A 144179-nucleotide genomic window follows, 5' to 3' on the forward strand; every position below is an offset into this window, starting at 1 on the left:
GCTTCCAGTGCGCTGGTGCTATCGGATGGAGCACTGACAACAGAAAATGAGGCTAACAGGCTCAGCCTTCAACACCACCAAAGGTAAAGGAACAGCAGGCAGTCGTTGTCACAGAAGTAGTTGTGGCAATGGAAAGTGCAGTAGCAGACTTCACACAGATGTTCGAACAATCATTTGAGGTCCTGAACGGCTTGCAGGAGGACCCAAACATCCAAAGGCTAGAGACAAAAGTGCATAAACTCTAACAGCACTATGATGAAGTTAAGGGCACAACACGAACCGTCGCGCTGACATAGAGGTTTAGCAAGCTACAGGAAGCCAAGCAGCTGAAGGAATAGGTGGACGCAGTGCTGCACAAGGAAGAAGTGCTGAAGACGTGACTAAAACCCTGGCTAGAGGAAGCTTATGCAGTCACAGGAAACATTGAAAGCAAGCTTGTGACTCTGCAAGCGACACAACAACAGCTTCTGGCGAATAGCGCAGGGGAAGTAACTGAGGAGACAGTCAAAGATGCGAAGCAAGAAGCAGCTCAATTCATAGCCGAATTTGCATCATCAGGGTCGAGCTAGACGGGCTTCGCATAAATATCTCCGCACCTACCGAGTGACTCGAGGGCGAGTCACGATCTTTGTGTTGGGGGATTGTTGGGAGCGGGATCCCCCAAGGGAAATTTTGGGGCTAAAAGCCCATGTTTAAGTCAATTTTTGTAATATTATTGTAAAGACTCTACATTTTGTGGTCGTGGAGGGCGAAGGTGTTATGTGTCATAAAGGGTAGTCCGCCCTTAGTTTTGTAAAGTAAAGTCGGCTGTAAGAGATCTAGCCATGGTACGTGTTGTAACATGATTAGTTTTGATAATTTAAATTTGCTAATATAATAGGTTTTAGTAGTTTAGAAATAATAAATGGGTCTGCAAGAGTAAATGCACCCTCAAAATGTAAATTTAAGTTTCATTAGTAGGTTGATTTAGTTAATCATGCATTTAAACATGATTAAATGATGTAATAAAGTAAATTAAAATATGGTTTACAAACTGCTGAGAACGAATTTTCAAAAACGGAAAGAGATTTTTGTTGATAAAATCCTCATGTACAAAAACCTCTCTCAGTTTTGTAACCCCTATTATGGATTGGGAGATGCAAATGCATCTTTGAAGGTATGTTTCCAGAAATTTCTTGTTTTAGTCACATTTTTGCAGAGGATAGTGTGACTAAACAAAGATGAATATTTGGAAACTGGAAGAGGTTTTGTTTAATAGGATTCCAGAATACAAATGCCTATCTCACGTTTCACACAGGTATCAGGGGTTGGTATATACACTCTCATCGTGTTTAGCCTATTTTTCCGACTGTGCAATGTCTTCTTTAAGCCACCATTTTGCAGAAACTATTGCGAATAATCAGAGACGATTCTTGAGAAAATGAAAGAGGTTTTTGTTCCTAAGACGCTAAAGTACAATAACCTACTTCATATTTTACTCAGCTATTACACAATCCGAGATACAAGTACATCTTCACAGCCTATTTTTCGGATTATGTAAATTCCTTTTTAGACATCTTTTTGCAGAATGTATTGTGAATAGCTGGAGCCGAATTTTGGGAAGCTGAGAGAGGTTTATCACAAGAACATATTAATCTACAATAAACTCTCTCAATGTTTACATAAATATCTAGGATTAAGATATACAAAGGCATGAATGGACCCTATTTTGCAAGATTTCAGGAGGAAAATGCTCGAAGACAGTTAGGCCACCTCATCAACTAAGAGTTGCAATTCAATTCGAATTTCTCATTTTTGTAAATAGCAATGCATAATGATAGTTCCAAGTAGATACATTAGTTTTTAATGTCCTAAATTTAAATTCTATTTTTGTAAAACAGTTTAAGATATTTGTAAACAAATCTTGATATTTTTTCAAGATATTTTAGTTTAGAATTTGTATAAATACTTCATCAGTTGAAGTAATTGGGGTTGGCTTTTGATGCCAAGGCTCTTCACTCTATAATAAAGCTTTTGTTTTAGTTTTTCTAATGAAAGCCTTATGCCTCTAGTTTTGACATAATTTTGTGCTTCAAGTATGTTTTTCCAGTTTTTCATATCTTATTTCTACACATGATAAAAGTGTTTATAGGAAGGTCTACAAAATCATTATCTTTAGAAAGAGATTTGTTTATTGGATTGTTTGTTCATCATAACTCCTCTTTAACTGGTTTTGTTTTGTGCTTTCTGACAGACATTAAAAGAGATTAAATTATTAGTATATTTGTCTGAAATAGCTCCTCTTAGAATTGGTTTCAGTCTCGCCATTCTGTTTCCCTTTAAATCTATTTTGTTGGGTTGTAGAAATCTTCAACACGCATCCAAATCTTCCTATTGGTCAAGTAATCAGTCTGGCTACTCAATTATTAGGAAACTCCTTATATTCTTCTGCCAAATTATTATATAAATCAAGCTAGTTTGCCAGGCTGGAAGCTGACACTCTCAAAAGGAACCCTGTGAGAGAGCCTTTAAATCATGAGTAGGGATTATCATTGATTGCCAACCACCCCCAATTAAAACCATAAATCTAGCCATTGTGCTTCAAGGCTGTTGTTCAATGACATGTGAACAATGCTAAACAAAGCCTCATAACCACTGAGGTAGCCCCCTCTGGTTCAAGGGCCAGCTTGAACCTAAAGGCTGGTTGAGTTGGTTTCCTAGAGTAGTTTTTGCAGCCAAGGACTGCCTACGGGTAACAGGTACAACATTTGGCGTCTTTGCCGAGGAGAAAAGTAAAGATTTTTCTCCAGGGAACGATAAATTTTAGATCTATTTCTTGCTGGTGAACAAGGAATAGGCATTTTTATTAGTTGCATTATTTTCACCTGACGTCTCCACTTTGTCGGATGGCGATTCCACTGGATTACCGATCCCACTCTTGTTTGGAAATTTCAGCTACCTTTACTGCTATGCAAGGTTCGTTGATACTTGCAATCAGTAATATATGTCTTTCCCTCTTAGCCATGGTCAGAAATCTAAAATGTCTACAGAGGATGCAGCTTTTAAAGTACACCTGTGAGTATAAGTTTTCCATGGGATTTCATGTTCATATTGTATATATTCTTCATATTTTCAGCTGCTGGAAACTTGGTTTGTCAATAAATCCACTCCGCACTTGGTTACATTAGAAAGAAGATTACACCTAATAATGTAAATTTTCTCAGTTCAGTTAGACATAGGTGTCAGATTGATTAGCTACTTTCAGATTCAAGGTGCAGTAGATCTACAATTGTTTTAGTGATATTTCAAGATTGCAATATTAAGTTTGGTTTGGTTGAGTGCAATGACTTCCAAGGGATTAACTGATTAACTCCATAGCCCATGAATTAGGCACTCTTGTGCTTATTTCCACTTACATTGTTAGTTGTTTCACTTCAGCAGTTTTCAAGTTTCAGATTTCAGTGTGAAAGAGTATCCGAATTAGTGCAAGCATATGGTTGCATTTTACAGTTGTAGGTTGCAATGTGCAGTAGCAGAGTATTCAAATGACAACATTGATCCATGGGGATTGGTTATATTTCTACATAAGATGGAAAATCAGTGGTTGGTGGTTTTATGGTATGACTCCATGCCCAACACTAAAGGCAACTAGTCTACTAGTTCTCTGCATCCCACAGGGGGAAGCAGTCCCCATTGGAGCCGATGTTGTAACATGATTAGTTTTGATAATTTAAATTTGCTAATATAATAGGTTTTAGTATTTTAGAAATAATAAATGGGTCTGCAAGAGTAAATGTGCCCTCAAAATGTAAATTTAAGTTTCATTAGCTAGTTGATTTAGTTAATCATGCATTTAAACATGATTAAATGATGTAATAAAGTAAATTCAAACATGGTTTACAAACTGCTGAGAACGAATTTTCAAAAACTGAAAGATTTTTTTGTTGATAACATCCTCTGTTACAAAAACCTCTCTCAATTTTGTAACAACTATTATGGATTGGGAGATGCAAATGCATCTTTGAAGAGATGTTTCCTAGAAATTTCCTATTTTAGTCAACTTGTTGCAGAGGATAGTGTGACTAAACAAAGATGAATATTTGGAAACTGGAAGAAGTTTTGGTTAATTGTATTCCAGAACACAAAATCCTATCTCACTTTTCAAATAGGTGTCAGGGCTTGGTATATACACTCTCATCATGTTTAGCCTATTTTTCCGACTGTGCAATGTCCTATTTAAGCCACCGTTTTGCAGAAACTATTGTGGATAATCAAAGATGATTCTTGAGAAACTGAAAGAGGTTTGTGTTCCTAAGATTCTAAAGTACAATAACCTACTTCATATTTTACACAAATATTACATAATCAAAGATACAAGTACATCTTCACAGCCTATTTTTTGGACTTTGTAAATTCCCTTTTATACATCTTTTTGCAAAACGTATTATGAACAGCTGGCGCTGAATTTTGGGAAACTGAGAGAGGTTTATCACAAAAACATATTAATATACAATAAAGTCTCTCAATGTTTACAGAAATATCTTGGATTAAGATATACAAATGCATGAATGGACCCTATTTTGTAGGATTTCAGGAGGAAAATGCTCAAAGACAGTTAGGCCACCTCATCAACTAAGAGTTGCAATTCAATTCAAATTTCTCTTTTTTTGTAAACAAAAATGCATAATGATAGTGCCAAGTAGATACATTAGTTTTTAATGTCCTATATTTTAGTTCTATATGTGTAAAACAGTTTAAGATATTTGTAAACAAATCTTGATATTTTTTCAAGATATTTTAGTTTAGAATTTGTATAAATACTTCATCAATTGAAGTAATTGGGGTTGGATTTTGATGCCAAGACTCTTCACTCTGTAATCAAGTTTCTGTTATATTTTTTATAATGAAATCCTTACGGCTCTAGTTTTGACATAATTTTGTGCTTCGAATATGTTTTTCTAGTTTTTCATATCTTATTTCTACACATGATAAAAGTGTTTATAGGAAGGTCTGCAAAATAATTATCTTTAGAAAGAGATTTGTTTATTGGACTGTTTGTTCATCATAACTCCTCTTTAACTGGTTTTTCGTTGTGCTTTCTGATAGCCATTAAAAGAGATTAACTTATTAGGCTATTTGTCTGAAATAGCTCCTCCTAGAATTGGTTTCATTCTCGCCATTTTGTTTCCCTTTAAATTTGTTTTGTTGGGTTGTAGAAATGTTCTACATGCATCCAAATCTTCCTAGTGGTCAAGTAATCAGTCTGGCTACTTAATTATTAGGAATCTCCTTACATTCTTCTGCCAAATTCTTATATAAAACAAGTCATTCTGTCAAGCTAGAAGATGACACTTTCAAAAGGAACCCTGTGAGAGAACCTTTAAATCATGAGTAGGGATTATCATTGATAACCAACTGACCCCAATTAAAACAATAAATCTGGCCATTGTGCTTCAAAGGTTGTTGTTCAGTGACAGGTGAACAAAATTAAACAAAGCCTTGTAACCACTGAGGGAGCCCCCTCTGGTTCAATGGCTAGCTTGAACCTAAAGGCTAGTTGAGTTGGTTTCCTAGTGTAGTTTTTGCAGCCAAGGACTACCTACGCGAAACAGGTACAACAGTACACAGACCATGGGATTGTATAAAAAGAGCTAAGCTCTAAGTAGTTAGAAGAGATAGACAATAATGGAACATCTAGGAGAGCCATAGCTTTAGAGCAAGAAGTCTAAGTCTTGGGTTGTAGTGTAGGTAGAGGCTCTGTAGTTGAGTGCACAGAGGCCTAGGGTAGAAGTCCACAACTAAGTGCGCGGACCCCTGTAGCTATGTGTGCAAGGTAGACAAAGTTTGTAACCACTTGGAAGGTATTAATAAAGAAATATATTCTGCAATTTCTGTGTCTTTGTTCTGTTGATGCATCTTGATATGTTATGTATGAATTTTCTTTATTATGCTTATATGGTGCGCAAATGAATGCAATTACATTGAATAACTGAACGCATATACGAATATTTGTTTACGCGGGGATAACTATAATTGTTTGATAAGATAAGCAAGGCACTTACATTAGTTTGGGAATTTGTATGGCACGCTGCCATAGCAGTGTGAAAGTACCTAAGCAGCAGGCTCAAGTTGTGCAAAGGACGATCATATCCTTTTGCGGAGGTATTGAAGAACAGATCGTAGGGTTTGTCTTGCAATCCCTAGAGCGATGCAACCTACACGAAGGCAGGGATAGAGGGAATTAAATGACATCACGACCATCTTATGGTGCGAAAACTTGGTTCCAGCATCCCCCCATACTGCTTCGAGTGAAACTTCAATCTGTGCTCAGCGGGCTGATGTCGAAAGGGCCAGTAGTGTAGGGATTTGTTTGGCTAATTAACGTTGAACTTGGGTCAGGCCCCCCTCAAGCCAATAATAACTTTATTTTGCTAATATGACTTTTTATTATTTATTATTATTCAATTATTAATCAATTCCCAAGGTGTCTTCTCAAATTTACTTTTGGATAATATATGGTTTTCTTCAATTTATTTCTAAATTAAATACTCATATTTCAATTCTTAAGGTGTCTTCTCAAATTTACTTTTGGATAGGATATGGTCTTCTCCAATTTATTTCTGAATTAAATATTTGTATTTCAATTCCCAAGGTGTCTCCTCAAATTTATTTTGGGATAATATATGAAAATAAAATTCAAGGTCATTAAACTAAAAGGATTGGGGGGTATTCATGGCATTAATGGTATTTGGTTCAAGTGGATGAAAGAAAGAGACATAAAGAGAATGAGGATGAGAGGAGAAGGCGGATCCCTGTTCTTTATTTTAGCATTGGAGGGTTTTATTTGGAGGAAGGTAGAGAAGGAGAAGGAAGAGAATAGAGAGAAAAATGAGAGAACTCAAACTTGGATTTATTGGAGAGTGGTGGTTTTAACTTGGACACGCTACAACTGGTTGGACTTGGACTCAGAGGGCTAGGGAACCTATGGACATTTCCTGGGCTAGGAAATCATTCCTAGTTGGCTCGGAGGTAAATTCGATTAAGTAGCCCAACATGAGCATCCTAACAGAGTCAAGAGCATCCCAACAATGTCATTGAATCAAGTATTCTTCAGTTAGTTATTTTATTTATGTAAATTGTTAAAAGTTATGCATGTTGTAGAAATAAATTAATATATGTTCATGCTTATGATGTTTTATAAACCTGAAATTTTCCTTGTTCTAAAATTTTGTGAAATTTATTTGATTGTTCTCAAAATTTGGGAAATTTAATTGAATGATTATATCAATAGTTAAAGGACCTATGGTTGGGTCCTCACAATTCCCTTGGGTTCATAATATCAATCCCTTTGGTTTATTAATCTAAGGGTTCATATTCCTAGGGTATAATATTATTCACTTAGGTTTATAATCCCAACCACTCATAGCCAACCATGGTCAAATGTCGCATTGTGACAAATATTGTCTCAATATTAGAATCAACCATGGTCAAACATGGTCCAATGTCGCATTGTCACAAAGATTCCCTCGATTTGAAAATAAATCATGGTCAACCATAGTCGAACGTCGCATTGGGACAAGGATTGTCTCAATATGAAAATTAAACATCGTCAACCAGGGCCAACCATGTTTATTTTAGGGTTCATGTTCATAGGGTTTAATATTTTTCCCTTCCATTTATAATATTACTCCTTAAGGTTTATAGTATAAATCCTTTGGGTTTAATATTTATTAATACAATATTTTCTTAATAAATAATTAATATTTAATATTTAATATTAGGGTTTATACTATAGGTTTTATAATTACGACTTTTAATAATGGGTTTGGCATTATGGTTTATAATATAGCATATATGAAAATCAACCATGGTAAAACATGGTCCACGATGTTTATTTTAGGGTTTATATACCTAGGGCTATAATATTATTCCCTTGGGTTTAATATTACTCCCTTGGGTTTATAATCCTTTGGATTTTTAGTATTAATCCCTTTGGTTTATAATTCCCTTGGGTTTATTAATCTACGGGTCCATTTTCCTAGGGTTAATAGCATTCCCTTGGGATTATAATACCTTGGGGTTTTAGAATTAATCCCTTGGGTTTATAATATCAACCTCTTGGGTTTATCAATCCCTTGGTCCAACATTACATTATGACAACCATGGTCATCCATGGTCAACCATGGTCTAACGTTGCATTGTGACAAATATTGTCTCAATATTAAAATCAACCATGGGCAACCATTTTCCAACGTCGCATTGTGCCAAAGGTTGTCTCAATATGAAAATAAATCATGGTCAGCCATAGTCCAACGTCGAACTATGACAAATATTGTCAATATGAAAATCAGTCGTTTATTATTCCCTTGGGTTTATAATATCAATCCCTTGGGTTTATTAATCTAACAGTTCATATTCCTAGGGTATAACATTTTTCATAGGATTTATAATATTAATCTTTGAGTTTAATATAAATCCAGTGGGTTTATAGGCATGGCCAACCATGGTCCAATGTCACAATGTGACAAAGATTTTTTCAATATGAAAATAAACCATGGTCCAATGTCATATTGTTATAAAGTTTGTCTCCATATGAAAATCAATCATGGTCAACCATGGACAACCATGGTCCAATGTTGCATTGTGACAAATATTGTCTCAATATGAAAATCAATCATCATCAACTATGATTACTTTGGGGTTTATAGTATTTATCTTAGGGTTTATATATCTTGAGTTTATATTATGTAGCCCTTGGGTTTAATATTATTTCCTTGGGTTTATAATCCCTTGGGTTTTCAGTATAAATCCCTTGGGTTTTGTATAAATTTTGAATAATAAACACTTATTCACAGAGATTATCCTGATTATACACTATTGCGGAATACATGCATAATACATAACCTCCTCTACGTTGATCATCAATTTAGCAGCATTAAAAACAATGAAACATCAATCGCATGCGCACATTAACACAATATATAACCCGGGGAAAGCATACAGCTGAAAACCCCACACTATCTCTATATTATAATGATTGAGAACATGTAACAATACATAGTACAATACTCCTCATAAGTACTCAGTACTATCTCCACTTGTTACACACAAACTAGCTCAGATCTGATGCGTCAAATCTCCTCCACTGTTTGCCTGCCTCCACTGCGTAATCCTGCAAGAGAATGAATGATTATGGCTGATCCAAACTTGTCTTTTTCTTGGCTGAACCACGCAATCCTCATTGGCACAACTCAATCCATGCATGTGAAAAATCTCATGCACAACTGATAGTCACAACTCACCCTTTCACTTACCTCTAACACTTGTCTCTGTTGAACTGTCCATGAACTGAGTTAACTGATGTATTCTTTAATTTCTTTATGAGTAAATAATTAGTGAATTAATTAACAATCAATTCACACAACTCATCACTAGTGTATTCTTAAGTTAGACTAAATACAACTAGTTCAACTAAGTCAAACTGAACACAACTCCATCAACTCCACATCCAACTCCACAAAACTCACATGCATGAGTTCTAACTAAAGTCCTCCATGCAATAGCTCAACTAACAAATAAGAAACGACGTGATTCCTTTTGTTAGCTGCATGTGCCACATCCGTAGCTCGAACTAAAGTGCTCCAAGAGAATAAGATAACGTTTAGAGTCCAAATATTACTAAGGGCTAATAATATTTGACTGTTTCTATTTTTAGCCTGGCAGTCTAAAAATAGACTCTGATCACTCCGCTGTGAACCAAAAATAGAAGTCCATCTATTTTTCCCAACATGACCAATCATCCATAAACAGCATCCTGCAACTCATAGACCATGATCCATATGTCTAAAAATAGACTTAGTCTAAAAATAGACTTTGCGCCAAAAATAGCCTGCGGGCTCACTTAGTGAAGGCGACTCCTTTCCACTAAGCTCCATCATCTTGTTGCATTTTCAACACTCCCTCTCAACAAGATATGGATTATCTGCAAACCCTATCCTACAACTCTAGAATGCTCTGCATGCAGCACATTTACCCGGTCCACTTGCTCCATCAACACTTGGAACAAAAACACTCCCAACTGACCACTCTGTTGGGCTAGAAACATACTCTGATGCTGAAGCTCTACCCGTTGCTGACAAGTGCTCCCTCTCTGACATCTGCGCGACTGCAACATCTCCATGCATCTCGCACCATTGCACACCTCTCTGTGCCACCTAGCACTGTGCAAAACACTTGTGCCTCTCGCATTGCTGCAGCCTGCTAGCTATGCACTGTCCTGGGATTCCCTACATTGTCGCTCTCTCTGTCGCTCCATCCACATCTGTCTCTACCCAATCAGTCAGTTCCTACTACTCCACATTGAGGCTCCCGTAGCAAGGTCTCATCCAAGAGGTTGGGTACCTCAAGGATCACGCCCCTCCTCCTTGGGATGATCAATCCACATCACCCCACCTCCTTCCGGGAGGTATGGCTACATGAGATCCCTCAGCCCACCTGGCTTGAATTTTCCCCCTACTGGAGGTCTCTGCATGAGTAGATGTCTCTACTCGATCTCCTCTCAGCTTCCCTTGTTGTGGCTGCTCCACAACCTCCTGAAGCTGTTGCACCAATCGTGGGCTCTGCATGTTGAGAGGTAATATATGCTCCCTCTCAACCACCAAGTCTCCATCATTTACCTTGCTACTCAAGGCTTTGCATGCATCCACATTCAACTGATAAAGGTTCCTGACTCGAACCCCTATCTTCCGGGTTTCTCCAGTTGTCTTGCTGCGTAGCAAAGCCTTTCCCTCGCTGAAGACAACATCATATCCCTTGTATTCTAACATCACCATAGAGATACGATTCTTATTCAATCCTGGAACATCCATCACTTCCTTCAATACGAAGGGTTTACCAGACTCCCCCTCAAAGGAAATGGTACTGATATCGGTCACACTGTATCTACCATCATCGCCCATCTCGATGTGCACTCCAAGATCTTTCTCCTCCAGATCAGAAAACAAATCTCAATCTCCTGTCATGCGAAAAGACGCACCACTGTCCAAGAACCACACCGATCCCATCACACTTGAAACCAAACATGCGATCAATGAAAAATCAAGCTCAAACTGCGAGGCTAGAGCCTCTCCTGCTGCAGATCCAGCAGCTTGCTTGTTCTTCTTCTTATGCAGACAATCTGTGGCATCTCCATTCTCAGCTTTGATGTTTCTGAGTTTATTCTTGAGCGCCATTCCACCAGCTCAAAACTCAACCGCTTCTGATCTAAAATTCGTGAGAACAAAGTATTTCTCGTACAGAGATTGACTGTATGGGCTTTTACCAGATATCTCACCTTCCAAAGGAAGGATGAATCCAGAGGCTACCTGGCCCGATTACAGACTCTGCCTGAAGAAATAAAATGTAAACAGTTCCTGAATAATAGATCTGATGATCAACAACTCCGATACCATGTAGAAATTTTGAATAATAAACACTTATTCACAGAGATTATCCCGATTATACACTATTGCGGAATACATGCATAATACATAACCTCCTCTACATTGATCATCAATTTAGCAGCATTAAAAACAATGAAACATCAATCGCATGCGCACATTAACACAGTATGTAACCCAGGGAAAGCATACAACTGAAAACCCCACACTATCTGTATATTATAATGATTGAGAACATGTAACAATACATAGTACAATACTCCTCACAAGTACTCAGTACTATCTCCACCTGTTACACACAAACTAGCTCAGATCTGATGCCTCAAATCTCCTCCATTGTTTGCCTGCCTCCACTGCGCAATCTTGCAAGAGAATGAATGATTATGGCTGATCCAAACTCGTCTTTTTCTTGGCTAAGCCACGCAATCCTCATTGGCACAACTCAATCCATGCATGTGCAAAATCTCATTCACAACTGATAGTCACAACTCACCCTTTCACTTACCTCTAACACATGTCTCTGTTGAACTGTCCATGCACTGAGTTAACTAATGTATTCTTTAGTTTCTTTATGAGTGAATAATTAGTGAATTAATTAACAATCAATTCACACAACTCATCACTAGTTTATTCTTTAGTTAGACTAAATACAACTAGTTCAACTAAGTCAAACTGAACAGAACTCCATCAACTCCACATCCAACTCCACAGAACTCACATGCATGATTTCTAACTGAAGTCCTCCATGCAATAGCTCAACTAACACATAAGAAACCACGTGATTCCTTTTGTCAGCTACATGTGCCACATCCGTAGCTCGAACTAAAGTGCTCCAAGAGAATAAGATAATGTTTAAAGTCCAAATATTACTAAGGTCTAATAATATTTGACTGTTTCTATTTTTAGCCTGGCAGTCTAAAAATAGACTCTGATCACTCCGCTGTGAACCAAAAATAGAAGTCCATCTATTTTTCCCAACATGACCAATCATCCATAAACAGCATCCTGCAACTCATAGACCATGATCCATATGTCTAAAAATAGACTTTGCGCCAAAAATAGCCTGCAGGCTCACTTAGTGAAGGCGACTCCTTTCCACTAAGCTCCATCATCTTGTTGCATTTTCAACAGGTTTATTAATCTAAGGGTTCATATTCGTAGGGTATAATGTTATTCATAGAGGTTTTAATATTCATAGGGAAAAATAAATCTTATTCATATTCTATAATCAAACTTATGTATCACTTTTGTAATGATGATTTATAAGAATAAAAAAAATCCGGAAAATGTCCCCTTTATATAAAACTCTTCTAATCAAATTTGATTAGTTAAGAACTAATAAACATCTTTGAGACAATTTAGGCCATTTTGTGGGTGAATTTTGAACAATTATGTATCAACAAAAACATCTTGAAACTCTTCTGTCTAGCGTAGGTTGATGGTAGAGATGTGATTCATAAATGCATGCCTTTATCTTAGTTTGATAATAATAGTGAACTCATGTTCTTATTAAAATAAAATCAATTGCTTAAGTGCCCTAATAAGAAGGACTTGTTGGAAATATAGTTCAATTCTAAGTGATCAACACAACATTGAAATTTTGGGTTCCAAGAGGAAATGGAAAATTTTCTATATGACACATACTTCCTTCTGAATTGTTTTATAATTCCTTTAAATTGCATTTAGCTTCCTATTAACATAAGATTATCAATATTGTTAGGATGCAATTTTGTTAATATATTCCAGTACTAGTATTAGATATATTTATCTAGATATGAAATATCATGCTTCATGCAGGATAAACTAAAATATTCCCTTTCATAGTTTCTTCGCTTCGAGGTTTCAATGGTGGTATAATATGGTTTAGTCCATTGAATATTTACCCCTTTTAGTAAAAAGAGAACTACTCATTGGGGGATGTGGCCATAGCCTCATATTAACTTATGACAATAGTTTGTGGATAAAAAAGGTATAGATACATAAAACATATGTTGGTGTAGGATGTGATATAAGAAAAGGCCCCCTAAGGAGTAGTGAAGGTCATTTTGTACATCTTTCATGAGAAACCAATAGTTATTTTTTCTTGGATAATACATCGGAATATATAAGATCTTAGAACATGTAACTCTTTAGGTGGTCCATGTTGGGAAAAGGTTAATTGTCATTCTGATACAACTAGTTAAAAATATGAAAATCAATACATAATTTAAACTTTTTTATTCTTCTTTCCATAGTTTAAAACTAGTTTGGGATTAATGGGTAGTTGGTTTTGCTTGAACATATTTATGTCTTATTTCAAAGAAATAATGTGTTTGATTATGATTGTCTTATACTTTTAAACTCACCACAACTCAAGACAACACATCCTTGAATTAACAATAAACATTAATAATAAAAAGGAACATTATTATAGTGAAAAAAATGAGAGAAAACATATTGAAAATAATAAATAATATGTAATTCATTTATAATACATAGCATTAAATACATCATCTTTGTTCTAACTCAAACAATGCTTGTTCTATGTCCTCATTGGAACCCTTGATGAAGATTTGCATCAATCTCTTTTCTTTCGCTTCCATACTCTTTACATATAGGGAAACCATATCTTGCCCATTTTCTATAATTATTTCCCCATCTTTATCTATTAATATCATCCATGGAATGTGATAACCAATAGAGTCAAGGATTCTTTTCAGTTTGGCATTGTCATCTCTTTTAGACACCATTTCTTCTAAAGAAGACAAGTGTGTCAAGAATCTTATTGCATCATGTTCCAATAAACTTAATAAAGGAATCTCCTCCATCTCAACTTTTGGTGTATCAAGATTTGGTAGTGGACAATATCCAACATAAATGGTATCTGTGAGCTTTGATTTTTTTCTCTCTTTGAAGTCAAATCCAGTGATATGAAGTATATGAATGTCATCAATAAACTCTATTAAAACATTCCTTAAAAAAAATGTAAACTCCTTCATAGATATTCCTTTTTCAAAACCATCTCCACCAAATAAGCACATCTATTAAAACATTCCTTAAAAAAAATGTAAACTCCTTCATAGATATTCCGTTTTCAAAACCATCTCCACCAAATAAGCACATCATTTTTTGTTGAAGCAATACCTCTTTTACCTTTCAAAATAAGAAAAAAATCATCTTAAAACAATAATAAATCATCCATTTAATTTTTTTAATGCACGATCAAAACTAGTTTGGGAGTAATGGGTATTTGGTTTTATTTGTATGGATTTACCTCTTATTTCAAAGAAATTTTGTGTTTGATTATGAATCTTTTATACTTTTAAACTCACCATAATTCAAGACAACACATGCTTGATTTAACAAGAAAAAATAATAATAAGAAAGAATAGTATTATAACAAAATAAAAATGAAAAAACATATTGAAAATAATAGATAAAATGTTTATAATACATGGTATGAAATACATCATATTTGTTCTAAATCATGCATAAGTCAAGCAATGATTGTTGTCTGTCCTCCTTGGAACCTTTCATCAAGATTTGCATCAACCTCTTTGTTTTCTCTTCCATACTCTTTCTGTATTGGAAAACCATATATTTCCCATTTTCTATCATTATTTCCCCATCTTTATCTATTAATATCATCCATGGAATGTGATAACCAATAGAGTCAAAGAGTTTTTTCAGTTTGGCTTTGTCATCTCTTTTAGACACTTCTTCTTTTAAAGAATAAAAGTGTGTCCAAAATCTTATAGCCTCATGTTCCAATAAATTTAAGAAAGGTGTCTCCTCCATCTCAACTTTTTCCATATCAATATTTTGCAGTGGACAATAATGAACATAAGTGGTATCTGTAAGCTTTGATCTTTTTATCTCTTTGAAGCCAAATCCAGTGATATAAATTATATGAATGTTATCAATAAACTCTATTAATATGTTCCTTAATAAAAATGTAAACTCCTTTATAGATATTCAGCCTTTTATAGAGCCATATCCACCAAATAAGCATATCATTTTTTGTTGAAGCAATGCCTCTTTTACCTTTCAGCATAAGGAAAAAAATTAATCTTAAAACAATAATAAATCATCTATTTAAATTTTTTTAACTTATTATTTTTAATAACAATATTAAGAAAACCGATTAGTTTGGGATTAACGGGTATTTGGTTTTGTTTGACTGGACTTATGTCCTATTTCAAAGAAATAATGTGTTTGATTATGATTCTCTTATACTTTTGAACTCACTACAATTCAACACAATGCAACTTTGAATCAACAATAAAAATTAATAATGACAAAGAACATTATTATAGTGAAATAAAAATGAGAAAACATATTGAAAATAATAAATAAAATGTAGTTCATTTATAATACATAGCATTAAATACATCATCTTTGTTCTAACTCAAACAATGCTTGTTCTCTGTCCTCCTTGGAGCCCTTGATCAAGACTTGCATCAATCTCTTGGCTTTCTCTTCCATACTCTCTGAATATAGGGAAATCATATCTTGCCCATTTTCTATAATTATTTCCCCATCTTTATCTATTAATATCATCCATGGAATGTGATAATCAATAGAGTCAAGGATTCTTTTCAATTTGGCATTGTCATCTCTTTTAGACACCATTTCTTTTAAAGAATGAAAGTGTGTCCAAAATCTTATAGCCTCATGTTCCAATAAATTTAACAAAGGCATCTCTTGGATCTCAGCTTTTGGCATATGAATATTTTGCAATGGACAATAATGAACAGAAGTGGTATCTGTGAGCTTTGATCTTTTTGTCTCATTGAAATCAAATCCATTGATATAAATTATATGAATGTCATCAATAAACTCTATTAACACATTCCTTAAAAAAAATGTAAACTCCTTCATAGATATTCCTTTTTTAGAGCCATCTCCACCAAATAAGCATATCATTTTTTGTTGAAGCAAAACCTCTTTCACCTTTCAAAATAAGGAAAAATATTAATCTTAAACCAATAATAAATCATCTATTTAAATCTTTTTAACTTACTATTTTTAATAACAATATTAAAAATATATATATATATATAAATTAAATACTAATCTTTAATTTATCATCCCAAAAAAGAAATTAAAAAAAAAAAAAAAAAAAAACCTTTAATCTATCAAACTTTAAACAAACAATGATGGACTACTCACCTTATGCCATACGCTTTCTTGATTGTAGAAAAGAAGCTCTAAAGTAGACGTAGTCTCTATTTGAGACGACTCTTCCTCTAATTCTTTAATTCTGTCCACGGTAAAGGGATAAGCCTTTGGCCCCCACCTATCTAGCAAAGGCAGTACAGGTTTATCAGCTGTAAACACTTTCCCATTTGGTTCTATTACTGTGATTATACTCATATACATTATGCCACGCTCCTTTCCCCATAAGTTATATCCTTGGTCCGGTAGACTCCCTTTAATGAGGAAATACTTCACTGCTCTGCTTAACATCCATGGATTTTGAAGGACCAACCACGGAGCATCTCCTGAAAACTGCTCAAACATCTCCAATTTTATATTTGTATTTGTCTGCACAAGTGGAATTGATATAACTTCTAAATTCAATTCCTCTTTCTTTGTGTTATACAGTTCCATCAAAGATCCCAAACGAATATCATAACACATGTGAAGAGGCCTGATGTCTAACAAAATCCTTTTTCCTTTCAATTCTTCCACTCCGCAGCTACAATGTTTGGAGTTTTCTTTTGAAGCGCCCTACAATTATCAATGTCAACAAAATAAAGTAGAGAGAGTCAATAATGTCACGCGAAATTTGTAAATTCTGTTTTAAAAAAGAAATATAACAAAAGTCAGAACTTAATACCTTCTGTGATGCATAATTCTTTCCAAAGATGTGAGCGCTTTCCCCCTTTCCAGTTGGAAACAATTCTCTTAACAACTCTATATTACTCTCTCCACTTCTTGCTTCAAGTTCCTTCAACCTCTCGTAACTTCTACACTTACCCAACCAAAATTCCTCCAGTCGGCCTGTCAAACCTTTCCAGCAAGGACGATAATCTTTAGCACCCTTCTCGTCTCCCGCTACCTGCGTTCTCATCTCATAATAACGGTTCGGATCATCTGCAGGTAATCGTCGCTGTTGATCTGCAACATCTAACAAAGAGATCACTTTCCCTCTCACATCAAGATTGCGATCGTCCCGCTCCCCATGGCCCACAATTTTACCCTTGACTTTCAAAGGCAACTCATTAAAATTGTCGCCCATATAAATTATTTCAAATTTTGTTTGTATTTCATCTATCGTTTCTTCAAATAAAGGCCACGGGAAATCATAATCAAAATCGTCATGGTAATCAAAGATGACAAGAAAGAGGGAGTCTGCAGAAAGATGGTGAGACAGATGGAATGGCTCTCCTTCTCCATTACTGAGAAGGCTGTCGAATTCTGTTAACAACTCCTTTTCTAGAGTCGCCTTCCGGTCCTCCGACAATTCCTGAACAGAAATCTGAAATCAGTACAAAGTAAAAACGATACACAATCTATATTCATTTTAAAAGTTCACATAAAATACATGCAATAACACGATTGGTATATAAATATGGATGGATGGATGGATGTTATGTTAACCTGTCCTGTGATAACTGTAAAAGTCCCTAATGGATTGCCTTCTCTTTCAATTTCTCCCCATCTCTTCACCAACATTTCGCTTTCCACGATTCTTACCACCTGTAATGTTTTTATCTTCACCGCCTTGTCCATCTCTTTCCCTTCCAACAAGACGCAATCACATAGATGTAATTGTCGCAATGAGGCAAGACACTGAAAACAATCAGGGAGTGCTTTCAAACTGTGGCACCCATCCAACTCTAGAATTCGCAAGGAGTCGAGGCAGTGGAAGTCATTACACAAATCTTCAAGGTTTTTGCACCACATTAAATTCAGGTCCATTAAATTTACTAATTCTCCAAATCTGTCTGGAAGCTTCTTTAAATTGCTACACCGCTTCAATGAAAGAACCCTGATAAAGGAGAGGTTGCAGAACCCATTAGGTAGTTCTTTTAAGCTTGAACAGCCTGAAATATCCAGTGAGGAGGCCAACGACTTCAGGTCTCCAATGCTTTCTGGAATACTTCTTAATTGGCTGCATTCCTTCAAATCTAATTCAGCAAGTGATGTTAAGTTTCCTAAGCCATGAGGGAGATCTAGTAGCCTCTCGCAATAGGATAGATCCAATAATTTCAATGCTGTGAGTTTCTCAAAATTAATAGGAAGCACTTTTAGATTCTTGCAACCCTGCAAATTGAGTTTTTCCAGAGAAATCAATGATCCAAAATCTTCAGGCAATTGCATTAACCTCGAACAGTAATCCATTCTGATTACTCTTAAAGATTTGAGCTTTGAAATTGAGGCTGGTAACTCCTGTATAGATCTGCAATATGAAAGCGTGAGTTCTTGCAAACCACCTACTAGATCACCCAGGTCTTCAGGCAATTTTTTCAACGCTACAAAGTGGGTCAATCTAAGTATCCGCAAATTCCCTAGATGCTGAAGATCGCCGGAAGAGATTTCCAAGGCATGAGAATGTGACCTTCCATCAAACTCCATGTACCTAACACTCGAGGGAATCTGCAAATTATTTGTGACAAACATAATCAAATTGAACCATTAAAAATAATAAAACTATCTCACACACGAATTCATTTTTTGAAGAAAATTGAGAAAAGAGATATTGGACTAAATATTTAAAAGAGACTTGCCTCGCGGAAATTCAAATCCCTTGGTTCGTACTTCAAATATTTCAATCCCTTTGACTGGGACACATCAAAGGGAAGATGGGGAACTGCAGCTTGTAGAAAAACCAACTTTTTAAATGTTTGACTACATTTGTCCTCTACTTTTATCAAGTTCCCCAATGCAAGAACTCTTATCGAACCGCACAACAACTCCAATTTTGATGCTGACATATCTAATCGATCTTTATTATTTTCACTCAGCCATATACCTTTGATCTCTGGAATTTTCTGCATGATATTATTAAACAGAATTGAGTAGTTATCATAATGATAGAGACATATTATGGAACAAAATTAATTTCATAATTTGATACCTTCTCCTTTAGCAGCTCCTCAACTTGCTTTCCACTGGTGAATGCGAATCTCACTCCCTCTGTCTTTTTCAGACCGATTGACAAAATGACATCGTGTACAACAACAACCCCATTTGTGCCTCTGCTGACAAGTGATCTACTTTCCAGCATTTTCAATTCAATCTCTCCCACAATATCTGCCACTGTGTCCCAGTCCCATCCTTTAAAAAAGGAGCAAATGTCCAGAAATGGATCTCTGGATATCTCAGGGAGATAGTCGTATGCAAAGAGGTAGGACTCTATTTTCCCAATTTCAGTGTCCCATTTTTCTTTCTCTTTCATCAATATTCTATAAGCTTTTTGCTTATCCTCTTCTCCTCGTATGAATCCTCCTACCAGTTCCAAAAGTTTTGGAATTCCGCCATATGACTGTACAATCTGATTCAATTGGGTAGACTTTATTTGCTCCTCCCTGTCGTAGTCTGTCTCATCATCATAGATTTCTCTCCCCAAAAGCTGCATAGCTTCTGTGTGATGAAGACCTTTCATAGCATAGGGTATTGTTTTCACTTTTAACGCTCTGCCCACATCTATATCACGTGCAGTGAGAAGCAGCCTCACCTTCTTCGCCTTTTTCATATCCTTGGGCAAAAGCTGCCGAAGCTCCTCTTGCCCCAAAACATTATCTATGTAGATAAACGCGGGCACCTCCTCTAACATCCTGCCCACTTCTAGTTGTCCATCCCGCCCACTTCTAATATCTGGAACCGTCTCTCCTTGTTCCATCAAATCTTTTAAGATCAATCTCTGCAATTCTACTATCTTTGGACTTGAATCGATATTTTCGAAGAGTTGAACTTTAGAATATTTACATCCTTGAATGTTAGCGAACGAAAAGACGGCATCTGCAAGGGTGCTCTTACCCATTCCGCCGAATCCATGCACCATAATTGCAATGGCATTTTTGTCACTCGCCCATTCCAAAAGATCGATAATTTCTTTTACCGACTCCTCTATTCCAACTGTTTCAACGGCATTAATCATCAGATCCATGTTTGTGGGAAGAACGAATTTAAAATAAACAAAAAATTTCAATCATATATTCACCTGCATGATCCGGATATCTTCTGGAGAGAGGGGCTTTCTTGCGGTCATTGGCATCTAAAATACAAATACCCATCTGGGTATTAATTTGCCTGTACATACCATCTATGTCTTGTCTAAAATTATCCAGATCATCCTTGTTTACTGGGGCTTTGAAAAACCTGTAATAAGTCAAGGAAAGTCCATTAAAACACTGGATTCTGCCTATTGGACATGGTCATCCATTAATTATGGAACACGTGGACTTTTTTTAGATGACGTGATGTAAATTTTAATGAGTAAAGGTTTGAGTTGTAATGTGCAGGTTATTGTATTATAATTTTTTGAGCAGGTTTGTCTCTATCAAATATTTTCGTATAACATTTTATATTTTTAAGTTTTAAGTTTTATATTAATAAATTATTATTATTTTATCATTATAAAATGTAGTGTTCCAAAACGTGGAGTATTAAGAAATGGATTATGTGATCGAGAACCTGATGGATAACGAAAACGAAAGCTTGAAATCTAATTTTTTTCAAATTTAATTAAATAATAAAAAATATTTTAACTCACAAAATTAAAATTAAAAGTTAATTTTTTTAATATTTTATATTAATAAATAATAATTAAAAAATTAGTTTTTTAATATTTTATATTAACAAATAATAAATGACGTGAAGTTGTTTAGAGATAAACTAAATTAGTTGGGAGACTAAAATCTGGGGATTTTTTGTCCTAAAAAATCTGATGGTAGGAGTGTTTGAATTTTGTTTACCCTATTTTACCAATATCTCGCCTAAAAATCCATTGTTTTCTAGGCCAATTTACTTCATTTTTAGACTATATTTATTTAATAAACTGTTTTTTCTTTTCATGTTAATTATAGTTTTTTATTTTTAATATTCTTTAACTTTCTAATCCACAAATATTCACTCAAATCATTATTTCAGTTATTTAGTTTTATGTTATTTTTTGAGTAATATTTTTGTTCCTTATTTTCAATTTAAATAGCTTTTATCAATCATTACTTTATTTCTAATAACTTTTTGCAATAAGCTAATGTGGATTTTCATAGTTCATATTGTTAGAGATTTTTAGAACTAAAATTATGATATAGAATATGAAGAAATATAACCATTGACGAAAAATCGATTTTGAAGAGATAAAATTCAAAGGAGGGTCAACGGTCAAAGTGTTAATTTTCACATTGCTCTATGTCATTTCAATTACTTTTAGCCCAATTCAATTCCTCAATTAGCAATCTTTTCAATAAGAATAATCTTTCCAATCATTAACAGTAATTGAACATAGAACAATAAATTCAATGATAAAGGAGATAATCAACACGTCAACAAGAGACATTGAGTTTGGTCAAAGACTAGGGGAAAACCCCACAAGGGGGAAAACCCTTTGAAAATTATTCTTCTATTAGATTGTCATAAAATGTTCAACAAAGAGTACAATGAGCCCTATACAAAATCATCTAAGAAAATAACCCAATAACATTCAAAATTATGTTTCCAGCATCAATATATATCAAACGCAACTTTTCTAGTTTGCAATCAAATTTAGCCCTAAAGCCCAATCGCATGGAGGAAGAGGTGTGCATGCAGCTAGGACCTTCCAATTGCACCCTTGAGCCTACTAGCCTGCAGTTATAGCCGAAAATTGCCTTTGACGAGCTTGCAGTGGTGACCGAAAACCCTAAAACTTGTGCAAGCTTCAGACCTTGTATTTTTGGACCTATGTGAACCTCTTTCCTCAACCCAACCTCAGACCTGTGCGAACAAATCAATGAAGAAGAGAAGAAGATGATGTTTGGTGATGTCCAAATGAGCTTATGGTCACTTGTCTTTATAGGCTTCCAAGGGTGACCAATTTCTTGTTAGGGCCGACCTATCCAAATGTGCATATGTGGGCTTTTCTACATAAGAACACTTTCCCTGATCCAAATTGAGTGCTTCAATAGTAAAAAATGGTCCTCTCGAAAAGAGGAATCTAGTCCCATGGTTGGAATTTATCACTGAGTTGCAAAATTAACACTCCCTCTCAGTTAGGGACAAATTCCAACTGCATCATGTCATGTGTATCTGTCATCATATCATGTCCCATCTCTGCTCAACTCTATCTGCTGAAACATTCTCAAATCTGAAGAAGAAGAATCTGGGAGCATTAGCTACCACTCTCTATAACGTTAGAGAGCATATCGCAATCTGAGAACAATATCAAGGAGCACATCTCAACTTGAAACTACATTGAGGAACATATCTCAATCCTGAATCTCATGGGGGAGAAAAACACCTTCAACCCCATATCTAGTAATAGGTGATATAGGGGAGCACATCTCAACCCATCCTATTGCCAACTGATATTCCCAACAATGACCCTCAAGAGTCATGTAGTAGAACACCTACATCATAATCAACTTGGGTTGTACACCCCCAAGTACACTCTCAACCCGTTGGCTAAATACGGAGCAGTAATCCCAACAAGCCTAGTTTGTGGGTATGATGCCGACTGGGGTATATTATGCAAAGACCAAGATAGGGGAGCAACAACTCTAGCCCTATGTAACATATAGGGGAGCAACATATACAAACCTTTTGTCCAAATATCCCTCAACCCTAGGAGCCCTCTATCTCAATTCCTTACACTAGGAGCTTAAACAGCGGGGAAGAGTCAGCTCAGTGTTCTTGATTGGTGATGCCCCTTATCAAAAGGGGTCATATCCATTAGTCCAAGTTCCTCTCTGAAGACCACGAACTTCCCTTTAAGAAAAGCCTTGGTGAGAATATCTGCAATCTACTCATTTGTCGATATATGATGGCGTTTAATGGCTCCTCTATGCACCATGTCTCGAATGTAATGATATTGAATCTCTATGTGCTTGGACTTGTCATGAAATACATGATTATTTGCGAGAAATATCCCACTCTTTTTGTCACAATATATCATTGTAGTGTCTAGGACCTGCTCATATAGCTCTCCAAAGAGCTTCCTCAACCAAACTGCTTTGCAGCTAGCCATGCTAGCGGCAATTTACTCTACCTCAGCGGGTACTCAATGCTACAGACTTTTGCTTCCTACTTATCCTAGATATCATGGAAGATCCAAGACTAAAACAACATCCAGATGTACTCTTCATGTCGACAATGTTTCCTTCCTAGTCAACATTGGTATATCCATGAAGTTGAACATCTTCGGCAAAATATCTCAAACCAAGGGTGATCATCCCATGAAAATATCTCAAAATGTGTTTGACAATGATCCAATGTGCATGGAGAGGCTCGGTCATGAATTGACACAATTTGTTTAGTGCATATCATATATTTAGATGGATATTGACTAAGAACATCAAAGCCCTAATCAATTGTCTATACTTGAATGGATTCTCCAAATTGGGTCCTGCAGCCTCTCCACATAATTTCTTGAAATTCATTTCCATCGGTGTGGGAAAGGACTTGCATTTTGTCATTCCAAATCTCTCCAACAACTTCATGACATATTTTCCTTGTGAAAGGAAAATCTCACTAGGCCTTTGCCACACCTCAAGGCCTAGAAAGTGGTGCATGAGTCCAAAGTCCTTCAGCTCGAATTCAAAGGTTAGCTCCCTCTTACACTCTATCATTAGGGGCTCACTACCTATCAAGAATATATCATCAACATATAAAACCAAAATAATCGACATAATTTGGACTACTTTGAAGTATAGGTTGGGATCAACATTGCTTCTTGTGAATCCCAGCTTCACCAAATAATTGTCTATGTGGGCGTACCATGCTTTGGTGGCTTGTTTCAAACCATACAATGCCTTCTTCAACTTGAAAACATGTGTCTTTCGATCCTCTACTTCATATCCCCGTGGCTTATCAATGTACACTTCTTCCTGTAACATGCTATGGAGGAATTTGTCTTCACATCCATTTGATGAAGGCTCCATCCTTGATTAGCAACAAGAGAAACTATCAAACGAATGGATTTATATCGAGCCACAGGTGAAAATATATCATCAATCATCTACCTCTATCTAGGAGAATCCTCAGGCTACGAACCTTGCTTTATATTTTTCAGTGCTTCCATCAACTCCATGTTTAATCTTGAATAACCACTTTGAAGTCACCACGGATTTCCCGTCCGATCTCAGCACAACATCCCATACATCATTCTTCATAATTGATTCATATTCTTTGGCCATAGCATCCTTCCAAACTTGTTCTTTCATGGCTTCTTCAAAGGTGGTAGGTTCGACTTGAATCATAATACTCATGGCTGCAACATATCCGGGTATCTGCATGGCTTCTTCCTTTCACTAAATGATATTTTAACAGGAACTCATATTTCATCATCCTGTAATCTGTCATGGAGCCAAAGTGGTCTTTTCCTGGAAGGAAGATCACATGGAGGATCTAAGGGATCCATGGGCTCCATGGGATCATCAAAAATATTTGTCTCGGATTCAGGCAAGGACCATTTAAAATATCCATATCATAATTCTTCTTCTCAAGAGGAGGAGTCAGAGGAAGGTCCCTTACTTTCCTAAGGGAAACATCTTCATTGAACGTTACATCCCTACTAATTTCAACCTTCCTTTTGTTGAAGAAAAGGGTAACTAGGTTCGGTATTTGTCAATGTAATTTTGATCTTTGTACTTGTCAAGAAAAAGAATTATTATTTTTATAAATTATATGAATGAGTTTCTTGCTCATTCCATAGGTCTAGGAAAGTCAAAGAGTCAAAAGAAAATTGAAGAGCTCTTCATGAGACTATGTGTAATGTATATGGATCAAACCGAATGTCTAGAACAACCCTCCAAGACAAGCACAATCCTCAGGATGAAGTTGGCCAACAAATGAACTAAATAAAAGTCATGTCGGATTGCAAATAGAGACACATATGTTCACACTGGCAGGTTAGCTTAATATGTGGGTCAAGCCACTATAAATAGGCATGTAAGTTTAGAATTAAGTCAAGAAATTTCATACATCTCTCTGCAACTCGAATCTCTGAAATCTTAGACAGGTATAGGGGTCTGCAATCCGCGTTGTAGAAGGACACATTTTCGGATGTCTCTGAAATAGTCTTAGTGTAGGAAGATCTCAGTGTAGGAAGATCTCGGTGCAGGAAGAATACTAACACAGTCTCAGTGGATATCAACAATCTTTGCATATATGTGATGAGAAGGATCTCAGTATTACTGTCTCGGCATGGTTAAGGATCACGATGATCCCACAGTAGAACACACAGTCTCAGCATATTTGTTATGAAGAGGATGATACACTCTTGACATACTCACAGTCACAGTCTCATTGTAATGATAAGAACCTCGGTGATCCTACAGTAATGTTCTCTGTCTTGGCATACATTCTAAGTACAACTATACTCTCATAGAAGTAATCATGTAAATACAGTCATGATCTCGATGAAGACAAGATCAGTATAGAGACCTAGTTGACATGGTGATGATCTCAGTGAAGGTGCAACAATCATCTAGTTGAAAGTGCAGCAATGGTACTATTGTAATGCAATAATGATGACCTTACTGAGATAGCAGTGATGAAGATGATCTCAATAGTAACAAAGGAAGAGGATTGGTGTCTTGGGCTTGGAGTGGCATAGAGGGTAGAGTATAATGGTCTTGGTGTTCATCGATTAGAATCCGTATAAGAAGAATTATGTGAGGGTTTTTCTCTCCAAGAGAGAGAGATTTTAGACTTGGCAGAATGCCTACTTCTTGTGTTCTTGGCTCTTTGTTTTGGGAGTAGTTTGATGAAGTAAACACACACACTCATAATAAGAAGAAGATTAAGATAAGATAAACAGTAAAATCATTTCACAAATTTTTATCAAGTATAGAAGAATCTATCTAATGCTAATTGCCCTAGATTCTTCAACACCTTTGACCAAGAATATATATTCTAAAAGCTTTAGAATTTTCACAATATCCAACAAATGTACATTTTCTTCCCATGGCTTCCAGCTTGTTTCTTTGGTCCTTTGGCACATGGAAATATATATGGCATCTAAAGATACAGAGATGGCCAACATCAGGCTTGACACCTGTGAACACTTCTTCAGGGGTCTTGTTGTCCAATGCTTGATGAGGCACCCTATGTTGAACCTATATAGAAACATTTGTTGCTTCTCCCCAAAGGAACTTTGGAAAATTTTGATCATGGAGCATGGCATGAGCAGCTTCTACAATAGACTTGTTCTTTCTTTCAACTACTCCATTTTGTTCAGGAGTATAAGGAACAATTGTATCTTTCTTGATATCTTCCTTCTTGCAATAATTGATGAACTGATTCGAAATCCATTCTCCACCATTTTCAAACTTGAATACCTTGATTTTCTTCCCTGTTTGATTTTCGACCAAAGCTTTAAACTCCTTGAACATTTCAAAGGCTTCATCCTTGTGCTTCAAATAATATATGCATGTCTTTCTTGAGAAGTCATCAACGAAGGTGATGTAGTAGAGATGTCCACCAATAGAATGTAAAGGCATCAAACCACATATGATTTGAAATTGGAGGAGAACTTCTCCTTCCTAAAAAGTGATCATTCTTCTTGACGTTTTGCAAGGAAAAATGAGTCTTATGACAAAACAGGTTTTCAAAGGTCTCTTCAAGGACTATGAGTTAGTTTTTCATGTAAACTTAAAACATAAGCAACATCTCATCATCTAACTCATATAGGCATTCATGAAGAGCAACAACAAAGAATTTGGTGACGGAGTTCACCCCTCCTGGGCTACATCTTTGGGCCTGCCAACATAACTAGATTACTCCATATATTCAGTGAAAAAAGTACATAAAGTTTGCTAATAAAACAAGTGGTTATTTTCCCCTTCAAGGAAATGTTCTACTGCAAAGAAATCTCACTATAAACAGCATGACAACCTACAGTCAGTCATGAAACCATCAACAATAAAAAGTGTCTCCTACAAAGACCTTGTACTCCATCTGAAAATGAGCATACATGAGCATACAAGCACTTCAATTCCACATTGAAATACAAAAGAAAGATTTCCTCAACAAGACATAGTGAGAAAAGAATAAATGAGTTGAACCCTACAAGTAACAGCTGCTGCAATAAACACCTGAAGATAATAAAACCCCTACAAGGCCTTTCACATGGTCAAACACCTTCAAGAACTGCTCCAAAACATTGATTGATCCATACATCCATGGACTTGAACCTACAAAAATTCTCTTTAGATGTGCTCTAATCAACAAATAGAGGTCACCATTGGATCCAGAATGTCCAAAAACCCTATCTGGACTCTTCTTGAGCTCCAAAAGGCCAAAAAATCACCAAGTTATGGCTCCAACAAGCTCTCAAAACTCCTTCTCTGTTATCTGTCCTACAAAATGGATAAACAATATAATAGTGCTACAATTTCTCCAAGTTTTATGTTGTGGAGGTGACCATTTCGCCCATCGAAGGTGCAATTTGTTAGATAATTAAATTGCCCAATAACCCTTAAGTGCGGAAACTATGGCCACATGGGCCATGCGGATGGGGGATGGGGCTAACTGCCCGCCCCCGCTGGTCTAGCCCCTTAAACTTCAGGGTTGTGGTCTTATTAGTGCCCACAGGGCCAAGGACTGAGCCAACAGCCCGCCCTTACCGCCAAGCCCCCTCTTCCATGGCGTTGCGGTCAAGTTGGTGGCCATATGGCCTAGGCTAGCCCCCATTCAAACTCCCCACCGGTGAGCACTCTTCTAAGGTTCTATGGCACCCATATGACTGAAGCCTAGGGATATCCCAAACCCCTTCTCTGCTGAGCTCGCTCCAATATACCGATGAGGTCATGTGAAATTCACCGTGATAAGGGCTAGAGTTAATCTTAAGCCCTTTTCCATTGAGCTCTACTTCGGTGCACCTGTGGTCGTGTGGTTGGTTGGTGACTAGGGATTGGGGCTAGTCCCCGAACCCCAACCCTTTTGTGCCATGGTCATATGGAGATCAGATGACCAAGGGTCAGGGCTGACCGCCTAGCCTGTCCTCCCATATATCCGCTTCATAAATATTAAATATGTTTGAGGCCCTTATGGGGGCAAGAATCACCCTTGTGGTGTAGTGGCAAGGCACTAGGCTACTAGATGTAAGGTTGCAGGTTTGAATCCTACCCATCCTGTCTGACCCATACCAAAATTTTGGCCAACCATGGGGTGCCATGTGGCAGCCTCTGGTTGGGCCACATGGCACACCCTAATTAGTCCACCACACACAAATCGACCTAATAAAATTTTACCAATACGAGGCTGCCACTTGGCATGATCTCATTGGTCCATACATGCCAAGTCAACTGATGATGTCAACAGTACGGTAGCCCAGTCAGTTTCCCAGTCAGCAAACCTGCTAATTTTTTAGCTATTGGGACAAACGATTAGGACGCGATAACTTGAGCATACGATATCGGATTGAGGTGAAATGATTGTTGTTGGATTCAAAACAATGAACATTTAGACTTGATGTCAATTTCGAAAAATTTTGGGCACTTTAATTTTTGAGCTAAAATTTGATCACCAGATCATACCTCCCCACTAGGAACTTTTGGACTCCAAAATTTTACTTCTCCTAGTAAATAAAATGAGGTTGAAAATCAAAACTTACCCAGAACTCAATCCATAATGCTTTGTTTTCAATTGGTGCCCTTCAAGCTCCAATGAAGGTACTTCGCCTATCTTCTTTGTGAATACCTACCGTCCTGTCAAGAATCGAGGAAAAATTCTTATTGTTGATGTAGGAACAAAAACACTAATGAGTGGAATATGAATATTCTCTTTAAACCCATATTTCATGGCTCAAACAACTTCATCCTGAAGTTCCTTTGTTGAAGACAAACTTGACTTTCCATCTTGGAAATCATAAGCAATATAATGCCTATCATGCATTGATTCAAATTTTCTTTAATGTCCTCAAATTGAGCTTGTACAAAAAAGTACACTGCTACAAAAATTCAATGACATAATTAGCTTTTCCTGCAAAAACATAGTCATCTTGTATAATCTTAAACAAAGATTCTATTCACAACAAGTTTCATCTTGAACACTTGCATTGGTGAGTACATGACAAACTTGTAGACAAACTTGGACAACAAACATTGTACATTCCAAAAGTCTTCAAACATTTGGACTTATAAACAAGCCAACTACATAACATGTCAATGAAAAACACATACTTGTTGTTCATAGTGATTATTCTTGTTCACTTTATAAAGTACCCAAAACAGGTAATGACAACAACAAGCTTTTACAATTTACAAAGCAACAAACTATACAAACAATCTACCAAATCTTTGCCTCTCCTAGGCTTATGGGTTCTCTTTTTGTATCTACTTTTCTTTGAAGGTTTCCTTAGGAATGTTGTGAGTCCTCTTTGCCACTTCTTTCTTCCCTTGCATTGGTTTGCACAATCTCTTTATCCTTCTTGGAACGAAGCTCTAGATGTAGTTTCCAACATCGATCATTCCCATGCCCATGCATCTTACAATGGGTACAAAAGTACTTTATCTTGCTTGCCGACAAGGAAGTCCTAAAATGTGAATGAGATTCATCAGGCTTGATGCCAAGAATCTAATCCATTCTTTTGACCATTACTATGTGTTTCTCACAAACAGCCACACAATGGTCAAATGCATCACACAAAGTGCAAGGATACATGTTCCACAAATAGTCAAAATTACCAACATTTGGAAAACACCCATGAAATTTATACCTTTCCATTGGGCTACAACTTTGACGATCTGGGCCAAACGATGATATACAAGGTCATTTAAAGCATTCATCTCTCTTAGGAGACAAATGAACTTTGTCACCATGAACTTGGTGTGACATATCATCCTCTGATGATTGATTTTCCTCAAACCGTTTATAGCATTCTCCAAACTCTCTTTGACAATATCCCAATCCTTGATATTTTGGTATCTCTTGTACCATGATTGGATTGGTGATACTTTGGCCATTGATGTCGAGGCCTCCTCCTTCATAACCCATTTTAGATAGAAGCTTCGTAACAATGCCTCTAGTATGTTGTTCAAACGCTGCAAAAGAGTTTCTATGAGAATAAATAGAAGTTTTTGAACTTGAGATGCCTATTACCTCCTTGAAATTTCCATCTACCTTTTCTGCTTCATATGATGATGATGACTTTGTAGATGACTCTAGCCACCCACTCTTACCAAATGACATATGATGAGAATCTATGAGATGCTTACAAAATGCACATGCATCATTTTCCTCATACAGTTCATAACCTCTGTTTGAACCATGCTCACATATTGGCTTCACATTGGAAGTTTCCTTTACTGTCACGGGAGTGGAACTTTCAGCAACTTGTTCCTCAAGCACTTGCTGCAACTGAAGTGCAGATGCCTCTTCTCCTCTTCATCAATTTCAAGCATTCTTCTCAATTCAATGTTCTCCATTTGAAGAGACAAATTCATCTCCTCTATCTCTTGGAGACCCTTCTTTCCCATTAAACAAGCTCTGAAAATTTTTTCCCTGTTATCCGTCCTACAAAATGGATAAATAGTCTAACAACGCTACAATTTTTCCCTTTTTTCTGCCATGGAGGCGACAATTTCGCTCACCAAAGGTGTAAATTGTTGGATAATTAAATTGCTAAATAACCCTTAAGTATGAAAACTATGGCCACATGGGCCATGTGGCCGAGGGTCAGGGCTAACCACCTTCCCTCGCTGGTCTAGACCCTTAAAATTCAGGGTCGTGGTCTTATTAGCGCCCACGAAGCTGAGGGCCAGGCCAACATATGATGAGAATCTATGCGATGCTTACAACATGCACATGCATCATTTTCCTCATATAGTTCATAACCTCTGTTTGAACCATGCTCACATATTGGCTTCACATTGGAAGTTTCCTTTACTGTCACGGGAGTGGAACTTTCAGCAACTTGTTCCTCAAGCACTTGCTGCAACTGAAGGCGCAAATGCCTCTTCTCCCCTTCATCAATTTCAAGCATTCTTCTCAATTCAATGTTCTCCATTCGAAGAGACAAATTATCTCCTCTATCTCTTGGAGACCCTTCTTTCCCATTAAACAATATCTGAAAAATCTATCCCTGTTATCCATCCTACAAAATAGATAAACAGTCTAACAACGCTACAATTTTGCCTTTCTTCTGCCATGGAGGTGACAATTTTGCCCGCCAAAGGTGAAATTTGTTGGATAATTAAATTTCCAAATAACCCTTAAGTACGAAAACTATGGCCACATGGGCCATGCGGCCGAGGGTTAGGGCTAACCACCCAACCCTGCTAGTCTAGCCCCTTAAAATTCAGGGTCATGGTCTTATTAGCGCCCATGGGGCTGAGGGCCAGACCAACGGCCAACCCTTACCGCCGAGCCACCTCTGCCATGGCATCGCGCTCATGTTGGTGACCATATGACCTGGGGCCGGTCCCCGTTCAAACTCCCCACCAGTGAGTGCTCCACCAAGGTTCTATGGTGCCCATATGACCAGAGCCTAGGGCTATCCCAAGCCCCTTCTCCACTGAGCTCCACTTTGGTATACCGATGAGGTCATATGCAAGTCCTTGTGACCGAGGCTAGGGCTAATCTTAAGCCCTTTTTCATTGAGCTCTACTCTGGTGCACCTGTGGTCATGTGGTTGGTTGGTGACTAGGGATCGGGGATGGTCCCAAAGCCCCAACCATTTTGCACCATGGTCGTATGGAGAGCAGGCAACCAGGGGTTGGGGCTGACCACCAGGCCCCTCCTCCCATATATGTGCTTCATAAACTTTAAATAAGTCTGAGACCCTTATGGGGGTAAGAATCACCCTTGTGGCGCATTGTCAAGGTGCTAGGCTACTGGATGTAAGATCGCAGGTTTGAATCATGCCTAGCCTATCTGACTCATTCCAAAATTTTGGCCAACTATGGGGTGCCATGTCGTGGCCTCTAGTTGGGCCATGTGGCACACCCTAATTGGTCCACCACACAAAACGATGCAATCAAAATGAACCAATTTGTCCAATACAAGGTTGTCACTTAGCATGCTCTCATTGGTCCATACCTGACAAGTCAACTGATGATGTCAGCATTATGGTAGCCCAGTCAGCAGCCTAGTAAGAAAACTTGTTAATTTTTTAACTGTTGGGTCGAACGATCAGAACACGATAACTTGAGCATACGATATCGGATTGAGCTAAAATGATTATCGTTGGATTCAGAACAATGAACACTTTAAATTGATGTCGATTTAGAAACATTCTAGGCACATTAATTTTGAGTTAAAATTTGATCACTGGATCAACATATGTAAGAATGAATGAGATGGTAGATGTCATTTTTCTTGTTCTCGCTAGAGGGGAATGGTCCCCTTGTCTTCTTTCCACTGGCACAAATTGTAAATAATCCATCATGTTGACTTGAAAATCAGGAATACCAGAAACCAATTTATTCAATTTCAGAAGAGCGTCATAATGTGAATGTGTCAATATTTGGTGCCATAACTCACTTAGATAATTAGTATCAAGGACCAATGCTATAAGAGGTCTTCCAGTAACTCTGTAGAGTCCTTCAAATATTTATCCCAATGTAAATGCATCTCTCATGGGTAATCCAACAAGAAAAGTAAGAACCTTTCCCCTGATGAAGGCAATCCTCATCCCTTTGTCTTCCAAAGCAAATATTTATACCAAATTCTTATTCAATCCTAGCACATACATTAAATCATGGAGCACAACAGATTCCCCAAACTCCAAATGGAATTTGATGGACCCAAAGCCTTTCATGGAATGGGTGAAGTTTTCTCCAAGAATAGTTTTCAAATTTGACTCCCTCTCTACCAAATCAGAGAGAACTTCCTTATACCCAGAGAAATGATGAGTGGCCCCACTATAAACAAACCAACTATCCCATGAATCCAAAGGAGAGGAACTAATAAGGGATGAAATAAGAATATATTTAGATTGATTGCGTACATTACTTTCATACCTAGAGAATCTTGACTTCTTTTGAGGACGACGATATTCTTCATGATAACATAGAGTATGTCTTCTTCTTCTTTAATCTCATCCATTGTGATCATTCCTTTGGTCATCTCTTCTTCTTCGATCATCAAACCCATTTTTGTTGCTTCTAGTGTTGTATCATGGACCCTTGTTCTTTTTGGGGCAATCTTGAGCATAATGACCAAGTTTCTTGTGACAATTATTGCATTCAATGTGAGATGTCGCTCTATCATTCCTTCTCTTTGCATTTCGAGGAGGAGGTTTTCTTGAATTTGATGGACCTCCTTTTCCTTTCTTCTTCTTGTTTTGAGTGACAAATGTAGCGGGCTCTCCCTCTTCATTTTTTTGAATCCTTCCTCTTGATATCATCCTTGATTATTCTTGATTGAGCTTTCCAACAATCTCATCAAATTATGAGAAGAAATTTTTGTTGCTTATGGTAGTAATGAATGTTTCCTGAATGGGAGGGAGACCTCTAAGAGTTAAAATCACCAATTTCCTGTTAGGCACTGTTTCCCTGAATCTTTGCAACTAATCTCTAAGACAAGATATCCTCATAATGTAGGATTGCACAGACTCTCCTTTTTTCATATTCATGTCTTTGAGTTGATATTTCAAGGAGATGATTTCATTCAAATTATTGACTTCATACATATCATCTATTTTATCATACATTTCCTTAGACTTTCTCAAATTTTCAATATATGTAAGAAGACTATCTTGTGAACCATTAGCTATAATTTGATTTTCTTTTGACTCACCTTTCTTGTGATTTTTCTTGGCAGTAGCAGAAGCATTTTCTAAAGCCTCGAATACTTTTCCTTGAATGTATTCCAAAACATCATTGTTATCAGATATGATATCCAACCTGATCTTCCATGCAACAAAGTTAGATGAGTCACCCAACTTCTTATACTCCTTGAATAAAGCGGAAGACATCTTGACTATTGAGAAATCTAGGGCATTCAATGTTAACAATTTCTCTGCTTGATAAATGCTTGTGATATGTTTTTACTTCTTAAATTATGATCTTTCTTTGTTATCTTCTTAGTGTGTTCTTTTCATCAAGACAATTACCAATAAATAAAGACAAGTGACACAGTATATAGGCTTCTCAATACAGGGCCAAAACCTCTCACCTCTTGAGAGGAAAACCCGATAAAATTATTCTTCTAGATCTTCAATTGATAAGTACCAAGACCATGACACAAACCCTTGACTATTGTATCCTCCCAAGAACCCTTTCACCCACCTTGATTTTCTGCCTCTTCCTTCCTTTGCCTTTCCTCTTAGAGAAACTCGGTCTCTATATCTTATATTGCACCTTCACAACTTCCTTAAAGAATGTTAGTCTGTAGGTCTTCTAGAGAGAACCCCGATCTCTAATTTGATCACTTAGTAGAGTCTCTCTCTTTCTGCCCCAAAATAATTTCACTGCCTTAACTTCGCACTGCCCAGACATTGTACTTCCTGAAGAATCTACTACCCAGACTTCGCACTGCCTAGAAGAATCTGTTGCCTAGACTTTGCACTTCCCAGAAGAATCTGCTACCCAGAATTCACACTACCCAGACTTCACACCGTGCAGAAGAATATTTTATATAACAAAAATATGATGTCCCGAAAGAATCTTTGCACTTCTATTTTTCTGCTCCTTCACTCTCCTTTTAGCCCTCTTTCTTTTTCCTTCTCTTCGCACTTTTCTAGTGACTTCTTGTCTGAATTGTCTGTCTCCAAATGAGGCCGAGTAGGGTTATTTATACCCTTCGTTTTTGTCCTTTAGGTAGACTTGACAACTTGAGTTTAGGTTGACCTCATCTTGCATTTTCTTCATGGTTTGTAGGCCGACTTGAAGGGGTTTGGTGACAGGTTCTTGGAGGATACTTTACATAGATAATATTGACCTATTACAAAGTGTAACATGATTTCATTTACATGAAAATGAGGCTTTTATGTCTAGATGAATAAACCCTAAAGACTCTCAATGGGAGTCTTGACTCAAAAACAAAATCCCTTGCTCATGAAACCCTTGAAGCAAGTCAACATAATAATTACATTTTTCCTATTTACATTTCTTTATATATAATTACATGTCATTATGAAGACCAAACCTAATTACACTTTTCAAAATTGACTTGATTAGATAGGCTCCTTAAACTTTCCAAAGATGATTGCTTCAATGCTTGTCTCCTTTTGGGCTTGTCCTTCACCTTAGCTCTAAAACCATGTTAATTTTCACACTACTCTATGTTGTTTCAATTACTTTTAGCCCAATTCAATTCTTCAATTAGCAATCTTTTCAATAACAATTAATCTTTCCAAACATCAACAGTAATTGAAGATAGAACAATAAATGCAATGATAAAGGAGAACAAACACATCAACAAGAGACACCAGGTTTAGTCAAAAACCAGGGAAAAGCCCCACCAGGGGGAAAACCCTTTGAAAATTCTTCTTCTATTAGATTTGTTGAAGGATCTAGGGCAATAAGGTATAGTAGGATTCTTCGTTACTTGATAAAAAAATTTGGAGTCTTGTTACTTTTTCTTGTTAGCTTAATATTCTTCTTATTATTATTAATGCATGTGTGTGTACTTCATCAAACTGCTACCAAAACATAAGAACAAGAGCACAAGATGTTGGCTCTCTGCTAGGGCCAAACCCTCTCTTCTCTTGAGAGGAAAACCCTTCGCTAAGTTTTCTCTTATTGATGCTTCTTTCTTGATCAATGCCAAACCCTAGACCCTTGACTAGAAGAACCTCCAAGCACAAGTCAAGTCCTTCCTTTTCTCTACATTATGTTTCCCTAGCACTTTGTCTACCTCCTTCCAACACTTCGTTCCCTGGCACTTCGTCCTTCTTCCGGAACTTCGTTCTTCCTTGCACTGTAAGTAGATATTCTAGAAGAGATACTTTTACTTAGTGATATACTTCACCTAAGGATACTCATTCCTTCTCTTGATCATCTGAGTTCCTTCTTGGTGTATGGTGGAAGGCTTAGTGTGACAGCACTGCAGTCCTAATTCTCACACATGTGCGAGGTACCCTAGAGAATTATGGTCCTTTTTCCTAAATTTCGAGACAGATAGGATTATTCTCTTGACTTGGGAGGCTTGCCTAATTTCAAACCCAAACAACACAAATTCATGAACTGTTTGATCCTATTTTTATACCCACAGACTTACCCACCTCTTCTTCGCACATGTAACTATTTCTAGCCTTAGAAACAGTCCTCTTCACTTCGTCCTTCTTCCTCCTTCCTTCGCTTGTCTTGGAGACCCTTTAGGCTTATGTTCTTATCCCAAATAATGAATTTTTTGTGACTGTAATAGAGGGTTTCTATGACAGCAAAGAGACCCTCTTCTTCTTCACACGTGTGACTATCTTTTAGCCCTAGAACAGACTTCCAAGGCTTCGTCATTTCTTCCTCCTTTTTCACTATACTTTTAGACCCTTTCTTCGTCCCTTCTTCACCCTTTTTCTTGGATACCTTCATTGATTTAAAAGAGATGGATGGCGTTATTATGGAGTGGATAGCCTCTATATATAGAGGACTATCCCTCCCTTTAGGCTGACTAGAAGACAGTTTGTATGCCGACTTGTTATCTTACTTAGGATGGCTTCTTTGGTGGTGTAACATGCTTGAATGAGCTTTTTTGGTGGTGCCTTTGCATAGGAGGAGACTTGAATTTTCTTGGAGGTATTCTCTTGACTTTAGTACATATTCATACATGCTGTAACATGCCCTTAAGGCGTTCAACATTTCCTTTTGACTATTTGACTCACCTATAGCAATTAACATGTGCTAGACCTACTTTAATGAGCAAGAAACGCGTTGACATATATTATAAAAATAATATTTATTTCCTTGAATAAGTACAAATGTCAAAAGTACATTTATGAAGACTGAACCTAGTTACATTTCCTTCAACAATATTGTCATAAAATTTTCACCAAAGAGTACAATGAGCCCAATGCAAAATCATCTAGAAAAATAACCCATTAACATTCACAAATATGTTCCCGAAATCAATATATATCAGAGACAACTTTTCTAGTATATGATCAACTACAGTCAACTATGGTCAGATGTCAAATTTATCCCTAGATCCCAACTGCATGGAGGAAGAGGTGTGCATGCGGCTGGGACCTTCCAGCCGCACCCTTGAACCTACTAGCCTGCAGTTATAGCTGAAAATTTCCTTTGACGAGCCTGTGGTTGTGACCCAAAACCCTATAACACGTGCGAGCTTCGGACCCTGTATTTTCAGACCTGTGCGAACCTCTTTCCTTGACCCAACTCAAATATGTGTGAACCAATCAATGAAGAAGAGAAGAAGATGATGCTTGGTGATGTCCAAATGAGCTTGATGTCACTTGTATTTATAAGCTTCCAAGGGTGACCAATTTCTTATTAGGGCCGACCTGTCCAAATGTGCATATATGGCATTTTCTTCATAAGTACACTTTCCCTTGTCCAAATTGAGTGCTTCAATAGTAAAAATTGGTCCTCTCGAAAAGCAGAATCTAGTCCCATGGTTGGAATTTGTCACTAAGATGTCAAATTAACACAAAGGGCTTAAAGAACCCAATAATGAGGGGAAGAATAAAATAAGACTAAAAGACAAAAAATAGGGAGGGAAGAGAATATTAAGGGGGTTAGTGTGGGGCGACGGGGGTTAAATAAATTGTGGGTGGAATCATAAAAATTAATAAGAGTAAAAAGGTAAAATTTAAAATTAAATATAAAATAAGAGGGGGACAAAAAATAGATAGATAGGGGAGGGGAAATAAAATTGAATCTAAAATAAGAGTTGGAGAACAAAATATAGATAGAAAGGGTAGGAGAGAGAGGGAGGAGCCAAATTAGAGAATAGAGAAGATAGGGGGGATTTAAAAGTTTTAAAGAAGGACAATAAGTTAGGGAATGAAAGAGGTGTAAATAAAAAATGGAAGGTAGGGAAGAGAGATAAAAATTTGAAAAATAATAAAAATGGGGGTGGGGGGTAGAAAGATAGGGGGAGTCAAAGAAAGGAAGAGAGATTGAAAACCAGAAAAATCAAGAAAAAAGGGGGGCAGATTATAATAAATATCATTTTATAAGATGATGGATGGTAGGCTTCCATGATTTTCTTATCCTGTAACCATCTTCTCTATTAAGATTTAAAGGGTTATCTTTTGTTTCAAGAGCTTCCCGAATAAATCAAGAGTTATGGAAAGGAACATATGCTAATATTTTGATTTGATCTAAACAAATGAGATGCTTAGAATGAAAAGAGTGATCTACAATTGATGAATGCCCCCCAAACCCCAATATTTAAGGGCAACCCAAAATTTATAAACCTAGTGTTCCCCTTCGACCTATTGTTAGTGCAATCAGAGCCCCTATCCATGCCATTGACCATTATTTGGCCAAAAAAATCCAACCCTTAGTTGGAACTACCCCTTCATTTATCAAAGATTTAGTTGATTTCATTCAAAAAAATAAGAACATTAAAATTGACAAACATGACCTTTTGGTTGGTTTTTATGTAGTCTCTTTGTTCACTAAAATCCTCTTTCCTAAAGCCAACAACTTGATATCTAATCTTGTTGAATCTGAAACCCTTAACCTCATTCATCTTTGTCTCTCATCCACTTTATTCTCTTTTAAAAATCCTATTATGATTAGATGGAAGGTACAACTATGGGCTCCTCTTTATCCCCTATCATTGCTAATATTTATATGGAATGTTTTAAAACCTTGGCCTTAAACTCCTGACATCAAAAACCTGAATGTTGGTATTGATTCATAGATGACACCTTTGTCATTTGGTACCATGGCCTTCTTGCACTTCATGCCTTTCTTTCCCACCTTAACATCATTTCCCCTCATATTTAACTCACCATGGAGATCAAATCTGATAATTCCCTTCCCTTCTTAGATGTCCTAGTAACCTACCTTATTGATGGATCTCGTTCCCACCAAGCTTATAGAAGAAACACCCATACTAAATTCTATATTTACACCCAATCCCATCACCAGCCTTCCCAAAAGTTAGTTGTTCTTAAAACCCTAATCTCACAGACCTACAAAATGTATGATTCTTAATTCCTAAATAAGATAAAATATCATATTACCCAATCTTTCAAATCCAACGGTTATTCTACCTCTCAAATTAATAACTTTTTTGAGTTTCCAATAACCCTAGATCCAAAGATCCCTCCTCCTCTCCACCTAATGATCTCATTAGCCATTCATACATAAAAGGTACCAAAAATCTTATTTCTAAGATGTTAGTCAAGAGAAATATTAAAACTTCCTTTAAACCTCAAAAGACCCTTAAGCAATGTTTTTGGTTAGCCAAGGATAAATCAAATTCAATGCAATGTTCAAGGGTTTACCAGAATCCTTGTTCTTATGGAAAATATTACATTGGCTAGATTGGTCATTCATTCAAAGCTTGTCTTAAAGAGCACATGGCTAACACTACCCATAATCATAACTCTAAGTCATCCATTGCAAAGCACTCTTTTCATTCTAAGCATCTCATTTTTTTTTATCAAATCAAAAGCTTGTTTTGGCTAGTTCTAGGTTGGTCCGAGGACAAAAACCTCGGGGTGACATTTGAGTGGTGGATCCATCCAGGATTCACAAGTGGGCTTCAATGTCTTAGAGTAGCCATCCTTGAGCATTCGTACATGTTATTGGTAGGGACTTTAGTATGTCTTGTATGAGCATGTATCTTGTTTTCAGTTGTTAATATAAATAAGAGGTTGCATTTTCAAATCCATTTGATGTTCGTTGTTTTTATTGCAAGAATTTATATTAGAACACTCTAGTGTGCCAAATCTGTTGGAAGTTTAACTATTTGGGATCTTATAGTGGTATCAGAGTTGTGCATCCTACTAGCCCATGGGGTTTCAATTTGCGAGATTGGAAATTTTGTCATAACTTCGGTGGGATTTCTTCTCACCCTAGCAAGCATCCTCCATCTTCAGTGGTACTCGATATCACCCTAGTTGGAATATTATTCTTATTTAATTTTTGAGATGTTCCTACCACTGGTTGAAGACCTGATCTATTTCTGTAGAGGGTTGAAGGGCACTGGATATCTTGCTAACTCCATTTGGAGGGTACAAAAGGCAACTGTCGGATCCATAATATGTTGTGCTGAGAAATCACGCCAAGAGCACATGCATATGTGTGAAGGAGGTCGCACGATCATATAATCTCAGAGGACAGAGGATTTATTGGGAAGTAGATCCACACCATTTGATAATTGGTCATGGTGACTGGATCGAGAATGGGAAACAACCTTCGGGTTACAAATAAAAATTATGATCTCTTGTGGCTACATACAGTGTGGAGATCATATATCTTGTGCCTAACTCAACACTGCAATTGTTCATGTATCGGGTAGGCGGCGGTCACCATGGATTGAAGGTCGAGAAGTGCCTTTTCCAAGACATTGAGTGAGATTGATGGGACTTAGCATTGGGAGAAAGCTAATGATATAGTTTCTACATCCATGCGCTCGAAATAAATCAAGAAGTATGGTGGGCGTGGTTTTATTTTTTATAACTCTGACCTCCCTCTTATAATTCTAAGGGATTTGATCTGGTCAAAATTTAGATCGATTGACATAGTGACAGTTGTATGCTACCCAAAATTATTGTAAACTACTAGAAAGAGGTTGCTAATCCGCTAAATCTAGTGAGTTGTTGGGGCCTTTGTTTTTAGAGAAATTAAGATGTTTTGGAGAATTCAAAAGGGTGGCAAGAAGTAGTGGAAATGGTCATTAGAGAGTTGCAGAAACAACAGTCGGGGAAAAGGGAAGGAACTTGTGGAAGACTAGCAGTTGTATAGGGGTGGCGGGAAGAAGCAGATATAGTTGAGTGGGAAAAGAGCAAGGGAAATAGAGGAATGAAGAAATTCGAGCAAGGGAGAAGGAATTGGTAGTTCAGGTTGGTGCGTAGAGAGAATAAATAAGAATATAAAAGGCATGAAGGAGAGCCTATAAGGATTGGTTGTTGTGTCGTGACTGCTATGGTGGATATTTCTCTTCCTATGTAGTGGAGCGATGAGAGCAACTCTATGCCTATCCTTTCGTAACCTTGTATTCTACCTTTTTATATTTCTGGATGTTGATGAATATGCCTTAACCCTAATGTGATGTATTTACCTTGCATATTAATGAGGAAGACTACTATTGGGATCATAGTGTGTTACCTGCGCATTATTCAGGTTCTTTAACATCTGTATGTATACACATGTTTAAGTATTCTTTATGTTACAACATATACAGCCTGTTGTGATCCGACTTCCCTATAGAATGACTCTATGTTCTCTTCTCTCTATTCTTTGATATGATTTTCCCTGATGTTGGATTCCAACCCTCATCTAACTAAGGTTGTGGCACGCCTCGGGTGAGCCTCCTTACCCTTTTCAGGCATGGTGAAAATGTTGGCATTGTGCTAGACTATAGCGGAGCCTTGTTAGCCCCTGCACCCAAACCCAAGGTCTCGACCCTGTTGTTATTTATGTGCCAACTAATTGTTCTGTTGCCAGGACCTGAAATTCAAAAAGCGGGTTCAGAATATCAACGATTTTTAAGAACGAATTGAAAAACTAGTGGGATGAGCAAGTGGACTAGTTTTCTTCCCAGCAAGCTCAACTTTGCCAACGAACTATTGGGAAGTTGAAGGAGGAAATCCTATATTTAGAGCATGCTAGTGATCAGTAAGAGATCTTTTGGTACAAGTTCCTAGAATAAATTTACAATTGGTTGTAGAGATTGCAAGTGAAAGGGAATTGCAGTGAACAAAACCTATCTCATTGCATCGAGACTCAAGCGGATCTCACTGTGCTACATCATCTTGATATGGATCTGACAAGAGCAGTATATTTCCAGGTATAGACCATGTTGGAAGGTTATATTATTGAATTTTCAGTAGAAAGCCATCAGCCATTTTCGAAAGCTAAAGTTGTGTTCTGATCAAGGTTGCAAGGGAAGCTACTAAAATAGGTTTGCCTTTGGATCAATGTTTTAAATGTGGAATAGGGCTTGCTAGTGTTCCAAAACCTAAGCATGGCAATGTAAACACCTAGTACTGGGGGAAGGACCTAAAGGGAGGGATGCTACTGAGTAGGGAACTATGAGACTGTCACGAGGATGGACGCAGATGAATTAAAAAATGCCAGGGATATAAGAGCGCAAAGGAGAGCACAGGTAGCGAAGAAATGGAAAGAAAGGTCCATACAGACTATTAAAAGGTGATAGAAGAGATTGCACCAAGTAGGAGAAGTGTTCAGAGATCTGGAAGAAGGAGAAAGTATGGAAGGAAGCTTACTAGGAGGTGTGAAGACAATCGCAACTACAGTGGGTCCAGAAGGTGATAGGGACCCACCCCCGCTAGTGGAGATGGATATGTTGGATGAAAAGGACCACGTGGTCTTGGAGGAAAGCCTAGAAGATGACATGCATTTTGCTATACAGAGACTGTTTGTTGAAGATGATGCTTCCAAAGGACTTAACGATCTACCTCCTTGAAGCTTAGGTAGCACCTCCCCCAACCTTCTCATTCTACTCTATAACAATCCTCACAATTTCCTATTGAAGTTAATCAAAACTATAAGAGTTTATAGTGTGCATGTTAATTAAAAAGATAGTACTAGTAGAAGTGGAACTAGTAGTAGTGGTATGAGTTTACAAGGATCTTTGTAGCCTGGATCGCAAGGATTTGTGCTCTTAGCATGCACTCAGTCAAAAATGGCAAGATCATTCACGAGGTATCCTGAGTTCTCTAGTAGGTTGAATGAAGACATAGAACAACACTGGTATCTATGTAAGGAAATATCGAAGGCCCACCAGGCACTAGATAATGTAAATTTAATCAAATTTCAGACCACACTTAGGGAAAGGGCCTTGAGATGGTTCATAAAATGGTTAGAGTTACACCATAACCACTGTGAATGACGTTAAAAGAGAATTTGTACAAAAAATTAAACTTCCACAAACTGATCAACAAGGATTATCAGAGCTATGGGAGATAAACCAGTGGGAGGGAGAGACTACATGGGAGCTAATGCAAATATTTAAGGATGCAATTAGTAAACTAAGTTACCCGATAGATCATAATCACCAAAGGGAGTGATTTATCAAAGCATTATTGCCTCTCACCAATACTGAAACAAAAATCTTCTGATACACAGAAATAGATATATAAATATTTTATTAAAAAGATGAATTACAGATGATGTTGATTACAAATGAGGTTCCTAGCTTATATACTGCCATGGACACCCTTTGGGGAAAGGGCATGATCTTATGATCATGCCCTTTCATCTAATTTAACTGAAAATTAAATAATAAACCTAATCTAACTAATTTTTACATAACATTGCCTTCCTCTCGAAAGAATGATTTGTCCTCAAAGCATACGTAATGATGGATGTTGTTGACAAAATGCTTCATTCTCCCAAGAAGCTTCTTCTTCAGGTAAGTCCTTCCACTTGATCAGATATTCCTTGATAGTACGATATCGAAGCTTTCTTTCTCTAGTAGACAAAATACCTTCTGGTTCTAAAATGACTCTTCCCTCGTCATCTAGGGATGGAAGTGTTGTTTGCACTGTTTGATTGTTACCTAGTGCTCTTTTAAGGCAAGATACATGGAAGACGTTGTGAACATGACTTGTCTCTGGAAGGCTTAAACCATACGCAACTTGGCTAATCTTTTTGTTGATCTGATAAGGTCCATAAAACTTTGGTGCCAATTTGTTTTTTCCTTTTTGTTTTAAGGATAATTGTTTGTATGGTTGGAGCTTAACAAATACCCATTCTCCAACTTCAAACTCTCTTTCGGTTCTGTTACGGTCTGCTTGTTGCTTCATACGATTCCTTGCATTATTCAGGTTTTCTTTTAATATTTGGATGGTTTTTTGGGTTTCTTCTAGTTGATCTTTAACAGCAGGTAGATTTGTCTGGACAATAGCTAGATCCTTCCAATTCGGGGGTTCATACCCATATAGAGCTTGAAATGGCATCATTTTTGCTGATGTATGATAAGTGGAATTATACCACCACTCAGCAAGATGTAACCATTGAGCCCATTTATTTTGTTTCTCTGTAGCGTAGCAACGTAGGTAGGCCTCCAAACATTTATTGACAACCTCTATTTGGCCATCTGTTTGAGGGTGATAAGCGGAACTCATATTTAGGTAGGTTCCTATATGGCTGAACAATTCCTTCCAGAAATTACCCTTGAACTTGGCATCTCTATCACTCACAATGAATTTTGGAAAACCGTGTAACTTATATATATTTTTGCAAAATATTTCAGCGATTTCTTTTGCTGAGTATGACTTCTTTATTGCCATAAAGTGATCATATTTGGTGAGTCTGTCGACTACTATGAAAATCTTGTCCTTTCCTTCAGATACTGGTAATCCTTCAATAAAGTCCATTGAGATTTCTTCCCATTTCTGATTTGGAATGTTTAAAGGGTGAAGTAATCCTGGTGTCGTAATATTTTCACTTTTATTCCTTTGACATGTGTCACATTCTACTACATACTTCTGAATATCACGATTCATTCCCTTCCAAAAGAAGGATCGACGTGCATTATAGTAAGTCTTAAAGAACCCTACATGTCTAGCTGACGGTGAGTCATGTAATTCCTTGAGTATCTTAAACTTAAACTTGGAATTTGTATTTAGATAGATTCTTCCCTTATACCATAGGATATCATTCTTCCACTCAAATTTTGAGTTGTTGGGAAGGTTATTGATTATTGCCGTTATTTCTGGATCCTTGGCATACTCACTTCGAATTTTGTTAAGCCACTCAGGGACAGCAACCGAAATTGCAAGTAGTGTTGGTTCTTCATCTTTCCTGGATAAGGCATCTGCTACTACATTGTCTTTACCTCTTTTATGTAGTATTTCCAAGTCAAAAGCGGCAATTTTTTCAATCCATTTTTGTTGTTCTTCGGAAAGTGTTTTTTGTTGAAGGAGATGCTGGAGACTGTTATGGTCTGTTCGAATAGAAAACTTACTTCCCAAAAGATATTGCCTCCACTTAGCTAGTGCGTGCATGATAGCGAGCATTTCTTTGTTGTATGTGGATTTGAGGCGTTCTCTTTTGTTGAGCTTCCTACTTTCAAAAGCTATTGGATGTCCTTGTTGCATTAATATTGCACCTATACTGAATCCGGAAGCATCACACTCAATGATAAATGTTTTAGAAAAATCAGGTGTTGCTAATACAGGAGCATTAGACAAAATTTCCTTTAATTTTTCAAAACACCTTCCTGCTTCCTCATCCCATAGAAACGAATTCTTCTTTAAAAGATTTGTTAGAGGTGCAGTTATATGTGCATAGTTTTTAATAAATCTTCGATAATATCCAGTCAAACCTAAGAACCCTCTTAGCTTGGATATATTAGCAGGTTTGGTCCATTCTTTTATAGCTTTGATTTTGTTAGGGTCCACCTTTACACCTTCATGGGATATAATGTGTCCAAGGTATTCTACTTCTTCCTTTCCGAAGGTGCATTTGGATTTTTTGCGTAAAATTGGTGTTCTTTAAGTAGTGTAAGAACTTTGTCCAAATGTTGCAAGTGCTCCTTCCAAGTTTTACTATAAATTAGAATATTGTCAAAGAACACTAATACAAACTTTCTAAGATGTGGGCGAAATAATTCGTTCATAGTTGCTTGAAACGTTGCTGGTGCATTGGTTAATCCAAACGGCATTACTTTAAATTCATAGTGACCTTCGTGTGTTCGGAATGCCGTTTTTGGTATGTCCTCTAATCTGATTCTAATTTGATAGTAGCCTGATCTTAAGTCCAATTTTGAGAAATACCTTGTGCCATGTAGCTCATCCAACATTTCGTCGATAAAGGGGATTGGGAACTTGTTTTTAATTGTTATTTTGTTTAATCCCCTATAGTCAATACATAGCCTGAATGACCCATCTTTCTTTCTTACCAACACCATTGGAGCAGCGTAAGGACTTTTACTTTTCGAGATGATTCCACACTTTAAGAGGTCTTGGATTAATCTCTCGATTTCTGTTTTTTGGTGATGTGGATATCGGTATGGCTTGATGTTGACCGGGTCTGATCCTACCTTGACTTCTATTGTATGCTCAATTTCCCTATTAGGTGGCATCTTCAGAGGTAGGTCTTGAAATACTTTTTCATGTTTCCTAATTAGATCTTGTATCTCTGGTGACTCTTCACTGGTCATATTTGCAGATAACATTTCTAACTGATGACATTGTACTACATAAGCAGGTGCTCCCTTTCGAATCATCTTCATCATCTGCGATGATGATACAATTTGATTTTCTGGTGCTTGGAATCCATGTAATTTGTACTTTTGACGTCCCCATTTGAATTTTATAAACTGTACTTGGTGTTTGGCGGCATAAGTACCTAAAGTTCGTAACCACTAGATACCTAAGATTACATCTACTCCTCCTAATGGTACTGTGAAAAACGGAGACTCTAAACTGAAGTCTTGAATTTGCAATTTAACCTTATGGCATTTTCCCACCTTTTCAATCTTCTTACCATCTGCTACCATCACCTTCATGTTTGGTAAGGGAAATGAAAAAATATTGAGTCTCTTTGCCACAGTTGCATCCAAAAAATTGTGTGTGCTACCAGAATCAATGAGAACCACCACGTTGTTCTTCTTTATGTGTCCTTTTAACTTTAAAGTCTGAGGTTGTGATATACCTGTCATAGCTGATAATGACACTTGCGGAATACTTTCGTCATCTAATTCTGGTGAGAATTCTGGGGCATCTTCTGTTTCTTCAATGTCAGAATCTTCACTGTTTGAATCATTGGTTGCTTCACAATTATATAGGTTCTTTGGTTCTTTCCCCTTAGCACACCTATGTTTGGGGTCCCACTTTTCACCACAATGCTTGCATTTACCCTCTTTTATCCTTTTTGTTTCCACATTAGATTTTTCATCTTCACGATGATGTGGTGGAACATATCTTGTATTTTTTGTGTCTGCATACTAAGGTGTTCTTCGTCTTGAATATGTTTTTTCGGATTTTGACCAAAATATTTGTTCGAATTTCTTTTCGGCTGTTTTTGCTTTTCGTCTTGCTACTTCTATTGATGAAATGTCATGCATCTCAAGTTCTACTTGTAAATGGGTTTTGAGTCCCGAGATGTATGACTGAATTAGACGAGATTCTGATAACCCAGGTACTCGTGTTACTAAGGTCTCCCATTCTTGAGTGTATTTGTCCACACTTCCTTTTTGTCGTAATTTGATGAGTTTTGAAAAGAACTCTTCTTCCTTTACACCTTGAAATCTTTTAAAGAATGCATCTTTAAATTTCCTCCAGCTAATGACGTGTGTTGTCTTTTTCAACCACATATACCAGTTATATGCTTCTCCCTCCATTTCCATGGATGCATGCCTGAGCTTTTCGTCATCGTCATTGATGTCATATATCTCAAAGTATTCTTCTACTTTATTTATCCATGCAACATTGTTTTTTTCATTTCCATCGAATTTAGGCATCTCGACTTTTTCCCTTCACTGGTATGTTGCTAATGGTTGAGCGAAAAAAGGGTGTTGATTGGTAAAGTTGTCCCAAAGTTGCTTGTTTGTAAACGTTGTGTTACTCGCTTCTTGGTGGGGTGTCACTGATTTTTTTGGGGATTTAACCTTTTCATGAGAGTCTGTTGACTTTGTTGAATCTGATGAGATGTGTTCTTGATTCTCTTCACTTTCTTTTAGTAGTTGTTCGGGTGTACAATTCGACCTTTTACACAGAAGTTTCAGCATTGTTAAGGCATCTCTAATGTTTACTTCTGTTTGGACATGTTGACTTTCCATCTTTATTTCTATTCGATTTGTTGTATCGTGAATATTTTTGATTTCGTCAGCCTACTCCCCAAGCTTGATCTGGAATTCATTTAATCTTTTATTGACCTCATCATGGTTTCTATTTATCTTATGCTCCGAGTCCAACAATTTTTTTTGGAAATCCGCCATTGTCATTGTCGACATCGAGCGGGTTTGCAGGCGCGTGTATTTATCTGCCAGCTTAAGTTGTTTTTTTTTTTTTTTAAATAATTAAATTAAATTAATTTAATAATTTAATTTAATCAATTTTTTATTTTTTTTAAATAATGTTATATATAACTTTATAACTTATAATTAAATTATAGTTATGTATTATATATAACTTACATATATAATTATATTATATTATATAGATATATCTATCTATATATATATATATATATATATATATATATATATATATATATATATATATATATATATATATATATATATATATATATATATATCTATATATCTATATATATATATATATAGATAAACGTTTAATTATATTTATAATATTTAAACGTATGTTATATAATTTGAAAACGAACAGTTATGTTCACCCCAATACGTCACGACCAATGCTTCCAGCGGATATTACCGCAGAATCCGGGCAAATTTCAGCATGCGTACCAATTGAAGAACACCGGTAGGAGCACCTGGGCCTACACCCATACCAAGAGTCGTGCAAATAGGATTGTAAGGTTTGTATCCTGGGAGCAACCAACCAGAGTGCTATGAGGTATGCAGGGGGTATGGACACCCCCCTCGTCTATGCTCAATACTACAAAAATACTCCAATGTTCCAAATAAAATTATTGTGAATTATGTGCTTCAACAACTCACCACACCGACCAGTTTAGGGCATTGGATTCTCTAGCTTATAGGCTATACCGCTCAACCTACTGAGTCAATGAGACTTCTCGAGGGGGGCGAGGAGGAGGAGGAACAAGGGGAGGAAGGGTAGGAGGCATATGTCTAGTTCGTTGTTGCAACTGTGATCAAGAAGGGCATGTTGCGCAAGATTTTCCGCGACCAAGAAGAACATGGTGCTTTGAGTGCAGGGTCAACATGCATGCAATATAAGAATGTCTAGAACTAAGTTCAAGATGGGAAGAGCAGAAACGACAAAGTGGAGTGAATTTAATTAATGCATAACCTAGGGTATTAGAGGCATCCCCCCTATCAAATATGAATATAGTTACACGAGGAGGCAAAAGGACTGGGGCCGATCAAGGAGCCACGAGCCAACCCATGATTATCATACTGCCCTCCCCAAAGTGATCATACGACCTTGAGCAATAGAAGTAGTATTACAAGGAAGCCACAAAATTTTTGACAATCTAACTGGAGGTACAGGGTTAGAGAACGAGCAGCTAGAATCACGTAAAGCTAAGAGCTCAGAATTATCACAGTGTGTAATAGTCCAACCCATTGAAGACTGGTTCATATTATTTTTGTAGATTGTGACCAATGACCAGGTGTTGGGGAAGCTGTGGAAGAGTCTGAAAGCAACCATCCCAGAAGAGGAAGTTGAGGGGGAGTCATTTTTGCTAACTTACCTAAAAGACACTCTAGGAGGGTATGGAGGAACAAGAAGAGAATAGGAAGAGAGCTAAGGTTCGATGCTCATATTGCGAGGTTCCATATTAAGGACACTATGTTGGATCTAGGCTCAGATGTCAACATTGTGCCAAGGAAAGCATGGGAAGCACCGGGAAAACCTCAATTGACATTTTGACCAATCCAGTTGCAGATGGAAAAGTAGTATTGTATCCTTTCGGTTGGGAGACTGGTGGATGTAGAAGTTGATGTAGCAGTGGTGAAGACCCATGCTAATTTTGAAGTAATAGACATCATGGGAGACAAGGACCCCTACCCAACGTTTCTCGGGATAGACTGGGCATTTGAAAACTATGCTATAATCGAGTTGAAGAAAGAATTGATGACTTTCAATGTAGAAGGGGTTAGTGTGATTCAGCCCCTAAACCCATATCAAGGACCAAGACTAATGGAACCAACAGATGATAGAGAAGAGCCAGGGATGTTAGATCAACTGTATAGACCAACAATAACAAGAGGGGAGGACTACATTAACCCAATGGCTAAAGGGTCTATGAGCTAGCATGGCATTCAAAATTCACAAGTTGGCTCAGAGGTTGCTTGGGACGATTGGAAGTAGAGTGGTTATGAGATCAACATAGGACTTTGCGTCACAATCTGTTGAGTCAATTACTTAGGCACTGAGGTAAAAATATTCCCTATATTTAATGGTACAAACTCAATAAATTCATTTCTCAACAATATTGATATAACTATTATTGAAGAACATAAAGTAACAATACTAAATGTCACGTTACAAGCGACACTGGTAAGATGTTGGGGAGTTCACCGCAACTACCTCCAAGAATGGGAGAAGATCAAAATAGACATGAAAGTAAGATTCAAACAAGTGGTGGAGTACCCTCAATATTTAGCCAAGTACATGGGGGACTCTGACCCTCGACAACATTTGAAAATTTGTAAGGAAAGATGGAAGTGGGAAGGAGTTCCAAAGGAGTCTTGGGTGCATGGCTTTATACATACCTTGGGAACATTTACAAAAGCTTGGTATTTACAACAATAAATAAGGAGACAAACGGGGAACTGGGATAGTTTTTTTGATCAGTTTGTCAGCAAGTTTTCTTTCTTAGACAATGACGGGAGGCCGACTGAGGCACTATAGTTTGTCAAGAGGATTCTACTCACAATGGGTTAGCTAATGGATGGGTGCATAAAATAGAATACCTTCAAGCATATCTATAATTTAGGGTGTCATGAACCAATGGCTTGTGGAAAGGTGGACAAAGAGTTGGATGAGGATGATCTAGAGGAATTACGACATTTTTCATTCCATGAAACAGAAGGGGAAAGAGACGTCAAGGATGGACCTGTAACCGATGTGCCACACTATTCGCACTGAAGTTGTGGAAGCATAACATCGAGAATGATGAAAAACCAAAGCTAACCTCTATTGGAGGTTATTGGGATGAACAAACTACAAAAGAAATTTTCGACTTCCTGACGGAGTATGAAGACTTGTTCCCTTCGTCAGTTACATAACTGAAAGGAATTAAAGGATACATATGGGAGATGAAAATTGTGATAAAACCATATGAAAATCTAGTAAAGCATCAATCTTATAGACTAAACCCGAGAGTTTAGGAGAAAGTGAAGAAAGAGATAGAAAAAATGCTAGCAGCAAGGCTTATATTTCCAGTGGATGACGTAGAATGGGTGAGTCTGATTGTGATACAAAACAAGAAAGATGTTACAGAAATATGAGTCTATGTGGACTACCACAGCTTGAACAATGCTTGTGTGCATGACTTGTGAAGCTATAGATAATGTGGCAAGGAATGAAGCCTACTCCTTTATAGATAGATTCTCTGGCTATCACCAAGTCAGAATTGTTGAGGAGGATAAAAGGAAAACTACATTTACTATAGAATGGGGATCCTATGCCTATCATGTTATGCCATTCGATCTCAAGAATGCACTTTCAGTGTTCTCGAGAATTGTAAATGCCACCTTTAGAGATTATATCCACATGTTCCTAGAGGTCTATATGGATGTAGACTATATATCTAAAGAAGCACTCCAGTTTGCTATGGATCATGTTTGATCAATGTATACAGCTACAAATATCGTTGAATTTGAAGAAATGCATATTTACAATCCTGTTTGGCATGATTTTGGGCCACATAGTGTGCACAGAAGGAGTATGTGTCGATCCTGCTAAGGTTGCGGTGATAGTGAGTATGGACCCACCCGCAAGTGTAAAGCAGCTCAGATCCACTTTGGGACATACCGGCAAGAGATTTAGCCACAACTACGCATCTATTACAGTACCAATGGAGAAAATATTGAGGAAGGTTGAACAATTTATATAGTTGGAGGAGTGTCAAGCTGCACTCAACGTATTGAAAGAAAAATTAGTAAGTGCATTGATTATGGTCTACCCTGATTGGAACAAATAGTTCCATGTCCACATTGATGCATCAGGCATTGCGCTGGGATTTGTTCTAGCTCAGCTGAGGGAAGGGAGCTTCGACCACCCAATTTATTTTGCCAGCAGAAAGTTATCCACAACAGAAAAGAACTATACCACGACTGAGTGGGAGGCATTGGCGATGGCATATTCACTTCAAAAATTCATATACTATTTGTTGGGAGGTCTATTTAAACTTTTACTGACCACTCCACTTTGAAATATGTAGAGAACAAGCCAGTGCTTGAAGGAATAATTTGTAGGTGCTTGTTGTGTTGAAAACGCTAGGGCATGAATAGTTAAAATATTTCTCTACTTGATAATTGTTTGTGATATAATTTTACTTCTTAGCTTATAGTTTTTTCTTTGTTATGTTATTATTGTGTTATTTTCATCAAGACAATTACCAATATGCACAATAAGAGACAAGTCACATAGTATGTAGGCTTGACAGCTAGGGCCAAAACCTTTCACCTCTTGAGAAGAAAACCCGGTCAAAATTCTTCTTCTAGATCTTCAATTGATGAGTACCAAGACCATGACAAAGACCCTTAACTCTAGTATCCTCTCAAGAACCTTGTCACTAACCTTAATGCTCTAGCTCTTCCCTTTCTCGACTTTCTTCTTGATCTCAAACTACTCTCCTTGGCTCCTTCTAGAGAAACTCGTTCTCTATTTTTCAGACTGCTTCTTCTTGACTTCTCCTAGAGAATCTCGATCTCTATGATATTACTTTCTTCCTCTAGAGAATCTCGGTCTCTAGCCTTGATCTCTATCTCAGTTACCCAGAACAAGCATCCAAAAGAACCCTTTCTTCATTAACCCTAAAAGAAACCTTCCTTTATAATCCCCAGAAGTTACTCTCCTTCATTGACCCCAGAAGAAACCTTTTTCACTATGCCAAGAAAAATCCTCCTTCACTATGCCCAGAAGAATCTGATCTTCACACTTCTCTTTGTAGCCTCTTTTTCGCACTACTTCTCCACCTCTTCTTTGCACTTTTTCTTTACCTCTTCTTCATACTTCTACTTGTCCTCTTCTTTTAACTTTTTCTTGTAGAGTTTTTTGCTCCTAAGTGAGGTTGAGTGTGGCTATATATACACCTTTCCTCATGTCCTTTAGGCCGACATGATCACCAGTGGTTAGGCTGACTTCTAGAAAGTTCTTCCATTGTTGTAGGTCGACTTGAAGAGGATAAGTGACTAGGTCTTGGAGGATATTTTACATAGACAAGTTTGCCCTTTTACAAAGTCTAACATGACCATTACATTACAATGACTCTAACATTTTATGAATAGATGACAAATAATTCCTAAAGACTCTCAATGGGAGTCTTGACTCAAGAATAAAATCTCTTGCTCATGAAACCCATGAAGCAAGTAAAACAATAATTTTGTTTTTCTCTTTTACATCTTATTACATAAAATCATAATTACATGTCATTATGAAGACCGAACCTAGTTACACTTTTCAACACTCCCTCTTAACTTGGGAGGTATTCATAATGGTTCTTGGATTTTCTCAATCTGAAGAATTTATCATAAGAAAAATTCAGGTTGGTAACTTATTTGTATATCATCATATCAACCAGCATTGTTACATAGCAAGGCCTTGACTAGTAGCTCTAACTCTCCACAAGATCTAAGCTCAATGATGGTGAGACCAATGATTGATAGACACTCTCATCATTGTCTCTCTCAGAACATCCCCTACCTGGGTACTCAGGGTGTGTTCCATGAGGACTATTTTTTCTTACACTGTTGATCTTCTTTTGTATGATTAGTTTTGTTGTGCTAATAATAATTACAGATTTATATACATGTGCTTGCTTCTTTCTTTTTGTGTTGAGGCTTCCTTATTTGTTGGTGCTTACAAACAGGTAAATTTCCTTAAGTTAAACAAAAAATTATTGAGCAAAATAGCTTCAAAAACTAATAATGAAAAAAAAACATGTACAGTGCAGCAAACCATCAAAGAGACACATTAACACAATGCTTTGATGAAGGAGTTCACCCTCCTGGGCTACATCTCCTTGGTCCAGCTTCCATGGCTTGGGCCTCAGTATTAGCTCAATGTGGAAAAAATTTCGTTTACAAAGCTCTATGGCTCTTGATACTTGCACCAATGTGTTCAAAATGTCCAAATTAGCCAAAAATGGCTATTGGATCTCTGAAAACTGACTCTAGCTGCTCTGAGTATGACCCCCTTCCCTGGTGGCTCTAGGCTTCCCTCAACTTCCCTATGGAAAAATCACCCGTATAAGACTTGTATTGCCTCTGCAACCTATACCAATGAGTTCAAAATGTATAAATCATCCAAAATTGACTATTCATTTTCTAAAATTGGTCGAAAATTGAGCAAGATATGCTTCATTTAATTTTTTCCTAGGAAATCCCGCTAAATCTGGAGAGACTCTAGTTAAGTCCACCAAGTTTGGTGGTGGTTCCGGATTTGGTGTTAACATTGGCAACTAGGGATAAAATCCATGTGGTTTAGCTTATTTATGGCAGCTGATATTTTTATTGGATCCCTCTCATCGAGAGGTGTAGGATTGATCTAAAGATCATCCGATTTCGATAAGTATTTATGGAGATATGAATTTATTTTGATTATGGAATTATTATCAAGCCGGCCATCAACTTGAGTAGGCTCAGAAGCCCAAAATACATGCCTATTCGTCATCTACGTTTTAGTATAAATAGAAGAGGATTTGAAGTCATTTTGACACACTCTTTATGTGATCTCCTCTCCACGTCTTGGGTTTTTGGAGAAGGAGAGACACTAAAGAGTGCGGTGGCCTTGTATGATGCCCTAGCTATAGTACGATGCCCTAGCCACAGTGAATCTAACCGCAGAGAGGATGATGCCCTAGCTGTAGCCAAATGGAGATCACTAGCTGCAAATTGAAGGAGATCTATCTGCTGTCTTGGGGAGCTGCAATACACAGTCTAGAGAAGCCCTAATCCGTGGACTAAAGGAGGCCCTAACTGCCATTGAAAGAAGTCTAATACATAGTATCTTAACATTGCCATAGAGAACCCTAACCACAGTCAATGAAGCCAACCCTATAGATGCAGTCATGAAGGATGAAAGACTAGGCCGCAGTTTAAGGAGGGTTTATGTGCCCTAATCGCAGTCAGTACAATCCCTAGCCATAGTCATAGAGTTGGCTCTCAAACGCTGTCTAATTCTGCACAGAAAGGAGGTTTCAAATGCAGCTTTAATACACTGTTCAAAGGAATCCTTTAATATGATGTTAAGAGAGGCTCCAATACGTTGTTAAGTACAACACTTATCCGCACAAGAGCTAGGACATCTAGCTGCTATCAAGTAAGCTTAAACATTGTCTAGAAGTGACCTCTCCATAACTTGTAAGGTTCTGTCTCATAGCTAGAAGAAGGCTCTATCATTACAGTCATCAGGGAGAGGCCTCAAGACGTTGTTAAGGAGCCCTAAATGCAGCCAGAATCGCTGTAGGTGACAGCGTAGTATCAAGGTCATGAATAGCCATGAATTCATGATTTGTCTAGACCTGTTGGAAGATTCGATAAGCTACTGCTAGCTGCTTTGCTAGGATGGAAGCCCTAGCAAGTAGCTAAGGCTGTTCTAGGGGAGTATTTCAGTATGCATTGAGTGTGGGTGGCAGTGTGGATCAGGAGGGACTCTCCTAGGTGGTCTGCAGCCCTTGAAAGGCTTAGTTATCTAACAGCTATGCAGCATGTTGGATGCAGCATGATGCATGGGCAGCATGAAGCATAATGATCATGGGCAGCATGATAGATGAGATCATGGGCAGTATGATGCATGGGAAGCATGATGTATGAGATCATGGGTAGCATGATGAATGGGCAGCATGATAGATGAGATCATGGGCAGCATGATAGATGAGATCATGGAAAACATGATGCATGGGCAGCATGATGTATGAGATCATGGACAGCATGATGTATGGGCAGCATAGTGATCATGAGCAGCATGATGGTGCTACACGGTAAGGTACAACAAATGGATGAGATACAACACTATGATAGGTGAAGAAGTCACCTTAGAGAATCAGTTGAAGCAATATGTCTTCAACTGATCTCTGTAGATATCAAAAGTCAAAGTGTTGACTTCTATTGTAAATGTACTATCTCTCTCACTTTCTCTGCTGAACTTTGAAGAACATAAAAGAAGAATTGATCAAGGGTTTCCCTACATTGTGGGGTTTATCCCTAGCTAGTGCCACATATTGTGTCCTCTTGTCTTGGCTTGTCTTCTCTGATTTATGTTTATGTTCTATTTGCAGTTTACTTTAATGCTAATGTGATTGCTAATCTGGAAAATATATCGAGCTAACTGTTAGAATTTAAATAAATTGCTCTAGCATAGAACATACCTAAACTTAACATGGTATCAGAGCTGAGGTGAAGACAATGCCCAAGCAAGAGTGAAAGAGAAATCATCGAAGACAGTTGGGATAGGACAAAAGGATCAATGGGTTCCTCATAATTCACCCAGGGTGAAGTCGAAGCAGAAAATATTATCAGAATGGCGTAGCGGAAGGTTCTAATGGCCTACCTAAAGATTACTTCATTGGGAAGTTCGGATCTAAGGGTGGAAGGAAAGATAGATGCCTTGGTTACAATAAGTTCAGCCATTATGCGAAGGAGTGTCTGAATGGTAGAGACACTTATCTTGATGAACATAAACAAAACATTCCAGGGTCAAGGGAATGACAGGTAATACAGTTCATCAAGGAGAAATGGTTGACTCTTCAATGAAAGCAAGGAACCCTAGGCACTTCATCGGATAGATAATTGTGGGATTATACTTGGAGCTGATACCACCTATCCTGGAAAGGGTATAGGGAATATTACCCCTCAATTGAATGAGGGTAACTCGATTTATTTACAAAATCTCTTTTATGTACCTAATCGCAAGAAGAACCTGGTGTCCATTTCAACAATGGAAGTGAAAGGTTACAGGGTGGCACTCATTGATGGAAAGGTACATGTTTGAAAATAGATTTTTCAAATATGTTTTTGAGTTCAGGGTTGTATCAAGTTGCAGGAAGTCCACTGGGGACCATGTCCATTGACACAGCACCGGAGGTCTGTAAGTCAAATGGTGACAGGAATGCCTGAATTCAAAAAGAGCATGAAGGTACATGTCTGAAATGTACCAAAGGAAAATCTTATGAGGAGGACCATTCCCCTCATGCAGCAGGTCCACAGGTTTGGAACAACCTGAGGAGTTTGAGATTCATGATCAGGAATCTCATGTATACAGGTGGAAGAAAGCCCTCTATGGCTTGAAGCAAAACACCTCAGGCGTAGTATGAGAGGATTGATAGCTGTTTGATGAAGCTGAGATTCACTAGGAGTGAAACCGATCCAAACCATTACTCGAAGGTTGTGGATGATAGACCTCTCATACTGGCACCTATGTATGACAAGTGCAGACCCTCTCATTTGTAGGAGACAGAGGGAGTTGGATTCTGAATGTGGAAAGATAAACTGCAAGCTTGTGACTACCTCGAGGATATTAACTTTCGGAAGTTATATGGTAGTGATGTCAGACCAGATTTAGGAAATACCTCTGAGTTTCATAAACTCATTCGCGTTGATGTTCTTGGTGAACCTTCGTTCGAACATATGTTTTGCAGTTAGTATGATGAGCTCATAGCTGGTTGAGCTTCACTAGATTGGTGCCTGGAATCTTCTGAGATATCTTTAGGGCACAATCTCTCATGGATTGAGATACACTGCCAGAAATATTTCAAATGCTAAGTGGGCAGGTAGTGTGGAGGATCACTAGAGCACTTCTCAGTGCTAGTTCTCCTTGGGATTTGCTTCGATATCCTGGTTGAGCAGGAAGCAGAAGTTGGTGGCTTTGAGCACCGCCGAGGTAGAATATATTACTGCTAGCATGGCTAACTGAGAGGCAGTCTAGTTACGAAAGCTCTTTAATGAGCTGTTTGGATACCACTATATAGTAGGATGATTAGTTCTCCTGTGAGGTTTGGATGATGCGTTCTCCATGACGATTATGTAGCAGGATGATTAGCTCTCCTGTGAGGCCTGGATGATGTGTTCTCCATGGCGATTGTGTAGCAGGATGATTAGTTCTACTGTGAGGATAGGATTGATTAAGTTCTCCTGTCGAGGCATCCTACCCATGCAGTCTGGGACTCATGGGAAGTACCTCTCATCTGATCAATGAGTAAGGAAATGAGGATAGGGACCATAGTAGTACCGATGGATGCATCGTTGTATCTACCGTACTCCCTATGCTAGGATGACCTTCATTGATCTGGGATCAATAATACTAGTCTGGGACCAGTTGTAGGAGTTGTACCTACTATGATGCTGACTTTGGGTTGGTTGAGACTGGTTTGGGACCAGTGGTACATACTCTGAGACTGACTTTGGGTCAGTGTAGGACTGGTCTGGGACCAGTGAGAGTGGTACATACTATGATGCTGATTGCGGGTTGGTTGAGACTGGTCTGGGACCAGTGGTAGGACTGGTATCCACTATGACGCTGACTTTGGGTCGGTTGAGACTGGTCTGGGACCAGTGGTACGCACTCTGAGACTGACTTCAGGTTAGTGGAGAATGGCATGAGACATTCTTGATCAATTCTTCTTCTTCATAGTTCAGCAGAGCTAAGAAGAGCAGAGCAGAGCCAGCAGAGCTGAGAAGAGCAGAGCAGAGCCAGCAGAGTTGAGCAGAGCATAGCAAAGCTAGCAGAGCTAAGCAGAGTTGAGTAGAGCCAGCAGAGCTGAGTAAAGCTAGCAGAGGTGAGCAGAGTTGGGCAGAGCTGAGCAGAGTAGTGTAGGGCAATGATGGCAGAGACAGTATAGTCGGACATATGAATCAGTGGATGGAGTTCTCCCTAGTTGAGAGGGAGTGTTAAAATTGGCAACTAGGGCCAAACTCCATGTGGGATCAGCTTATTTATGGTAGCTGATATTTTTATTGAATCCCTCTCATCGAAAGATGTAGGATTGATCTAAAGATCATCCAATTCTGATAAGTATTTATGGAGATATGAATTTATTTTGATTATGGAATTATTATCAAGCCGACCAGCAACTTGAGTAGGCTTAGAAGCCCAAAAGACATGCCTATTCATCATCTACGATTTAGTATAAATAGAAGAGGATTTGAATTCATTTGGACACACTCTTTATGTGATCTCCTCTCCACGTCTTGGATTTTTGGAGAAGGAGAGACACTAAATAGTACGCTGGCCCTGTATGATGCCCTAGCTGCAGTATGATGCCCTAGCCACAGTGAATCTAACCACAGAGAGGATGATGACCTAGCTGTAGCCAAATGGAGATCACTAGCCGCAAATTGAAGGAGATCTATCTTCTCTCTTGGGGAGCTGTAATACACAGTCTAAAGAAGCCCTAATCTATGGACTAAAGGAGGCCCTAACTGCCATTGAAAGAAGTCTAATACATAGTATCTTAACGCTGCCATGGAGAACCCTAACCACAGTCAATGAAGCCAGCCCTATAGATGCAGTCACGAAGGATGAAAGGCTAGGCCACAGTTTAAGGAGGGTTCATGTGCCCTAACTGTAGTTAGTACAAGCCCTAGCCACAGTCATAGAGTTGGCTCTCAAACGCTGTCTAATTCCGCACAAAAAGGAGATTTCAAATGCAGCATTAATACACTGTTCAAAGGAAGCCTTTAATACGCTGTTAAGATAAGCTCCAATATGCTATTAAGTACAACACTTATATGCACAAGAGCCAGGACATCTAGCCGCTGTCAAGTAAGCTTAAACACTCTCCAGAAGTGACCTCTCCACAACTTGTAAGGTTCTGTCTCATAGCTAGAAGAATGTTCTATCATTACAGTCATCAGGGAGAGGCCTCAAGACGTTGTTAAGGAGCCCTAAATGCAGCCAGAATCGTTGTAGGTGATAGCGTAGTATCAAGGTCATGAATAGCCATGAATTCATGATTTGTCTAGACCTGTTGGAAGATTCAATAAGCTACAACTAGCTGCTTTGCTAGGTTGCAAGCCATAGCAAGCAGCTAAGGTTGTTCCATGGGAGTATTTCAGTATGCATTAAGTGTGGGTGGCAGCCTGGATCAAGAGGGACTCTCCTGGGTGGTCTGCAGCCCTTGAAGGGCTTAGTTTTCTAACAGCTATGCAGTATGTTGGATGTAGCATGATGCATGCACAGCATGAAGCATAATGATCATGGGTAGCATGATAGATGAGATCATGGGCAGCATGATGTATGAGATCATGGGTAGCATGATAGATGAGATCATGGGCAGCATGATGCATGGGCAGCATGATGTATGAGATCATGGACAACATGATGTATGGGTAGCATAGTAATCATGAGCAGCATGATGATGCTTGATGCAGCAAGATGGTGCTACACGGTAAGGTGCAACAAATGGACGAGATCCAGCACTATGATAGGTGAAGAAGTCACCTTAGAGAATCAGTTGAAGCAATATGTCTTCAACTGATCTCTATAGATATCAAAAGTCAAAGTGTTGACTTCTATTGTGAATGTACTATCTCTCTCACTTTCTCTGCTGAACTTTGAAGAACATGAAAGAAGAATTGATCAAGGGTTTCCCCACATTGTGGGGTTTGTCCCTGTCTAGCACCACATCTTGTGTCCTCTTGTCTTGGCTTGTCTTCTGCGATTTATGTTTATGTTCTATCTGCAGTTTACTTTAATGCTGATGTGATTGCTAATCTGGAAAAGATATTGAGCTAACTATGAAAATTTAAATAAATTGTTGTAGCATAGAACATACCTAAACTTAACATTTGGTGGCTCCACCATAAAGGCCGCAAACTTTAATTACAAATTAATTAGGCTTAAACGTGATTAGGGGTGCATTAAGCATGCTTATGGTTGGCACTGGCCTAGTGTATGGTTATAGGGTGAGGGGGTTGGCCCCGTAGGGCTGGCTCCCTCCACTCCTACCGTCTGCATTTACTATGGCTTAAATAAGACATCGTGCCACTGTTTAACAAACACAGTGCTTGGAGCAACGGTTTTCATTGGAGTTTGGGAGGGGGAGGTCACGGGTTTAGACCTGCCCTCCGCCCATCCCATATACATTTTGCTATATAATAACATTGCCTTAAATATTTCGATGATTTGAATTATATAGTTCGGACTTATGTGATATGCGAATTTAGGATTTGAATTAATATTAAATATATATAATATTATAATATAATATATAGTTAAAAACCATATAATATAAAATAAAATTATATATATAATAATCTTTAAATAACTAAAAAAAATTCAAATTCCACCTTGGAGGCCAATTAGGCAGTTTCTCCTTCACACAATCAAATTGGTGAATCCTAAAGTGACAGTTGTCACAGCCCCATTGGGTGAAAACTAAAGAAGATTCCCCTTGCTAATTGGACTGCTAATTGGACTGCTAACTGGACTGCCATGTCATCATTCTATCCTATTCTGCAATTATTTTAGTTGTTTAGGAAAATGAACAACGGGCCTTTTCTCCTTTAACCAGACTCCGTTTTTAGTGAAACGAATTGGGTTGTGATCATCTTAACGAGACGGACGCAGTGATATAGTTTTCGAGCCAATATGAGAACTTTGATTTTTGAGCTAAATATTGAGCACCTGATCAAATGCCCGCCCTCAAAGAATATCGGTCCTTCATGAATACACTTCTATTGGATGCCCTATATCATCCTCAAAGAGTATCAGATGCCAAATAATTACCCAATCCTCCATTGTTTCTTCCCAGGTTAAGACCAAAATGATGTGTCAATCTCTCCCTCTTAGATAGGGAGGACATCTTCCAATAAAGGAATGTAATCATTCCTACAAAAGGAATGTACCTAAGCCCCCTCTTGGCTTAGAAATTTCCAAGTTTCTTCCAAGTAAGAAACTTTCTAGGCTCCCTCTTAATTAGGGACCTACAATAGCTTCTCAGGTGGAGATGTTGGGACAAGCAACTGCTTGAAGAAATCCTCTTTTCTTCGATGTCATAAATTTATTTTGTCATGGAGCCTTCATCTTTTGGGGACTTCTACATAGGGCATAGACCATCCATCACTTTCATCCATGAATTAGTAATGTCCTTATTTCATCAGAAAGTGATCCCTCATTTTTTCGTCTGGCTTTGCTTCATGTAATGTTGCTTTCTTTATGCCATATTTTCTGGAAGGATCTTATATCCTTCAATATGGTCTTCCTGGAATTCATGCACAGATCTTCCCTTTGGAAGTCCTACAGAAGCCCATCAAGGTATTAGTTCAAAAATAAGAAATGAACACTTAAATCAAAATTACCTTTATGGTGGTCATTCTTCATGACATCTTCCTTTAGGTATCAGCATCCTGCATACATGTTGACACATTTCCTGAAGACATTCATTGTCAAGGGTCTCCATCCTTTTCCGGATCTTATCAGAGTCTTCATACCTTTCTAGGAGATATTCCAGTCAATTCTTTCTTGGTCTCAGATGTTGAATGCCTTCTACCTTTGTTGCATATTTTACGATCTCTTCCTTTCTTTTCACACACTTCATTCTTAGGAGCTTCCAATCAGTGTTCCTTAATTATAGTCAACTGCTTTATGATTCATATGAGAACATATTATGTCGATTTCATCTAGTGTGACTTAAGACTTTCTTCAATATTTTGGAGGAGGAGATCCATTCTTTTGATAATGTTTCCCAAGATGGAAATAGTGATCCATATTATCTGCAACCATATGACGTGACTTCCATAATTCTTGTCATCCCGAATTCTTGTAGCAGCTTCATTTGAATGAAAGAACTTTATCCTTTAGACCTGCTTCTTCGTTATGTCATCATACCATCATCCCTTGAATTCCATGATTTGGAATTCTTGATGAAGCATTTTCTTTCTTTTTAGATCGGTGAATCCTCTAATAAGGATTCCATCGGAGAAACTTGAAGATCTTTCATATCCTCACCCAGCATATGTTTCTTCATTGATTATTGTATGATGATCCCAATCGATGATGACCTCTATTTATTTCTATAAGTATTATTTGAGATTTCAATGAGGTTTCCAAGGGCTCTTATTCTTTGTACTCAATAGAATTTCTTCTAGACATTATTTTGTGATGAGCTCTTATATCTAATGCTTCTATCACGATGCTATTTTCTAATCCGGTGCATCCTATCTTATTCACATTGTTTTCTATCCATAAATTACAAGTGGAAAGTACCTTCTAGTGAAGAAGATCATCTCAGTCATAGTGGAGATATTTTGCTTCTTCCTTCTTAAGCTTCATTGTCTCAGGTTCTTTCACTTCCTCTGTAATATGGGATTCTTCCCTATCCCTCTTGTCCTTATTATGTTTAGGAAAATATCTTCTATAGTGCCCAATTTCTTTACATCCATAGCATCTAATCTTAGCCATGTTCTTCTTTTTCTTTGAAGGACCAAAAATTCCAAATTTCCATTTTCCTTTTATTACTAATTGATCCCTTCTATTTGATATTTTGTTTCTTTCTCTCTTCAACCTGTATTCTTCTTCCTTGTAGAGAGACCATGATTTGATAAATGTGATAAGTTCATCTTCCTTAGTAGATGTGAGGTTACCTTGTTCATCAATCAATGCATTTAGAATAATGAAGATCATTTCTTTATCAGGTACCATCTCTCCTAGATCCTACAATTGATCCTTTATTTGAGATGCTTTTGATGTGAAAACTCCTAGACTCTGAAGGAACCCCTACTGCAGCAAACCTGAATCTACTTCACCTACTTGATTTTTATATTACATTCATCAAGTTATTCTTTTGAATACTGAAGAAAATTACTTCTGTAGCCTACATTAATTAAATATTTGATCTCATGGAACAAACAATAGAGCAAAGACCAAGATACATAGGACACACTTACTTTTGGACACAATAGTCCCTGGAAAAAACCCAATGTGGGGAAACTAGTGCAACTGTAGAAATTCTGACTATAGATCAACCTGATAATGCAATATAACTAAAGAAAAATAATTTAATCTACTTCTACAATCAATTAGTGGAAACTTAAAACATTTGAGCAAGATCAAGCGGAACACATATAATAGAGAAGAATCAATGCACATGAAACACAGAAGAATACTCAGAGAAAGCCTCAGCTAAAAACCCCACTATCTGTATTATCATACAAGGTAGAAATATATCAGAATTACACAAAGCCTTAGCTCTCATAGCTAGCTAGCTCTCAGTACAATCCTCCTGGATTCTCACAGGTAAACAAGGCTTCTCACAAACCTTCTCCTTTTCCCTCCAAGCCTCCTATTTCCTTGTGCAGTTTCTCCTTGGTGATCCTCCTGTTACCAAGTGTAACACTGATCTCACACCTTGTAAAACTGCGCAATCCTCAAGGAACCTTGTTCCTTCTGCATGGATGAGTTTCCTTTATAGGAAAACTCATGCAATTGATAGTAACATGTCCTTGACATTTAGCTCAACTGAGTCTTTCTCAGAATAGACATGCATGAGTTAATGATGAGAGAATCTTCAGTTATCTGGAGTACACTAGTTGGATGCATGCATGCATTAACTGACTAACTCACAATTAGTTCCTCAAATAGTTTGGAACTAATTTTACTGGACTTAACTCAGTAAACTAAACTAGCTTATTACAACTCAGATATAACTGAATCTTATCTCCTTAATTTAATGGATAATTGTTGCATGACTTCACAAAGACTTCTAACTTGAATTTCTCCAACTAATTAATCCATAATGAATTAATTAATTATTTTCAAGCAGCTGGTGAGACTAAATTCGAATTTAATTCACAATTTTAATTCAAGGACAAATTAAAATTGGAATATTCTAGATTCTATTTTTATCATTTCTTGTTGCTATTTTCAACACTCCCTCTCAACAAGAAATGAATTCAACTCGATCCTGATCCTGAACCTTTGGAATGTTCTGCATGCAACACTTCTCTCTAGTGTTGTTGCTCCAGCAACTCCAGAAACAAAAAAACATCCAACCTGAATTAGAATGATGCCTCTGTCATCAAAGTCTCTGACTACTATTGCCTCTGTCAACTGAAAACTCTGCGCTTCTGTTGACTCAGCCTTTCTGCACTGTTGTCAATCCTTCTTTGTGCTCTTCAGTATTTGACTACTCTAGCCTCTATCACTTTGATCTCTGACTGCATCAATCCCATTGATTTCTCCTGCTGCTGTTGGTCCTTTCTCCTAGCACTACATCCACACTATACCTCTTCTCATCATGTTGCATCATGCTGCCCACTGCTGCACTGCAACTTAGTTACTAAGAAGTCAGTAACTGATCTCCCAACTGACCTCCCTGTTGGGCTAGAAACACCCTTTGATGCTGAAGCTCCCTTTGCTGCTCCATCCACATCTCTCTCTACCCACTCAGCCAATCCTACTACTCCTCGTTGGGGCTCCCGTAGCAAGGTCTAATCAAATAGGTTGGGTACCTCAAGGATCCTGCCCCTATTTCAGCTTTCTTGGGACTATCACTCCACATCACCCCACCTCACACCTAGAGGTATGGCTGCATGTGATCCCTCTGCCCATTTCTCAAATTGTGGCTCCTCCACAATTGTCTGAAACTTCTGCTAGGACTGCATGTTCACAGGTAATTTACTCTCCCTCTCAACCACCAAGTCTCTAACATTTGCCTTGCTCCTCAAGGCTTTGCATGCATCTTGAACCTCAAGAGCATGCAGGTTCTTAACTCGTGAACCGATTTGTTTCACCTATCTCACGGTGATGTGTCTAAGGAAAACCTTTCCCTTACTAAAGACAACATTGTAGCCTTTGTCCTCCAACATAGTGATTGATACCAAATTCTTCTTTAGTCCAAGCACACACTTCACTTTTGTCAAGGTGATAAGAGCTCCATGCTCCCTCTGAAAAGCAACCATGCCCACTCCTGAAACACTATACCTTTCATCGTCACCCATCTCTATGCACATCTTGAGGTCTTTCTCCTCCAAGGTACTGAATAAACTTTTATCATCGGTCATGTGGAATGAGGCTCCATTGTTAAGAAACCAACCACAACCCATCATCGATGACACCATGCATGTGATGAGGGTGAGGTCTATTTCAAACTGAGAGGCTAATGCCTCACCTTCCGATCCTTTCGAGGATCCCTTCTTGGACTTCTTCGATGGGCAATTAGTCGCATAATGACCCATTTCATGACAATTAAAGCATCTCACTTTAGTCTTGTCAACCTTCTTCCCTCCATGAGAAGAATTTGATTCAAAATGGGACGCCTTCCCCTTCCCTTTCCTTTCCTTACTTGCTAAGGCCATATTTTCTTCATCATACTTGGATGAAGAATCATCTCGTGTGCTCCTCCTGAAATCCTCCTGCATGAGATCTGACCACGGTCGTTCCCAATCTGGCAGGCAGTTTCTCCCTTCCATTCACAGAGTCCTGGTAGCTATTCCAGCTCTTTGGAAGGCCAAGGAGAGCGAGGCTCACCATATCATCATTAGCAGTAGTTATTCCCACACTACTAAGCTCATCTCTGCAAGTGGTGAGCTTGTTCAAATATGTGGAAATATTATCGCAGTTCTCCATCTTGATTCTTCGAAGCTTATCCTTGAGCGCAAATTTCCTCAGGTCGCTATTGTTCTGGTAGAGGTCCTTCAATGTCTTCCAAATTGAATATGGAGTATCCTTCCCGTGGAGACTTGAGACAATATGGTCTTGAACTCCCTCAAGGATGATCCGTCTCGCCCTCACCACACACTTCATCCACTCAGCCAACTCTTGTGCATTAGTTGAACCTGGCTTTGGGATTTCTTGATCAGTGAAATCCTTCAAGCCATTGTCTTCTAATACAGCCTCCATGCGATCTTTCCATGCTATGTAATTCGAGTTTCCACCCAAGGCATACTCGAGTCTCAAGCCATAGAACGCCATTGGCCAACCTTGAAGTATGATAAGAATTCGATTTTTTTTGCACCTACAACCCTGAACTTCAAACTTTGAATTCTCTTCTCAGTGTACTGTTCACAGCGCCGATAACCTTTGCTCCGATACCATGTAGAAATTCTAACTGTAGATCAACCTGATAATGCAATATAACTAAAGCAAAATACTTTAATCTACTTCTATGATCAATTAGCGGAAACTTAAAATATTTGAGCAAGATCAAGCGAAACACATATAACAGAGAAGAATCAATGCACATGAAACACAGAAGAATACTTAGGGGAAAGCCTCAGCTAAAAACCACACTATCTGTATTATCATACAAGGTGGAAATATATTAGAATTACACCAAGCCTTAGCTCTCACATTTAGCCAGCTCTTAGTACAATCCTCCTGGATGCTCACAGGCAAACAAGGCTTCTCACAAACCTTCTCCTCTACGCTCCAAGCCTCCTATTTCCTTGCACAGTTTCTCCTTGGTGATCCTCTTGTTACCAAGTGTAACACTGATCACTCACACTGATCTCACACCCTATAAAACTGCACAATCCTCAAGGAACCTTGTTCCTTCTGCATAGATGAGTTTCCTTTATAGGAAAACTCATGCAACTGACAGTAACCTGTCCTTGACATTTATCTCAACTGGGTCTTTCTCAGAACAGACATGCATGAGTTAATGATGAGAGAATCTTCTGTTATCTGGAGTACACTAGTTGGATGCATGCATGCATTAACTGACTAAACTCACAGTTAGTTCCTCAAATAGTTTGGAACTAATTTAACTGGATTTAACTCAGTAAATTGAGCTAACTAATTACAACTGAAATATAACTCAATCTTATCTCCTTAATTAAGGGATAATCTCTTTAATTTAAGGGATAACTATTGTATGACTTCACAAAGACTTCTAACTTGAATTTCTCCAACTAATTAATCCATAATTAATTAATTAATTAATTTCAAGCAGCTGGTGAGACTAAATTCGAATTTAATTCACAATTTTAATTCAAGGACAAATTATAATTGGAATATTCTGGATTCTATTTTTATCATTTCTTGTTGCTATTTTCAACAGCAACAGTTCTAAGGGTTTATTATAATGCAGGAGAAATATATGAATACAAATCTAGGATGCTCATCTAGCAATCCTTTACAGAGAAAATATTGGTGGAAACCTGAGTGAGTTTTACCTCACTTCACCCAGCAAAATTTCGGCTGATCCCGCACAAGACTGGCTAACCTAGGCTATTTTTGTGTTGGATCTGTGTTAGCCCTGGATCACCTTTTGTACCCTCTATTTTAGCTCTCTTGGCTATTCCAACAGTTCCCAACAATTTCAGTTGTTTCAGCAATTCTGGATTCTACATGATACGCAAATTTTCTGTGTCAGCTCTCCCGGCTACTACGTTGCCTCTGCATCAGATTTCCTGGCTGTTCCAGTAGTTCCTGGCAGTTCAGGCAGTTCCCAACAGTTTCGGTTGTTCCGGCAGTTCTAGATTCTGCGTGACAGGCAACTTTTCTGCGTCAGCTCTCTCGGCTACTACGCTACCTCTCTACAATCTCTCTCCGCCTCTTTGTCAGTATTCTCTGGAAAGTCCTTCTCCCAAATTCTCACTACCCCTCAGCTACAAGATCTCCCCATTTGATTTCCCTCTTGAGAACTTCCCAACTCAGAAAATCAATTTCCTCAATCTTTCTGTGTGTGTTTCCAAATGAACCCCAAGCCTCCATTTTATACTTTTCCTGTTGAGTCTTCAATGGTCAAGATTAAGTCTTTAATCAACGGCTAAGATTAAAACATGACTTGATGAGGGAAGACTGCCTTCTTTAGGATGATCTTTTTCCAAAAGAGATCCCTGCTTTAATAAAGATAAGGTTTCCTTTCAATCTACGCTTCCTTAGATTTGAAGAGCTTCCACTCCTTTGGTGATGTATGAGTGATGATCTTGAAAGTGCTTCTAGGGTTTCAGTCTTTCTTCCTGCTTCCTTCTTGAACATAATTTCAAGACTTTTGCTAGAGTATATTTCTTCAATCTAGGCTTTTGGTAGATCTTGATTTATTGCTTGGTGTTATTTGGCTTGCTTTGATCCTTCTTTGAAGCTCGATTCTTGTGTGTCTACTTGCTTGAATGCCCCTTCTTGATTTTAGCACCTAAGATCTAATACCATGTTGAGAAATATAGGGCATGAATAGTTAAAATATTTCTCTGCTTGATAATTGCTTGTGATATAATTTTACTTCTTAGCTTATAGTATTTTCTTTGTTATGTTATTATTGTGTTCTTCTCATCAAGACAATTACCAATATGCACAATAAAATACAAGTGACACAGTATGCATGCTTGATAGCCACAAAACCTCTCACCTCTTGAGGGGAAAACCCGATCAAAATTCTTCTTCTAGATCTTTAATTGATGAGTACCAAGACCATTACAAATACCATTGACTCTAGTATCGTCTCAAGAACCTTGTCACTAATCTTGATGCTCTACCTCTTCCCTTTCTAGACTTTCTTCTTGATCTCGAACTGCTCTCCTCAACTCCTTCTAGATAAACTCAGTCTCTATTCTTCACACTACTTCTTCTCGACTTCTCCTAGAGAATCTTGGTCCCTATGATCTTACTTGATTCCTCTAGAGAATCTTGGTCTCTAATCTTGATCTCTATCTCAGTTACCCAGAAAAAGTATCTAGAAGAACCCTTTCTTCGTTGACCCTAAAAGAAACTTTCCTTTGTAATCCCCAGAACTAACTCTCCTTCAATGACCCTAGAAGAAACCTTCTTCGCTATGCCCAAAAGAATCCTCCTTCGCTATGCGTAGAATATTATTTTCATCGTACTTCTCTTTGTAGGCTCTTTTTCGCACTACTTCTCCACCCCTTCTTCACACTTCTGCTTGACCCCTTCTTCGTACTTCTACTTGTCCTCTTCTTTTAACTTTTTCGTGTCGAGTTTTTTTGCTCCTAAGTAAGGCTGAGTGTGGGTATATATACAAATTTCCTCGTGTCCTTTATGCTGACATGATCACAAATGGTTAGGCCGACTTCTTCTAGTAAGTTATTCCATCGTTGTAGGCTGACTTGAAGAGGATAAGTGACAAGGTCTTGGAGGATACTTTACATAGACAAGTTTGACCTTTTACAAAGTGTAACATGAATTCATTACATGACAATGACTCTTAACATTTTATGACTAGATGAGAAATAATTCCTAAAGACTCTCAATGGGAGTATTAACTCAAGAATAAAATCTCAAGCTCGTGAAACCCACGAAGCAAGTAATACAATAATTTTTTTTTTCTCTTTTACATCTCATTATATAAAACCATAATTACACGTCACTATGAAGGACGAACCTAGTTACACTTTTCAATATGTTGTTATTCTAGGAATTCACTTTTGAGGTAATTGTTAAGCCCGAACGATTGAATGTGGGACCTGATCATCTCTCATAGTTGGAATCAAAAGAAAGTGGAGGATTCCTACATGATCAGCTACTAGACGCAAATATGTTCTGGATTGAAGTAGTACCATATTACCTAGAATACATTGCAGCCTTCTTAGATACAAGAAAATTTCCAGATGAATTCACAACTACACAAAAGAGACATATGGCCGTATGAATTGTCGATTATCAATTGATAGCGGGGAAATTGTATAAACTAGGCCTTGATCACATGTTGCACAAATGTGTCCTTCACCATGAAAGACATGATGTACTATGGGAATTTCATTCAAGAGTTACAGGTGGCCACGTTGGAGGAAAAACTACCACAAGGAAAGTGTTGCAGGCAGGACTATGGTGGCCAACAGTTTTCAAAGATGCAAAAGAATATGCCAGAGGATGCGATGTGTGCCAAAGGGTTGGAAGGCCCTCACACCAAGATGAACTACCATTGCAACCGGTACATGCACTATAGATATTTCAGAAATGGGCAGTCAATTTCATTGGGCCTATCAATCTGTCGGCACGTCACTCTCATGCCAAGTATATAATCACCACAACATAGTACCTCACCAGATGGGTAGAACAAATAGCAGTAAAGGACTGTACTACAGATACTGCCACCAGGTTCATATTTGAGAATATCATATCTAGATTCGAGTGCCCAAGGCATCTCACCAGTGATCAGGGGACCCACTTCATAAATGAAATGGTTTCCTCACTTCAAAATTTCATGATACAACACCACAAAAGTAGCCCAAACCACCCCCAAGCCAATGGTATAGTAGAAGCCTTCAAAAAGTTACTGGAGAAGGGTTTAACCAAGATATGCTCAGCAAATCAAGATGATTAGTACGAGAGAGTGCCAGCAACTCTATGGGCATATCAGACAACTGTGAAGCAGTTACACAAGAATACACCTTTCCATCTTGTGTATAAATGAGAAGTTATGGTGTCAGCTGAATTTTCTATTCACAGCCTTTTCATTACCCAAGACACTTATATAATAGACGAGGAATCAATTCATGAGCAGCTAGATGAACTCTCGGAGCTCGATGAGGCAAGGTTTATGGAAGATTTCCACCAAATGGTCGAGAAGCAAAGGGAGAAGGCACGGCATGACCAACATATTAAAAGGAAATCATTCATAGTCAGCGGGCATGTTCTGCTATACGACAGCAAGTTCTTGAAGCTTATTAGGAAACTACAAATGCATTGGTTATGATAGTTTGTTGTTGTGGAGGTAAGGGATACATGAGCAATCAAGCTTGCACAGCTAGATGGGGTATTGCTACCAAGTCGGGTGAACAGTGCATGCATGCAACCTTTCCAAAAATCAAACAATGTTACTCAGAATTGATGGGATTTCCAAAAGGAGACCATAGGTAGGCGTAGGTAAGAGTCGGTAGGAGTCATTTATTATTTCATCATTAGCCACATCCGTCAATTTTTTTTTCCTCTGATCAATCAGTCCTTTACAATTCCAAATAAAAATTCAGCCAAGTTAGTCCCAGTTGCGGCTGTGTTAAGTTTAGGCAACAATGGTATGTTCTATGCTTTAGAGAAATTTTACTTCAATTTCTTTGTGAGCCCAATATCAATTTCAGTTTAGCAATCACATAAACATGTAAGTAAAGTGTTGATAGAACATAAACATAAATAGTAGAAGAAAATCCAAGACAAGAGGACACAAGATGTGGCACCATCTAGGGACAAACCCGAACGTGGGGAAACCCTTGATCAAATCTTGTTTTAGTCTTCAATAGTTCAGAAAAGAGATAATACAATTTACAAATTCTGATAATTTATCACAGCAGCAAAAGAGCCCTAACCAGAAAAGTCGATGCTGGTCAACAGGGTAGATTTGACCTCCAAAACAGCTCGGTCAAACCCAGTCAACTTGGCCTCCAACAGTCCTCTGAATCATCCCAAAACAATCTTGAAAATCAAATTCAAACTTGGTCAACGCAGAAGTCAAACCTGTGGTCAATTCTCTGCAATCAATGCTGGTCAAACAGTACGGAATGCCTCGATTTCTATGCCCAAAAATGTGGCCTGCCCAAATAGAGATTTCCCTCAAAAAACGCAGTCAAACAGGTCAACGCTGGTCAAAACCCTTCCTGAAATTTGGTCAACGCCCAAAATAGAAAATGACTATCTTCTTCTTCGCATGTGTGGGGAGGCTGTCCACAAATCTATACCCAATCATGTGAGGAGAGAGAGGTGTGTGAGAAGTGAAGTGTGTCCAAATGAGGATGAGGCATGATGTATTTATAGGCAAACGTTGAGGATGAATAGACATGACTGTTGGGCTTCTAAACCTACATGAGTTTGCTAGCCGACCTTGACAATTTGTCCATAATCAAAATAAATTCATAACTTAAATTGTACATGTCAAAATGGGATGATCTTTAGATCAATCCTACACCTCTCGGAGAGAGGAATCCAGGAAAAATATCAGGGGTCAGAGATAAGATGACCCATGTGGATTTTGGCCCAAGTTTCCAATTTTAACATTATTCCACCACACCACAACTGATTGTGGTTGGGGGGGAGGTGGGGTCACACGTGTTAAGAGTCCTTTAAGTAATAATTATACAATAATGTTGGTGTCAGCCCAGATTCCCGTTAAATATTTCCAATTATAGCAATAATTAATTCCTAAATGTCTTCCATCACTATAACATAATTACCCATCAACTCCACCTTTCCTTTTTCAGAATTGTTTCATTCGAGTCAGGTCCAACTCAACCGATGGTAGGATTAACACAATAGAGTATGCATAGGGAAAGTTGTTGTAGTAATTAGTTAGGGGGTCTCATAAAAAACTTTTTGTTGGGTTGGTGTACTTAATTTTCATGGCAATGACGAATTCCTGAAAGTCTGAAGCCAAGGTGGTAGAGTCATTTCATTTGCAATCTGGTTCTAATTTTTGTCATTCTAGGATTAGATACCAGCCCCCTGTAATTTGCGTTTATTAGCGGCACTTCCAGATGACGAAGAAAATTGTATATGTTCCAGATTTTGGGTTGGATGAAATAATTGGAGTAAGGGATCCACTTTACGGAAAGTATGACAAGGTTGGGTTAGTCGACAATGATCTTTCGAACTCATTCCAATTTCCGACCATGAAACACGATGTCTACACAGATTCAGTCACAAAGGAAGACGAGAGTGAAATAATCAAAGTCAAAATTGATTTCAGAGGAATCCAACGGTCCACCTTACTGAATTTGAGAAGTTTGCTGGTGTTTGGGATGACTCTAGCAGCGATGCAATGTACAAAGTTATTGGTCAATGGAATGCATGGAGGATCACTCTAGCTCAACAAAGAATACCCAATTCATGCAATAGAGATTCAAAGGCTCACGGGGTTGTTAGCAGGAGGAGACGTAGTTTCAACCGCATTTCAAATGACTTCCAAGAGAGCGAAGAAGACAGGGGATGATGACTACTACACCAAGTATGATGCCAAGAGAGGAGGAAAGGGAGCATGCGTAGATTTGATCAACTCCCCAAAAATCAAGTTCACTTGCTACATTATTGTGAGGAAGCTGATGCATCACTTCTCCAAGAATGAGTGCACGTTGAGTACGATTTCAGTCGTGGAGCATTGCATAGTAGGCTCCTAGCTAAATTGGTGTGCTTTTCTCCTCTAGGAGATGTTTGAAGCATGTGAAGATGTCTACAAGTCGTCCACCCATTTTATTTATGGTTATCTTGTTGTTGCTATGGCAATGTGCAAATATTTCCTGCTAGAGGGTCTGGAGCTAGATTCCATCACAGAAGACTAGCCTTTGGTCCTAAGGTATGCACCTTAGAGAACTTCGAGGGACCCAAGAAACAAGGAGATAAATGAGGCTTCATTTAGTAGATGGTACATAAAAATGTTGGCAGTAATCAGGGTTGCGGAACAGATTCCCAGGTCCCTAATTGATGAATATTTGGTAGAGATTTATTTCATTATTAGTCATGGGAGCACCTGGGTGAGGCAACACTACGTTCACACCCATACTTTCCAGATGTGGCCCTAGAATTTTATGTTATCAATCGAATCTTTCCACATAGAGGTCGGTTCATTGCTAGGAATTGCAGGGGAGATTTAGGAAGGTAAACACACATATTTATTTGATGGGATGGTACCTCAAGAAATACCAGGAGAGATAGTTGCAGATTCTAGGAAATGCCTGGCCAAGGAGGAGATACAACCAGTCATCAAACTGTTGAAGAATCAATTGAGCTCCTTGAAGGAAACCATCGCCAACATGGGGATCTCAGCAGGTTCAGTTTCCAAATTTCTTGAGTTTAAAGTTTAATACAACATGGTCCTTTGAGTACTTCCCCTTTAGTTGTTGCAATGTTGGTAGTAGGACCTCATTCATAGTCCAACCCCACCATCCCAAAACCCCGTAAGTCAAAAGCTAAAAACCCTCCAGTCGGGACCAAAAGCAGAAATCCACCCCAGCTAGTCACATTGTCGACCTCACCATTGAAGAGCCCCAATCCAATACTGCCTCACCCATCATTGAAGAAATTCCACCCTTCACTTTAGTTGTGACATCTAGCTCATGCAAATCATCATTGCATACTTAATCCACATCCGCTACCCTCTCAGACACTATACCCTCTGGGACACTATTGGGCACGGAGATGAAAATGGAAGTTGATTTCGTTATCCAATCCATCATAGAAGTCCCAAACGGAGAACTCGTCACCACTTCCATGATGTCTTTATTGCTCGAGTTGGGTCCACTACTGAGCACAGGACCCATCATTACCCAGTCACTCACCACCACTATCAACCTAATGTCACTACCATTCCATATGTTTCCTCTAGTTACACCACTCCCCGTCTCCATAAAAATCACTTCCCCATTGGTTGAACCGTCACAACAGGCCACCTCTCCCCACGGACACTCGGACAAGTCAGTCACCAGTGGGGAACCCTTGTAGAGTTGGTTCCCATATCCATCAACTATGCACCAGGATGATCTTCAGGGCTGGTCCTTAGCCCAATTCTTCACCTTTATTCAGCAAGCCACACAAAAGGCCACATCACTGCACAATGATCTAACTGTTGACCATGAGCAACAACAACAACAAATTGTTGCCCTCATAGCCAAATGTGATCAGCTCCGCCAAGATAAACAATAACTCCAGGGGCAGCTAGACCAAATCACCACAAAATTCTAGGTACTGTGGCCTTCCATTTTTTATGTTGTGACTAATGCCCCAGAACATTTTTTAGTTTGCATACTGGTCGAATGCTGCGACCATATCCGGACTACATGCCATGACTTAATCTCTACCAATCAAGAACTCTAGAAAACCCTCGCAGCCACAAGAAGTGCATTATCGGACCCGTTAACAACATATGCCAATGAGATAGAACAGAGGATAAGCATCGCAACCACCCTCAAGGATTCCATTGTAAATGCCGCAAATGATGCCTACACCCTCCTACAACAAGTTCACAACTAGTCAGGAAGCCTTGCAAAGAAAAACAAACCAGTCTACCCACTCCATGACCAAGTTAATGAGCCCATCACCGATTCCAGGAACACTAAATACAAAGAACAGAGGAAAATGCTCAGGGCATAGATAGACGTTTTGGAGGCATGCATTCAACATATCGAAGATGAGTCAGCCAGGACAAAGAAAATACTTTGGGATCTTCGTCCCCCAGTTCAAGCACACCTAGAGACACTGCAACAACTAACCGAGGATATGGAAACACATTGGACTTCCTTGTTGATGCCCCAGCCAACCCACCCGACATCCAACGCAACATCTAAATTCCTTGGTCAGGAAGCTGCAATCACAAAGGCCTGGTAGACATCGTTCAATGACTACACTCAATTCCGCCAAGTGACCGGCACGGTTGTCCCTAAATTGGGGCTTCATTTAAAGATACCAACCAAGAGGAAGTGCTATCAAAATAAGCAGCACCACCAGCGCCAGCAAAAGCATCAGCAACAATCCCACCAGTAGAAGCATCAGCAACAGCACCACCAACAGGAGCATCAACAACACTGATGACGCCGAAGAAAGATTGACTTGGGGAAGAGTCAACGAATTGTGGTTGGGACCTATTAGCGCCTTCATTTTTGGAGAAATTAAGATGTTTTGGACAATTCAAAGGCTGGTGAAAAGTGGCAGAAATGGTCGTTAAAGATATGCGGAAAAAACAGTCAAGGAAAGGGGAAGGAACTTGGAGAATACTGACATTTGCAAAGGGGTGGTGGGAAGAAGAAGATACAGTCGAGCGAGAAAAGATCAAGGGAAGCCGAGGAATGAAGACAATCAAGCAAGGGAGAATGAACTGGAAGTTCAGGTTGGCATGCAAAGAGAAGAAAGAAGAAGATAAAAGGCAGAAAGGAGAACCGAGAAGGGTTGGTTGTTGTGTCGTGACTGCTATGGTGGATATTGCTCTTCCTGTGTAGCGGAGCGATGAGAGCAGCTTTGTGTCTATCCTTTCGTAACCTTGTATTTGACCTTGTTAGAGTTCTAGATGTTGAGGAATAGGCCTTGAGCCTGATGTAATGTATTTACCTTGCATATTAATGAGGAAGACTACTATTGGGATCATAGTGTGTTACCTGTGTGTTATTCGAGTTCTTTAAAAATTTTATGTATGCACATGTTTAAGTAGTCTTTCTGTTACAGCATATACGACCTGTTGTGATCTAACTTCCTTGTAGAATGACTCTATGTTATCTGCTCTCTATTCTTTGATATGGTTTTCCTTGATGTTGGATTCTAACCCTCATCTAACTAAAGTTGTGGCACACCTCTGGTGAGACTCCTTACCCTTTCCAGGTAAGGTGAAAATGTCGGTGTTGTGTTAAACTACAACGGAGCCTTGTTGGCCCTGTTCCTGAACCTAGGGTCTCGACCCTATTTTTATTTCTACGCCAACATGAGCCAACTAGAGCCAAGCCAGGGAGCAGAAGTTCAGGTGTGTTCTTCGTGCCTCATTGAAGATCCGTGGAAGAGAAAGTCATTACTAAGACCATACATGTTTGCAAAATCATGAACATCACTGAGAAGTAGGACACCATCTATTGAGATCATGGTAGGACAGATCAATACAAGGCAAAGATATTGTGATATATAACCACATCTTATTGGATTGCAAGGGTTGTGGGTCACTACCTTGTGGGCGGTGATCATCCAAGTAGCAGGTCTACTAACCAAGAGTGATGGGTGCATCATTTAGCCAAGAGTGCACGGGAGTGCCATGTAGAGAGGTCGAAGCCATCAGGGGTTAGCACTTGCATTGGTTTGCAGAGAATGGAGGGAGCATTCATAAACCACTCAGTTGTGAGGGAAGTGTTAGACATTCAATCATGTTGTGGAATAACCAAGCTTGATCCCCTCTCAACGTGCAGATGAGTTCAATAAATCTAGACCATTCATGGTTGACCATTGTTGGTTGGTGTAGTGACATGGTTAACTAACTGATGTAGTTTATGATTTTGGCATATTCAGAATTATTGCAAACCATTTATCATTTAATTAAAAATGATTCCATCCATATTGATCAACATATGCCTGCTTGGATTAAAGGTATCCAACAATTTTTAACGAGATCTAAGTAATTGATCAAAGTGGACACACTTGGGATGACGATAGTTTGTTTGCAACGTAAGAGTGCACCATGGACAAAAAGTGCACAGTTAATGCACCTGATCTAGAACACGGAGAGATAACACTACCCAAGGTGATGAGAATAATCACAAAAAGGGTCGATTCCTTGCAGTATATTCATGGAAGTTCTAGCACCAGTCAAATAGGGGATCGAATTGCAGACATCCTCAATCTCGCAAAAAATCAAATTTGGACAACACTATACATCCACTTTGTGAACAAAGAAAGATGATAAATGAGGACAGTAGCATCTCTCCTGCATGTTGAAATGTGGCAACAAGAATATTCCAATTTTAATTTTCCCTTGAATTAAAATTGAGAATTAAAATTCGAATTTAGTCTCAACAGCTACTTAGAAAATAATTAATTAATTCATCTTGAGTTAATTAGTTGGAGAAATTCAAACTAGAAGTCTTTGTGAAGTCATGCAACAGTTATCCCTTAAATTAGGGAGATTATCCCTTAATTAAGGAGATAAGGATGATTTGTATTTGAGTTGTAATTAGTTAGCTCAGTTAACTGAGTTAAGTCCAGTTAAATTAGTTCCAAACAATTTGAGGAACTAATTGTGAGTTCAGTCAGTTAATGCATGCATGCATCAAACTAGTGTACTCCAGATAACTAAATATTCTCTCATAAATAACTCATGCATGTCAGTTCAGACAAAGACCGAGTTGATATTAAAGTCAGGGACAGTGTACTATCAGTTGCAAGAATTTTTCCTATAAGAAAATCTCTTGCATGCTGAAGGAATTCATTCCTTGAGATTTGCGCAGTTTTACAGTGTGTTGGAGCAATGTGTGAGATCGATGTCACACAAGGTTACTGCTGGAACACTCAAGGAAAACAGTGCAAGGAAATAGGAGGCTTGGGGGGTAGAGGAGAAGGCATATGAGTAGTCTATTCTATTTATGAGCAGTGTGAGGGATTGTACTGAGAGATGGATAGCTGTGAGAGCTAAAGCTGTGTGTAATCTTGATATATTTCCACTTGTATGATAATAAAAATAGTGGGGCTTTTAGCTGAGGCTTTCCCCAGAGTATTCTTCTGTGTTTCATGTGTATTGATTCTTATTCTCTATTGTATGTGTTCTGCTTGATCTTGTTCAAATTGATTCAGCTTCCGCAAGTTTGATTAGAAGTAGATTAAGTATTTTTCTTTAGTTATATTGCATAATCAGGTTAATCTACAGTGAGAATTTCTACACTGCACATGAAACTCATCACCACCTCTTCCACATGTGTTAATTTGGGAACCAATACCAATATTTAATTACTTTGCTGGATGAATTTAAGTTGGGTGTTTAGTCATCAACGCAAGGATTAAGTAGACAACCACATTCACCTATCTTTGTGGCTTGGGTTCAAATATCAAGTAACAGATTCTTTGAGAATGGAAGGAATGGGGGAGATCCATTGGCATTGGAAGGAGGAACTTAAGTAATGGTGGAAAATCCCAAATGAACCAGGAAGTCGAACTGTATCAAGGGCCATAAGGAATATAATACTGGTAGGAAAATAGGTTGTGAAATTCGCTGGGAATTTTATCTTAGATATTGAAAATTGATAGGATATTTTTAAAAAAAAGAAGAAAAGGTGGAAAAAAACATTTTATTCCTAGCTATTATCTTCCAAGTCTATGGGCTAAATTGGAAGTAAAATGATTGACAGAATGTTGATATAATCTTCCTATATTTACCTACTTTGGTATGTGAGAAGATGAGTCATCTTGAAGAGACCTTGGAAAACACTCAAAAACTTTTTGATGAACTAGTGAGAATATATGGTCCTTTACACATCAATACCTCCTTAGAACAAAATGATGGTCAAAGAATCAGAACATTTTCAAAAATAGTCCATGTCATTCAGCAACCCAAGCACCTATGGAAAGTGAAGGAAGGACATGGATGACGAGCTAAGCTTTCCGCACTTGGATCTGAATTGCAACAAACAAAGTTAGTCATAGAGCTTCATAAGTTGGAGGAATCAGACGCATGTATGTCCAGGGTGGGGCAGCCAGAATGGAAGAAACTTAGTTGGGCTATCAAACCATCCCTGCTTGCATTAATACAACCCAAACTCTGGGAATATCCTTGTGAAGAGGCCCAACTCACAGTTGCTTCTTATCTCAACAGGATCATAGCTTTAACATCATCACTACTGCCTTATAATAAGGATATCATGAGAGAGATATTGTAGTTGATAGTAGAATCCCTTCAAGGGTTGAACAACATCATGCTTCCTAACTTTCATAAGCAGTGCAAAATCTTAGAACTCATGGCAGAATTTAGCTTTGGCACATCCATGATGAATCTAGAATGTGAGGACTTAATATTCCAAGTGTTCCAAGAATTTTACACCAACATTACATCAACTCATCCAGATTGTGTCAAAACAAGCATGCAAAATATTGGGTCTCTATTCTTAGAAGGAGATGCTAACATCAACAATATATCAATATCCAAATTGCTGACCGTTTGGAGGAAGGAACCAAAGGTATCACCAGTTGCCTATGATCTAGTTGAGAAGTTGATCAGGAAAAACATAAAATTTCTCAGAAGTGTGCGGACTAGGAAGGAGTTGAGAAGGATTGATGGAGGCAAGAACAAAACCTACAGAAAGAATGAACTAAGGAGGATAGGACTATGCTTTATCTGCAAGGGACCTTGGGCCTTTAACCATTCATGTCTAGGTGATAGGAAGGAGGCAACATAGATAGAAAAAGAGGAGATTCCTTTAGATCATGGGGAGTCTTCTGTATTTGGGTCTATTCATTTTCAAGATGGTGAGTAGCAGTGCGATATTATTCAGGGAGACTTGCAGGATGACAAGCATTTGGAAGTGCATGAGGAAATTCTACCTAATGGTATTGATGAGGTAGACTCCTATACAACTGAGTCCATAGGTCTCCAGGGGGATGTCCATAAAGAATATGAACAGTCAAGTATAAATAGCAGTCCACCAGTGCATTTATGTTCAACAATTGGAGAGGATGAACAACATATTGTCTTCACAGATGGAGGAGACAAGGGAAATTTGAGTAAGGAACTAGTAGTAGTGAACCGACATGATGAGCATGATCATTAGGAGCAGCATGATGAAATAATGTGAAAAATGAACCATTCCCGGAGAGTGAGTCAAAGGCTCAAGTTGAAGTTGTGGTCATTAGGCATTCGGTGCAGACAGGAACATAGACATTCATCAAGGCATTAGAATCACCAATAGAGAACTTTAAGGGAAAGATCATGCATTTCAAGACACATCTTATGATGTTGAAGCAGATAGTTTGAACTTTGGATAGCCCAAGACATTATCTTACAAGAAAATAAAAAAATTGAGGAGCTCATAGGGGTATGTCTCGAGTCAGTGGTCAAGTTGTCTAGTGTAGAGGAATGTCTCAAGTCCCTCACAAGGCTACAAGAGGAATACAGTTACGAATTCCAAAGCAGCCCTCTACAGGAGTACATAGATAAAGCTCGGAGCACTACCAACCTGCCTTTATACATTGGGGATATTAGGGAAAAATTATCCAAATGGATCATGTTGGATGACCGAGTGGAGAAACATGAGTTGAGAAACTGGCAACATCAAAATAGTAGACGTATTCCATGTGAAAACATTCATGCATTAGATCCTTCCCATGGGATGGATTGTCAAGAAATTATGAGTTGGAACTCTATTGATGGGTTGATTCGTATGAGGATACCCATAAACTAGGGCATATTGTAGCTTGGGCCCTTAGGCATGGGCAATGATGGAGGGTTGAGATTGTATCATAACCCACAGGTCCCAGGACTTAGGTGGCATTGGGATCTAGATGAATCTATTGAGGGCACAATTGGTCAAATGATTGTTTGGGGTCTAGGGATCAAAGGATCCATTCAAGGTCATTTAGCATAGAGGCATGGGATAACACTTAGTTTTGTATGGGATGTTGGTATTAGTATACATATGCTTTTGTTGTGGATAGAAGTGGATTGCTTGAGGGCAAGCAATCTTTGGGTGGGAGGATTTGTAATATTCCCTTTCTTGATATGGTCAAAGTGGACGAAATCTACCCATGGTATTTACCGCTGTATTCGCCAATGGTATTTTCCTTTGTTTTTCGAAGGAAAACAATAAAATAAGGTTTTTGGAGAGTCCATCAGGCCTATAAAAGGGGATAAGGGCCAGACAGTGGGATCATGGAGAGTTTGTCTATCTTATTGTGTTTTGTTCAGAACTTGGCATGGCCAGTTCTAAGTTGATCCTAGGACGAAAACCCCGCGGTGAAATTTGTATGGTGGATCCATCTAGGATTCACAAGTGGGCTTTAGTGTCTTAGAGTAGTCGTTGTTGAGCAGTCGTGCATGCTATTGGTAGGGACTTGAGTATGTCTTGTTTGAGCATGTATCTTGTTTTCATTTATTAATATAAATAAGAGGTTTCATTTTCATATCCCTTTGGTGTTCGTTTTTTTTATTGCAAGAATTTTTATTAGAACATTCTAGTGTGCCAGATCTATTGGAAATTTAATTGTTTGGGATCTTACAAGAAGGAACAATCTAGGGAGAGAGTTGAAGGCAAAATTGTTGAACTCAATGTTGATTTGGGGTAGCATCGGATGTGCTCTAGGCCTCAAATTTTGCAGGGAAGATTGGGAACATGTATTCCAAAGAACCCAGAAAGAGTTTTTGTAAATTCGACCTCGAGAAATTTTATTAAAATAATTAATATTTTTTAATGGGGCCCTAAGTCTAAACTTAGGAAATTAAAAATATTAATGGGTATTAATCTAATTGTGGGTGTAACTTCTAGAATAAGACAATGATCAAGCTAAAATGATCTTAGCCATTGATTAGCTTCTAATTTGGGTCATTGAATTTCAATGAGAAGATTATTTAAGGGAGCTTGAGGGTCATTTGGAAAACACACCGAGAGATCAAGAGATCGAATTTATGAAGTGAGAAGTTCTCAGGAGGAAATTCTGATCGAGTAGATTTCTTTTAGTTGAGGGGCAGGGATAGTTGGGTTGGAGTATCTTCTCCAGAGCCTAGGATACGCAACAGAGAGAGGTAGAGAAACACCATAGGGGTTGATGTTGAGCTAGAAAGGCCCATGCAGAGCTTAACATTGAGCCAAAAGGGCTCACGTAGAGGCAGCCCAGTCACCCACACAGAAGTCTGAGTTTTACAGAGGAGCTGACATTTCTGAGCTGGGAGGGATGGAAACTACTCCAGAAGGCAAGACGTTTCCTAGTTGAGATGGCGCAGAGCCTTAGAGAGCTCCACACAGACCCATGCAGTTATAGCGCAAAGGAAGCGTATTTCTAGCCAGGGACAGTTGATTTAGTTGTCAGAATAGTCGAAATTTCCGAGTATAGTGAGGGAATCTCACTAATTTTATTTACCAGTTTATTTCTCTGTAACTAGATTGGTCAGATTGCATCCAAGGTTGTATTCAGAAACTACTTCTTGATAATAAAAAAACCCTCAGAGTTGTTGCACCAATTTTCCCGCATTGGGTTTTTCTAGGGACTTTTGTCCAAAAATAATAGTGTCATTTTTGTTGTATTTTCTTTCTTGCTCAGTCTCTTGTTTCCGCATAATAATTTAATTAAGTGAAGGTTGCAGTGTATGTATTACAAAAATTTTCATAGGAAACTACAAGTAATTTGTTTAAAGGAATTTAACAAATAGGAGTAATATCATCAGTTGCTACAGTAGGAATTACGATCAAGGAATTTTCACACTCAACACATTCTTGGTTCACATGAGCACAACCTCAATAAATATGTCCAAAGTGATGGGAATTCCCTTTCCTTCTCCTACCCATCGTCTGACATCCTCCAATTTGAATGGAAGGTCTAAAGAGGTGGAATCCTCCCAACAGGAGAAAAGAGTCTCCAGTTTGACTCACCCAAAACCTAAAGCCAAGAAACAAAAGGTGGTTGGCACCCATAACTCTTTGGAACCAGTAGGGCAGGCAACAAACTTAGCCATTCAGTCTAGCGTTGAGGGCATAACCAACGGAGAACCCTCACGAAGGGAGGTAGATTCCTACATTGGGAAAGCATTCATGGAATTGGAGCATCCCTCTTGTCTCCCTAAGGGATATGACAACCTCTTCCTCTACCTGGAGCAATAGGAACACGCTAGGAAGTAAAAGGCTTGGAAAGGCAAGGTTCCAAGGGAGAAAATGCATCTCACCTAGACCAAGACCAAGACTGACGAGGATAAGGAATAGCCCAAACATGCATGCTAAATTCCCTGGATAGACATTCTCAGAGTCTCAATTTTACATGTCATTTAGTTGCTCTTGTCTACTTAGTTTCAGTTATGTTTACTTTGTTTTAATGTCATTCCATCACCATTATGGTTAATACCTCTTTGGGAGACCATCTGGCTTCCCTCTCGAGCTGATGGTCTCCCTAATTTTCTTCTCATTATATACATGTTTTCTGTCTACAAACAACTTAGGGGTACAAACTACTCTTGACCTCCAGGATTGTATTTTATGTAAAATTTTGAAAATATACAAATATTACCCTGCTTACCCCTTAATTTTTTTTATTAAACTTATTTAAAATTTAAGATCAAATATTTGACTCGTGAACAGTTTAGAAGATGACAACGAAGGTGAATAACTGATTTCAAGAGAGAGAAAATAGAGAGCGTCTTTGTTTCTGAACAGAAAAAGGCTTTGTTTCCTTTTGCTTTGTATCTAATTCCTGATCTGAATTGAATAAACGATTCTTATGCTGTGGGTTGAATGATACTTTCTTTAGACTCTTGCAGAAAAATTGTTAGGCTCACATGGAATGAAAACAACCATAAATGATAGAACAAGGAATTGCATATATTATTGACATGATATACATTTATAGTACATAGTGTGACCCTTGGATTCATATTCCAAGTGGTCTCTTAGACTCTGGTGGCTGTTCACATTCCACACCAACCCATAGAGGATTAGGTGTCCAATATTCCCCCCCTTAATCCGAAGGGGTATGTATGAGTCCAAGAAGAGAGTTGTAATACAAAATGTGAAAAAATGCACGACAGCACTAGGCTGAATGTGCTCTCTAAAATGTTGATATAAGGAGGCGGTTTAAGGATGACCACCAACACTGGAATGCTTAGTGCAGTTCCAAAAACTCTTCCAAGTCTGGCAAGAAGCTGAAATATTCTGTAAGAGGAAGTGTCCCTAATGCTTTGGAGAGGGAGACCTTCAACCTGAAATAGGGAGGTCTACAACCTGCAATGGTTTAAGGATGACCACCAACTCTGGAATGCTTAATGCAATTCCTGGAACTCTTCCAAAATTAGCAAGAAGTTGAAGTCTTCTGCTAGAGGAAGTGTCCCCAATTCTTTGAAGAGATGTCTCAACCTTGCATAGATGGTTTAAAGTTGATCATCAACCGAAGGCATGCTCATGGGCATATTTGTCGCTGGCTACAACTCTGAATTTGGTATGGTAGGTTGTGGCTTAGGCTCGCTTGATGTGGCTTTGAAGCTTGTAGATGATCATCACTTCCCCCCTTGTTAGATACAAGGTGAGATGATGTTATGCTCTTAACCTGCAAGACGATACCAGAATACCAAATATGCGAAGAAATATACCCAGAACATATAACAATGAGAAATAACAGCAAGTATTTTATTATTCAGAAAGCAATGTTCACTTGCCTCTTCGAGGGGGCAACCTCCAATAGAGCTGAGCTCAATTACAAAATAAGACACAATGCACCTCGAGCGGAGTCTCCATCATTTATATAGGATTCATACATGCAATACCATGGGGAAATACCATGGTTCTTATTAATACCATCTATCTAATACCATGGCCCATTTGCAACTAACTGTGGTCCCTTCACTAAATGCGGGTTAACCACTTACAATTATTAATATGGGCTTTATTGACTCTTTACTTAACTATAACTATGACTCGATCCTATTACATAAATAAGGGGGTTAGGGTGGGACCCTAACATGCCCTCCCCCATAAGAATAGCCTTGTCCTCAAGGCTGAAGCTGTGAAAACTGCTAAAGAATAGTGGCTGGTTCCCAGGTTGCATCTTCTAGAGAGGTGTCTTTCCACTTGACGAGGACTTCCTTGATCTTGCAACCACGCAGGTGCCGTTCTCGTGTGTCAAGATCCTGTTCAGGTTGGAACCAGATTGACCCTTCTTCATCCAGTTTAGGTAGATTGGTTTGAATTCTGCAATTGTTCCCAATCACTTTCTTAAGGCATGAGACATGGAAAACTGGATGGATTTTTGTAGTGGGTGGCAAAGCTAGCTTGTAAGCAACTTCTCCAATGCGTTGAAGTACTTGATACAGTCCGTAGAATTTTGAAGATAGTTTCTGACAACCCTTGTCTTTGAGTGATGTTTGCTTATATGGTTGCATCCTCAAAAATACCTGATCCCCTTCTTGAAACTGGCGTTCTGAGCGATGTTGATCTACCTATTGCTTCATGCAGTTTTGAGCTTGATGAAGATTCTCTCTAAGGTGGGCCAGCATGGTTGTGCAGTTCTGTAGGAGTTGATCCACTGCTTATACCTTTGAGCATCCCTTGATATAAGAAGTAAGGGAAGGAGGGAGTTGACCATAAACTGCTTCATATGGAGTCATTTTGGTGGTGGCATGATAGTTGTTGTTATACCACCATTCAGCTAGAGGTAACCACTGTACCCAAAGATGTTGCTTTTCTGAAGTGAAACACCTAAGGTAGGTTTCCAGACATTTGTTGACTGCTTCAGTTTGACCATCGGTTTGTGGATGATAGGAAGTACTGGGTTGTAGTTGGGTACCTTGTAGCCAGAAGAGTTCCTGCCAAAAGTTACTGGTGAAGACCAGGTCACGATTAGACACAATGTAAGTGGGCATGCCACGCAATTTGAAGATCTAATCCATGAAAGATTGAGTGACCAAATTTGGTGTAAAAGGGTGGGGTAGGGCGCAAAAATGAGCATACTTAGAAAGTTTTTCCACAACCACCATGATGACTGACTTGTTTCCTGACTTTGGAAGACCCGTAATGAAATCCATAGAAACCTCCGTCCAGAATGAGGCCAAGATGGGCAATGGTTGTAATGTGCCTGGGGATTTGATTGTTTCTCCTTTGTGGCGCTGACAAACATTGCATTCAAGCTACAAAAGTAAGAATGTCCTTTTTCATGCCTATCCAAAAAAATGATCTTCGAGTGCAAGCATACGTCTTCTGAAACCCTGAATGTCCTGCAATGGGAGATGAGTGCAACTCTGCCAAAATGCAGCTTTTGAGGGTGGATGTTGGTGATATTACGACTCTGTCCTTGTAGCGAAGAATCTCATCCTGCCACGAGTAGCCCTCTGTGGAATTTGAATCCACCTGCAATTGATTAATGAGTTTGGAGAGCCAAGGATGTGAAAACCATTTCTTGCGAGCCTCTTCAATCCATTCTGGAATGGGAAGGAAAATTGCAAGTAGGGTACTTTCCTCCTCAAATTGGAGGGATAACGTATCTGCTACAATATTTTCGCGCCCTTTCTTGTATTATTATCTCATAATCATATCCCAGCATTTTGGCAAGCCATTTATTTTTTTGTGGTGAGGATAGGTGTTGCTCCAAAAAATATTTGAGGCTTTGATGGTCTATGCGGATTTGGAAACGTCGCCCCAATAAGTATGGTCACCAGGTATCTACTGCATGTAAGATGGCCATCATCTCCTTCTCATAGGTAGATTGTCCTAGATTCTTCCCACTTAGTTGTTGGCTCGTGAAGGCTAAGGGTCGACCTTCCTGCATTAAGACCACCCCAATACCCATACCTGAAGCATCACATTCAATCACAAAATATTTGGTGAAGTCGGGTAGTGCTAAGACTGGAGTGGAACACATGGCATGTTTGAGAGCTGAAAAGGCCTGCTGTGCTTCATCATTCCATAGGAATGAATTTTTCTTGAGGAGTTGAGTGAGGGGCCTAGCAATGTGACCATAATTTCGGACAAATTTGTGATAGTAGCCCGTGAGACCCAAAAATCCTCTGAGGCTCTTTAAGGTCTTAGGTTGAGGCCAATCCTGCATTGCCTAGATTTTTTTGGGGTCCACCCTGACACCTTCACGCCCCACAATGTGGCCCAAATACTCAACTTCTTCCATGCCAAAATAACACTTGGACATCTTGATAAATAATTTATGCTTGCGAGCAATTGCAAGAGAAGATCTACATGTTGAAGATGTGCGGCCCAGGTGTGATTGTAGATGAGGATGTCATTAAAGAAAACAAGGACAAATTTTATGAGATATGGTAGCAGGTGGTTCATAAGGCTCTGAAAAGTGGATGGGGCATTACAAAGACCGAATGGCATGACCAAGAACTCATAATTGCCTTCATGAGTTTGGAATGTCTACTTCTTTCATGCGAATTTGGTGGTAGCCTGAGCGAAGGTCGAGCTTAGTAAAGAATTGAGCTCCATTTAGTTCATCCAGAAAATCATCGACAATCGGGATGGGAAATTTATCTTTGACTGTCAACTTATTAAGGGCCCTGAAGTCTAGACACATACGCCATTCCCCATCTTTCTTGAGCACCATGACCACCGGCGATGAATAAGGACTAATGCTGGGACGAATGATGCCTGCTTCCAAGAGTTCCTTGATTATTTTTTCTATTTCATTCTTTTGGGCGAATGGATATCTATATGGGCGCACATTTGGTGGTTGGGCCCCTGGGACCAAAGTAATGCTATGATCATGTTCCCCTCTCAAGGGTGGAAGCTCATGAGGCTTGTCAAAGACTGGCAGATGGTTGTTTAAGATCTGTTGCATCTCAAGATGAATATGAAGAGAATGGGATTCAAAGGCCTAGATGGCATTAAATTGAGCTATAACTCCATGGTGGCCCTTTTTTAACAATTTTTCCATCCAATGTGAGCTGATGATAGAGGGAGCTCCCGCCTGGAGTCTGCGGAGGGTATGTGTGTGGTTATTATGCTTAAAGCTCATATATAACTCCTGGAAATCCATTGTGATTGGGCCAAGTGTGCGAAGCCATTCAGCACCGAGGACAATGTCACACCCTCCCATGTGTATGGCAAACATGTGGGTCTTTAACTAATAATCCCCCATTTGAAGTTTGACATTTTCACAGCGGCCTTCACATTTCATTGTTCCCCCATCAACAATTTGGACCTGGAAGTTAGAAACTACTTGGACAAAACAATGCACTGCTTCCGCGACTCTTTGATGGATAAAATTATGTGTACTTCCACTATCAATCAAGACTACTACTGGGTGATGCTTAATAAAACCTCTGATTTTGAGAGTTTGAGGTGAAGAAATCCCTGCCAAAGCATGCAATGAGATAACTGGTTCTTCAAGTACATTATCTTGCTGGTTGTCCTCTTCTTCCTCCTCTGGTTCCTCAAGTGGTGGGGCTTCCTCCGATGAACTGTGATCAGTAGCATCAATTTGAAAGAATTTGGGCTCCTTGCATTTATGCCCGAGGGAGTACTTCTCTTCACAGTAGTAACATAATCCTTGCTTTCTTCTTTCCGCCATTTCTGTTGGTGACACCTTTTGAACATTGAGTGTCCGTGGGGGGTGACCCTTGGCAAAGAAATTTGGGTGATTGGACTAGGCCGCTAATGCACGTTCGACTTCACGAGCTATCCTGCAAGCATGCAGCCAAGAGCTAGGGTGGTGCAGTCGGACGTGGGTTTGTATGGCTTCTTTGAGACCACTGACAAAACATTCCGTGTAGAACTCATCTTGTGGACCTCCAGTGCGGAAAGCTAAGGCTTCAAAGGCTGTAATATATTTGTTCACTGTTCCTGTCTGTCGAAGCTTAGTGAGATGACCCAAAAAGTTAGATTCATGGTCAAAGTGATGCATAAGAGCTTTTTTGAATGTCTCCCAAGTCAAGGGCCTTCCATAGCAACGTTGATGCCATTGCCACCATTGCCATCTTTCATTGTCCAAGTACATGATACCCACACTAAGCTAAGTCGCATTATCCAGGATGTAATTCAGAGTGAAATATTGCTCCATTTGTGCTATCCATGCGGCTGGGTGAGATCCATCAAATTTATACATGTCCAGCTTGGGTGGTCACAGATGGGATTGTTGGTGGGTGCCAAAGAGGTGAAGAGACTAGCTAAACTCACCCTCACTGTTTTCATTGCCAATATATGCCTCCGCGTGTTCCTCCATCTTTCCCTTTGAGAGTGTTTCATTTATGTTCTTCAGCGACAACAATACCTCGTTCAATGTTGATTCAAGTTTGTCGATCCTCTCATTTGCCATAGCTTGAGCTCTAGTTTGTACCATGCACCGATCCGATGTACTTAAAATTTGGGATCGCCCGAATTTTTTGGCACTAACAATTGAATGGTACCACCTTGCTCAGCTCGTCGTCCTGATTCTTATGGGCTAAGTCACCAATAAGCGCCCCGGGAAGGTCTTAGACTCTACTCCGAATGGAGTTTTACTCCTTGCTTAGGAATACTGCAGTAGTCGAATCCCAGAAATGTATATGTTGCCAAAAGTCCTGCGAAAATCACACCCAGGTATAGGAACCCACACAACTACTCAGATCTGGACGGTAGATCTAATGGATCTGAGAGATCTGAATGGTTGATCTAATAGATCTGAATGGCGAAAATGATTGTTGTTGCTACGACAAAAGCCCACTTGCAAGATCTGATCTGGAAAAGATTATGCGTGATCTAGAGATAGAGAAGGGAACTATGGTCTCCAAGAGTGTCAGGTGCTACAGATCACAATATACATAAGGGTCTGACAGTAGTACTCGGCCCAATTTTTCGGGGCACTAACCAAGGAGGATCAACCGTACCCTTAGCCATACAACCCGACTACCCTATCGTACGCACGAGTAATCTCTCTGAATGCTATTCTCGGTGTACTGTAGCAGCAAGATGGCCGACGATTTATCTATGGCGAGGTTTGAAGGGAGCTAGGGGGTTTCCGACATACCCAGAGGGTACTTGGAAGACAGTCCGTGCACGGTTTTGTCTAATGTGCTACTACTCGAAGGGGTACCCACAGGGGTTACAAGGGAGTCCAACAAGCATGACCACCTCTTGTATTTCCTACGTGCATGCCTCCCCAAATCTGCAGGTTTATGCACTCAATGACAGATCTTGTGGTTTAAAGACACTGGAACACACCTCTAGCCAAAAAAAAATTTTCCTAAAAATTGGAGATCCCACCAGCCCTGGAAAGCGCTCTGATACCACTTGTTATGCTCTTAACCTACAAGACGATACCAGAATACCAAATATACGAAGAAATATACCCAGAACATAGAACAATGAGAAATAACAACAAGTATTTTATTATTCAGAAAGAAATGTTCACTTGCCTCTTCGAGGAGGCAACCTCCAATAGAGTTGAGCTCAATTACAAAATAAGACACGATGCACCTAGAGGGGAGTCTCTATCCTTTATATAGGATTCATACATGCAATACCATGGTTCTTATTAATACCATCTATCTAATACCATGACCCATTTGCAACTAACTGTGGTCCCTTCATTAAATGCGGGTTAACCGCTTATAATTATTAATATGGGCTTTATTGACTCTTTACTTAACTATAACTATGACTCGATCCTATTACATAAATAAGGGGGTTAGGGTGGGACCCTAACAGATGACGGAGAAAACTCAACTGCAAGACTGTTCAATACTCTAGAACAAGTTCTGACATATGACTATAATATCTTCTTGGTTATTGAAGCCCATTGCCAAGAAGCGATCCATCCAAGATGAATCTTTGTTCTTGCAAGAGGCTTGTTTTTGTAGCATCTATTTGAAGAATGAGTGATTTTATGATAGTTCTCACATGGATGAAGATCAAAATAGTGATCTTTCATATGGCCAACTCGGTCACAGTGTTGGCATTTAACAACTTTTGGTTGCGAATGTGGAGGAGTAGAATCTGGAACAACTGAAGGTGAACCATCATGAAGAAACCCAACGCTCTGAAATTTGATGGGCTTTGAGTAATCTGGAATATCAAAAGGAAACTTCCTTATCATATCCAAGACATGTTATGTGCTTATTGCTGATGAGTTCTTCCCAAGGTTTAATGATGGGCTTGGGACGTGCAGACTGAACTTCTACATCTGCATGCAAATATGCTCTGGAACTGCACACTAAATCAACCTCAACTTTATATTCTTGGTGTTGATGGGAGTCTGTCTCAATTTTTTGAACAGAAACAGGTTAAGAATGATGAATCCATTGTTGTAATTTTTCTTGCTGAAGTTGAGACTCCAACTACAAAAACTCAATATTTTCCTGTGCATTTTGCAGACATATTTGAATGTTAACAAGAGTGGTTTTGTTGATTTTGATAGTGTCATCTATAGTATATTGTATCAAAGTTTCCAGGGACTCTAATACTTCATAAACTTTGGCCATTTTCCAAACAACTCAAGCTAAAGAAATGAAGGGTGTCGGCTTCAACCGATAATGCACCTGTTTACAATGTAAACAAATTGCGAATATTATTCAGTTTGGATTGATCTTCAAAATAAATGTGCCATTGATTTAATAAAAAATATCAAACTAAAATGTTGAATATAGCACCCCACACCAAGAAAAATTTCAACTATACCTCTAAGATTGCGAGAAGAGATAATGATACTATCATTACTTACTATGCAGTGTTTTCTAGGGCTACAAAATATAACATATCCATGGTGAGGGGTTAAGAATCTTTGAAGCTTCCTGAAAGTGATACAAACACACTCGGTTGGAGAAAATAGATCATACTTTGCTCCCTTCCATCTGGTTCTTTAATTTTTATTTAGGTCGCGGTAACCCGCATTTAGGTCTAGCCAAATCCTCAACTTTCCCTTAGATCTGCCTATTTTCTCCCCTGTCTTTGTGCAACATTGGTGCTTCACACTGAGAAAACAGTGTTCGGAAGACTTCGGGAGGTTGGAGATCGAGTTGGCTATGAAAAGTCACACTGGAGTCGAGGGACCGAGGTTCGAGGGAGAGGACCAAGTGGAGGGATCCCACAACTAACACACAAGAATGCAATGGGTGTAGAGGGAGTAAACAAAGATGTTGGGCATTGGATTTTCTTAGTAGAGAGAATATTCATGCAGAGACGTTAGTCTTCATTACATGGGAGCTCCAGGCGTTAACCAACAACATTCAGGCATGGAATATTAAAAACGCATATGACAGTGTATGGAAGGTGGAGCGTTATACCAGAGTTAAAAACACAACGTTATAGACTGGTGGCAGAGGACTGTGGTATACAGGCAGAAGACTGGCACTCAACTGTGATATGCCTACAGAGGACTAGGTGTTCACTGAAGACCGTTAATATATATGGAATCGGCATCCAAATTCGACTGCTCCAGCATGGGCACTTGCCAGACCAGAGACTTGAAAACCTCTCAACTGCAACGTTGTCGTCCAGTGTGAATACCACAACAACTGTTACTTTTATGACGCCTCTGGAATAACATGTGTAGCAAGCACTATACCTATGTTAATTAGCAAGCACTATACCTACTAATTTTGGCATAAGGTGCGATTGCAGACTCCTCTCTGTGGCAGTGTTCTAAAATTCTGGGGGTCTTGTTGCCTTTTCTCTGCTCACAAAATTGTTGTTTGACAACATGTCTGGAAACAGATTGTCAGCATCTCAGAACTGTGATAAAAACCCCGCGGATTCATCTCATGATGAACACAAGTGGTCACCTAAAATTTTCAAACATCAACGTTCTTTCAAAGACTGGATCAATGGTAGCACTATGATGAAAAAAAACATTAATGATGTTGAGTTGATGATATCAGTCCCTGAAGAATTTTTGAGTAATGATGAAGAATCAATGAATGCCACCACACAACTAGTTGAAGAAGAGAAACCAACTACACCTCAATCTGAGCTCATTGGACTGCATAGTGACTTGGGCTTGGATGTTGAACCATGCAAGAGGGACAAGGAATTCAAAGGTTATCTTTGGAGGAGGTGCGAGATGAAATTCAGTGGGGACAGATGAGACCCTCAGATTTCCCCCCCATACATGTATATCAAGATGAGAATGTTGCCTTGTGGTCCAAGGACAACAGGAAACTGTGGGCTTTTTGAATGGCCGGCATTACCTCCATTGCAGCTGATCCAGGTGGATGTTGGTGGCCACCCACCTATCCCATTTGGACCCCCACAATTGTCTCTTTCAGTTTTTCAGTTTCCTAAATTGTAGCACAGTTTACTATTTTTAGCAATTTTTCGGGTCTTGAACTTTCGAAGCCGTTTTGAGGCCCTAAACGACGTTTTTTGGGAAATCTAAGAGCAACATTGGTTAATGGATTGATGTTTCTCTTCCCAAAGTTGTAGTGCTCGGATAGATCTTTCTAACGAGCTATTGTACGCGTCAAACAGAGATCGGGTGCCAAAGTTATGACCCCGGGAAGTTGATGTACCAACTTACCCAAAACGGGGCCCACAATTTGGTGCTTCATCTTCTAGGGTTAGGTTTTAGGATGTTAAGGGTTTTCCATTGTTTCTCAACAATAAATAGGCCTTCGAGCCTCATTGTAAGACAGTTTAGAGGCATGTAGCCACCACATCTCTTCTCAGAGATAAGCTACCATCGCCCTAGCTGGTTTATTTCCATTTCTGTATGTAAGCATATTTCAGTATTTTACATTAATGAAATGAAGTATTATTTCTGCTGCATCTTTGTTTATATGATTATCTCTTTATTTCGTTGCATTCTTATTTAAATATGAATCAGTGGTATCAGAGCGGTCTGCATTTTCTCTGTTTTTCTTTGCATGTCCCCAACGAGGTCGGGATATAAGGACTTAGGGCTTGAACTGGTCGAACCTTTGCAAAACTAGCCTCGCAAATCACGACGGCCTCCCATGGGGGATGAAAAGAAAGACGAGGGGATAGGAGATCCTATCAAAATCTTGCTTGAAGAAGCCCTCGAGCGGAAAAGGAACGCGATGATGGATAGCTTTGCACAGATCCTTCAACGGCTACCCAGAGGCGATGCAACGACTTCCAGCAGCTACTCTGGAAACACCACACCATTTAAGGTACAAGTTAATTTTGAAATCCCCATCTTTGAGGGTCGAATAGATGCAGATTTCATAGATAAATGGTTAAATCTGCTAGATGGGTATTTTTTTGTTCATGAATTTTCGAGTCGGGAAAATATTGTTTTCGCTCTTCTCAAAGCAGCTCCCCACGTCAAGGACTGGTGGGAAACCTACTGCGAGAAAAAGAATGAAAGTACGGGCTCACTATTTTCAGCCACACCCACTTGGGATTCATTCTGGGATGTCGTCAAGGAGCAGTACTATCCTGTCAAAAGCTATGAGGACAAATACATCAAATGGACCACACTGCGGTAGGGACAGGACCAAGATGTGCTGGAGTTCACAAAAATTTTTCATACCCTTCGCACACAGTTGGGTATCAAAGATTCTGAGCTACATTTGGTACTCAAATACCATAGCTTCCTACATAGGTACATCCAGGAAGAGATGGAGTTCCTGAACATCTCATCGCTCGGCACGGCGTACTGATATGTTGTCAAAATCGAGCGAAAGTTCAAACAGAAGAAGCGAGACTTTGGATCTGTAAATCCTACGACCAAAGGACAAAGCCAAGGCGAGGTGACCCAAGACAACCCGTCGAAGCCGCAAGAAAATAACAACACCATGAAGTCGAAGAAGGACATGGGAAAGTGGTGTGAGTTCCACAAGAGTCCCACTCATAACACAAGTGAGTGTCGGACCAAGCAGTTGTTGGTGGCCAAGTTGAAGGCTTCAGAATTAGATGCATGTTCCGACCCTGAAGCAAAACCCGACAAGGGGAATGGCAAAGGGAAGCAGGTCATTGATGCGGAGCCCAACGTCACTGTTGCCACCGCCAAGATCCAGAAGAATGAGCCTGAATACCCAGAGGAGGGGGAGCGTCTGTTCCACTCACAGATGTGGGTGAAGGGTTCACCGCTGCAATTCATTATTGACAGTGGCAGCCAAAAGAACCTCATTCAGCATAGGTCGTGAAGCGGTTGGGCCTACCGACTACACCACACCCGCAGTCATAGAGTATCGGGTGGCTTCATGAAGGACGAGATCTCAAAGTTGGCCAGCAGTGCCGCCTTCCCTACAGCATCAAGCCCTTCACAGATGAGGTATTGTGTGTTGTTACACCTCTGGATGTTTGTGATGTATTATTAGGCCAACCATACTTGTGGAGGTGACATGTTGTGTATGATTCAAGGCCTCGTGTTGTCATTATTTCTTTGTGTAATTCATTATACAGGATACCGGAGGTAGCCCCACCTACCACCACCTCTTTGATCACTGCTAAGAAAGGCGGCAAGCTCATCTCCCAGACTAGGAAATTCATTTTTTGTTAGGTTCGCTCCCAAAGTAAGGGGAAGATCGTCACCACATCCATGACCTCCCTGAAGGGTTCCTCCATGCAGCAGTAGCAACAAAGGGATACGGTCATGACGGAACATAGGAACAGCTTCTCCTCACCCACAGGGGTACAACACAAGCTTCAGGTGGGCAACAAAGTCTAGTTGCATCTGCAAAAAGAATGCCTTACAAGAGCCCATCAGAAACTTAGACCACTCCAACATGGTCCTTACACTAGTACCAAGGCTACGGGAAACAATGCTTTGAAGCATGGCATTCCCCCATTCATTCGAGTGCATTGAGTGTTCAATGTGGACCACCCTTGACCATGCTTCCCACCATTATTGGACACATCCGAGATTGTAGAATAGCTCACCAGGGACCAAGTTCAGCAGATGGAGGAATTTAATGCAATGGGGACCATTGCTTCCTAAGGGGGTAGGAATGATCCAGGTGGATGTTGGTGGCCACCCACCTATCCCATTTGGACCCCCACAACTGTCTCTTTCAGTTTTTCAGTTTCCTAAATTGTAGCACAGTTTACTATTTTTAGTAGTTTTTCGGGTCTTGAACTTTCAGAGCCATTTTGAGGCCCTAAATGACATTTTTTGGGAAATCTGGGAGCAACATCGTTCCACGGACGAATGTTTCTCTTCCCAAAGTTGTAGTGCTCGGATAGATCTTTCTAACGAGCTGTTGTACGCGTCAAACGAAGATTGGGTGCCAAAGTTACGACCCCAGGAAGTTGATGTACCAACTTACCCAAAACGGGGCCCACAATTTGGTGTTTCATCTTCTAGGGTTATATTTTTGGATGTTAAGGGTTTTCCATTGTTTCTCAACAATAAATAGGCCTTCGAGTCTCATTGTAAGACAGTTTAGAGGCATGTAATTGCCACATCTCTTTTCAGAGATAAGTTACCATCGCCCTAGCTGGTTTATTTCCATTTCTGTTTGTAAGCATATTTTAGTATTTTACATTAATGAAATGAAGTATTATTTCCGCTGCATCTTTGTTTATATGGTTATCTCTGTATTTTGTTGCATTCCTATTTAAATCCGGATCAACAGCGAAGCTTTTCTTTAACCAATTTTTTAGGATGCCTCCTAACAGTGGTCAGTGGGAAGAGGTATCGATGGTGTATTGTTTTATACCTAAGTGGATATGAATTTGAAACTAATGCATTCAATACTTTGAAGACGCCTTTTCCAGCCTAGGTACTCTTCTGTATTCAGAAGGAATGTTTGACATTGCCAGAGGAAAAATTCAAGGTTGCGATTAAAGATAATCACTATGGGAAAAGTAGCTTAAGGAAAGAGCCTGGGTGGCGGTAATAGAAAGATAGGCTTAGATGGCAGAGCCTTAAATTTGATGAAACCACAAAAATCCAAACCAAACTCAGATTGGAGCAGCTATGAACCATATGATATAATGAACATAAAGTGACATGAACCAGTGCTCACAATAATCTCAACGCATATATAAATACGACCCTCATATAAAATGAAATTTAATGCAGGAGTAACCTTCACATATAAACCTTGAACTTGAATCAACGCACAGAGAAAGAATGTATATACCAGGATTTAGTGGGGCAGAGAGCCAAATTTAGGTCTTGTGTTCTAATGGGTGCAGATTTCAGAGAATCTAGATAATGCCTAGGTTTGGAAACAAACTCACAGAGAATGAACACAAAAAATAGTGGCTCAAATTGGAGCATGACAAGAATTCTCCTGCTCTGATACCATGTTAGGCTCACATGGAATGTAAACAGCCATAAATGATAGAACAATGAATTGCATATATTATTGACATGATATACATTTATAGTACATAGTGTGACCCTTGGATTCATATTCCAAGTGGCATCTTGGACTCCGGTGGCTGTTCACATTCTACACCAACCCATAGAGGATTAGGTGTCCAACAAAAACTTGTTAGAAGTGTTTCTTTTCTCCTTGTCTCTTTGATTTATTAGATGTGATGTAAGAATTATGTTAAAATTGGCAACTAGGGCCAAAATCCACATGGGTCATCTTATTTATGAAAATTGATATTTTTCTTGGATTCCTCTCTCCGAGAGGTGTAGGATTGATCTATAGATCATCCGATTCTAACATGTACAGATGAAGTTATGAATTTATTTTGATTATGGACAAATTGTCAAGGTCGCCCAACAAACTTATGTAGGCTCAGAAGCCCAGCAGTCACGTCTATTCATCCTCAACATTTGTTATAAATACATGATGCCTAAGCCTCATTTGGACACACTCATCTTCACACTTCTCTCTCTCTCCTCATTGATTGGGTGCGGATTTCTGGGCCTCTCTCTCTCCACACATTCAAAATTTCAAGAGCGAAATTTCAGTGGGCCGAAATTTCAGGAGATTGAATTTTTGGATAGTTTGACCATGCGTTGACTAGCAACGTTGACATGTTTGACTGCGTTTTTGGGTGAGATATTTCTGTTTGGGTAGGCCGCATTTCTGGGCACATAAATTGAGGTCAAACATTGACTTTGACCAGCGTTGACTGTAGCTAGGGCTGACCACAGGGTTGGTTGTTTGACTAGGTTTGACTGGACTATTTTGGGTTGTTTTGAGGGTTGATTCATCTTGTTGTTTGGAGGTCAAAGTTGACTGAAGTTGACCAAATTTTTGAGGGTCAAATATTCCCTGTTGACCAGCATTGACTTTTCTGGTTAGGGCTCTTTTACTGTTGTTACAAAATATCAGATTTGTAAATTGTACTATCTCTCTCTATTGAACTATTGAAGACTATAAGAAGATTTGATCAAGGGTTTCCCCACATTGGGGTTTATCCATGGCTGGTGCCACATCTTATGTCCTCTTGTCTTGGCTTGTCTTCTGCTATTTATATTTATGTTCTATATGCATTCTACTATCGTGTTGATGTGATTGCTAATCTAAATATTGATACCAGGCTATTAAAGAAATTGAAGTAAAATTGCTCTAAAGCAAGAATATACCATTTTGCCTAAAAGTAACATGATATCAGAGCTGAGGTGAAGACAAAGCCCAAGAAAGAGTGAAAGAGAAATCACCAAAGACAATTGGACAAGGACAAAAGGCTCAATGGGTTCCTCATCCTACTTCCCGGCTGAAGACAATCTCCATGATAAATATAACTATCATGGATGGAAGATGTCTCTTGATTTGACCTTCGAAGAACAAGAAGTGATGGATTATGTGTAGGGTAAAATCCTCGAGCCTCCTTCAAATACACCGGTTGTTGCGAAGACCAGGTACAATAGGGATGAAGTCAAAGCAAAGCAGATTATTAGGAATTTCATTGACAAGCGTTTGGTGGCCTACATCTCCGAATTGAAGACCTCCAAGGAGATCTACGACATGTTGATCAACATGTTCAAGGTTAGTAATGCTAATCAAATTCTATTTCTCAAGAATAAGTTGAAAGATATTAAGAAGGGCAAGGACGAGGATATTCAATCTTACCTCTTAAGGATCAGTGAGATCAAGAATGATCTACTTTCGATTGGAGAAGTCATTCCTGATAGGGAACTTACTCTCACCACCCTTGGAGGACTCCCACTTGAGTGGTATGTATTTAGAACCACTATACTCAACATTGATCTAATTCCAGGGTTTGAAGAATTGATGTCAAGATGCATTCAAGAAGAAACAAGAATGGTGGAGTAAGAAATGCCTTCTATTAGAAGCACCCCAGTGCATTCTTCGCTCATGCCAAAAGGAGAAATAATGCAGGGTCTAAAGGTCATTTCCATGGAAAGACTGGATCTAAGGGAGGAAGGAAGGGAAAGTGCTTTGTTTGCAATAAGTTTGGCCATTGTGCAAAGGAGTGTCCAAATAGAAGGGACACATCACATGATGATGATCATAATTGTTCTAGGGGCAACTTCAACAACAACGATCAAAGGAATGGCAGGTCCAATGGCAAGGGAAAAAGGAATGCAGAACATCAAGGAAATGGTTGACCCTCTAAGAGATCAAGGAACTTCAGGTATAAAGAATCTAATATTGTTAACAATAAGCAAAAAGAGTACTATCTTATATCGGCCCTTTCCACTACCTCTCCTCTGGACACTTTGGGAAATTGGCTGATTGATAGTGGTGCCTCAAGGCACTTCACTGTATACAAGGAAGCCCTTTCTAATATGATGGAAAAGGAGACAAACTTGGAGATCATCCTTGGAGACGATGCCACCTATCTCATGAAGGGAGTAGGGAATGTTACCCTTCAATTGAATCAAAGTAACACTATTCATTTGCAAGAAGTACTATATGTACCTGACCTCAAGAAGAACCTAGTGTCCATTTCGACAATGGAAGATAAAGGATTCAAGGTGGATTTTATCGATGGAAAGGTACGTGTTTGGAAAAGAAATTTTAAAGATGATTTTACTCTTGGGTTTAGAGTTGACACTTTGTATCAAGTTGGAGAAAGTCCATTGGGAGCCATGTCTTGCGACACATATCTACAATCTAAACTATGGCACCGGAGATTTGCCCATCTTCATTATAAGGCCCTACTCGATGTGAGACAGATGGTGACAGGTATGCCCGAATTCAAAGTAGAGCATGAAGGTGTATGTCCAGGATGTGCCGAAGGAAAAATTACAAGGGGACCATTCCCCTCAAGTAATAGCAAGACCACAAACATATTGCAATTGATCCACTCTGACATATCTAGTACAATGCCCGTAAACTATTTGGGAGAATATTTATATTATCTCACCTTTACGGATGATTATTCTCGCAAAACCTGGATCTACTTCTTGAAGAAGAAGGATGAAGTGTTCACTTGGTTCTGACACTTCAAAGCCTTTATCGAAAACCAATCCGAGAATAAAATCAAGATATTGAGGACTGATAATGGGACCAAGTACGAATCCAATGAATTCCAAGATTATTGCAGAGAAACTGGAATTAAGAGGGAGACTACAACACCATACACTCCCGAGCAGAATGGTGTGGCTAAAAGGAAGAATCACACTATTGTAGAAGTTGTTCGTGCCATGCTTCATGATCAAGGGCTTCTGAAGTTCCTATGGGCTGAAGCTGCAAATACCGCTGTGTATGTTCAAAACCGATGCCCTCATCAAGCATTGGACTCCAAGACTCCTGAAGAAATGTTCACTGGTAAGAAACCTGATGTCTCTCATTTTATAATTTTTGGAAGCCCCGTATATTTTCATGTGCTGAAAGAGAAAAGAAGCAAATTGGGTGCATCTGGGAAGAAAGGAATCTTTGTGGGCTATAGTGAAAATTCTAAGGGATATAGAATTTATGTGGCTGGTCAAAGGGAAGTTGAGATAAGTCATGATGTCACCTTCGACGAAGATATGGCCCTCAGGAAGATCAACAACCTTCTTATCCCAAGGAAGGACAAAGAAGTTGACACCGGAAAACAGGGTGCAAAAGAAGATGAAACAATGCTAGATGTTGATGAACCTATGGATCCTATTGATCCTCCTCCTCAAGAGCCCTCCTCCTCCAAGAGGAGACCCTCATGGCATGGAGCTAATGGAAGTGCTGAAAAGTGCAAGGCTCACTTTGTTGCTCGAGGTTTCTCTCAAAAGGAAGGTGTAGATTACGATGAGATATTTGCACATGTTGCCCGGTACACCACCATCTACTCGATCATAGCTCTTGCTACCTCACAAGGATGGAACCTACATCAGATGGATGTCAAGACCGCTTTCTTGCATGGTTCGATCAAAGAGGAAGTCTATGTGGAACAACCCAAGGGGTTTGAGGTTCATGACCAAGAATCTCATGTATGCAGGTTGAAGAAAGCTCTCTATGGATTGAAGCAAGCACCCCGGGCTTGGTATGAGAGGATCGATAGCTATCTGATGAAGCTGAGATTCACTAGAAGTGAAGCCAATCCGAACCTTTACTTTAAGGTTGAAAATGATAAACCTCTCATTCTGGTACTTTATGTGGACGACCTCTTTCTAACAGGTGCAGACCCTCTCATTCACAAATGTAAAAGGGATTTGGCTTCTGAATTTAAGATGAAGGACCTAGGACCGATGCACTACTTCCTAGGGTTGGAGGTCTGGCAAAAGCCAAGTGAAATTTTCCTATCTCAAGAAAAATATGTTGTGAAGATAGATATTGGAAAGATTTGGGATGGTGGACTGCAAACCTGTGACTTAGTACCCCGATGGAACTTAACTTTAAGAAGTTATGTGGTAGCGCTGCTGGACCTGAATTGGAAAATGCTTCTGAGTATCGTGAACTCATAGGAGGATTGATGTTATGGGTGAACTCCCGTCCAGACATATGTTTTGCAGTGAACACATTAAGCCAATATATGGTTGAGCCTCATCATATACATTGGATTGGTGCCAAGAATCTTCTGAGATATTTTCGAGGCACAATCACTCATGGATTGAGATACACTGCCGGAAATGTGAGGTTGCATGTTTATTCTGATGCTGATTGGGCTGACAGTGTGGTGGATCACAAGAGCACTTATGGATGTCGTTTTTCTTTGGGTTCTGCTTCAATAACCTGGATGAGCAGGAAGAAGAAATTGGTTGCCTTGAGCACCACTAAGGCCAAATACATAGCTGCTAGTATGGCCTCCTATGAAGCCGTCTAGTTGAGGAAGCTCTTCAGTGCATTGTTTGGACATGTGCTGGATACCATGTGATCCTATGCGACAACCAAAGTGGGATCCGATTATCAAAGAATCCTGTGTTTCATGATCACTCCAAGCATATAGATATGTACCACTTTATCTTGGATATGGTACAACCAGGAGCAATAAAAGGTACAAACTATTCCTGATTTTATGTAAAAATTTTAAAATATACAAATATTACCCTGCTTACCCTTTAAAAAAAAATTATTAAACTTATTTAAAATTTAAGATCAAAGATTTGACTCGTGAACAGTTGGGAAGATGACAGCGAAGGTGAATAACTGATTTCAAGAGAGAAAAAACAGAGAGAGCCTCTCTTTCTTAACAGAAAAAGGCTCCGTTTCCTTTTGCGTTGTATCTAATTCCTGATCTGAATTGAATAAACTATTCTTATGATCTGGGTTGAATGATACTTTCTTTGGACTATCACAGAAAAACTTGTTAGAAGTGTTTCTTTGCTCCTTGTCTCTTTAATTTATTAGATGTGATGTATGAATTAGGTAAGAAAACCTCTTTTAAGAGCTGCATTACCTTCTCTATTTCCACTTTTAGACAACCTATTACAGCTGCAGGCTCTTATTTATGTGTATGTTTGAAAAAGATTGTAACAGATTATTCACATCGAGTTCTTTGTTCTGGTTAATTTGCAAATTCTGGAGTATTTGATTGTTTGCTTTTATAGCAGAGTTGTGGGCCTTTCATCAGGGGGCCTCTGCTATATGTGCATATCAAAATAAACCGTCACACAAATAAATAGATTAGAATGTTGATTTACTCACTTGGAATATTTTGACGAGTCAATCTGATAACAACACATGGTGCAGCCTTCAATTATCAATTCGGTTGCCTCTTTGATTATATTGTGCATTCCTTCATCTTCATTCAAATGTGGGCGTTCTTTAAATTGTTTGACAACTTTGGCCAGAAAAATCATTTCCTTCAGAAGACGTAGGCACTCATCTTTATTGTCTTCAACTTCTTCAAACCTCTCCAAGATATTTGCTACCACAAGAAGACCTGCAGTAACTAAGTGTGCCGTTCCCATACCCTGGAGGAGACCTTTAACAGCTGTCTTGATCACGTCACCGGGAATAACATCTTTCTGAAATAAACATAAACAAGAAAAATTTAGGGGATGCACAACACAAACAGGAAGAATTTGAGCATATGAATAAAAGGGTTTGTAAATAAAACATTGTCAAATGATGAAGGTCCAAGTTGATTACGCACAACGACATTGATTCCCTCTGCTATCAGCTCCTTTAATTTTAAGAATGTGTTGGAGGTAGTGGGCCAATATTGTTGAGCCCCTTTTGTTTGCGGCGGTTTTTCCCTTTCCTGGAACAAAAGGAAACGGAATTTCATTCATGCTGTTTTCTAAATCTGCAGGTCATGATGTCCATATAAAATCACACAATATCTATAGCGATACGCTTTTACCTTGATGAGTCGCAAGCGTTCGGATATGCGCTCAATAAGGGCATCCAGATCCACGTCCACATTGTCTCCTTCAAGCCAAGCAGCATCTTTGTTTCTGTTGGTAATAGAAGAGGAGGACGTTGTTCCTTGAAAAGAAGAGGAGTGGGCTTCTCCAGGTTGAGTAGAGGAGGAGGCAACCGATTGTTGGGAGTGATGAATATCATCTGTCGCCATGGCCACCGTTGGAAAGCGGGAAGAAGCGGAGGAGGTAGCAGTTTCTGGAACGGTGGAAGAGGAGGAGGCAGCACATGGTGGAGCTAATGGAATGGAGGAGGCACCACCTGATGGAGGAGAAGGCACCACCTCATCCTGCTTTACAACAACAGCGCAAGAGGCGTCTTGATCTGCAGAAGAAGATGAAAAGGACGGCTCGATACTCTTGCCTTGGGCACCAGAAGTTGACGATGATGGAGGGGTTTGGAGAAGGTGTCCTGTTGCTACCATTTCTGTCGGAGAAGGAGCGTTTGGGTCAACAGCTGCAGCAGAAGCATCTGGCAGGCCAGAGGGAGAAGGGGTGTTGCTCCCCGAAAAACAAGAAAAACAGGAGCAGCAGCAGCGACTTCTCCTGGTCATTGTTGGTAGAACAAGGTAAGGTTGGAAGGTGAGGATGAGAATAGGAAAAACAAGGAACAATGAGAGTCGAAGAACTGAAATTTGAGAGGTAGCACTTCTCTGAATTCACTCACCGCAACGCATTATATAGGCACGTTCAATCTAGTAGCTTGCAAAGTCACGGATTGCATACATAAGGCAAAGTGAAAGTGATTAAATTTATTCTGCAATTTGAACCTACGTACAACTCACAAATGCCTTAGAAGTCGTGTACGGAGTGGTAATTTTTTGTAAGGATGATAAAGCTTATTATGTTTTTTTATTATTATTTAAAATTGTGTATGTTATAAAACTTAAATTAACATGGATGGATTTTTAATATTTTAGAATCTTACGTATAAATATATGTTAATAAAGATGAATAGTAAAGGATATATTAATAAATATAAAGATATTAAAATTTTAAAGTTTATGAAAAAAATTATTGGATTTTTTTTTTTAATTGGATAATGAGTTGTATATAGTTTATTTCATTTGTTGTTATTATAAATGGGTTTCCTCCAAATTTTTTAGGCATCTAGTGGAATTTGTAAAGGTTGTTCTCTCTTCTTTGTTATTTCTCATTATTGTTGAAGCTCTAAGCAGACTCATTGCATAACCTAGGCCTTTGGATCTTCTAAAAGCAACCAAAATTTCTAAGTCAATTCAAGTCTCAAATCTTCTATTTTTCGATGTTATTCTTGTAAAATATAGCTACTAACAGCCCAAAGATCATCAATACCAAATATTTCACATTCAGAACTTAATATGTTGTTTAAGATGACATACCTTGACTAACAGCGGAAGATGTAATGGCTGCCATCTTTTGTCTTTTGTCTTCTGTCTTCTTCTCAGAATTCGGTTTCTCTCCTCTTGCCCTCACTTCCTTTATGTGTTTCTTGATGGAGAAGAATACAACTCTTGTGTGGGAGAGAGAGGACCCAATCCTTTATATATTATTTAACTCTAATCTGGTACGTCCATCATATACCAATTCAACGTTTAAGATCTAATGCTTTAGATTAGAAACTGCTTTAAGATAAGATCTAAATGCTTTAAGATTAGATCGGGTCACATTAAGATTAGAAACTGCTTTAACGTTAAAAGCATTTGCTGTTTCCAATAGCAGATTTCTAACATTCTCCCACTTGACCCGACTATTCATAATATTAAGTGTTGAACATCATACCATGATAAATTGCTGAGAGTTATGGCGGTTGTGCACTATTAATTCAATGCATTCCCTTCCATATACTACAATACTAGCAATCCATCAATTCATACTCATAATTTATATAAAACAGCATAATGGTCCACATAATGTCTTATATCATAATGATTAAACATAATATCTTTATAAGACTCTTTCTTGTTTAAAATTACATAAAATACGTACTACTACATTAAAACAAGAGACACATAATTGTATATCAGAAACACATAAAAGAGCTCAGAATGTCACACATCAATTATTATTAATACAACCAAGACCCATTCTTTGAACATGTTCCTTAAATTGTTTTGGTTGTAACCCTTTCGTCAAAGGGTCTGCAATCATAAGTTCTGTCCTGATGTGCATGATTGACACTCTTTGTTTCTGAACCTCATCTTTCACAACAAGATACTTCAGTTCTATATGTTTGGCACCTTTAGAGTACTTGTCGTTCTTTGAGAAAAATACTACTGCAGAGTTGTCACAATAAATTTTCAGCGGCTTGCTAATGGTGTCGACAACCGCAAGTCCTGAAATAAAGTTCCGCAACCATAATGCATGAATTGTGGCTTCAAAACATGCCACAAATTCTGCCTCCATAGTGGATGAAGCAACGATAGTCTGTTTCGCACTTTTCCATGATATGGCGCCTTGAGAAAACATAAACAGGTAACCAAAAGTCGATTTTCTAGTATCGATGCATCCAGCAAAATCTGAATCGCTATATCCAATCACCTCTGATTCATTGGATCTTCTATACATGAGCATGTAATCTTTCGTGCCTTGTAAGTACCTCAAAACTTTCTTTGCAGCTTGCCAATGTTCCCTTCCTGGATTACTTTGATACCTCCCTAACATACCGACCGCAAAGCTGATATCCGGTCTAGTACAGGTTTGAGCATACATTAGGCTACCAACAACAGATGCATATGGAATTGATTCCATTTCCTTTCGTTCAACATCATTCTTAGGACATTGCATGAGATTGAATTTATCACCTTTCTGTACAGGAACTATTCCAGGTGAACACTTACTCATTCCAAATCTCTCTAGAATCCTTTCGACATATCCTTTCTGAGACAATCCCAATATTCCTTGTGATCGATCACGGAATATTTCTATTCCAATCACATAGGATGCCTCTCCCATATCTTTCATTTCAAAGTTCGTTGAGAGAAATTCCTTAGTCTCATGCAATATACTTAAATTATTTGCAGCAAGCAAGATGTCATCAACATAAAGGACCAGAAAAATAAACTTGCTCCCACTGATCTTTTGGTATATACAGTGATCAACCGTATTTTCCTTAAAACCAAAAGATGTAATAATGGTATTGAACTTAATATACCATTGCCGGGATGCTTGTTTAAGCCCATATATTGACTTCTTAAGTTTACACACCAATTATTCTTTACCTTCTACAGAAAAACCCTCAGGTTGATCCATATAAACATCCTCATCAAGATCTCCATTCAAAAAGGTTGTTTTCACATCCATTTGATGCAACTCCAAATCATAATGAGCTACTAATGCCATTATTATTCTTAGTGAGTCCTTTTTCGAAACAGGAGAAAATGTCTCCTTGTAATCAACACCATCTTTCTGAGTGTAACCCTTAGCAACAAGTCTAGCTTTATACCGTTCGATATTACCACTAGAGTCGTGTTTGGTTTTAAAAACCCATTTGCATCCGACTCTTTTACAGCCATGTGGTAACTCAACGAGATCCCAAACTTCATTATGTTGCATGGATTTCATTTCTTCTTTCATGGCATTAATCCATTCCTTTGACTCTTTACTTTCTACAGCATGTGAAAACGAAACTGGATCCTTATTGATTCCAATATCATAATCTGATTCTTGCATATAAACCACATAATCATCAGAAATAGCTGACCTACGATTTCTTTGAGGTCTTCTTAATGCTACTTGTTGTGGTTCATGCATATCAGTATTATGTAAGTCATTTCCTTCAGGAAGTACTTCTTCATTTATATGTTGTTCATTATCATCATGCTGTTCTACAACAGCTGGAACAACATTTGGAGTAATAGTAGATGGAGGAACTATTCTAGGCAATGTAACGTTTACCCTTGTTTCCTTTATTTCTACTATTTCTCTTCTAGTACTCCCACTGACTTTACCATTCTCAATGAATCTTGCATTACCAGTTTCTACAATTCTTGGACTATGATTAGGACAGTAAAACACATACCCTTTAGATTTCTCAGGGTAACCTAAAAATACCCACTGATCGTTCGAGAATCTAATTTCTTTTCATGTGGATTATAAATTCTCGTTTCCGCTGGACAACCCCAAACATGCAGGTGTCTTAAGCTAGGTTTCCTGTTAGTCCATAACTCAAAAGGAGTCTTTTGAACAACTTTACTAGGAACCCTATTCAACAAATAGTTAGCGGTTTTGAGAGCATACGACCACAAATTCTTAGGTAGTGTAGAATCTGACATCATACTCCTAATCATATTCATTAACGTCCTATTGCGCCTTTCTGCTACACCATTTTGCTGTGGTGTACCTGGCATTGTGTATTGCGCACGTATGCCATGACTTTCGAGGAATTTTGCAAATGGACCTGGACACTGGCCTGACTCATTATATTTACCATAATATTCACCACCTCTATCAGACCTTATGATTTTCACCTTTTTATCTAATTGCCTCTCAACTTCCTTTACAAACGTCTCAAGGACATTCATAGATTGAGATTTTTCATGAAGCAAATAGACATAACCATAACGGGAAAAATCGTCAATGAAAGTGATGAAATACTTTTCTCCATTAAAGGCTGGAGTGTCCATAGGTCCGCAAATATCAGTGTGTATTATTTCAAGAAGCTGGCTGCTTCTAGTGGCTCCTTTCTTATTATGTTTGGTTTGTTTACCTTTAATACAATCCACACATAATTCTAGATCACTAAAGTCCAAATTTGACAAAATTTCATTACTTACTAATCTCATCATTCTTTCTTTGGATATATGACCTAGTCGTTTATGCCACAAGAAAGCAGAATTTTCATTCAACCTGCTACGTTTACATCCAACATTATTTACTACATTCAAAAAGGAATTCTCATAAGTGTCATTCAGTTTCAATTTATATAAACCATCAATTAGAATACCAGAACCAACATTATCAGTATTCTTATATAAATCAAAACAACCAGATCCAATCATACATCTAAAACCAGAAATATCCAATTTACTTGCGGAAATAAGATTTCTAGATAATGAAGGTACATAAAGGGTACTGTATAAGTCTAATACATATCCACTTTCTAGAATTAGACGATAAGTCCCAATGCCTTCAATTGAAGATTTCATTCCGTTTCCCATAAAGAGAAAACGATCTTCATTTGGATTTATGGTTCGGATCGTAAGAAATCCCTGCATATTGTTGGAAACATGAGTTGTAGCACCAGTATCAAGCCACCATGTATTAATAGGAACTTCAACTAAATTTGATTCAAAACATACGAAAGATAGATAACCTGCAAATCAAAAATGAAATAACTATAAGCTCATAACTAACGCGATTCAGATGTAGACATAATAGTATAATATAGCACTCCTTTGGGTAGATACTATCTTATACTTAACATAATTAAATACCAAAACATAAGTAGGTAATAAATATATTCAATTAAATAGAACTGACATCTTTGGATGATCAATATTTATTTAATCAAAATATCTATCAAACCTCATCATGTCAACTAGTTATAGAACAAGACTTTCCTTTGGGTAATTTTTCAGGTTCTATCATTAGTGACGCCAGTTTTTAATTGGTATTATTATAACTGGCAATTTCTATCAATAATCATTATGTCACTTATGCACTAAATGATTATTCTGATTTTGACCACTTTGGTGATTAACAAAATCATAAATCTCATGTGCATAAATAATTTATAACACATACCTTATGCAAAACAATCAGTCATAGAGCAATTACTTTTATGCCCAAATTTCAAACGTCAATCAAAACTGTAACTTTCCTACAGGAGTTCTACTCAACTTTTGCAAGTGAGAAAATTTTAGTAATGAACAGGCCACGCCTCCCAGTCATACGACGTACACAGTTGCCCTGTGATCCCCTTTATCAAAATGTTTCTGACCAATCCCATATCTCAGGTCTAATCCCATATTGGAAAGCTTCTAAAAAGCGTGCAAGCGAGTGTCAATTTTGAAGCTTTACCGTATAGGCATCGTATACGATTCGGACGTTTCGTAATTGGGATTTTCGCCCTTTGTCCACGCAAAGATTCAGCGTTTCAATTTCAATTGGGCGTTACATTTTAAAATTGGAATCGACACGGTTTGTTTCAAAGCCATCACAATAATATTAATCATAAACCAAGAATAGAATCCATGACATGCGTGAAGAGTAACATGTAAAGAAACCCAAATAACTTTCGAAACAAGCATATACTGATCAGTCATTGTGGCTTTTGAGCATTCACCAAACAATAATGAAGGAAATGGAGTATGGGTTTTTATGTGCATGCAGCTTTAATGGAACCGGACAGGCTATACAGCGAAGTGAACCACAGAAACGGCTAGCCATCGGGATTCATAATTTTGTGGGATTTGGAGTCGTATTTTAATACGCGCCCCTATTGTTCTTATAATAATTATAGCGATGACCTTGATTTGTATAAGTGCCAGTCGTAAGTCTCTTGGTCAAAAGAAAAATTCAACACGTTACAGCCACTAAATAGCGGCCTAATATCTTCGAGAAGTGAAATGGGTTCATTCGAAAACCTAGAGGTAAGCTCTTAACCCCTTTTGTGAAGCATGCACAGGACTTGGTTAACAACGAAAGGATGCAAACAGGGGTCAATAGGCGCATAGTCAAAGGACTCATGAATGCGTGATCATTTCATGAAACCCCCACAGTTTCCCGAAGGCTCAATCACATGAGTAAAGCACAGAACAGATCAATTGCAATCATAGGAAATATTCAGTTATTGATTGTTGCTTTGATACCAAATGTAAAATATAGCTACTAACAGCCCAAAGATCATCAATACCAAATATTTCACATTCAGAACTTAATATGTTGTTTAAGATGACATACCTTGACTAACAGCGGAAGATGTAATGGCTGCCATCTTCTGTCTTCTGTCTTCTGTCTTCTTCTCAGAATTCGGTTTCTCTCCTCTTGCCCTCACTTCCTTTATGTGTTTCTTGATGGAGAAGAATACAACTCTTGTGTGGGAGAGAGAGGACCCAATCCTTTATATATTATTTAACTCTAATCTGGTACGTCCATCATATACCAATTCAACGCTTAAGATCTAATGCTTTAGATTAGAAACTGCTTTAAGATAAGATCTAAATGCTTTAAGATTAGATCGGGTCACATTAAGATTAGAAACTGCTTTAACGTTAAAAGCATTTGCTGTTTCCAATAGCAGATTTCTAACAATTCTATGTTGCGCACATGGTCGATGGAGAGATCTGGTCTCTCTCAAAAGATCAATCAACTTGTTTTACAAAATTTCTAAGTCAATTCAAGTCTCAAATCTTTATTTTTCGATGTTATTCTATGTTGTGCATATGGTGGATGGAGAGACCTAGTCTCTCTCAAAAGATCAATCAACTTGTTTTACTCTTCCATTGGAATGGAGATTAATGTCCAAAAATTTTGTCTGGTTTCGCATGGAAATTTTGAAGCCATTAGTACTCAAATGATAACTCTTTTTCCTTGTCCTCATAAGTAGTTGGATGGTAGTCTTAATTATCGAGGGATTTTTTTGAAATCAAATAAACACAAGAAGGTAGACTAGCTATGGATGGTGAAAAAGGTGGAAGCAAGAGTCTCCATTTCACCTCTTAGATTCCTCTACCATAGAGGCCATTTGGTGTTGATGAAGTTTGTACAAAAAATCATATTCAATTCTATTGGACCTCCAATGTTTCAATTCCTAAAGGAATTCTTTCCATGTTCAAAAAATTCAATTTCCATTTTTTATGGTTCAGTACTAGGAACACAAAATGTATAACTCCGATTAAATGGGATCAATTAGTAGCTCCCAATGACCTTGGCAATTGGGGTGTCAAAAATATTCATCTGTTTTCCCAAGCACTTTCTAGGAAAAGTTTGTGGAGACTCATGCAAAGAAACTCTCTTTGGGCAAGGTTACTCAAAAAAAGTATTTCCTGGGAATGTCATTTCCTTATTGGTTCAAACATCCTCGAAAATCTACCAAAGACTCTATATTGCGGAAAGTACTTGTGGGGGATTTTCTCCTAGTTGATAAATGGGTAACCTAGTGGATCAAGGATGGTCATAATATAATATCATTGAAGATCCTTGGATCGGTGTTGGTAACAATTATCTCCTCCCTGATCTCTTTCTACAAATGACTCGATAGAAGAACATTTATTATGTGATTGATGTGAAGGCTTAATCTCCATGACTCAAAGATAGAAGTGGATGGAAGTCAGTCATCTCAGTAGGCCTAAATGGAGATGTTGTTATGAACTTGGATTGTTTCATTGGTATCTTGATTTCAAACTTCTTCACTTTTAGGGATAATGTTCTAGACTCAAATTTCTTGGTCAACTAAGCCACAGATAGGTGAATTCACGACAAAGTTGGGGGTACAAATCTTGGTTTGAAGATAACTTTGATGGTTAGAATTTATGGTGGTGGAAGGTAATTGGGAAATCCAATGCCCCATTCAAAGTGAAAATTACTACTTGGTTGGATCTAATTCGAAATTTTTTAACTCAGGATGTACTTATTAAGCATAGTTGGATTGGGCCCAACAGATGCCCTCTATGTAAAATTTAGGAAGAATCCTCATTATGTTTGTTTGTCCACTGCAGGTATGTATCTCAAATTATATATCTCATTTGGAGGGAATTCAATCCAAAAGTTATCTAGGATGGTTATGTTCTTACATATCCTATCAAATTTTGGTTATCGGATAAGTTGGTAAGATCCTTTACCAACTAGCCATGCATTCTTGTTAATTGTATTTGGAGAGGTTGTAATTCAAGCCCTTTTTAGGAATTGGATCTTTCTCTTGAATCCTGTGAGACTAAGATCATCTCCCTCGCAAAAGAATTTAAGTCTAATTCAAAGAAAAAAAATCCAAGGATGCCTCATATGTTAGAACTAGATTTTGACATTCCATGGGGATTTTTCGATGGGGCCTGTAAAGGCCATCTACCTCAGTGTGGTGTAGGTGTTGTACTATACTTCAACCACTTTCATTTTATGTCCTATACATTTTCCCTTCGTAGATGATCCAACAATGGGGCTAAGTTGATAACCCTTTCATTCCTCCTGGAAATAGCATACAAAAAAGAGATAAAAAATATTCAAATAATGGGTGATTCAAAGTTGGTCATTGATTGTGCAATCCATAGAGCCTTAGTTAGCAATGTTAGTTTAGAGTGTATTATGCATGATACAAAATAGGCATCTCAATATTTTGAGTGGATTTATTACTGCCATATGCTCCAAGAATTAGACAAGGAAGTTGATGCTTTATCCAAAGAGGCTCTTTATTTTCCTACTAGATCTGTTGGACTTTGCGAATTTAGTGATGGGTTTGAGGTAAAGTCCTTGGAGACTTTTCTCTGATTCATTTTGACAATATTAGTCTATTATATAAGTTAAAGGGAATTTTCTTTTTTGGTTTGAAGGAAAGTATGAAATGGACATAGACATATATGGTGAAAGCCAATCATTTTTGATGATTTTATTACACATTAGATAGTCTATTTATTATCAACAACATTTACACATTCAATAAATGAATATATATGATAATTTTCCTTGAGAAAATAAAAAAGATACCCAAACATTTTTTTTTATTTTTTTTTAAATCAAAAATACAATTTTTTGGTTAAATTATTAATAAGTTTTTAAAGGAGTATTTTATTATCATGTGATGAGTGTGTTGGTAGTTATTTCCATTGATGTTAAGTTCATGGGGAGCCTATTGATTCTATTAGTAATGTGCTAAGCTTATGATGTCATTGTTGTCTTGGTTGCTTACTAAGTAGCCTATATTTGAAGGCATTTTTCCTATAGGTACCTTGTTCAAAAGACCATGAAAATTTCTTGGTTGGATAACCCTCTTAGAGATATTTCCAATGATATATGGAACTTAGTCTAGCTCCCTAATAATAAAGAGAAAAATTGACTTTGAAGTGATGGATTGCAGAAAGACCTGGTCCAAGCTCTAATGGGTCAATGGATATCTCATCATCCGTCCATATGGGGGTTAAGCAAAGATGAGAACCAAGAAGATGACCATTTATTGAGATTCATCTAGCCATCCAAACCCATCCAAAGGCACCAAGGCATTTGGGCATTTGGGCCTATGAGAGTGCAATAGGGAAACCACTTATGAAAATAATTGGATCTCAAATTTCCTAGTGCCAAATAGAAAGGGGACCCCGATATGATGTGGTAGCACATCTGGTGTCAGATGGAAGAAACAGGTGGCAAGTTGCTGATGTGGCACCCTGAGGTGAGGACATGTGGTAGGTGGATTTAGCTCTTTTGAGTGCCCAAGTGGCCCTTTCTTGAGTGAAACATGGCAGTGATGTGGCGATGATCTGGTCATGACATGGCAGGACATGGCAAAACGACGATGTAGTAGATGATGTGGCTGCAATATGCCAAATGATGTGGCTTATCTCGATCTTTGTGCAAGGATGTTGTTTTGTAAGGCCAAGTGTAATATTTTTTGTGATTTTCTTTGTTTTTCAGTCTAGAGGCGCATGGTCATCTGGGCATCTAGTGGTTTAGATGTGCACATAGTATGCACTGTTAGCAATCAATCAAATGTCATATTTACCGAAAAAAAACCACAACATGAACCTCAAGGTAAGTTGGACCCCACATCAAGTTTTAGCATTGATGTTTGGTTGTCTGGCCAGTCTACGATGTAGTTTCTCTATGAAAGGAGTGGGTACTAGATCCTAGATCCTCATAACCAAAGCTTAGCATAAAGTTTAAATGTGTTATCCAGCCATTTTACCATAAAATGGTGTAGTCTAGCGTGAAGGGTAGTAAGCACAAGATGTCAAATTTCATAAGAAAATGTTGTATAACGAGAGTTAAATAGATCGAAAAGGATATGAAATTAAGCACATTTGAGCCTAAGCTCCAGATTATTTCCCTCGGTCACATAGTTTGAGGTGGTAAAGCCTGAGGGCTAAGTCTAGAAATTTGGTGTCTTTCGAGCACCAAAATCAGTTAAACACAATTTTTTTTAAATGGTAAAATGTCCAAATTTCTAAAGTTTCAAAGGTGAATGAAAGATCTAATGGAACTATGGTTGATGTTAGAGGATATAAATTTTGAATGTAATTTGACAAGAGAATTTAAAGAAGCTCGTGTTCTCCTGATTGTGAAGGGGAAAAGATTTATAAGGACAAACAATATTGTGGTAGTTTCTGAGAGGGAGCGAAGATGCAAAAATTTATATAAGTTGAGTTCCTAATTAGGAAGAATGTATGAAAAAGATAGTGTGTGCACAAGACGACTAGGCAGAGGTTGAAACTGCTAAATGTCATAAATCTAAAGCATATAAGAGACAAAGTGTGTAGAGGAGAGTTAAGTAGAGGATAAATGTGGAGATTGGCTGAGACTTGAAGTTGTTGTGTACAAGAAAATATTTAAGAATCAAAGAAGTCAAATCTTAACTCTAATCTACCGAGAGTGTGTTATGCAACCAGCTCATTACATTCTGACATGATGGTCATCAATATTTCATCTCAAATGAGATGCTACACTAGTAGTATAAGGACCTAATAGAGTGAAGAGGAATAAAATCTCTCTAGGTGCAACTCAAACATCAGTTTGCATCTTAAGTGATTTGATCCCTCTCACTACTTGTTAGGTATGAAGTTAAAATGGATCTATGTTGGTTATATGTTCTCAAATATCATAATCATGAAAATGAATCATTATCATTTATATTTATTTTAGTGTGATACATATAGTATGATTTTTTCCATAGAAAATGTTTGTAATTTTATTAATAAAAAGAAAATTACATTATAACAAATTGAATTGAATCGATTTATTGTTTTTAATAATTTTTACTTTTTATTAATTTTTTAATTGAGTCAATATTATGTTTTTTATTATTATTATTATTTGATTTAATGCTTTATTTTACGAACACTACAACATTTCTCCCATATTGAGCATACATGTAAAGGTTTACACTCATTTATAACCATTACAACATCTTTGTCACACCTCTCAGAACAACAAGAAGATGAAAATAAGGTGCATGTGATGTTACATCACCCGAATTATGAAAAAGTAAGACACAATAAGTTATAAATATTTGAGTAGCTTACATTGTTGGATTTGTTAACACAAAAAGGACATAGTTATATTAAGAATGTTTTATAACACCACTAAAACATAAGTATAGCAAGTTGAGACGTCTTTGGAGTAAAGAATGTAAAAGACAAGAAATATACCCATATCCCTTCTTTCTCAAATTTATTTCTCCTTTTTTTAGAAATCTATCCATTTTTGATAATTATAACCCTTTTCTCTCTCTAGATTCTCTCTCTTCTCCTTGATTCTACCCAACAAGTTTGACTTTGAATTTTATTCAATTTTCCAAAGCTTCGATATCTCTTCCCTACTTCCATTATTCTCCTCATTTTCCCTGTCTTCATGTCATCTGTCATATATTCATTCTCCTTTGTTTCCTTCTCTCCTCGATTTCTTTCTACTTCCCTTCTTCATGAAAGAGATTATCTCCAGAAACCGTTCTCGCTCAAATCTCCCTACTTTTCCCACTTTCATCTCCACACTTTAACTATAATGACCTCCACCACATGACTAAGGTCCAATCTATGAAAAGAAATGAAGTGGTGGGATTTGACCACCAACATAAATGTTAATGAATGCCACTAGAAAAATCACCTAACAACCAATTAATCTACCAAACATAAACCATGTGGAGGAAGAGATCATATAGCCTCTCCTAAGTAAATATGCACACCTCAAAATTGAAAGCTACATGTGGAAGAGAGTCGATAATTGTATGCATGAGTTAGATAGTCTCCATATAATCCTAAGAAATATATGGAAGGTAGTTCATTCTCCTAAATCATTTTAGGGGAAAATTTAGTTGTTGGATAAGACTTGGGTGATCGAATGGCTCAGGATGAATCCTAGGACTAAAAACCATTGTTATCACATTGATTCTTCAATGTTCTATGTTTCGACCATCTCTCTATGTGAAAACTAGTATAATATGGTAGTTTGGTGATGCTCCCGACAATGCACTATAGTGGGGAACCCTTCACCCACATCTGTGAGTGGAAGAGGTGTTCTCCATCCTATGGATCTTCAAACTCAATCTTCTGGATCGTGGTGGTGGAAACAGTGGCACTGGGCTTCACATAAATACCATGCTTCCCTTTTTCATTCCCCTTGTTGGGTTCTGAATCATAGTTAGAACGTGCATCTGATTCGAAAGCCTTCAACTCGACCACTAGGAGCTGCTTGGCTCGACACTCACTCATGTTGTGAGTGGGGCTCTTATGGAACTCACACCACTTTCCCATGTCCTTGTTTGTCTTCGTAGTGTTGTTCTTTGCTTTCAGTTTTGATGGGTTGTCCTGGGTCACCCCTCCTTAGATTTTTCCTTTGTTTTGCGGTTTGAGGGAGAATTTCCCTTGCTTCAAATTTGTAGATCCAAAGTATCTCTTCTTTTGTTTAAACTTATGCTCGATCTTGACAGAATATTGATAGGAAGAACTGAGAGTGGAGATTTCTAGGAACTCCATTTCATTCTGGATGTACTTATGTAAAGAACCATGGTACATGAGTACCAAATGTCGCTTAAAATACTTGATACCCAACTTTGTGCAAAGGGCATGAAAAAGATTTGTGAACTTTGGCACATCTTGGTCCCTTCCTTGACGCAGTGTGGTCCACTTTATGTATTTATCTTCATATCTCCCAATAGGGTAATATTGTTCCTTGATGGCATCTCGAAAATAATTCCAAGTGGGTGCGGCTGAAAATAGTTAGGATTCCCTCTCATTCCTTTGCTCACAGTAGGTTTCCCACCAATCCTTGACACGGGGGGCAACTTTGAGGAGTGAAAAAAGTAATTTTTTCCCAATTTGAAAAGTCATGAACCGAAAAATATCCTTCCAACAGATTTAACCATCTATCTATGACATCTGCATCTATCTGGCCTCTAAATATGGGAATGTCAAAATTAACTTGTACCTTAAAAGAAGTGGTGCCTCCAAAGTGGCTACTAGATGAAGATGTGTCACATGTGGGTAGTCATTGAAGGATCTGGGCAAAGTTATCCATCATCATTTTCCTCTATTTATCAAGGGTCTCCTCGAGAAGTATTTTAAAAGGATCTCTTTCTCTCTCGTCTTTCTTTTCTTCCACCATGGGAGGCTGTCAGGGTTTGCAAGGCTGATCTTGAAAAGTTTCAACCAATTCGAGCCCTAACTCCTTATACCCTAACCTCGTTAGGGACATGCAAAGAAAAACAGAAAAAGAGCAGACCGCTCTGATACCACTGATCTAGAATTATGCAGGAATGCAATAGAATAGAAATATAAACATAAACATAAAGGTGTAGCAGAAATAAAAATTCATTTCATTAATATCAAAGAACTGAAATATGCTTTCATACATAATGGAAATAAACTATTTTGGGCGATGGTATCTTATCTATGAGAAGGGATGTTACAACTACATGCCTCTAAACTATGTTACAATGAGGCTCAAGGGCCTTTTTATTATTGAACATCAAAGGAAAATCCCTAAACAACCAAAACCATAACTCGAGGAGATGAAGCACCAAGATTTTGTGGGTCCCATTGAGGTTAGTGGGGCAACCAACTTCCTGAGGTCGTAACTTGGTCATATGATATCTGTTTGCCGCGTACGATACCTTATTGGAAATTTCTCTCTGAATACTATAGGGTTGGTCACAGGCCCAAACCTATGGCTACAATTCTACTGAAGACTTCATAAAATGATGTTTAGGGGGTCAAAACAACTCATGAAATTCAAGACTCAAAAAACTACTAAAAATGGTAAACATTGCAATAATCAAGGAAACAGATGAAACCGACTAGGGGTCAAGTTGGAATAGGTGGGTGGCTACCAATATCCACCTGGATCATTCAGTCCTCTGACAAAAATAAGGATGCCATTATTGTAGCCAAGAGAGAGACCCTACCTATAACCTAGGGCTTACAGGGGATTAGTTCAAGATCGTCCTTTGATAGAAAGTGAAAGTGTGTCCATTTTTTGACCAATATACTCACAATTGGAGTATAAACCACTAATGGTTTCCATGTCGCCCTAACCAAGGATATAGGTTTTCGTGCATCATTTTTATATAACTCAGCCTACCCACTAAAGCTCTCTTAGACAGGGATTCCACTCTATCCAAGTTGATGTCTTCCCCTAGGGTTAATTCCTTCATTGTCGCCATCGCCTTTACATGTTTTTGGATGTGTTTCTATTTTTCCTTCCTATTACCAAAGTTTGAAAACAACCCTTCTCCTCTCGCTCCTTGAACATTAGAGAAACCCTCACCGAGATGTTCTTCACTAACAAAGTCAAGAGGAAACTACTTTTTTGCTGACCGATGGGAGTTTCTTTGAGATAATGAGCACCTCATTCTAACCATTGGGGAAAATCGGTCCCAACTTTCTAATGTAGTGCAAGGAAGGTGTGAAGGATTCTCTATGCTTTTTGAAGGATCTATTTGGGTGAAAATTCCGAATATGTGGACTAGTCTAGACCTTTAACCACCAAAATCTTACCAAGAAACGCCTTCGAGGAACAAGAAGAAAGTAAAGGTAGGAGATAACATTGTCAGAAGATAAAATATAAGGAATCAAAGATTAGGTCACTGAAATCAAGGTAGAAAGGAAAGCCCTAACCTATAGTAGGGCTTTTTCTACAACTCTAATGCCACTCCACACTAGAGATCCCACTCCATTACTTGCCAGGAAATACAAAGCTCACGTGATACTTCCACCCCACACTTTCAAAATGGACTACATCCTATCTTAAAAATATATTAACATTGCTTGTCAGTTTCTGTTTCACGGTTTATGCAAGTTAATATATTTATTTTTTTAGATTTTGATTAATTTATTATTTCCATTATTCAAATGTTATTTTTTTGTTTGTTTCCTTTGATTTTGTTGGATATCATTTGTCGTTACACTATGATGCGATATTATTTTACACATTGAAAAGATTTTACAAAAAAATTAATTGATGTCACAATAATATGATGGTTCATTCAATAATGGCATTGTTTAAACATGTTATGTTTCAGATTTTTTGGTTGGAATCTAGCAAATTTTTTTGCCAAATCTTAATTTTTATTATCTAAAACGGGTTTTTGACTTCATATACGGATTCAATGCCTTGAAGAACCTTGAGCCACTCAGATTCTGGAGAGTTTACAACTCAAACTTGTGATTCTAAGAATTCCTTGTCGGATTCTAAGCAACTTGAACTAGAAAATATGCCCAAAACCCTCCAAAACATAGAACAAATAAAATATGACTTGAAGAATATTCTCTATCTCAATAGAATTTATTTTCAACTCACCTCTACCACATGTCATAAGCATATCTTTAATTGTTTATTAAACTAAGAATGTGCGATTTAATAATATTCTCTATCTCGATAGAAGTTTTTTTCAACTCAACTCTACCACATAACACAATTATATCTCAGTTTGTTTATTAAGCTCATACATATTTATTTTTATTAGTACGTGGTATTTATTTAATGTTTTCAATGTCTATTTAGATGTAGCAACCTAGATCCATCTTAAATCTAGATCTACCAAAGGTCGAGAGGGATCAAATCTCTTTTCACTCTAAAAGAGGTTTGCATATCAAGAGATTTGATCCCTATCAACGCTTGGTAGATCTAGAGTTAAGATGGATCTAGGTTGGTTTAAGTCCCCCCTTTAAATTGGTTATATTCCACTTGAACACCATGGTGCAATACCATGGGTTCTTAATACCATGGACCATTTTTATTTTATTTTTATAGGGATATTTTTGTTTCCAATTCTGTGTCAATCTCTAAATTGTAATGCCCCATGTGGATAATGTATGTTGATCCAAATCGTTGGAGGAATGAGACTTAAATATTGACACAATAATAAAAAATTAAAATTTCCGAGTAAGTCACCAATCCGAGTACTATTCTGGCCCAGATGTGCTCAACTGTAGAGTTCTCATGAGATCTAATGCAATAATGTCATTGTGATCCAAATTGTTTAATAAAGGAAACTTCATGAATGGCAAATGAATATGTCACAATTCTTAAGAGAAATTTTGCACAATAATAGTATAATAATAACTCATAATATGGCATGATGCATAAAAGAGATATTGTATAAAAACATTATAATGAGAACTTAATGCATAAGTTAAATATTGTATAAAAATAACACAAGAGGAACTCAAATATTTATTGAAATGGGTAATACACCATGAGACTATATTATGAGAAAAAAGGGTGGTTTCCTCCATGGTGAAGTTTCATATTTACACTTTTTATGGTTATCTTTCACCGAGAGTCATGCCTCCTATTAAATTTCAAATTCCATGGTTTACAAAGTTCGTGGGTGAATACCATGGGTGAGTATCATAATTACGGTGCTAAAATTGAAATGATTATGCAATTAGATTCTCACTATAATAGTAAGATTTATTTTGTTTATTATCATGCATTATCCATGGTTTTAACAACCATTGATAGAAAAATAGTTATTAACTATGGTAATTATTTTCCACTTGGATTAATCGTCCCCCCTTGAGAAGCAATGATCCCCATTACCTTTGAGGGAAACCTTTGTCGAATAGGAGCATAAATGTGAGTTTGTGGATGACCCAAAACCAATTACTTTTGAAGATAAGTTTTGCGTGGTTGACCCATAACCATGGGTTTGTGGATGACCCTTAACCATGATGAATGGAGATCCAAGGATAGAGATACCTTGTAACGCTTGTGGGCCAATCGTGATGTTGACAATGTGCGACCTAGAAAATGGACTTCGGTGGAAAGGGTTTTGTGTGGTTGATCCATAATCGCGATGAATGAAGATCTGAGGACAGAGATACCCTGTAATGGTTGTGGGCTAACTGTGATGCTGGCAGTCTGTGGCCTAACAAATGGACTTCGGTGGCAATGGTTTTGTGTGGTTGACCCATAACCGTGCTAAGATAGTTCACTTGTTGATCTGCCTAGTAGAGATCCAGTGGCTTATCTTTGTAACTTCTCACTATCCAATGAGATATTGTAAGGGCTTCCATCATCTCACTCCTCTGTCGTGTAAGTGCTTCCTCTAGCAACAGTTTGATAGGATCCCCTGCTCTCTCATTTTTCTTTTCATCTTCCATGTGAGTTTGTCAGGGTCAATGAGGATAGTCTTGTAAAGGCTGCAATAGTTTGAGTTTGAGATCCTTGTACCCTGACCTCGTTGGGCACATGTGCAAAAAAATAGACAAGAAAATCCCCACTCTAATACCACTAATATAGATCGTTGGAGGAATGAGACTTAAATATTCACACAAGAATAAAAAATTAAAACTTCCCAGCAAGTCACCGATCCCAATACTACTCTGGCCTAGGTGCACTCAACGGTAGATTTTTCGTAAGATATAATACATTAATGTCATTGTGATCCAAGTTATTGAATAAAGGAAACTTCATGAATTACAAATGAATATGTGACAATTCTTAAGAGAAATATTGCACAACAATAATATAATAAGAACTTAGAATATGGCATGATACATAAAAGAGATATTGTATAAAAGCATTATAATAAGAACTCAATGAGTAAGGAAAATATTGCATGAAAATAACACAAGAGGAACTCAAATATTTATTGAAATGGGTAATATACCATGAGACTACATTATGAGAAAAAAGGATGATTTACTTTACGTGAAGTTTCGTATTTATACTTTTTTATGCGTATCTTTCTCTGAGATTCATGCCTCTTATTACATTTCAAATACCATGGGTAAATACTATGGTTTATAAAATCCATGTGTGAATACCATGGGTGAGTATCATAATTACGATAGTATAATTGAAATCATTGTGAGATTAGATTCTCACTTTAATATTATGATTTATTTTGTTTATTATCATGCATTATCCATGGTTTTAACAACCATTGACAAACCCCCGATGGGGGTGGACAAAGGCTTGGAAATCGAGCATTAGGGCTATGCCCTCATCCCATGCAGCAAACATGCTAGTTATTAATTGTAGTTCACGACGAAAGTACTCCTACCGTGCAAACTCTTAAAAAACTAAGTCTTGGTTGTTAAATGGTGTGTTGGGTAATTACCTAATGTTCATAACACAGGCGATGGGTTTTGGGCGTAGGGAGAGCTGTAAGGTTCACGACAGAGACCATGTGTGCTTTCCTGGGTGTTGGCTCAGCTGGCTCAGCACAGTGGTCGACTGTCTTGTTGTAGTCTTGCTTCACACTGATTTTCAAATAAGTATTTGGGACCTGGGCACGACTCTGAGAGGCATAATTCTTCTTGGCATTGAGCTTGGATGGGAAATAAGGCGAATTCTCATCAATTCTGAAAGCGGGTTTAAGGTGGATTGGTTTTTGTGTTTCGTGAAGGTAACCCCTCTACTTTTTATTTGGTTCTCCGGATGGGTTTTTGTTTGTTCAGTGGATTTTCTCTGGGTCATTTCCAGATGGAGTCTCGTGGGGTGGAAAATGGACCAAGGGAGTAGCATTGGTAATTCTCACAGTGGGGATTTCAGGGGTCTGAGTTGGGAGGTTTCAACTGCTCAAGCCCTAGTTGTTGGCATAGTTTCTAGCTTGTGTCTGTCTCCACTCGAATTTTACCACCTTCTTTGTTCTAATCTGGCTCTCATGTCCACCTTCTTCATTGTCTTGAGTCAGTGGTTTCTTATAGCTCTCTCTTGCCCTCTATTTTCTCTGTGTTGTTGCTAGGGGTTAATTCCCTATGGGTAGGTTTTTCGGTTAATTGTGTGCATACAATGATCATTTGGATGGTTTTTTATATAGTTGTTGAAGGCATCCCTGTCATAATTTTAGCTTGGAGTAAGTTTATTTCTTCTCTTTACAGGGCTTCTCCTCGCTGTGTGTGTAGTGCTTCAAAACTAGGCAGGGGGAGTAAGTTTATTTCTTCTCTTTATAGGGCTTCTCCTTGCTCTGTGTGTAGTGCTTCAAAACTAGGCAGGCTCCTTTGGGTTTTTGGTAGGGGCTCTATCTTCTTCTCTGTTAGGGGGTGTCGAGTCCATTCTCATATCCCGCTCGATAATATTCATAGTCTGATGGCCATATCACGCTATCATGGGAGGCCACGTTGTCGGGGCAACCACCATATCCCTGCAGGTCGTCTAACACACAACAAAAGTTTTTCTTTAGACAATTCAACATGTATGGAATGTGACAGTGAGGTGGCTCATGCTCTGGTTCATTCTCATGGTCGGGTGGACATTCTAGCTTCATTGGATTCCATTGTAGAGAAACTTAGACGAATTCAGGAAAATATGGACCTTATTCGAGAACACTAATATGAGGACTGTAATGAGCTAGTTGCATATATGAATGCTATTCAGTTTAGCCAGAACGAGATTCTTAAGCAACTAGACAATCTTTGTCGAAGCCACCGTTGCACCAATGAGCATCTTCGCGATCTGGAAGCTTGAGTTGAACATATCGACTTCCACATGCATGAACGTGTTGACTTTCATGTTACACCTCTTATAGTTCCTCCCCATCCCCCTCCTTAATATGATGTTGTCAGTATTTGTGCTCTTTTTGTCTCTTTTTTGTGATGTATGGCTCTTGAGCCTCGTGAAGATAATGCTTGTAAGGATTAATCTTTGGCATACTCTGACCCCAATGCCAAGTCTGGTCAAAATGAGGCTCATTTTTTATTCAAAACAAAATTAATAATAATAACAAGTGAATAAAAAACTAAATAAGTTAATAAGGTGTTGACGGGATGCTTTTAAATGCACATGCATCCAGAATGGGATTGTCATTTGATTTTGAGGATTCATTATTATAATCGTGATAACTCAGACCTACTTTTATACGTTATTAGGTTGTCTACATCCGGTCTGTCATTGACAGCGATAAGTGAACGAATTCGAAAAAAAATGTTGAATAAGAAAATATACTTTGAGCGGTAAAATCGCCGAAGAATACCCCAAAGTCTGCAGAAAACATATTAAACGGTTTAAAAGACAAAACAAAACAATATCTTAAATTGAGCGGCCTTTGACGGGGAGTTATGAAGAATTGGGTGTGCTATGAGACCACGTGCGTGACTAATGAGTGCACCACTGAACTCTGAGGCCGTCATTTTCGTTGGAGATAAGGATGGACTACGTGGATTCCCTCCATGTTAATATTGTTTATGGAGCAGTTATAATCGTGACAACTCATCTCTAGATTCCCGGGATTGTCTTTTGACTTTAAGGATTCATTATGGAGTTGTCATAATCGTCACAATTCATGCCCACTTTTGTATGCCTCTCAGTTGTCTTCACTATGTTATCTTAACATTATATTAACACTACTGCTCAGTTTCCACTTCATATGGGGTATGCAAATGCAAGTTAATTAATTTATTATTTCAGATTTTGATTAATTTATTATTTCTATTATTTAAATGTTTTTGTCTCTATTTTTGTTGGATGTCATTATTCGCCACACTCTGACGCGGTAATATTTAACACATTGAGAAGCTTTTACAAAACTTTTAATTTATGTCACAATAATGCGAATAAATGGTGTTGTTTAAATACGTTACCTTTTGGATTATTTGGTTGGAATTTGTTAACAAAATAATTTGGTTAAATATGATTTTCTATGATATAAAATGTGTTTTTGATTTTATTTATAGATTCAGTATCTTGAAAATTTTTGAGACATTCACATTGTGAAGAGTTTACAATTCAAACTTGTGATTCGGAAAAAAAATTGTCGGATTTTTAAGAAAATTGAACCAGAAAATATGGCAAAAAACCCTCCAAAACATAAAACAAATAAAATATCACTTTAAGAATTTTCTCTATCTCAATAGAATTTATTTTGACATAATCTAACTTATAGACGAAATAACCTTTTTCACCAGAATTCACCAAAATCCGACAACACAATTTCAAGATTTTTTGTTGTTTAAAATACATATTTGAATGCATAAATGGATTCAACACCATGAAAAACCCCTGAGACACTCTAATTATGCAGATTAAACAATTTAAAATCATGTTTTTAAAAATCCATGTCGAATTTTGATTAAAATTAACCAGAAAAAATGTCGTGAAAGAGACCATTTCGTCTATAAGTTAGACTATGCCATTTATTTTCAACTCACCTATGCACATGTCATACGCATACACTTTTTGTTTATTAAGTGTTCGGATGGGGTCCCCTGGGTCAGTTTTGAGGCAAAAACCCAAATTTTGATGTAAAAAGATATAAAGTCTCCGCAAATTGTGGACACGGAGCGTGTAGCTAGTCAAGAGTCAAATATGGTCTTTACCCTTGTTTATGTAAACTTGAGTCGGTTTTTGAGATCTACCCATGGTCTGCAAACCATGGGAGAGTCTAAGAGAGATGTCTTAGATGTAATGGGTCAATAGAAGTGAAGTAATAACGCAGAGAAGTAGGTCAAATAGGGGAAGAAATGCTTTGAAGCTAAGTGCGCAGAGGCCTAGAGTAGTGTCCGCAGTTGAGTGCGCAGGGAAGTTTGAATCTGTAAACCGTTACCGAAGATCAATAAAGAAGGTCGTTGCAAAAATTCCTGTGTTTTATCTCCTTACTTCTGCGATATATGCTATGATGAATGATGTCTTTATGAAATAATGTTGTATTGATGCGCAAATCTACTGGATACAGTCAATTAATTGAATGCAATTAATGATAAGTGATTACGTGAAGATAATAGGAATTTCGATTATGTTTATCAAGTACTTAGAAGTAAGTAAATACTGATCTAAGGACAACCTATGGTGCGTGTAAGTATCTAATTTTCCTATTTAGAGTCTGCAAAATACAATCGTAGACCTTTACGGAGGTCTAGAGGCCATTAGAGGGAAGATACAATACCAGGTCTTAAAGGCTTGGAGATCTGTGCGAAGGTAGATCTAGGGTGTGAAAAGGGCATTGCACTGATCTCTGGGTGCAAGAACTTGGTTCCAGCATCCCCCCATACTACATCGAGTGAGACTTCAGTCTGCACACCACATATTGATGCCAAAAGGGCAAGTAGTGTAGGGATTTGTTTAGCGCAACTAACTCTGAACCTGGGTCAGGACCCCCTAAGTCAACAAATGGTTCTGTTACCGGGACCGGGATTTGCATAAAGATATGTCTGATGTCGCATCACTGGAATCCGACCAAAAAGGAAATTTAGAATTGGTTGGATAGGAAGATGCATGAATTCTCGGTGTAGGATAACATGAACCTGAGCCTGTCAAAAGAAAAGTGGTTGGACAAATATTTATACACTGAGATACACGAAATTTTCTTCTACACCTTCCTGATCGAGCTGTATAAGTGATTAGCTAAATTGGCAAACGACCAAGGAAGGTGGAGGCTTGATGGTCTGATAGTGTGGACCCCAGAATTAGTGCGGAGATTGGAAGATTTTAAGGATAAGATCGTGCGCTGTTGATCACTGGCTTGATCACGTCATAGGAGGATTTGTGACAAAGTTCGCAGTTGATACATTAGTCAGTGACAGCGAAGCAGAGCGACGCTTCTTCAAGGGATCGTGAGGTAAGTATTTAAGATCTTTGAATACTTAGATTAAGATGTTGTTGTGTGAAAGCAGGTTATGCCATTGCCTTGATGTTTGGATCTAAGAAAAGTGGACGAAGCTTTAGAAACCAAGAAAAAGCAGGGCCTGAATATTGCCTGGTGATTGGACCTCCTTCAAATGACAAGGAAGGAGCAGTACAGGCCTCACCACAGAGCGCTGTCCAATTGATAAGACAAGGTTTTTCAAGGACACATCATCCATCCACCCCACCTCCACCTTCATCTCCATAGCACACACCATTGCCTACACTGCCACCTCCACCACTTCCATTCAACATGTCAAGTACAATGAAGTTGCCAGTTTTCAAGGGTCTAGGAAGTGAGGATCCCAATTAGTTTTGGTTTGTTGTGAAGGATGTGTGGAAAACACAACAAGTTACAGATGATAATATAAAGATTTGTTGGATATCATTGGTCACTCCACTATGATGTGCTATTATTTTACACATTGAGAAGCTTTTACAAAACTTTTAATTTATGTCACAATAATAGGAATGGCCCATACGTTATATTAACACTACTTGTCATTTTCCATTTCATATGGTTTATGCAAGTTCATAAATTTATTATTTCAGATTTTGATTAATTTATTATTTCCATCCTATGTTTGGTAAAAGTCAATATGGTAGTAACTATATCTCATTTTTCACTTCCCACTTGGGTGGCACACCTTTTGGCTCTTGGAACACTTATTTTTATGCATGTAAAATCTTTTAGACAACTAGTACCTTTATTCTTTTATACATCTTTCTAATGATGCCTTCACAACCACAAACTTAATGTCTTAGATTTTGTCACAAGAAGAGAGTTGCATGCTTCTTCCTTGAGCTAATCAATCTCTTAACTTGGTGGGAACTGGCTAGAGAGATGTTAGACTTCCCCTTATTTGCATTGATGAAAAATAATTGCAATCCTTGATGATGTCGTATTGGGTTTACCTTATCATGAAAATGACATCCTTCTTACACAAGTAAAGACTCTAAGCACTTCATTGCAAGGACCAAGGGACACCACATTGACTTAATATACTCCATTAATAAAATTCACACTAATATAAAATATAATGTTGCATAACTGAATAAAATTTAACTCTTCATATTTGTTGATTCCAAAGGGTTTGGATGAGAGTGATAACTCATTTATAAACCAAGCTAACTTACTAGGTACTTTATAATATCGTTGGCTAATGAACCAAAATATAACATTAGCATCCACTTCGTTCTTCTTAATTTGAATATCAACATGGAAAAAAATTGTCATATTCTTATCCTATTTGTGATGGAGGTCACTCAAGTTCATTTCCTTCTACACTGTTGTGCAAAATAATTTTTCTCTTCCACATCTGAGCTTATTTATATTTCCCTCCATGCATCCACATCTAGAAGATTCTTCTCCCCACCGCCACCCTCTCTCGCATTCTAGCCCACCCTAGGTCTCTCTTCCTCTCTCCACTTTTCCTTCAATCTCTCTCCCCTAGTCTTCAACGACCTCTCTCTTGGCCTATCTCTCCCTCCATATATTTCTTTCTCCACCTCCATTACTCTTTCTCACTCCCCGCTTATCTCTTATTCTCTCCCCCTCCCCACTCCTCTCTCTCTACCCTTCTATCTAAATTTCTCCCTGTACGCCCCCTCTCAACCTCTCTCTATAAAATTCCTTTTTGTTGCACCCCATGTAGATGTCACTATGTTAATTTGTTTATATAATTTATGTGAAAGTGAAATTAATGATTGAGATGAAGGAGAGGATATAGGTTCATAGTTCTGAAGTGGAAAGGTTGCTTGTGGTGTGTCAAAAACATACCACACCCAACTCATTTACTTCCATTACCTATCACCTTGACGAATTGAATGAATTGCGCAAATAGTGATACAAGAGGATCCCAAAAGGCCAAAATTTTGAAGTCTTCAAATCTCAGCAAAACCTACCTCAAATTGAAGAGATCACCATTCTAAATCTAACAGTGCAAATAATGCCTCAATTTGGCACTGTATGAAAAAGTTATGACCAAATGAAGTTTTTTCAAATAGCAAAAAAAAAAATTGCAGGTGTACCTTAGGGTGCCACGTGGCACTCTCATACACCGCAATGTATTAGTATGGACAACATCTTGTTAGTGATGGTATGAATCCTAGTCCAATCAGATTACAACACATGGCAGTACAGATCGGTGATTGGGAAATTGATTAGGTACAGGGAGACCAATGGCATGATGCCACATGGGCCAATTATATGGCACCACATGGCACCATGGTGGCAACCCATGGGGCCTGGTTAATCTAGTGGCTACTAGAAAGGATTTAATGGTAAATTTTGTTACATTACCAATTAACGGGTGGTTGGAAAAATAAGTGATTGAGGAACATTTGTTTTATTTTATAAAGATAACAATGCTTGATGGTCATGGGGTTTGAACCCTTGACCTACCATATGGGAAAAAGAAAATATATGGTAGGGTCATTGTTGGGCCAAAAAATCGATGTTGGTTGTATCGCCCACCAAATTATATATAAATGACCATTGTGTATTCGACGAGAGGAGGGACCAAAATGGTGCCTGCGTGGACCAAAACCACGCTTGGAACCAAGAGCCAAGGGGAAGAACTATGCGCACCCTGAACCGAGATTTAGGGTTCCAATAGAGGAATATTCCAAGAATATTCTCCCACAAAATCTGCATTGAATTTTTTAGATTCTCTAAGGGGCTAGACTTGCAGGTGACAGAATATGGTCAAGTTTATACTCAAATTTTCAAGATGATTTCACTGGCGCAGTTTGTTTTTGGATCCTAGTAGTCCATTTTTAGGTCACTCTTAAGAGTGGATGTATAATTATGTATTTTTATATTTTCTCCTTATTTTCGCTTGGATGAATGAAGAGGTCTCTCCACTATTGAAGCTAGGCCCAGAGATATAGTCCGCACTAAACAAACTCCGTTATCAAATTTTTGTGTGCATTGTATTTATGGTCTCATTTATGTTTCCTCTTCTCTAAGTGTTTGCACATGTGGTTTTACATGCAATTATGTAAACATCAATGACGTAAATATCTTGGATCATGTTTGGTATCAGAGTGGTCTTCTTGTTGATGTGATTTGTGAGTGTGAATGATAATCAGGGCCAAGCTCAAAAAGGGTGAAGGTGAACTTAAATCCTTTGATCCAGAGACTGGACATGCAATACAAAGAAGGAAAATGACATATTACAATGCTAATACTGAGGAGGAACAAGATTTATGAAAAGATTTTTATACCATGGAGAATAATGTAGACAAATTGTTTGCAGATTATGAGAAGAAATTGGAAAACAAGGAAAACAAGTAGGAAGAGAAAGAAGACGATCATGCATTGATAAATTAGGAAAATGAAGGAGAACCTAATGAACCTCCATCTCCATATTCCATTATATGTTCTACTTCTTCATCTTCTTCTTAATATTTTACTAATAAGCCTAGAAAATCTTCTAGGATGATATTTTTTTTTTTTTTTAAGTCAGATGTAATGTTTATTTTTTCCATGTTTAACAAAGAATGTAATGCATAAAAATTAAATAATTGGATCATAAAGATTGAAAGATATTTATGGATGAAACATATCGAAGAAGATGAGGCCAATATCCAGTTAGCATATCTTTTGTTGTGAGGCACCTCTCTCATATGGTGGTAGTGGAAACCTTAGAAAGCTAGAAAACATTTGGGTAAACTTCTTTCTTCCTTATCTGAATTTATTTTTGCATTGAGAGATCAATTCTATCCTTTGGGCTATCGACAAAAAGCCATGAATGAATGGAAATATTTGAGGCAAGGTAAAGGGAAAAAATTTCAAATTTTCATATTGAAATTTATGAAGAAAGCTTTATCATTGGGCATTCCTTTATATTCACTTAAAATCATGATGAAATATATTGGTTCTATACATAGTTATATCTTGCATTCTTTATTGTTGTTTGAACCCACTACTATTGATGCAACTAGTGTGAAGGTTCTCCATATTCAAATCAGGGGTAAACATGACAAGGAAGATCATCCAAACCTCATAATAGAAAATTCAAAGGAAAAGGAAAGGGAAAGGAAAAGAAGAAAACTAAAACCAAGAAAGAAGAAAGAAATCCACATTGTACACATTGCAAGGAAGGGCACGATGAAGAGCATTGTTTGACGCTGAATCCAAAATTGAAGCTAAAGATATTTGGTGTAAAAGGGAGGTAGAGGACAATGGAAACTATGTAACAAGACCTTGTATCTGATTCTAGTGAAGAGACACATATTACAACTTTGGCATACAAGGTAACAACTCTCTTCATATTAATTCAAACTCTAAAATTCATGCTTATTCAAGTTATACTTATGAGTCTCTTGTTGACGAATGGAAGAGGACTGAATTGTTCCATAGTAGGGTTATAGTAAAACATACCAAAGTAGAAACAATATTTGACCTAGGCTCTCGAGTCAATCTAATTTTAAAATAACTATTAAGAAGTTGGGAATGGAAACCAAATCTCGTCCAAAACCCTAGCCTCTTGGTTGGGTATGTGACAAAGAAAAACTCCATGTAACCAAGAAATGTAGGGTTAGGTTTTTTATTGCATAAAAACTAGTAGATGAGGTTGATCTGGATGTTGTCACACTAGATATATGTGGCATAGTTTTGGGAAGTCCATTATTATGAAAAGAAATCAATCTTATTTTGGCATGAGAAAAAATACCATCTCATCAAGGATGGGGTGGAGTCTATTGTCAAAACCCATCATGTGAATATCAGTGCAAACCTTGTTAATGTAGGTTAGATGAAAAGGCTTATTAAATCCAACAAAAGTTTCATTCTCATGGTTGTAAGGGTGAAATATATGGAATCATCTTATGCTTTCCAAGGTTTTGACCCCTCTCACAAGAAATAATTGTATGATGTTGTTTCTAATTATGGTGGCATTTTTCAGGAACCAAGTGGGCTGCCTCCTAAAAGAGATATCCAACATGAAATTCATCTCCGACAAGATTCTCCTTTTCCTAATGTGGAAATGTATAGTTTGTCAGTTGTTGAAATGGAAGAGATCAAGAAGTAGGTGCAGGATTTGTTGAACCAAGGGGTCATCAAACCTAACTCTTCTCCTTGCAGTTCACCCATAGTGTTGGTGCCAAAGAAGGATGGCACATGGAGGATTTGTGTGGATTATTGGGAACTCAACAAGATCATGGTGAAAAGTCGCTACCCTCTTCCTCGATATATGCTTTACCTGATCAGTTGAAAATTGTTGTTTATTTCACTAAGCTGGATTTGCGTAGTGGTTACCACCAAATCAAAATCGCAGATCATGATGCGTGGAATACTAAATTCAAGACGAAGAAGGGGTTGTTCGAGTGGTTGATGATGCCATTTGGAATATGCAATGCCCCAACCACAATTATGAGGGTGATGAATGATATATTTAAACCTTTTCTAGATGAATTTGTGATTGTGTGTCTTGATGATATACTTGTTTTCAGTAGAAATTGGGATGATCATGTAAACCATGTCAAAAGGGTGCTTGATATTTTACAAAAGGAGAAACTGGATGTAAAAATTTCCAAATGTGAATTTGGAAAAACTTCTTTGGTTTATTTAGGTCATATTGTTGGAGGAGGTTAGCTGAAAATTGATCCTCCAAAGGTTTATGTAATTGTTAAATGGTCTAAGCCTACTAATGTAACAAAAGTAAGAAGCTTTTTGGGTGCAGTGTATTATTGGAGGAGGTTCATTGCCAACTTATCCATAATAACATCTCTTTTGCATGCTTTAACCAGTGTGAAGAAGACTTTTCAGTGGGAGGAAAGCAACAAAAGGATTTTGACACTATTAGAAAATTATATATTACGAAACAATGGAACACATAAAATATTGTAGAAATATAAACACAAAAAACGCATAAAACAAGAGAGACACAGATATACGTGGTTCACCCAGTTTGGGCTACGTCCACGAAGAAACAACCAATCCTTATTTTATTATATTATCTAACAAACTGAAGAGATACAACCTACAACAGATCTGTTGTAACACCCTCTTCGCTCTCAATCTCCTCTCTCTTCCTCACTCAGAATACAGAGATACATAGACGCAATACAATTCCCTCATATATAGTGAGGGGTTGCCTTCTAGGGCAAAAAAACCCTAAACTAAACATAACTTCCACCATTAGATCATCTGCCTAATGAACGGCCCAGATTGACTAGAAATTACTAGACTTTTACAAGGCAATTTTACATCTATTTTTTGGCTTCGGGGGCGCTACCCCCAAACCCCCACCGGGGGACCGCTGGCCCCCGGACCCCCTAGCCGGGGGGGATTTACCCCCCCGCATGGAGGGGTGTACAGTCTTCCTGGGGTATACATCCGGCTGAAACCTTTGAATACAGAAGATAATCAATCTCCACACCCAACAGACACCCTGAAGGAAAAGATTGCCACTAGAGCTATAACTTCTACCTTGAGCTTTTCCTTCCAATGTCTAGAGTTAAATATGCTCCCTTGACCCATCATGCATGTGACTATGGCAGAGGAGACTTAAAAACAACTTTCCTCAGCTCAGAACTTGAACAAACTTCTTCCATAGATTAACCAACATTTGTAGGATCTATGAAAGTCTCTGACATATTTGCAACACTTCACCAAGTCACTGCAACAACTCCATCATCATCCAAAGTCAAACTAGGTTGACTAGGATGCCAACCATCAACCATACTAAGAAATTGAGCCATCAAACTTCTCTGCAACATCCCTCCCATCAGTATGCAGCTCCAATACCTATAAAAAAATCTTCCAAGACCTGCACATCCATGCGAAGCATCATAATTCATATGTAGACCCTCTCCAAGCCTAATGTATAACATGTCAACATGGGAGACCTAATCTGGGACATGGAGACCATGGAGACCTAACTAATAAGGCTCCTCAACTCTAATTCCTGAAGCAACCATCATAAACTATATGCAACAACATGATCATGAAGATCATCATCATGGGAATACCTCTAAGCTAGTTCACATACCAACATACCATCATCAATATCAACAACAACAATCATTGCTCCATCCTCAAGCTCCACGCTAGTATACATGCCAAAGACCATCTCCAAGCTTGTCCAAGCTAATAGACATGCCAAGGACCATCTACACATCATCCATACACAATCCACCTACATTCATACATACATATGCATAGCCAACTGACCTGCAATCCAAGCAACCAATTTGACATCAATGACAATCAACCACACATCTACAATACTGCAACACACATAAATTCCAACACATTATTGTTAGCTCTTATGAATGGGACTGTTGTTAGTTGGTTACCAAGGTAGGACAATGACCTTCAATTAATCTCTAAACTAATGTAAATGCTTTTATCGTCATTTTGTGCATTATAAAGTAAATATTCACCATTTAGCACATTTCCCTTTTTTAAACTAGATTTAACATTAAAAATAATATTAATGATGGTTTTTGCATATGCAGGTATAAAAATTTCCTTTATAGACATGTATCTTTGAATGCATAAAGGTTGGCCTTGATCTTGTAGATTCCTCCACTAAGAAGAAATTATGCATGATGTTCTTATGAAAAGTCACCACAAGGCCTATCGATTACACTTGTAAAGCATAATTTTGAAGATTTTGTAAAGGTCAAATGCACTTTCCATCATTGATGGTGATTCACTAAGTCTTTTGTTCTGCTTGCACCAGTCGTGGGTTCCTACATGCACCAATTTGGGATTTTGATAGAATGGAACACTTTAGAGGAAAACTAGAGATGGTTTTTCTCCAAACTTATGTTTTAACGCCTCCACATGAGTTTGAATGCACCCAGGTCGCACGTGTGAGTTTTTATAAGAAAATTGACAAATCAACCCCAAAATTCGCACATTTTTCAAACTTCCAAATTTGTCCTTGATTTATGTGTAGATGACGAAGAATCTCAAAATTCTAAAACATGAGTTTTGATGAAAATATGGAAAATTAGGCTCCCCTAAATAAGTTTCCAAAATTCGTCAGCATTTGAGACTTGTGTGGGGTTCTTTGAGGCTAATTTGTTAAAAAAGCAGAATTTTCCAGAATTGAAAAATTGGGATGTTAGAGCCAAAATTCGTCTTGAAACCTTCATTAAAATCCTAGCCATAGCATGTGGAGGTAGGATGATGTTATTTTGATTCCATATTGTTGGTTGGCTCTTGGAGCACATGGCCTCAGATGCAAAATACTAATTATCATTCAATATACAAGACTCATGACCAAGTTTCATTCTATTTAGTTGTGCATTGTAAGTTTAACTTTATCTCTATGATTTAGATCTCTCACAGAGGGGATGAGCTGGTTGGTTTGGGCCCACCAACCTAGCTTTTTCACCCTCTTTCTTTTATTTGTTTACTCGATAAGTTACAGATCTAGTGATTTGCATTGTATTTATAGTTTATATGTGCTAACTAGAGCGGTTAAACTTATATCTACATGGTTTTGAGAGCAAGAGTTATATATATAGTTTCATTGCATATTTCTTTCTTTTATATGAGATCTAGAAATGAATAATAGTATGAGTGGTTCATTGGTATGACAGAGATCATGTTTACAAGTTAGTATTGCAATTGATTAATGTGTGAGACTTATTCTTGAGTTGTAGTATAGCTTTCATATGCATATTGTAGTGATTGTATTAGCATGTACTCTATTTCATAAGGATTTCACTTCTGGTTGCACTGGTCGAATTATTATTACATAGGTTCATTTGATCTTGTAATATTTGAAGCTCTTTGCCAAATTTATGACATAAGAGAAATAAATTTACCTTGATTTGTGCCCTTTGTTGAGTTATAAAACCCAACACTACAAGTCCATTCATATTTGGTAACCCTGTGTTGAATAATGACTTTAAACTATTACAAATCTGATGTTTATTAACTGAATACATTGGGTTTCACCATGATCTGAGTGAGAATCGAATTAAGGCTTGTTAACAGTGGTCATATTCCCATATTATGGCTTTTCAACTTTTGTGAATCGTAAGAGAGTACATTTATGTTATTGGCTCATGATCTAAGGTTTACAAATGATGTATTTTAACCTGATGTACTTTGTCTCATCTCTTCAATGTTTCTTCCACAAGACTATAGTCAAGGGATTGATATATAATAAAGGGATTTTAATTGATAAGTTAAAATTTTATAATTTATCTTTGTAAATCCATAGTTGTTTGAAGACTTGGAAGATTACAAAGTTTCTCTTTTGATACAAATCCCTTGTGTTTGTTTCTTTTATCATTTCTAGAATTGGTAATCAGCCTATTGATTTATGGAACTTTGATGTCGGATGCAAGTTTATGTTATTAGTATTAAATATGAGTGAAACATTTCTTTAGGTATGGTTAGTGCATTGGAATTAAAACTAACGTGCCACAGAATAGATTTGGACCTTGTTCTTCATTTTCGATTTGCACATAGAATTTTCAACAACATTGTGCATAGCAACCTACTAGACTTGGTTGATTGAGTTTTGTTTAAGGGAATTTGTCTTGCACTCATGGATTGTCTGGGATTTAATTGTTTTGGTTTTCAATCATTGTGTGACAGTCTTTTCTTTGTAAGGACTAAAAGTTTTCCATGAAATTGCAGGATTACAAATTTGTTGAGGACCCTACCGAGGATAATAAGTATTAGTCCAATTTTTAAATAATGATGGGTTTTGAGTTATACCTGGAAATTGATTCGATTCCTTACTTGATTTTTTGAGTACCTTTTGTCATCCTGGCAATGATGGGTAATGTTTTGTTGAGTGACCTTCCTTGCAAATTTTGCAAACTTTAAAATCAATAAGTGGGCACTTTCTAAGGAAGTGCTTCTTTCTATAGTTGGTGCAAAAGATCAACAATGGTTCTTCAATTTTACCCTACTTTCGCTCTTCCTGAAAATCATCCAACTCTAAATTAAAAATTCAAGCAAAATACTTATTTCTGCACTCGTAAGTTCATCATTGGATGATTTGTATTTCTCTGCAGCGACATCAAAAACTCCTCATTGAAAGATTCCTCTAAATACCATTTTTTTATTCAATAAGCAAGATGGTATATTATGTCACCATAGGGGCAAGTATATAGATAGGAGGGGATCTTACAACATATTAAAAATGGAATCCTTTAAGACAAATTTGCACGAAAGAAACAAATTCAAAGAACAAAAACTTGCAAGAGAAACTAGGAGAAGAGAAAACCAAAATGCAACATGTCACCAAACTCTATCCCCTAAACGTGTCCCCGACAACGACGCTAAAATTTTGAATGAAATATATGGTATATTTAGTCTAATATTTAATTTTTCAACCTAGGTTCCGTGGACTTTGAGGTGCAACACTGTAAATTCTAGAGAAGGACTTCAAGGGCCTGCAAAACAAAACCCTAGTTTGTGTAGAAACTGCTCACACCTTTTGATTCCTGCACTAGTCTATTCCTGGACTCAAAAGAAATGCTTAGAAATTAAATCATAAACACCCACCCTGCAATCTATCAAAAATTAGAAGAAAACCTTGAACTATCAACAACTGAAAAGTAAACCCTAATTAAGGAACAATCCCTAAATGTTGGCAATTGACAAGAAAACCCTAATTACTAGCAAGTAAAGACCAAATCTTAACTACTAATTATTTGGAAAACTGAGCATTTGACTATTCATTAATTAAGCAATTACAAAGAAAAGACTGTCTCACAATGATTGAAAACCAAAACAATTAAATCCCAGACAATCCATGAGTGCAAGACAAATTCCCTTACACAAAACTCAATCAACCAAGTCTAGTAGGCTGCTATGCACAATGTTATTGAAAATTCTATGTGCAAATCGAAAATGAAGAACAAGGTCCAAATCTATTCTGTGGCATGTTAGTTTTAATTCCAATGCACTAACCATACCTAAAGAAATGTTTCACTCATATTTAATACTAATAACATAAACTTGCATCCGACATCAAAGTTCCATAAATCAATAGGCTGATTACCAATTCTAGAAATGATAAAAGAAACAAACACAAGGGATTTGTATCAAAAGAGAAACTTTGTAATCTTCCAAGTCTTCAAAGAACTATGGATTTACAAAGATAATTATAAAATTTTAACTTATCATAAAATCCCTATATTATATATCAATCCCTTGACTATAGTCTTGTGGAAGAAACATTGAAGAGATGAGACAAAGTACATCAGGTTAAAATACATCATTTGTAAACCTTAGATCATGAGCCAATTACATAAATGTACTCTCTTACGATTCGCAAAAGTTGAAAAGCCATAATATGGGAATATGACCACTGTTAACAAGCCTTAATTCAATTCTCACTCAGATCATGGTGAAACCCAATGTATTCAGTCAATAAACATCAGATTTGTAATAGTTTAAAGTCATTATTCAACACAGGGTTACCAAATATGAATGGTCTTGTAGTGTTGGGTTTTATAACTCAACAAAGGGCACAAACCAAGGTAAATTTATTTCTCTTATGTCATAAATTTGGTAAAGAGCTTCAAATATTACAAGATCAAATGAACCTATGTAATAATAATTCGACCAGTGCAACCAGAAGTGAAATCCTTATGAAATAGAGTACATGCTAATACAATCACTACAATATGCATATGAAAGCTATACTACAACACAAGAATAAGTCTCACACATTAATTAATTGCAATACTAACTTGTAAACATGATCTCTGTCATACCAATGAACCACTCATACTATTATTCATTTCTAGATCTCATATAAAAGAAATAAATATGCAATGAAACTATATATATAACTCTTGCTCTCAAAACCATGTAGATATAAGTTTAACCACTCTAGTTAGCACATATAAACTATAAATACAATGCAAATCACTAGATCTGTAACTTATCGAGTAAACAAATAAAAGAAAGAGGGTGAAAAAGCTAGGTTGTTGGGCCCAAACCAACCAGCTCATCCCCTCTGTGAGAGATCTAAATCATAGAGATAAAGTTAAACTTACAGTGCACAACTAAATAGAATGAAACTTGGTCATGAGTCTTGTATATTGAATGATAATCAGTATTTTGCATCTAAGGCCATGTGCTCCAAGAGCCAACCAACAATATGGAATCAAAATAACATCATCCTATCTCCACATGCCATGGCTGGGATTTTTATGAAGGTTTCAAGACGAATTTTGGCTCTAACATCCCAATTTTTCAATTCTGGAAAATTTTTCTTTTTTAACAAATTAGCCTCAAAGAACCCCACACAAGTCTCAAATGATGACGAATTTTGGAAACTTGTTTAGGGGAGCCTAATTTTCCATATTTTCATCAAAACTCATGTTTTAGAATTATGAGATTCTTCGTCATCTACACATAAATCAAGGACAAATTTGGAAGTTTGAAAAATGTGTGAATTTTGGGGTTGATTTGTCAATTTTCTTATAAAAACTCACACGTGCGACCTGGGTGCATTCAAACTCGTGTGGAGGTGTTAAAACATAATTTTGGAGAAAAACCATCTCCATTTTTCCTCGAAAGTGTTCCATTCTATCAAAATCCCAAATTGGTGCATGTAGGAACCCACGACTGGTGCAGGCAGAACAAAAGACTTAGTGAATCACCATCAATGATGGAAAGTGCATTTGACCTTTACAAAATCTTCAAAATTATGCTTTACAAGTGTAATCGACAGGCCATGTGGTGACTTTTCATAAGAACATCATGCATAATTTCTTCTTAGTGGAGGAATCTACAGGATCAAGGCCAACCTTTATGCATTCAAAGATACATGTCTATAAAGGAAATTTTTAGACCTGCATATGCAAAAACCATCATTAATATTATTTTTAATGTTAAATCTAGTTTAAACAAGGGAAATGTGCTAAATGGTGAATATTTACTTTATAATGCACAAAATGACGATAAAAACATTTACATTAGTTTAGAGATTAATTGAAGGTCATTGTCCTACCTTGGTAACCAACTAACAACAGTCCCATTCATAAGAGCTAACAATAATGTGTTGGAATTTATGTGTGTTGCAGTGTTGTAGATGTGTGGTTGATTGTCATTGATGTCAAATTGGTTGCTTGGATTGCAGGTCAGTTGGCTATGCATATGTATGTATGAATGTAGGTGGATTGTGTATGGATGATGTGTAGATGATCCTTGGCATGTCTATTAGCTTAGACAAGCTTGGAGATGGTCTTTGGCATGTATACTAGCGTGGAGCTTGAGGATGGAGCAATGATTGTTGTTGTTGATATTGATGATGCTATGTTGGTATGTGAACTAGCTTAGAGGTATTCCCATGATGATGATCTTCATGATCATGCTGTTGCATACAGTTTATGATGGTTGCTTCAAGAATTAGAGTTGAGGAGCCTTGTTAGTTAGGTCTCCATGGTCTCCATGTCCCAGATTAGGTCTCCCATGTTGACATGTTATACATTGGGCTTGGAGAGGGTCTACATATGAATTATGATGCTTCACATGGATGTGCAGGTCTTGGAAGATTTTTGACAGGTATTGGAGCTGCATACTGATGGGAGGGATGTTGCAGAGAAGTTTGATGGCTCAATTTCTTAGTATGGTTGATGGTTGGCATCCTAGTCAACCTAGTTTGACTTTGGATGATGATGGAGTTGTTGCAGTGACTTGGTGAAGTGTTGCAAATATGTCAGAGACTTTCATAGGTCCTACAGATGTTGGTTAATCTATGGAAGAAGTTTGTTCAAGTTCTGAGCTAAGGAAAGATGTTTTTAAGTCTCCTCCGCCATAGTCACATGCATGATGGGTCAAGGGAGCGTATTTAACTCCAGTCATTGGAAGGAAAAGCTCAAGGTAGAAGTTATAGCTCTAGTGGCAATCTTTTCCTTCAGGGTGTCTGTTGGGTGTGGAGCCTGATTATCTTCTGTATTCAAAGGTTTCAGCCGGATGTATACACTAGGAAGACTGTACACCCCTCCATGCGGGGGGTAAATCCCCCCCGGCTGGGGGGTCCGGGGGCCAGCAGTCCCCCGATGCCAAAAAATAGATGTAAAAATGCCTTGTAAAATTCTAGTAATTTCTAGTCAATCTGTCTCATTCATTAGGCGGATGATCTAATGGTGGAAGTTATGTTTAGTTTAGGGGTGTTTTTGCCCTAGAAGGCAACCCCTCAATATATATGAGGGAATGGTATTGCGTTTATGTATCTCTGTATTCTGAGTGAGGAAGAGAGAGGAGATTGAGAGTGAAGAGGGTGTTACAGCGGATCTATTGTAGGTTATATCTCTTCAATTTGTTGGATAATATAATAAAAGAAGGACTGGCTATTTCTCCGTGGACGTAACCCAAACTGGGTGAACCACGTATATCTGTGTCTCTATTGTTTTATGCATTTTCTGTGTTTATATTTTTGCAATATTTTATGTGTTCCATTGCTTCGTAATATATAATTTTCTAACAATGTCAAAATCCTTTTGTTGCTTTCCTCCCACTGAAAAGTCTTCTTCACACTGGTTAAAGCATGCAAAAGAGATGTTATTATGGATAAGTTGGCAATGAACCTCCTCCAATATACACTGCACCCAAAAAGCTTCTTACTTTTGTTACATTAGTAGGCTTAGACCATTTAACAATTACATAAACCTTTGGAGGATCAATTTTCAGCTAACCTCCTCCAACAATATGACCTACATAAACCAAAGAAGCTTTTCCAAATTCACATTTGGAAATTTTTACATCCAGTTTCTCCTTTTGTAAAATATCAAGCACCCTTTTGACATGGTTTACATGATCATCCCAACTTCTATTGAAAACAAGTATATCATCAAGACACACAATCACAAATTCATCTAGAAAAGGTTTAAATATATCATTCATCACCCTCATAATTGTGGTTGGAGCATTGCATATTCCAAATGGCATCATCAACCACTCGAACAACCCCTTCTTCGTCTTGAATTTAGTATTCCAACCATCATGATCTGCGATTTTGATTTGGTGGTAACCACTATGCAAATCCAGCTTAGTGAAATAAACAACAATTTTCAACTGATTAGGTAAAGCATATATCGAGAAAGAGGGTAGCAACTTTTCACCATGATCTTGTTGCTTTCCCAATAATCCACACAAATCCTCCATGTGCCATCCTTCTTTGGCACCAACACTATGGGTGAACTGCAAGGAGAAGAGTTAGGTTTGATGACCCCTTGGTTCAACAAATCCTACACCTACTTCTTGATCTCTTCCATTTCAACAACTGACAAACTATACATTTCCACATTAGGAAAAGGAGAATCTTGTTGGAGATGAATTTCATGTTGGATATCTCTTTTAGGAGGTAGCCCACGTAGTTCCTGAAAAATGCCACCATAATTAGAAACAACATCATACAATTATTTCTTGTGAGAGGGGTCAAAACCTTGGAAAGCATAAGATGATTCCATATATTTTACCCTTACAACCATGAGAATGAAACTTTTGTTGGATTTAATAAGCCTTTTCATCTAACCTGCACTAACAAGGTTTG

The 144179-nt window shown here is 38.1% G+C and overlaps 1 protein-coding gene across 1 annotated transcript; it reads right to left on the minus strand.

Moving 5' to 3' along the window:
* Window positions 1–15735: 15735 nt before the first annotated feature.
* LOC149198760 (uncharacterized) lies at window positions 15736–105686 on the minus strand. The gene is made up of 10 exons (XM_089402152.1): window positions 104946–105686; window positions 104736–104843; window positions 104285–104607; window positions 20569–20726; window positions 19483–20483; window positions 19133–19396; window positions 18003–19001; window positions 17239–17868; window positions 16569–17129; window positions 15736–16349 (listed from the first exon to the last, which is right to left on the minus strand). The coding sequence occupies exons 1-10, from the start codon at window positions 105555–105557 to the stop codon at window positions 15789–15791; spliced, it is 5217 nt and encodes a 1738-aa protein (XP_089258278.1). The 5' UTR covers window positions 105558–105686; the 3' UTR covers window positions 15736–15788.
* Window positions 105687–144179: the final 38493 nt, after the last annotated feature.

This window comes from Pinus tabuliformis, chromosome 2_1, assembly GCF_031772625.1.
Source record: "Pinus tabuliformis cultivar Carrire ecotype Pingquan chromosome 2_1, CPIR1, whole genome shotgun sequence".
In the NCBI taxonomy this organism is placed as follows: domain Eukaryota; kingdom Viridiplantae; phylum Streptophyta; class Pinopsida; order Pinales; family Pinaceae; genus Pinus; species Pinus tabuliformis.

Coding starts and splice junctions, on each gene's coding strand:
- LOC149198760 (XM_089402152.1), bottom strand. CDS start 105,557: ATGACCAGGAGAAGTCGCTGCTGCTGCTCCTGTTTTTCTTGTTTTTCG. Junction 104,608..104,735: donor CAGAGGGAATCAATGTCGTT/GTGCGTAATCAA, acceptor TGTTTATTTCAG/AAAGATGTTATTCCCGGTGA. Junction 20,727..104,284: donor GACTCGTCAAAATATTCCAA/GTGAGTAAATCA, acceptor GACTTATTACAG/GTTTTTCAAAGCCCCAGTAA.